General features: G+C 41.4%; 1 protein-coding gene across 4 annotated transcripts; it reads right to left on the minus strand.

Moving 5' to 3' along the window:
- Positions 1-14,373: 14,373 nt before the first annotated feature.
- On the minus strand, positions 14,374-79,808 carry LOC147884181 (meiotically up-regulated protein). Of its 4 annotated transcripts, none has more exons than XM_087398497.1 (8): positions 79,579-79,808; positions 79,272-79,341; positions 65,996-66,032; positions 65,694-65,779; positions 65,245-65,340; positions 16,447-16,609; positions 16,171-16,333; positions 14,374-14,931 (listed from the first exon to the last, which is right to left on the minus strand). In XM_087398497.1, exons 2-8 carry the CDS (start codon positions 79,302-79,304, stop codon positions 14,856-14,858), a joined length of 654 nt encoding a protein of 217 aa, XP_087254623.1. In that variant the 5' UTR covers positions 79,305-79,341; positions 79,579-79,808; the 3' UTR covers positions 14,374-14,855. The 4 variants fall into 4 exon arrangements, with proteins under 4 accessions (XP_087254623.1, XP_087254621.1, XP_087254622.1 ...); XM_087398495.1 differs by having other exon boundaries at positions 79,569-79,808; XM_087398496.1 differs by having other exon boundaries at positions 79,272-79,345; positions 79,579-79,807.
- Between the last annotated feature and the right edge of the window lie 64,371 nt (positions 79,809-144,179).

Raw genomic sequence — 144,179 nt, forward strand, 5'->3', positions numbered from 1 at the left:
CACAACCATTAAAAAAATAAATCCTAGGTGTGTTATTCCAACAAGTACTTATCGGATAGCGGCGCCACTTTGCACTCATGTAAATACCACCTAGGTTGAGATGTGTGCAAAGTATTGTGTCCATCAGATATGATTTGCATGGTCGATCATGCATTATACACCATTTTCCCCTAGTGTTATGCACCACCATCAAAAAACACGGTCCGAGGTGTATTATTTTCTAACAAGTACTTATCGGATGGGGGCACCACTTTGCCTGCAACACAAAACCATCTAGATTGAAGTGCATGCAAAGAATTTTATCCTTCAAATATGATTTGCATGGTCGATCATGCATTATACACCGTTTTTCCACCGTCAAAAAAATGTGCTCCCAGGTGTGTTATGGAAACAAGTACTTATGGGATGGGCACGCAACTTTTCATGCAAGTAAATACCACCTAGGTTGAGGTGTGTGAACACAGTATTAGATAAAGTGGGACGAAAGTTGCATTTTGGGAATTTCGAAATTGGGTGGATTTCATTAAAATTGGGAAAGGCTTCATTAAATTCGGGAAAATTTCCATTGATTGTGGGAATTTTACCAATATTGAATAAGCTAATATTTGGAATTCCAATGATTATGAAAAACTTCATTGGTTGTGAAACAGTTCATTGCGTATAAAAACCGGAACAAAGCATTTGTGGCAGAGTTTGAAAATCATGTATTTGGTGGTGTTAATAAACACCGTCTAGGGACAACATGTATATTTTACTTGAGGTGTTAATAAACACCAATTGGTGGTGTTAACAAACACCATGCATAGTGAGTTCCACTAGAAACAAAGCAGTTGTTGGTGAAGGTCAGCTTCTGAAAATTGTCATATTAATAATATGCAAATACCCATTGACAAGATAACAACAATTGAGAAACATCACATGAGAACACACCTTACAATGGAAGTTTGGGAGATTAAGAGAGAGAAAATCGACACCATTTTCTATGCTCTGATACCAAGCAAGCTCTCCTGTGCTTTGATACATACGCTCTGTGGAATCTTGATCTTCTTGGGTCTATTTATGGATTTTGATGTCCATGACCAGACAATTGCATCAATACACTCCCATACCTGTGGATCCAACCTATTCTCTGCCCAATACTTGTTCCAGCAATCAACATAGGCATCTGCATCACTGAGCCCCTTTCTCTTAACTGATGGTGCCCAATACTGAATTAATAATTTCTTGAAATTAGGAGAAGCAGCATCCATCTCGACACTTGATATGGCAACCCCAAGCCATATGGGGTATATAGGATGTGATGGCCTCACCAAGACGAAGTCACCTTGCTTAACATCCACCATTGGTCTAAACTCTTCCCTCGACTTACCTTTTAGAGGCCCACAATAGTGATCATTCCATTCCTCATAGCCTTGGAAATCATTAATGCAAGCATCTATATCATCCTCCTCATCAGGAGATTGTGTTCTTGGCCAAAACTCTCTGTACACTCCTATCTCTGATATGTTTTCCTGTTCGAGCTCACCGATCATGGTTTTCCAATAGTCTATCACTGGCCTAATGTAGGACTCATAGGATGCATTCTTTCCACTTGCACATTTCTCCCAAAACTTAATGTAATCCTTTATCCCTGATATTACTTGCAAGTGATCTCTCACAAATGCAGCCATTGGCAGTATATCCAGACAACCTGTTGGCAACAATGATCGACCCTCACTATCTTTCTTCCATAGCTCGATTCCCCCTTCAATGGGCATCCAATTCGGTGATTTTGGATGCACCTTGTACTGCATCATTGGTATGTCACCTTGCATGTAAAATCGAAATTGTAATGGCTTTGCATGTCCAACTAGCATTTCTTGCCCATCACATAGGTAGCCATCTACATAATCCTTGAAGTTAGGAACCCGTGTAAGAACAAATGGTGCCGATGAAGATGATGTACATTTTTTGAATGTATCCATCAGATGCGGGAAAGTGAATGTTTGTCCCACCCGCAAGCTCTCAGAAAACCTGCTGAACATTGCATCAATGTCCTCATGTGTGTGCCCTACCATCAAGAAGCCCAATTGAACTGTCTTGAAAATGCCCCTTGCTACAAGAAGAGAAAGGTATGCAAACAAGTATCTATTTTTGTTCTCAGACCCACAATTATCTAGTTGGAGTAGCAAGTTCTCTGGCAACTTTTGGAATGGTGGCTCAATAGCAACACTCCCCTCTAAAGAGGGTGGGTTTTCTCTTGTATTTGACGGAAAAAAATTCACACATGTGTCTGTAGCCCTTGCAATGGAAGTTGGCATGGCCTCCGTGACAGACTTCGCGCCACTTTCCGATACAGTTTCTAGATTTGCATTTGTGATCGTGACATCTACATTTCTTGAACATAGAGCATTCAAAAGGCGAGCATTGCTTCTAGGAATCCCATTGGTAGCAAGGTCTCCAAGGTCATGCATATCCATCCTCTCGAGGTTGCGCAAACAAATTGAGAGCGATCCAATCGTCAGGTTGGGATCAGATGGCCACAAACCATTGAGGGTGAAGTGTCCATAATGACCGTTTCCATGCCCATGGGTAATCATTCCAATGAGTGAAACCTGTAATTGCCATGCAGAATCGGTGTCCTTGGACCTCACCCGAAGTCTTGGAATTGCCGTCTTTTTTTGGTCTATCTTATCATGGATTATGCATACATACTTTTTTGGATCCATCTCGGAGTACCTACGCCATGCATAGTATAAGTTCCTACAACTTTGTTGCTGTATCATATGCATCTTTCTCTCTTCCATCAGCGAATTGCGCTCATCTTGACTTTTTGTGGCTGCCAATTGAGCCTTGATCCCGGCTGCATAAGCTACATTTAGAGAATTCACTCGTCTTAGCAAGGGCTACATTTTTTAAGTCTGATTTCCAAATCCTGCCAAATGTGGATGTGGATAGGCTCTGATAACCACGTTGATTAAGTGAAGTGTTGACCTCACGTAGGACGTCTATCTTCTTATACACTTCAGGTATCACTTGCTGTGTCTCTCTAGAACCATCCTGCATGGTTCTACTCTTGTGAGGCATATGCTCTGTGCTATTATCCACAAAGTGTTGAATGAGAGCCCTTCCCATACCTATGTGCTCCCTGCTCCTCCTCACAATCCCTGAATTGCCATGCACATATCGCTGCACACCACTCTCAAATTGCTCCCTGTATCGATAAAATGATGTCCTTGGAATTCCATGCATCTCATACCATGCTCTACAATAGACATCCCGACCGTTTATCCTGAAGTTGTAGCATATCCTCCCTGTGTAGTCATGATGCCAAGCCGTTGACAACACATCGTATATAAAGTTTGTACGAGACTCCAAGGAGCTACCCCAAAAGTTCTTCCTTAGATTCATTAAGAGATCTCGCTCTGCATGTTGGCAACACCTCCTCCCACAACAATCGATGGAAGAAACCTGCTACACCGAATCTAGTGACATTTTGTACATTGCTGTTGGAGGCTCTCTTTGTTTAGGCACCCTGTTAATGAAAGTGTACCTTCTTTTCTTTGATGTTGGATCGTCCCTTTTCAACATTTGATCATTGACCAACTCATTTATACTAGCAATGTGGTCCATGGGCACATATTGTTGCAATGGGCTTCCATCAAGTAAGGTAATCTGCTTGATGGGCCACTTTACTAGGCTGAGAGAGCCGACATCTTGCATAGAAGACCCTGAGTCACTTCCTCTAATTTGTTCTTTCTTTTCAATACCCACACCAATGCAATCGTTACCCAATAGGTCAAAGTTTATAGAGTCTCCCGGGAGAACATATAAGATCACACCTTCCCCCACGGTCTTTGTTTTGCTCTCATCCCATAAGACAACCTTTTTCTCTTTCCAAGATTCACGAATGAAATTGTCAGTTTCCAATGAAGAAACTGGCATTGCCTCAACATAAGGTCGCTCAGGCTCACTTGGTGCAGCTTCTTCAGTTACCGCATCATCTAAAGAATCACCAACATGTTTTAGAGAGCCCTTAGGCCACTTGACAACGCTCCAAATTGCCTCACCAACAAGCACTACATCCATAGTGGGAAATGGCAAGAGCATTTCACTATTGATAGACTTCTCCACTATCACCGATACATTTTCTGTCCCAATCTTCATACCACTACAGTAGGCCTCTAGATCTATTGCACACACTCCACCAATTCCAACCACTTCATTCCCCACCATCATCATGACCTTGTCCCCGCTTCTGATAGCCATCCTCTGTCATTACGATTACGGAGAATTAATTATGAACAAATTACAACCAAAGAATTTCATAAGACCATCAAACATGTCCTTCTAGATGGAAAGAATGGCATTGGTGCAAATCTCTATAAAGCATGAATGAGTCTATACAAAATTTTCATGAAAGCATGAATTATTTCCCTAAAAATTTTAGCAATTTGATAAAACTTTTTCTAAAGCATGAATTATTTTCACCATCGTCATGACCTGATTCATGCATCTGATAGTAGCCATCCCCTCTCATTACGATGACAAGAAATTGATTATGAACAAACTACAACCAAAGGATTTCATAAGACCAACAAAGTTGTCCTTGTAGCAGGGGGAGAATGGCACCAGTGCCATTCTCCATGTGAATTTGGCAATGGGAGAATGGCACTGGAGAATAGGAAAATGGAGAATGGCACAAGTGCCATTCCCCCAATGGAATGTCCCAATGGAATGTCCTAACATTTTGGCTTTGTAATAGGAAAATGGAGAATGGCACTACTGCCATTCTCCCAATGGAATGTCCTAATTTTTTGGCTTTGTAATAGGAAAATGGAGACTGGCACTAGTGCCATTCTCCCATTGGAAAATGGAGAATGGCACTAGTGCCATTCTCCCAATGGAATGTCCTAATTCAAAATTTTGGCTTCACAAAGGTAGAAGGGCACCAATGCCATTCTCCCATTGGAATTAGTGGAATGTCAATCTATAGGTTTAGTGCCATTCTCCATTGTAATATGAAAATGGAGAATGGCACTAGGAATAGGAAAATGGAGAATGGCACTAGTGCCATTCTCCCAATGGAATGTCCTAATTTTCTGGCTTTGTAATAGAAAAATGGAGACTGGCACTAGTGCCATTCTCCCATTGGAAAATGGAGAATGGCACTAGTGCCATTCTCCCAATTGAATGTCCTAATTCAAAATTTTGGCTTCACAAAAGGTAGAAGGGCACCAATGCCATTCCACCATTGGAATTATTGGAATGTCAATCTATAGGTTTAGTGCCATTCTCCATTGTAATATGAAAATGGAGAATGGCACTAGGAATAGGAAAATGGAGAATGGCACTAGTGCCATTCTCCCAATGGAATGTCCTAACATTTTGGCTTTGTAATAGGAAAATGGAGAATGGCACTAGGAATAGGAAAATGGAGAATGGCACTAGTGCCATTCTCCCAATGGAATGTCCCAATGGAATGACCTAATTTTTTGGCTTTGTAATAGGAAAATGGAGAATGGCACTAGTGCCACTCTCCCAATGGGGAAGGGGGGGTGGGGGGGGAGGGGAAGGGGGGGAGGGGAGATTGGGCAATGGGCAATGGGGAACTATAATCCAGTCATTCTTGTCTTGCTGATGGGCACCATCTATCAATGAAACTCGTCCCAATAATTGATTTGCAATTAAATTCACTCTTTGATGAAATATACACCAATTTCATTGATATATTTGATTATATTTAAATATGATAATATATATATTCTGTATGTTTTTTGTGTGTTTACTATATTTGTATTTTATTACAGCCCCCCGGTGGGGGTCTGGGGGCAAAGCCCCCAGCGGCAGGGTCCGGGGGCTGCCAGTAGCCCTAGGCCCGATGGTATGACCTATGCGCGATCCTTCATCTGCCCGCCGGCATGTTTTCTGAAGGGTCGGCTGGTCTTCCAGGCCGACTGTCTATTACAAGGCCGACTGTCAACCGACTTACACTATATAATAGTGGCCACCGGCAAAAGGTTAAACTAATGAAGGTAAAAAATTAAAAAACCCTAGTACCTTCATCTCGTTGCCCTAGGTTGATTGCCTTGCATGGTGTGCTGCTTTTGAGCCCATCATTATCTCATCTTGTACTTTCGCACCACTTTCCTCCCTTTGCTTTTTCGAGTTCCTAACTTTAGCTTGCCTTTTGCCTTTTGCTGTTGGCCGCTCGACTCGCCCTCGCTTTTCCTCTTGCTGCTCACCGCTCGACTCGCCCTCTCTTTTCGTTTCATCACAGCATGCCTTCGTCCGCTTACATACTCTTATCGCTAATCTACTAGAACTCACTCTTTGCTCATCTACTCAAAATCCTATCGCTCATCACTTGCCGCCTATCGTCGTTCTACTCAAACTCTTATCGCTCCTACGCTCGCCGCTCGACTCGCCGCCTATCGTTCACCTACTCACTCTGTAGCTCGCCTCTCTACTCTTTGCTTTTCCAAAGATTGAAGGGATTCTCTTCCAACGAAGCATGAAGGATTCACCGCTTGCTGTTATTCATTCTCTTTGCTTTTCGAAGGATTGAAGGGATTCGCACTTCCAAAAAAGCATGAAGGATTCGCTTTTCCAAAGAATGGAAGCATGAAGGATTCGCTTTTCCAAAGAATGAAGGGATTCGCACTTCCAAAGATCTAAACGTACTGTAAGCTTTCAAAACTTAAGCTTTCTGAGATGATTAACAAAAGCTTTCAAAACTTTAACTTTCGTAAGCTTTCGTACGTACGCTTTGCTCGAATTTAACTATGGAAAGCTTAATAAAATATAGGAATTGGCTATGGCGAATCCAAGGGAGCACTTCGTTCCTTAAACAATAGAAAATCAGCGTTTCAAAGCAAAAAATCCGTGAATTAGAGAGGAAGCTACCGAACTGATTGAGCGTCAATTGTGTTGTTTGCTTCCAGCTCCATCAACTTCGCAGCTCCGGTGGAGTTCAGCCTTCTTGCCTCAAGAATCTCCGTGCGAGCTGTGGTGAGTAAAACTCTCAGACTCTGATACTCCTCTCCAATCCACTTTGGAATGAATAGAAAGTGAATGAGGGAAAGGCATCAATTGAAATGAGAGAAAAGGTCTTGATTTGAAACTACTAAATAATTCAAATTTTGAAATATAGGTCTTCCCGCCATTGTGCCCTTTTGAATTTTGGATATATAGAGTGGCACTTATGCCATTCTCTCCAATATTAAATTTAAATTCAAATTCATATTGATAATTTTAATTTCAATTTGTATTTCAAATTGAAATTATTCTTTTGAAATTGTATTTCAAAACCTAAATTCTAGTTTTCAAATTTTGATTTCAAGTTAAACTTCAATCTCAATTTTGATTTTCATGATTGAATGGCAAATTTAGAGATTGAATTTCTAATTTTAAATGGAGAATGGCACCAGTACCATTCTCCAAGACCTCATAAGAAGTCCGTGAGAGTGGCACCAATGCTCTTCCCACCATTGTTCCCTTTTGAATTTGGATATATAGAGTGGCACATATGCCATTCTCTCCAATATTAAATTTAAATTCAAATTCAAATTATTCTATTTGAAATTGTATTTCAAATCCGAAATTTATATTAGGACATTGCAATGGGAGAATGGCGCTGGAGAATAGGAAAATGGAGAATGGCACTAGTGCCATTCTCCCAATGGAATGTCCTAATTTTTTGGCTTTGTAATATGAAAATGGAGAATGGCACTAGGAATAGGAAAATGGAGAATGGCACTAGTGCCATTCTCCCATTGGAAAATGGAGAATGGCACTAGTGCCATTCTCCCAATGGAATGTCCTAAGTTTTTGGCTTTGTAATAGGAAAATGGAGACTGGCAATAGTGCCATTCTCCCATTGGAAAATCGAGAATGGCTCTAGTGCCATTCTCCCATTGGAATGTCCTAATTCAAAATTTTGGCTTCACAAAGGTAGAAGGCATTAATGCCATTCTCCCATTGGAATTAGTGGAGTGTCAATCTATAGGTTTAGTGCCATTCTCCATTGTAATAGGAAAATGGAGAATGGCACTAGGAATAGGAAAATGGAGAATGGCACTAGTGCCATTCTCCCAATGGAATGTCCAAATGGAATGTCCTAATTTTTTGGCTTTGTAATAGGAAAATGGAGACTGGCACTAGTGCCATTCTCCCATTGGAAAATGGAGAATGGCACTAGTGCCATTCTCCCAATGGAATGTCCTAATTCCAAATTTTGGATTCACAATGGAATGTCCTAATTCAAAATTTGTACAAGTGCCATTCTCCCATTGGAAAATGGAGAATGGCACTATTGCCATTCTCCCAATGGAATGTCCTAATTCAAAATTTTGGATTCACAATGGAATGTCCTAATTCAAAATTAGTACTAGTGCCATTCTCCCATTGGAAAATGGAGAATGGCACTAGTGCCATTCTCCCAATGGAATGTCCTAATTCAAAATTTTGGATTCACAATGGAATACCCCTCCTAGAATAGTGGTGCCAATCTCTTATTAGGCCCTAAGAAATGTCATTGAGAAGCCTAAACTCACATGTACAAGGAATCCTAAACTCACATGTGCATTGGCACTACCACTAATGGAGAATGGCAGTGATGCCAATCTCATGCTGGCAACTACATAATGACAATGAGATCATCAAACTCACACTACAGCCAATAAATAATCCTACTAGAGCCAATAAATATAGTGGAATGTCAACCTACAGGTTTAGTTTATCTAGATTACCACTAGTGGAGAATGGCAGTGATGCCAATCTCATGCTAGCAAATGCATAATGACACTGAGACCATCAAACTCGTGAACATGTGCAGAGATCATACGGAATTGTGCCAATCTCTGTGGAGAATGCCACCAGTGGAGAATGGTAGTGGTGCCAATCTCATACCATGACCTGAAAACATGCACAAGGAATTCTAAACTCACATGTGCATTGGCACTTTTGCCATTATCCTATTGCCATTCTCCGCTAGTGGTAATGTGCATTCTTCTATGTAATGATCACTCTCTCCGCTGTGCAGAGATCATATGGAATTGTGCCAATCTCTGTTGAGAATGCCACCAGTGGAGAATGGCAGTGGTGCCAATCTCATACCATGACCTGAAAACATGCACAAGGAATCCTAAACTCACATGTGCATTGGCACTTTTGCCATTATCCTACTACCATTCTCCGCTAGTGGTAATGTGCATCCTTCTATGTAGTGATCACTCTCTCCACTGTGTAGAGATCATATGGATTTGTGCCAATCTCTGTGGAGAATGCCACCAATGGAGAATGGCAGTGGTGCCAATCTCATACCATGACCTGAAAACATGCACAAGGAATCTTAAACTCACATGTGCATTGGCTCTTTTGCCATTACCCTACTGCCATTCTATACTAGTGGTAATGTGCATCCTTCAATGTAGTGGAATGTCAATCTATAGGTTCAGTTTGTCTAGATTACCACTAGCGGAGAATGGCAGTGATGCCAATCTCATGCTTGCAACTACACTATGACACCACTCTCCTATGATCACTGGAATACCCCTCCTAGAATAGTAGGGTAAACATTTGTACAAGTGGAGAATGGCAGAGGTGCCAGTCTCTTATTAGGCCCCAAGAAATGGCATTGAGAAGCCTAAATTCACATGTGCAGAGATCACATGGAATTGTGTCAATCTATGTGGAGAATGCCACCAGTGGAGAATGGTAGTGGTGCCAATCTCACATGTGCATTGGCACTTTTGCCATTATCCTACTACCATTCTCCGCTAGTGGTAATGTGCATTCTTCTATGTAGTGGTATGTCAATCTATAGGTTTAGTTTGTCTAGACAACCACTAGTGGAACAAAAGGTCAACCATCTCATATTCATGTTCTCATTTTTCTAGATTCTAGTTACTCATCAAATCTTTAATGATATTGAATTTGTATTTTTATTATGTTTGACATATACATGAGGATATCAATCAAGGTTTTAGCATAATCTTAAGAGAGCTAAAACACAAGGACATAGAGATAGTAGATGACTTGATAAGGTGATACGAGAGGCAAATTGGTCACTATAGAAAAAGTGTAGTATGCTCCAAGCTCAAAATAATGTATGATTGGAGTAGCTTTATTTGACCTTTCCTAGAAAAAGTGTGGAATGTATACAGTTTTCGAGAAAAAACCTATGAGTAGAAAAGTCCAAGGGATAACTTTTGACACCAACCTTGCTAATATATCTCAAAGGAATATATAATTATTTCTAAATTTTCTCATTTATAAAATCATATACTTATTTATCATTATAACCCTCATTTTAAAGAACATCAATATATATGAACAAACAGTGAACACTTTGGAAACTCTCATATCCCACCCTACCATACTCTCCTTTAAGGATAATGATAATTCAATCGATTTAGAAGAGTTTCCCTTAGCTTTGGCAATCCCATATTTGAAGTATTGAGAATCTTTCATGTAGCAATGTATACCATATTCCTTGGATGAGTAGGAAAGAGATGTTGAAAACCCTGATACTGAACTCATTATAATTGATCATAAATCCATCTCCACTATATTATCAAAATATGGGAAGTCGAGGGATTTTTAAAATATTCCCAATTCTCCAAACCTAAGTACTTTTAAGGAAATGTGGTCCCAATGGAGCTCCTTCCTACCATAATATGAATTAGGGAGAGGTTATAACTCTCATGTACATCTTGAAATCCCCAATTTATCTCTTCTATAGCTCTTAAAATTATACTTTTAAGCCTATCATTGCATAGATCATGAAATTTTGAACATTTTTTCCTTTTACAGCTCCTTAATCCAAGGTAAGGAAAAAATGTATGACCCCTTCTTTGTAGGTCCTCCAAGGGTATTTTGCCAATGGAATAGGGTTGGGGCCGTGCTCTTCAAACCATGTTCCTTTAGCATAATAAACTTGGAGGGTCTATAAAAAAGGAGTTATATCTTTTTCTTAGCTCAACTTGAGGAACTATAAAGAGGAGATTTGCTCAAATTTTCATGATCTATCCAATGGTGAAAGAAAAAAGAAAAGGATATTTGAAAGTCATAAAATAAGTCACCACTGGGACATTATACATAGATATATTTATATTTGTCTCTATTCATCAATATTTCACATGTACTTACATATTCCTTGAACTTTTTTGAAATTTGTGCTCCCCAAAAATGACTTGAGACTATATATTTTAACCCCTCCCACCTTTTGTTCGCTCCTCACGCTTGGGAGTTTTTGCTTGAAAAATAGCAACCCCCGAAAAGTTTGTTAATGCTCTAAAAGGTCATAACCATCCACATTAGCTTTGTTTTTTTGAAAAGAATGAAAACTACTAATGCAGTGGTGCCAATACTATTCTCTTTATACAAAATGAAAACTTGAAGATCCTTACAGTCTCTTTACTTCAATTCAAAGCATGGAAATGCATTCAAAATGGGATCCTATACAAGAATGCACTGATAAATCTCAGTGTCAAATAGATAGCTTACAATCTTTTATTGGACCTAAATGGGAAATGATGTTGAAATACCCTTCTTGGTAGACACATAATACATTAGAAATTAAAACTAACCTTGATAAAATGCAAGAAGAGGACATTGAGGAAGAACACAATTTTTTTCAGCCAAATGTTAGTACCGACTGGCGTCTAGCTCCAGACTTTTAAAATGAGATTGAATTGCTACTTCCATGTACATTTTATGGATGACCCAGAAAAAAAAAGAGTTCATGCCAAAAGTAGAGATAGAAGTCAATGGTTTTGTTGTAGTTTGACCATCAAATGATGAATATGAGAATGTGAAGTTTTGGGTTGCAAGACTAGTGGACGTGAGTAGGGATGATCATGGGGGAGCTATGACATTTACTATTGTGTTGTATGAGCCAAGAGACAGGACAAATAATATGGATAACAACACATTGTACACTAAAGGTATAAAAATAATGGATCCAACCATGAACCGATTTTTGAGCAACCCACAAAAACAATCATAGTGTCTTGGCAATAAAGGAAAAAGAGAACCAAGAAGCACATGAAGCATTATTTGGTAGAAGGAAGAATAAGAACACTTGAACCAAGTTTTTGCATATACAAGAGTTTTTAAGGATGTTGGCTAATGACGAAGTAGAAGGGGACAGTGCAAATAAAGAATTACCATGATAATAGCTTCATATTGAAGTCCATCGTGTGGCAATATGATGAAGCAAGCAAGTGATTAAAGGATTGGGTGGAGCAACGAACTCATCATTTCGTATTGTCTTTTAACCACATTGAAGTGATGACGAGGGACGGAGGTGGTCAGATGAGAGTTAATGCAAATGGCACCTAAGTGCGACGGGCAGTGAGACATGGGGCAAATAATCTAATGACTAAATCAAATCTTGCAACGGGCAAATGTCAAGATTGCCCATTTATACTTCAACCATTGCTACAATTGGAACTCAGTCATGATCCAAGTTATAGATAGTACCCGTTGCCTCAACCATCAGTCAAAATTCAATTGTTGTAATGGCAAAAATCAATCATTGGAAAGGCTGTGGGTAGTAACCATCGCCTTAAGCATCAGACTCATTGAGCATTTTCTTTCTTGTAAACATATATTAATATATATTTACAAGCATAGCTCTTACTATTCTTTAAAATCCATAAGAGTTTTTCCTTTTCTTATCTATTTATATGTTTTAAAAGTTGTGTCTACATTACGAGTGCCCTTGTTCTTTACATTGCAATTTAATGAAAGAGGCTCTTCCCTATCGTCGAGAGAAAAGAAAAACAAGAAAACAAAAAGAAAAAAGAAAAAAAGACATGAGAAAATAGAAAAAATAAGGATTTTTTTTTGCTTTTTGTTTGTTATTTATTTTAAATAAAAGATTTTGTATAAGGGAGAAGAGTATTTTATTTATTTTTATATTAAAATTATTATAATATAAAAAATATTAATTTATTAAAAATAAGAAATTTGAAATATAGACTAAGCAAGCAATCTTAGTTTTTGCATTATTAGTGCAAAATGGTAGTGCAAGTAAATAAACTTTTTATTTGAAAATAATAGTTCCAAAAAGTTAACTTTTGATTTGGGAATGATACTATGAGAATCTTAACTTTTAATTTGGGATCTGTTCAAAACAAAACAAAAAGTCCAAAATTAATGAAATGCATGTTAATAATAATATCCAAACATTAGTTGATATAAGTGCACTAACCTCAATAAAGCCAAGACAGTAGTGTCTTGTCAACCATATGTTGTTCGCAAGTTTAGGATCAAATGGCAAGCCCATAGTTTTGACATCGAACCACCATCATACAAGGTTCTTGATTGCAACTCATATGATGAACAAAAAAGCTTCATTGACTTCAATGATTAGCCTTACACATGATGCTTATGTAACTCAACAAAAGAAAAATGCCATGGGATGTATACTACTTGAGTGGGGCATGCTTCCCAATGCTTGTTCATTGCTTGGTTGTCGAAGTGAACCATCAGTAGCCGTGATTCTTTAATTTTCTGATGTCAACACTTTTTTTTGGAACACCAAGGGTTGTATATGCTGCTATATGATGAGCTTGGTTTGCCCACTAATTCCAACTAGCAATTAGAGAATACTCCATTCACATTGACCTTGCATAGCCTCAAATCCTTTGTAGTAATATTCAACTTGCATTGCTTCAAATCTTCTTATAGCAATATAATAAAAAATAGTCTTGCGTATGCAGCCAATTAATTGATAGTGCAGAGCTTTTGTAACACACTAAGCTCTTCCCCAAACCAATGCCTTAGAATCTTGCTCAACACACTTTGGGGGATCGTTTATATGCCTTGTATAGCACACAAAACACAAGAAAGCTCCAAATCAACAATATGGACTGAACAAAATATGTTTTAGAACCAAAAAAGTGGCTTCATGAGAGCCCAAATTCTTATGTAGGCAGCCATTTATGTACTATGATGTGACACAAAAGGCAGGCAATAATAAAATAAAACCAAAAAATATCCAAACCTACACCACTGAATAAACAAATGAAATGAATGGTTTCAAGGCACATACATGGCTTCATGAGAGCCTCCCAAGCCATTGAGTCTTCCCAGTAGGCTGTGAATGTAGACATGGACAATGCATTGATTAGTGTTGCATGCTTACTGTTACACAGCTCAAGCAAGTGCATTTTTTGCGAGTCAAACATGGCAGGTTGAGGAAAACAAGGGCAAGAGAAAAAGAGAGGCACAATGACGTGTCAGACATTAGGAATGTATTTAAAGGCTCACACGAGTAAGAGGACTAACAGAAGTATCCCAAGGAAACACAAAATGGAAAAGAGGGCTCTGTAGTGGATGAAAATAGTTTCCAACATCCAAAAAACGACGGTTTCAAATCATGGGAATAAATTTATTTACGAGGACTGTGTCAAGGAAGCACAATATTTCTTTTTCTCCTGGTCACATTTCCACTGATAATATGTGCGCCAATCATAAGATTCAATGTCTTACATCTGATGGAGAGGCTCATGTGGTGTTGCTTCTGCTCAACCTGAAAGGATATATCAAAAGGAGGCACAGTTTTCTATAATCAATCGCTTAGTAATATGTACAAATTTGAAAAGAAATGGTTGTATGCTGTCTTCCCTGTTGTTATCCATGCAGACACTCCACCGGAAGGGTCATTGTACAAATGAGCTCACCTCTCATAAGAGAGAACAACAAATCAGCTGAACATTTTATCTCAAGCATGCACACCGTTTCCAACTCACAGATGCGGCATTTATTGCATCCCACACATATTCAGGAGTCTGGACACAATATTGCAATAGAAAGAGGACACAACCTATTGAGTATGTTCATGTTAACTGCACTTTCAACATAAACTATTTCAACATGCTCGGAGGGCCAGTCCGTAGCATTCGTTGGAACATGTCCATTCCAAATGACGAATCAGAGAAGCTGCAAAGGTAAGGGCAAATGTCATCTTTTGACTTTCAAAAATGCCACACCAAACAAAAGAGCACAAGCTTTCCAATTCTATGACTGTAACAGACGAACAAAAGTAAACCATCCCTTCCAATTCTACCGGTTAATGTTATATTATGCTTTCAAATGACATTCAAAATTAACAGAAGCTTACTTCTTCTTGACTTCTTATCCCATTGAGTTTGCTGGGTAAGTTCTAACCTCCTAGACTACAAACACAATCATAGCCATAAGGCAAGGGGTACAAGTAGCTACTGGACTACCATGCTTAGTCATTGGATAGCCAACCTCTATGGGTCATTTCTTGAGATACACATCAGCGGACGTACTGAGAGCAACCACCACTGGGAGGCTACACTGGATCACATATGTGGCCTATAATCCCTTATTGAGCAGGCCCAACGCTGGAAATAGAAAGTATCCTACTTTGAAGACTTCTGAAGGTACTACTTTGAGGACTTTTGAAAGGCCTTCGATCTAAAACCACACAGGCTGGTCTCATCGCATATTCCAAGCCTTGGGTATTACACACAATGCTATATTGGCAGTTATGGCTTTGTATGAGAGATTTACAAGAAGTGTGCACCACACAAGGGTTGTCAGAGGAGGCTAACATTGTTGTTTGCAATTTGGTCGCTTCTGTTTGCACTTACTCTCCATCAGTGGTGTTGATACGTTACTACTTGCCTTCAGATTTCGTTGACGAAGCTGGTCTATCTAATCTTTGGTCTCCTCTATGCAAACTGATACAGCTTGCAACATCAAATTGACTCTGACTACACTCATCATGTCGATTCGTAATCCTTAGACTACTTGCAGGCTTTTCTCTTACGAACTTTGCACAGAGACTACGTCTAGATCACCGGACAGTGCCGTCCAATTTCCCTGGCACGCAGCACACACAGTCGCTTACTAGCCCATTTTAGGCAAGTGCTGTCACTTTCTTTTTCTTTTCATTTTTTTAAGACTGCGCACAGATGGAAAATAAGGGTCTCATGTGGAAAAGTGAAGGTCTCTCTACCCACTGTACTTATCAATTTCAAACAAAAATTCAACATACCAAATTTCTTTGCTAGGAAAGATTAATTGAAAAACCAAAACTATATTGTTCCTTCTATACACCCAGGATAAGTAGCAGATAAAAAAGAGGAGCACGGACGTTTTATTGGGAGCCAATCAAAGATCCAATTAGATTTGCTTACTGTTACAAACCTTGGAATGCTGATTTCATATGGAAAGGAGACTATGTGAGAGTTCAAAACAGGAGGAATGTGATCTTTCTTCTCATTGACCAACTGCAAAATCTGGAAAAGCACTTCTCGTAGGGCTGTCTGAAGTGCTGCATCCCGCTTGCCCCTCTCCTCCATCATAATCTCTGCAGATGCTTCCAACATATCAAATTTCCACCCCAAAAAAACAAGCTGGGCCAAATTGTTTATTTGATATAGAGATCTAAATTCCTGATATAAACTGCAGAGCAAACAGTACCAGCAGAGTCCATTGTCAAAGCACGTCCATGATGAGACTTGTTTATGGAAGGTTTGGGTGGGAATATGTTAAGGGAAATGAACCACTGCTCCCAATAAAAGCGTTCAACTTTGTTGAACCATGCCGTCTGCTTGTTCCTTGTTTCATAGAAAGAAAGGCATACCTGGAAAAATCCAACAAACCTTGAGATATAGCATATACCTTTCTAGTACACTTGAACAAAAAATTACATGCCTGCATTGGTAATAGCCCTGTTCAAGAACTTGGTTAGCTATATTGTTCAGGGTTTGGTGATAAACTTGTGACGCACATGAAAGTTGGTTGCATGCACAGACAACAGGCAGAATGTCACATGTCCACACAAAGAGAAGGTGCTGAGTGTATCGATCACCGCACCACAGCTCCCATAGACTCCCATAGTCCAGCAAGTACTTAAGGGGGGGTCAATACACATTATATTACAGGATATTATTGCTCACTACATGTATATGGAATTACACATCTAGTGAGAGCTACTAATAAACTGTCCCTGGCCACAATGAGCTGCTAGGTTCCCCTGCCCTCAGCCCCCCCGTTGCCTCTGCTCCAGCCTCCCCCCCACCCTCTGTCTCACAATATCTTTGGTTGTGAATATTGGAAAGCTTTGTGTGAATGCATTTTTATAAGGCTTCACATCTTGATACATTGATAAAATGTCTTTGCCAAGGTTGAATTGACAAGATGTATGAAGATATCATTGAAAGAGTTAATGTAATTAATAATGAAATCATGAGGGAAGTTTCACATAATGCATTACATGGTAATCCTATCATCATCACAATCTTGTTTCCTTGTTTCATTTAAATTTGGTTGGATGTTCATGCATGTTTAAAGCATATTCTCTATGTGTATGCACCATGATTTGTAGATACATGGGGACCTCTATCCATTTGAAACACAAGGACACCATTATCAAGCCAAGATAACCTACTTCAACACAAGGCATGGTGGTGGTACCACTCATAAACATGCATTACATGAGATGTTTGAATAGCTTTGTATGAAGGCACGAATGAAGGACAATCCACATGCACAAGTTGTGAACTACATTGTGCTCATGGATCCAAAAGATTGTCCACAATCTCTACTCCAGTGGACCCTGGCTTCAAATTCTCAGCTCATGATGGGAGCCCACCATGGGAGACCCTTTTTGTTCTTCCTAAGACTTTTAATAGACTTTCTTTCTTTCTTGATTTTAATAATTAACCTAAATTCTCTCTCTCTCTCTCTCTCTCTCTCTCTCTCTCTCTCTCTCTCTGATGGCGATTTGGACTGCACCAACAGCTCCGAATGGGGGGTAAAACCTCAACGCAGTTGACCGTCAGGATCCTTCTGCGTCCCCCATCTCTAGCCCTGCTGTGTACCCGGTGGCTCCTGTTATTTGCCGCGCGCGGCGATCGCGAAAGAAGTTCCAGGTAGTTGCTCAATTCAGATCAAAAATCTGAGGCCACCATCAGCTCCGAAAGGGGGTAAAACTCCAACGCGGTTGGCCGTCAGGATCCCTTTACGCCCCAGCACATAGCATGCTGTTGTGATATCAGGTGCACCTGTTTTCTATCGCGCGCGTCGCCAGTCTTCATCCTGGCGTCCAACACTCTCAACAAAAGAGTCAACAGGAGTGGTTTGGCAGCAGCCTCCACTCCAATGACGAAGAGCTCTGCAGGAAGTACAAGTATGAAAAACTCTTTTTCTCTAACACCAACTAAAACAGGTACTCTGCAAATGACAGTCGGAGATGAGCCACCCCCCACCATTTTAGATGGACAAGCAGTCCCTTTTATTCCTGTTCAAGGAAACATTTTAGCAGCCCCGCTCATGTCAGTGCAAGGAGCTACAATAGACAATTTTCCTAATGAATCTGGAATTTGGGCGTTTCTAACAGCTCTGCAAAGCACATTGGATCGCCAACAGCAAGAGATACATGCACTCTCTTTGAAGTGCCAACACTTACAGTACAGAAATAAAGATTTGGAGCAAAAGGTGGCCATGCAAGAGAGCTCCATAAACAGTTTGGAGGAAAAAAATATCAGTCAAGAGGAAAAATTATGTGAGCTGGAACAGACTTTGGAAAAGATGAAAGAAAATACGGCACCACAGCCTCAAATAGAATGCAAGCCACAGACAAACACCTCAGTGACATGGGCAAATATAGTAAATGGACATGCCTCGCCAGATGCACATCTAGACAAGGGGGAAAAATCAGAAGATAAGATAGATGTTGATGAGTATAGAGAGAGAGAAAAAAGATCACAGAACATTGTCATACGAGGTCTAGTAGAAAAAGAAAAGGAAACACCCCTCTCACTTGCGAAGGATGTAGGGGACTTTTTTGTGGAGCACTTTGCCATGCAAGAGGTTGTGGTCTTTGGGGCACACAGAGTAGGGAGAAAGAGAGATGAAAATTCGAGTCAGCGAGCAATTGTTTGCACCATGCTTGACCCGCGCAAGAGAGAAATCATTTTGGACAGCAGCAAGATTTACTTAAAGGGAACATCTTTCTACGTGACAGAAGACCGCACCCCCAAGCAGCAAGAAGAAAGGAGACGTATGTATGAGGCCCGAATCAAAAAAAAAGAGCAAGGAGCTGAACAGGCCCTCTAGGAACACGCGGCCTATGGAATCCAAAAGAAGTTGAAGATCATGTTTTGGAATTGTAGAGGTTTCCCTTGGCATAAAGGGGCTGGATTGAATGAAGTTATGCATGATGCAGACATTATTTTTCTCGCAGAGACTTGGGAAAGGGACATATGCAGAATTCCTAAAATTAATGGATACGTGGTGCACTCCATCTGGCAAAAGCAAGTTGGCCTACGAGGGCAAGGAGGGGTAGCATGCATATACAAGGAGCATATACAAGACATGATTTCCATAGCCAAAGATGACATCCATAAACGCTTCATATGGATCATGGTAAAAGGAATGCACTCACCACTTTACATTGCATGGTGCTACATTCCTCATAGAGAATCTCCCTTCTACCAAAGACATGAGGTTGACCCAACCCAGCCACTTGGAGACCTGTGCTTGGATATAGCTATGTTCAACAAAAAAGGAAATGTTTTGCTCATTGGTGATTTCAATGCACGGATAGGAGATCTACAGTTTCACTATCCCACTCAGCAAGAATACATCAAGGAACATGAGATAGACATTGACCCCATTTGGTGTAGATGCTCTAAGGATAAGGAAGTGAATGCACATGGTAGGGCATTGGAGCAATTGATGAATGGAATGCACATGTTGGTGGTGAATGGCACAGCCCTTTTCCCAAAATCAAATACCCCTACTTGTTTCCCTGCCAGTGGAGGGGCTAGTGTGATCGACTATGCATTGATTGGTTTGGAAGCTTGCCATCTCATTCACAATTTCTCACTTGGCTCAAAGTCCCCTGATTCAGATCACACACCACTATATGTGGAGCTTAATATATTACTTGCCAAGGCAACTTTAGAAGAGCGCAAAACAGTTGAAGGCAACTATCATATAAATGAGGCAAAGAAGGTGGAGTACGCTGAAACTCTAGAGACGTGTCTGCTGGGAAAACAGAAAATTGGGTGGACAGAATTGAAAAATGCTATTCTCACTACAGCCAAGTCAGTTTTGGGGTACAAAAAGAGCAATAAAGAATGCAAGAAAGGGCTACCATACAATGTTTGGTTTGATGCTGAGTGCAAGGCAGCTAGGAATGCACTAAAGGGGATCCCAATGGGGGATGAGAAAAGAGCAGCTGAGAAACAGCTCCATGCACTTACACGTAAAAAAAGACGTGCACATATTGTGAACAAGGAATGGACTGATGCAATTGATTTTATCAAGCATCCTAGAAGAGCATGGAAAGGAATTAAACAAAGGTCAAATGACATTATGGGAGATTTTACAGAAACACAGATGCTGGAATATGCTCAACAGCTCTACACACATCCCAAGGCTCGGCCCATGGTGAGCATACCTCTCAGCAGTAATACTCAGGGTCTTTTCTCATTGAAAGATGTACAAGATGGCCTCAAGAAAATGGTAAATGGAAAGGCAGCAGACACTCTACACCTAGTGGCTGAACTCATTAAGTGGACCAATGAGCACACGCAAAGGCACATAGCAATGGCACTAAATCAGGCTTTGATGAATGGTTTCCCAACAGAATGGCAAGAGAATTGGATCAAACCAATCTACAAAGGGGGTGACCGCAATCAATTAACAAATTACAGAACAATTATGGTATGTTCCACTCTAGCCAAACTATATAGCACAATAGTAGAGGCAAAATTGAGTGCTTGGGCAGAGAAAGAAAATAAAAGAGCAATGGGACAAGCTGGTTTCAGACCAAAACACTGTACAGTGGATCACCTAGTCACTCTTCGAGTTTTGATGGAGGAAAGCCGCCTCAAGGGGAAGCCACTCTTCTGTTGTTTCATTGACTTTAAGAAGGCATTTGATACAGTGCCTAGGGATGTGCTATGGGAGAGAATGGAATGCATAGGTGTGCCCGAGGAAATAAGGTTTGCTGTCTTTAGACTTTATGAGAAAGTAAAATGTCAACTAAAATGTAAGGATGGGATGTCACAAGAGTTCTATAGTAATATGGGGGTAAAACAAGGATGTCCGCTCTCACCCACTTTGTTCGGCCTATGCATTGATAGACTTGAGGAGTTGGTGAATGAAGAAGCATGTAAAGATGAGTTATACAGCCCTCATCTAGCAGGTCTCATGATTTGGTTGCTTCTTTACGCAGATGATGTGGTTGTTTTCACTGATAGTGAAAGTAAGATGCAAAAAATGATGGATATCTTCAGCATATTTTGTGCAGAGAGTGGGATGGCTATTAATGTCAACAAAACTAAACTCATGATAGTCAAGACTATACAGCCAAGCAGCCCCCTCCAAATCTTATATAAAGGACAACCCATTGAGACAGTGCACTCATTCAAATACTTGGGTATTGAAATCCCTGCCAATAATAGATGGAACAGCTGTGTGCAACGGAGACTTGATGCAGGATGGGCAAAATACTTCCAATTTGAAAATGAGTGCAACAATAGCAATACGAGAAGGTGGCAAGTACGAAATATGATCTTTGGGGCATATGTGATACAGACAGTACTCTACGGAGTAGAGGTATGGGGTGGGAGTATATCTCCATCAACGTGGAATGAGATAGAGAAAATGCAAAAGTCTTTCATTAGGAGGCACCTGGGCATCAAGGCTACTACACCATACTCTTTGTTACTCCTAGAGACAGGATGTATACCCATAGAGCTACATGCTCTGAAGAGAGTACTCAGATACATCACAAAGGTCAAGTGCATGGATAATGAAAGGCTACCAAAGAGAGCATGGAATGAAAGTCAGAAGCTTCAAAAGACAAACAAGGGCAAGATTTTGACATCCGGATGGACACAGGACCTAAAAAAATGGTTCAAGAAGTGGGAAGTAGAAGAGTATTTAAACTACTCTTCAGAGGAGATTGATGAAGAGGCTTTTCATTATGACCTGCTGAATGCACTACACAGGAAATGGCAAACAGCAGAAAACAAAGATAAATTTGAGTACTATCGCACATATATCAACCCCGAATATTGGTCAATTTATATAGGAAGGGAGACAACAACGCAGAAGTACATATGTACACCTATAGCAGTGCATAAACGGAGGGCTTTAGCCTCACTTCGCACCCGATCACACCAGCTGCAAATAGAAACAGGGGGATGGAAAAAGATGCCAAGGGAGAGTAGGATATGCCAACTATGTGATCAAGGTATGGTTGAAACAGAAGAACACATGGTAATGATATGCCCTCACTATGCACACATTAGGGAAGAGTTCAATCACCTCCTTGAGGGACATAACAAACTGGCTGATTTGCTGCATAAAGGGTCACCTTCAGCTTTAGGAACATTTGTGTATAAGCTCTTCAAGCATAGGAATCCACCTGAATCCTAGAAGGTGGTTTCTCTTTCCACCCTCCCATCTTCGGGAGGAGCTTTCATGTACTTGTGATATTGTATTGCTCAGGTCCCATAGGCCGGTTTTGGTCTTCAGAGGACGATAATATATTCTTCTTCTTCTTCTTCTTCTTCTTCTTCTTTATCAGCAGGCTATTGGAAGTATCTCAGCTCAGCAGATTCATGCACATGCCCAGTTCACAGCATTGGCAGGCAGTGAAGAGAGTTTTCAGATATCTTAGAGGCACTCAGGATTTAGCCCTCTTCTACGGTGATCAGGGTTCACTTACCATGCATGCTTACATGGATAGTGACTGGGCAGGAGAGTGTCACATACTAGCAATTGTTTTTTGCTTGGCAATTCATGTATCTCTTGGCTCAGCAAGAAGCAACCAATAGTTGCCACATCTAGATGTGAGGCTGAGTACAGGGCAGCTTTCACCGCTACAGTAGAGTGTGTTTGGCTTCGACAGTTACTTACAAATCTTGGTATTCGCCAGACATCCTCCACTATTGTCTACACTGACAGCTAGAGTGCTTTGGCCATTGTGCGTAACCCATTGTTTCATGCACGTACCAAGCATATTGAAGTTCACTATCATTATGTTCGTGAGTGGTTGTCAGTAGGAGACATAGAGTTGTCCTATCTTCCCACAGAGGAAAACATAGTAGATATGTTTACAAAGGCACTTCCTTGTCCCAAGTTTGAAGTCTTCCAACAGGCTTTACAATTGGTTCCCTTTGTTACATGACTTGACATCCCTTGTACATTCATAGGTGGCTATATCCTTTTGGATGAACATGTGCCACCATGACCACAAAATACCAGGTATTCTGAGACGTTTCCAGAGTATTTCAGCCCATCCCATGGAGAGGGGTTTGTAGGCCATCTCTTGGTGGTTCTAATGATTCCCTATAGGCCATGGTATGTGCCTTGTAGGCATAAATATAGGCACTTGTAGTGTTAGTGCCTTTTAGGCCACATAGGACACTTAGTCCTAGGTCTGGTACAAGTACCTTGTACTCCTTTTTTCATCTATCCCAGTTGACGTGAAGGCTAAGACTCATGCGACTCTTTGTACCTTGCTCTCTCTCTCTCTTTTCATCTATCAGCCCTTCACTATTGACCTTCAATGGTCAAAACTTTGCTTCCTGGCAACGGGCTACATGTTTACTCTTCATGCAAAAGAGACTTTGGCATATTGTTGCTGGTACAGAGAAGAAGCCAAAGGAGTGCTCTCATGATGCAGATAAAATTCCCATGTGGGAGCAGAAGGATGAGAAGGCAATTGGCTATATGGGTAGAGCTTTAGTGTTGGAGATATCATAGTCAAAGAGTGTGTTAGTGTGTAGTACTAGGTGATAGTACTAGTCTATGTGAGTGAGTCTTGTGTGAGTGCCACGTATCATCATGGGACTTATCCCATATGCACTAGGTGCTAATGTGTGAGTGAGTAGCCTATATAAGGCTTGTACTTCACTTGTCTTGTTACACTTGATGAATGAATGAGAGCCTTTGTCATGTCTTCATTTGTGCATCATTTCCTCACACGCTAACCTTCTCTCTCTCTCTCCCTTCACCATGTTTCTAACATGGTATCAGAGCCACCTTCCATAGCTGCTGCCACGTCACCCTTGCCCTAACCCTAATTCGTCACCTTTGCCCTAACCTTATTTCTGCTTCAGCCCTTCTTCCTGAATGCAGCCTGCAGCCGCCTCAGCCCTGCTTCATTTCACCATGTTTTACCTCCATTTTCTAGCTGTTTGCATCCAACTAGAGCCTCTCCACAGCATACCTTCATTGCCGCCTCCATTCGGGAGTTTTTGGAGCTTTAGGCGCCCTTGGCAGCCTATTACTTGCTCGTCGTCTCATTGCGCCTGCACGTGTGGACCTTTCAGGGCTGTTTCGAAGTTCTTCATCACCAAAATCGACTTTTAATATGCTGTTGCTGCATAGCCGCCTTCAACAAAGCCACTTTGGAGCTATTTCCAATGCTCCAGCATACATATACCAGCCGACTTTTACTGTGGTGACCTGATGCAGCACTTTGGAGTGCCTTGCTTAACCGCTCTGCAGATTTCGAGACCCGCCTTTGCCTCTGGAGCACCTACAACAACCACCTTTGGACTTTGGGCCCTGCTGTGTTTTAAAGCATTTACAGCCACCGCCTATCTACAAGAGCTCTGAAGCATTCGAAGCTGTCCCAGGGAGCTGCTTTTCACTTTGGAGCTGTCTTGTGTCATTTCGAGGTGTAATCTTGCTGCTTTTTTATTAGGGTTTGCCTTTCCGGACACCCTCTTGCTGTGTTTTGATCAGGGTTTACATTTTGGAGCCTCCGAGGCTCTTCTTCGCATTCGGTGACTCTCCGATCGGCACATTGGCAGTCATGACATGATCTCCCTTGGTAGCTGCTCCTATGGACTTCATCGGCACATCATTCGAGGGCATCCTTGCCTGGTTCTTCACCGACACACCTCTTCGCATGAGGATGTGCACACTCTTGTGCGGTACCTACTTTGGGATCATGGGTTCTCTGCCCTTGCTATGCATAAAATGAATGAAAATATTTCTATGTTTGAGTTAAAGGTTCTCTACCTTGAGTAGTCCCTCTAAAATGAATGTTTGAAGAGTCAATAAGAGGTCCTCTGCGTTTGAAGAGTCAATAAGAGGTCCTCTGCCCTGGGTTGTCCCCCAAAAAATGATTGTATTGTGTTTTACTTTGGTTGATGGTATCGACCACCCAGTTCAGAGTAAGGGGGTATGACAAGTGATGGTTTGCCCTTGCCGGTCGCAAGCTGACTGAGAAGTCACTATCACACGGGAGGTGTTGGATAGTTGGACTTGCTCTTTGCAGTATTGCGGTGAAGGGGGGATCGGTCTACTCTTGCGTGTTGGGTCTCACACCTCTTTGCTCTGAAGGGGGGTGTTGGAGATATCATTGTCAAAGAGTGTGTTAGTGTGTAGTACTAGGTGATAGTACCAGTCTATGTGAGTGAGTCTTGTGTGAGTGCCAAGTGTCATCATGGGATTTATCCCATATGCACTAGGTGATAGTGTGTGAGTGAGTAGCCTATATAAGGCTTGTACTTCACTTGTCTTGTTACTTGATGAATGAATGAGAGCCTTTGTCATGTCTTCATTTGAGCATCATTTCCTCACACCCTAACCTTCTCTCTCTCTCTCTCTCCCTTCACCATGTTTCTAACATTTAGGACCTGAGTACTTCCACCACCTTGATGTGAAAGCCACATCAACACTTGATGAATGAATGAGAGCCTTTGTCATGTCTTCATTTGAGCATCATTTCCTCACACCCTAACCTTCTCTCTCTCTCTCTCCCTTCACCATGTTTCTAACATTTAGGACCTGAGTACTTCCACCACCTTGATGTGAAAGCCACGGCAGCATAGAATTGGCAAACACTGGAAGCTTTATTCGGAGTTCGCATGAAGCACTCGAAAACAAGATTTATTTGATCTCCAAATGAATGAATCTGAGACACTAGGTGTGTTTCTAAATTGCATGCAAGCTCTTCTAAGGCAGTTGAGTGATGTAGGAGCATGAGTTGAGGATGAAGATAAGAAGGCTATCTTGCTTAGAAGTTTACCTATGGAGCAGTTTGGTGAAATAGTTCGGATTTTACGTCTTGATGATGATTTGGAGTTCCTAGACTGTGTGGGAATGCTCTTAAGTGAGGAGAAGCATAACCGTTCGTCTATTTATGATTCAAGAGCTTACTCAGCTATCGACAAGAAGAAGAGAACTGTTCGAGACACTCACTGTGGAAAAGATGGTCACATAAAAAAATTTTACTACACAAAGAAACATGATGAAATCACAAAGCCAGATAAAGGTAAAGAGAAGGCCATGACCGTGGAAGGTGCAAAAGAGACATCCATGTATGTAGAGGCTGAGTTCCTGAAGGATCAGGAATGGGCTTTTTGAAGGCGACTTAGTAGCCGAGCTCTTTGTGAGCAATCAGGCTCTTTGTGAGTAGACGAGCTCTGTGTGAGCAGACGACCTCTTTGTGAGCAACTTTTCTTTTTTGATGAAGCATTTCTTATACTGGGCTCTATGCGAGCTTGTTATATTGTTTACTTGTTCTTCGTGAGCATGTCGAGGTCTCCCCATTTTGGTTGAGGGGGGGTATGTTGGCTCAGAGCCTGATAGCTCATCCTAATGGGGAGGCCTCTATGGTCCTAAGGTTCTTGGAGCATCATATGATTGGCTGGGTGGCGCGAACACAGCAATGGGATTGGCCCATGCAATCAAGCTTGCTTAATTAGTCGTTTTTGGCATGCAGCAATACGTCGCGGGTTCTACATGTGGTCGTGACCTTCAAGTTTCTCGTGGGTTCGATCCTCTACATCACTTACCTCTTGCCTGCTCGCTGCAGCCATCTCGACCGACCTGCTGATCATCTAGGGTAGTATGAGAGTCGGTTGGTAAGAGATAGATAATATAGAGTAGGATAGATGCTTTTACGCATGACTGTGAGCTCCTACGAGGAGTATATAGTAGAGGTTTGTGGAAGAGATAATAGCACTGTGTGTGTCGTGATCATTTATCAAGCATTTGTGGCTAATTATTTTAAGTTGTATACTGCAACAAACCCGGTAGGGGTGCGCAGTCTTTTACCTAAAGGTTTTTATATTGCATGTCATATTTTGTCACAAGGAGTCCTTTGTTATCTCAGATTGTATCTTCGATTACCATCAAGGACATCATTGGAGAAGTCCTCAATTGGATGCGGAGGCAGAACGCAACAGCTTCCCTTTCGTTTCTGTCGATTGGTGCGCGCCGCTCTCCCCATGACGACGAAGATAGCGTAAATACAAAGAGAGGAGGGAGGTGGCTGATGAAAAGGCTGGGTAGTAAGAGGAATAGATTGGCACAACAGAAACAGATGGCTCAAAAAGGGTGACAAAAATATGAGGATTACGGTAAGTAAGAACAGAGAAAGGAATGTTGCAAACGATGAAAACGACGACGAAGAAGAAGTAGAGACAACAGTATACCGAGTCTACAAGTGAGAATGAACACGAGTCCCTAACCAAATGTAGTCCACCCAAATCTATAACTAGGGGTCTTGTCAGATCAGTGGTTGCATGACCCTCCCTTGCTTTAACATGATGATTTTGCATTAATGGTCTTTCAACGTTAATCCTGCCACATGACGGTATACGATGCATTTCCTCCACCGTGCCCAAACAATTAACTGACATGCCTTCTGAGAAATTAACCAAGGCATTGTCAAGCGAGTAATATGTTTCTGAGTTCTGTTTGTCCGAAGAGCTCGCTACTCGATATGGCTTTACTTTGGTTCCATTGAACAACTCTAAGAACACATTGCCTTACCTGCCTCAAGTTTTGTGCCAGCATTTCAAAGGTGTTTCCATGCTTTCTCGTTCTGTCTGTCGGTGCTAGAAGACATTTGGAGCTTTCTGCAGTGATCTAGAGGTCCCTCCTTGAGCCCATTCCTCTTCATTTGGCTTCCCTTTGCCTTGGGCTGTGAGTTCCCTCCATTGGATCAGCCTCCTCTCATTTCCAAGTGCTCTCCTCCTCGTGGGAGCAATTTCTCTTGCTGTAAATCTTATTTACAGGACTCTCTTAGCCTCTCTCATTGCCATTTTCTGTCTTTTTCACCTCTCCCTCAAGGGTGAATCCCTCTGCTCACATTTGGAGCCTTTTCCCTACTGTATTTTTAGGCTACATCATTGGGTAAGCCCTTGTTGCATTGGTTCTTTCCAATTTCTGCTTCATTTGCATTTTGGAAAGGCCACGTGTTGCCTTTTGGGGAATTTTTGCAATAGGTACACCTTGAGACAGCAGAGTCTTTTGCAGTGAAAAGGTTTGAAGCTTGAGCAGTGTTTTGCCTTCTGATTTTGAGAGGTTGCCCTCACTCATTTGCCTTGCTAGTTGGTGCATTTGCCTTGAATTTTAGCACCATGACAATTTGTTTGGGATGCTTGGGGCTGAGGACGGCTCAAATTACCCCATGTGAGCATACATGATGGGGCATGGGCATGTTTTGGTTGCCAAGAATTTGTGGAACATTGTTTCAGGCACTTAGGTCAGGCCTACACATAATGCTGCTTCTAGTGCTATGGCCACTGCCTCTGGTAGTGGGTACTACTAGTGCTGGTTCAGGCTCATCTAGTTGCCTACGTTTTTCCTAAGGCATTGTTTCAAGAAATGTGCCCTTAGCTAAATAATCCATCAACTCGGCATACTCACTCTCACATTTATCTATTACAAACAGTTCAGCATCTGGCAATTCCCTATTAACTCCTCGAGTATCCTCGCGTGCTGGTAACTTGGATAAACAGTCAACTCCCACATGGCTCTTCACAACTTATGAATGCTTTTGAAGTTGAATTCTTGCAACAGAAGCATCCAACGAACAAGTCCTTGAATGACAATCTTGTTGATAAGGTAAAGCAAGGCTTGATGATCCACATAGAGCACGAAATGATTACCGAGTAAATATCGCCTTAGTTTTTACATACTAAATGCCATTCCCAAAGCTTCTCACTCAGTAGTGCTATAATTTGACTCGGTAGGTGTCAACGATCAGCTAGCATAATATACGGGATAGTCCATCCGACCATCCGGCTGAGCCACAATAATGCCTAAATCATAACCAGAAGCATCCATATGTACATGGAAGATGACATCCCACTTTGGTTGCCTAATGAATAGGAGTAGCCATTGCTCGACTCTTCAAATCATGAAAATCTTTAGTTAACTTGGCATTCCATTCAAACTTAGCATCTTTCTTTGTCAACTCATACAAAGACTCTACAATCTTGGCAAAGTCTTTGATGAATCTTAGATAGAAACTGATAAACCCCACAAAAGAACGCAATTGAGTTAGGTTCTGAGGCTTAAACATCTGTTGTATAGCTTTAATTTTACCTGGCTCGGTTTTTATGCAATCCTTGGAAATAACACGGCCAAATAGTATGCCGACTCAAACACAGAATACACTCTTAGGACATACTCGCTTGTCTGCATCTCCGGAAAACCTTCTTCAGGTATCCAAGATGATCTATATCTGAGGAATAGACACAAATCATCTAGATAAATGGCAATGAACTCAGTAAGAGAATCTCGGAAAGTTTTAACAATAAACTTCTGAAAAGTTGACAGGGCATTTCTCAATCCAAAATGCATAACTTTGGTTGCATAAGCTCCCAATTCTATAATAAATGCAGTCTTGGACTGATCTTCTGGAGCCACTGTAATCTGGTTATAACCATTGTAACAATCCATAAATGAGTATATCTCATGTCTTGTAACTTATCCAAAATTCCATCAGTAAAGGGTATAGGAAACGGATCAAGAACTCTCTGGGCATTCAACTTCCTATAGTCCACACAGACTTGGAGTTCTTAGGCACAACCACAATAGGAAAGAGCCAGTCACAAAGATCGACAGCATAGATAAACCCAGCACGTAGGAGTTGATCCAACTCGGCTTCTATCTGTTTGGCATAGTTAGAATTCATTATGTACCTTTGTTGCTGAATTGGTTTAGCATCTGGCACTAAAGGTATCTTGTGTTGACACAAATCAGGAGGAACTTCACTTAAATCTGTATAACTCCATGCAAACACATCCTTGTATCTGACAATTAAATCTCTTATCATTCCAAGTTGCTCGAAAGAAAGATTAGCGATCTTGTGTTCCGAGGTTTAGTTCTTGTGTTGGCTCTGGAATCAACTGTTCAATACCGTGTTGATGATAGTCACTGGTACCTTAGCAATCTCCCTTTCTCCTTCAATATCCTGAGTAAAAATATCTTTCTACTTGGCAATCTGCTCATCAGATATCTACAGCCACTTGGAAAATGTCTATCTCACATATAGGTAGGATCTGCAACTCCATCAACCGTGACATGACATCTTGAGGAAATGGATCTATGACTTCCAGATTCTTTGGTCAACAACAAATCGGGACCTTCTGAGGGTTGGTTGGTATTCAAATATCTTGATCATCTGTCTTAATAATCATCTCTTCTGTACCCCAATCATGAAGTACTTTTGCACCCTTCAGCCAAGGTCTCCCAATAGGATTGGGTAGGCATGATGTTCCATAGCAATCACAATGAAACTAACTGTATAAAAGATGTCGCCTATAGAAATCACCACATCTTGCAACATACCTTTGGGGTCAACTCGTCGTTGGTCCACCATGCACACTCGTAAGAGTGATGGCTTATATGCCTTTAACTTCAGCCTCTATGCGATTTCTTCAGAGATGATATTCACTCCTGACCCCCCATCCACTATTACACCCGGTATAGTTTGTTTTTTAACCTTAATAGTGATCACTGGGACTTCTTCATCAACTACCGAAGTATCAATCACAGATATAATGACTAAGGATTGCACTTCCATTGGTTGCTCAAATGACTCCTTGATCTGCTGAGCAAGGAAATCACAATAGTATGGAGCTATTCGCATTAGCTCGAAAAATGTCGAATTGAGTTGCATATTCTTAAATGTTTCCCTTGCTCGAGCTAGCTCTACACTAGTTTCTTGTGAAATGCTTGATTCTGCTTCTTTGGCCTTCGATTTTGGCTCCTAGTGACATAATATTAAGTCTGCTAGGGCATTTCTACTGCTGGAGCTTTTCTCTTCAGTTTCCTTGCAATTTTAGCTGCCAATTTCTTTTGTGCCTTCCAATTGATGTCTTTACTTAAAGCTTCTGTGTCTTCAGTGGTTGTCAGTGATCCTCTCGACTAAGTGAGCAATTGAGCATCAACTATATCTGACAGCTCAACTGTAATTCCTCTACGTTCTGGATCCACTTCTTTCCTTTCCATATTATTCTTAAGGAATTTCAAGTGTTCCGCCCAAATTGGACAATTAGAACCTAGAAGATTTTCTCCACAACGGAAGCACTTGATTTTAGATGGGTCAATCTTCCCTTTGCCATTCTTCTCTTTGTCTTGCTCGAGGCGCGGTGGTTTGCCGCTTGGTGGTCGGGTATCGGTCACCACTTGGTTTGCTGACACTTGGCCATTTTTACCATTAAACCAACAATCTGACTCATCATGCCCAAATTTGGTGTAGGTATTACAATACTTAGTCGTGCATTCCTCTTCCACATGTCCACTTCTAGAGTACTTGTTACACCATTTCTCATTGTTTCTTGGCTTACCCCAAAATGCCTAATTCTTTTAAGGCCTTCTTCAGCTCGATTTTTAGTTTGTCTTTCTGTATTGGCGTCTCCTCGATGTCACTATCAACATCTTTCTTTTTACCTTATTTTTCGAGCCTTCACTCTTCTCCAAAGAAACAACTCGATTTAATGGTTCTAGTCGGGTAGATTATCTCTGGCTTGCGCAAATCTACCTAGGTACAAAACTATGATTAACCAGGCTCGCATAGACTTGTCATCCGGAACCGTGCTAAATTGATTTAATGAGAGCTCGTATCCTAAGCACAAATTCTTGGATAGATTCTCCCTTATTTTGCTTAGTTCACTAAGCTTTGTCCTCACATCTTCCTCATTAATCTCCTGTCGAATCTTTGCAAGAATGCTTCGGACATTGCATACCAATCGGTGAAATACCCAATCAAGAACTAATTGAACCACCTCTGAGCATTTTTAATTGCGGTACATGGAAAGTAATCCATATACTCTTCATCTGTTGTTGCACCATTGATGTGACAGACACTAAGAAAACTTTGCAAGTGACTGTAAGGATCTTCATCATCTGTGCCTTTGAAATTTTGAAACTTTACTTTGATGTTGGAGCTGGACTTAAACTTTTCTGCTCCGGAACCCGAGTAGGCAAATCTTCCACTCGGAAGAAGCGAATCATTAGCCTTCCACCTGTCAGTCACCTTCATGAGCGTGGGGTCGCTGTAGACTCTCCTTGACTCGGTTGGTACTATCTTCAGGCCTTAAAGGTATGGCTTAACGTATGCCTGTCGGCCGAGTAATATTTTTGTGTGTTGAGAGAGGAACTCCGGCAAGTTGCCTTAGGTGCTCTTCATTCACCTCTGGTCTTCAGTGGCATCGCTCTCCATCAGAGGCACGCCTTTCTTCCCGATGATGGGTTCTTTGTCCATCAACCGTAGCTGGTCTCCTGCCTTCATATCTTTCTCGACTCAATCCCTCTGGAATGATAGCCGAGTTCCGTCGAAGACGCTCTCGTCGTTCTCTGAGTTGGTTTTCTTGTCATTCTGATGCTCAACTGAGGAAATGGCCATCCGCTCGAAATCCAAACTCTCCGTAGATGAGAATTCGGACTCCACTTGCCACGACGGACCTTCCTCCACCAATATTAACAATAAACTTCTGAAAAGTTGACAGGGCATTTCTCAATCCAAAATGCATAACTTTGGTTGCATAAGCTCCCAATTCTATAATAAATGCAGTCTTGGACTGATCTTCTGGAGCCACTGTAATCTGGTTATAACCATTGTAACAATCCATAAATGAGTATATCTCATGTCTTGTAACTTATCCAAAATTCCATCAGTAAAGGGTATAGGAAACGGATCAAGAACTCTCTGGGCATTCAACTTCCTATAGTCCACACAGACTTGGAGTTCTTAGGCACAACCACAATAGGAAAGAGCCAGTCACAAAGATCGACAGCATAGATAAACCCAGCACGTAGGAGTTGATCCAACTCGGCTTCTATCTGTTTGGCATAGTTAGGATTCATTATGTACCTTTGTTGCTGAATTGGTTTAGCATCTGGCACTAAAGGTATCTTGTGTTGACACAAATCAGGAGGAACTTCACTTAAATCTGTATAACTCCATGCAAACACATCCTTGTATCTGACAATTAAATCTCTTATCATTCCAAGTTGCTCGAAAGAAAGATTAGCGATCTTGTGTTCCGAGGTTTAGTTCTTGTGTTGGCTCTGGAATCAACTGTTCAATACCGTGTTGATGATAGTCACTGGTACCTTAGCAATCTCCCTTTCTCCTTCAATATCCTGAGTAAAAATATCTTTCTACTTGGCAATCTGCTCATCAGATATCTACAGCCACTTGGAAAATGTCTATCTCACATATAGGTAGGATCTGCAACTCCATCAACCGTGACATGACATCTTGAGGAAATGGATCTATGACTTCCAGATTCTTTGGTCAACAACAAATCGGGACCTTCTGAGGGTTGGTTGGTATTCAAATATCTTGATCATCTGTCTTAATAATCATCTCTTCTGTACCCCAATCATGAAGTACTTTTGCACCCTTCAGCCAAGGTCTCCCAATAGGATTGGGTAGGCATGATGTTCCATAGCAATCACAATGAAACTAACTGTATAAAAGATGTCGCCTATAGAAATCACCACATCTTGCAACATACCTTTGGGGTCAACTCGTCGTTGGTCCACCATGCACACTCGTAAGAGTGATGGCTTATATGCCTTTAACTTCAGCCTCTATGCGATTTCTTCAGAGATGATATTCACTCCTGACCCCCCATCCACTATTACACCCGGTATAGTTTGTTTTTTAACCTTAATAGTGATCACTGGGACTTCTTCATCAACTACCGAAGTATCAATCACACATATAATGACTAAGGATTGCACTTCCATTGGTTGCTCAAATGACTCCTTGATCTACTGAGCAAAGAAATCACAATAGTATGGAGCTATACGCATTAGCTCGAAAAATGTCGAATTGAGTTGCATATTCTTAAATGTTTCCCTTGCTCGAGCTAGCTCTACACTAGTTTCTTGTGAAATGCTTGATTCTGCTTCTTTGGCCTTCGATTTTGGCTCCTAGTGACATAATATTAAGTCTGCTAGGGCATTTCTACTGCTGGAGCTTTTCTCTTCAGTTTCCTTGCAATTTTAGCTGCCAATTTCTTTTGTGCCTTCCAATTGATGTCTTTACTTAAAGCTTCTGTGTCTTCAGTGGTTGTCAGTGATCCTCTCGACTAAGTGAGCAATTGAGCATCAACTATATCTGACAGCTCAACTGTAATTCCTCTACGTTCTGGATCCACTTCTTTCCTTTCCATATTATTCTTAAGGAATTTCAAGTGTTCCGCCCAAATTGGACAATTAGAACCTAGAAGATTTTCTCCACAACGGAAGCACTTGATTTTAGATGGGTCAATCTTCCCTTTGCCATTCTTCTCTTTGTCTTGCTCGAGGCGCGGTGGTTTGCCGCTTGGTGGTCGGGTATCAGTCACCACTTGGTTTGCTGACACTTGGCCATTTTTACCATTAAACCAACAATCTGACTCATCATGCCCAAATTTGGTGTAGGTATTACAATACTTAGTCGTGCATTCCTCTTCCACATGTCCACTTCTAGAGTACTTGTTACACCATTTCTCATTGTTTCTTGGCTTACCCCAAAATGCCTAATTCTTTTAAGGCCTTCTTCAGCTCGATTTTTAGTTTGTCTTTCTGTATTGGCGTCTCCTCGATGTCACTATCAACATCTTTCTTTTTACCTTATTTTTCGAGCCTTCACTCTTCTCCAAAGAAACAACTCGATTTAATGGTTCTAGTCGGGTAGATTATCTCTGGCTTGCGCAAATCTACCTAGGTACTGTTGGAATTATATCTATAATTCAGCAGTGACCAATGTAATATAATAAGTTAGTTAGGGGCACTTTTCCCTCATTTAGAGGTTTTTCCCCCTAACTGCAGTTAGTTCACTAACTATGGTTAGTGACTACTAAGGTTTTGTCACTATGACAAAACCTTATCTACACTACTTTGTGTTGTACTCTTTACACTCTATTCAGCAACTACAGCTTCCAAGCTTTCGACTCTCTCCCTCTCATTAGCTCTCATTCTCTCCGTTTCCTTCAATTGGTATCAGAGCAGGTTCTAGGCTCGTGTGCCCTCAGCTCCTTCTTCATACCAGTGCTTTACCTTCAGCTCCAGCCCGCTCCAATCCGTCCGTACAGTCCGTACGACTGTACGGAAGCCTTACAAAGGTTTCGCCATTTGCCGTGCTGTACTTCGCCGTACACCGTACACCGTACAGCGCCGTACTTCGCCGTACCTGCGAAAAGTTGCGTCATCTGCGCCGTACTTCGCCGTATCTGCGCGCCGTACATCGTACAGCGCCGTACACCGTACAGCGCCGTACACCGTGGACATATACCGTACGCCGTCGTGGTCACCGTACCTGTCGACGCTGTACATCCCGTACGGTGCCGTACAAACTGTACGGCATCTCCGTACAGTATTCAGTACAGTAAATCTGTACTGAATCTGCTTCAGTACAGCAGCAGGTATCTTCTTGGTTTTGGACAAGAGATTTGGCAGGTGATTTTTGGCAGGTCATCTTTGATTTGGCAAGTGATCTTTGGCAGGCTAAGTTTGCAGACAGCCATTGTTTGGCTAAGTATTCTGCAAGAACATTTGGGGCATTTTGCAGATTGAAGCCATTGCAATCATTGGGCAAGTTTGAAGCTATCACAAGAGCAAAATTGCAGATTTGTCTGAAATTTGGGGCTTTTGTATTAAAATTGCAGATTTGGGGCTTTTGGCATTTTTACCCCTTTCTGGCTGCAATTTCTAGCCACAAATTGGGGCTTTTGTGTTTGGAGAGCATTTTTTGGAGTATTCTGTACATACTGCCTTTCTTGGAGTGTTTGGAACACTTTTGGCAGATTTTGGAGAGTGTTTTATGCTTGGACAGATTTCTGACAGCTCAAGTGCAGAAATCTAAGTTGCATATACAGCCCGTTCTTGGGTGTGGTTTTTGGGAGTTGTGCATTTTATTCCCAGTAAGGGAATTCAGCTTTGTATCTGCTTCAATTCCTTTTTCAGATATGGCCCATCAAAATCAGAATGATTTTCAGTTCGGTGGTCTTTCTCAGGAAGACAAATTGGATGGTACCAACTACTCCCTCTGGAGTTTCATGGTACGTAATATTCTGATTTCTCGCAATTTATGGGATTATGTCAATGGGGATGAAATCCGACCAGCAGATATTGCACCTGCTACCCCTCCTCACCAAGGAGGTGGAAGAGGTCGTGCACAAGGTGCAGCTGCAGGACAAGTTGTTGGTGCAGCTACAGTTAATACTCCTGAGCAAAAGAGATGGGATTCACGGGATGCCTTAGCCTTGTCTTGCATCTCTCTTTCAGTGAAAAGATCAATCATTCCGCATATCCGGTCGTGTAAGACCTCCAGGGCAGCGTGGGATATTTTGGAAAGCATGTATGCAGCACGGAATGATGCCAGGGTGTCTTTTTTAAAAAGAGAGTTGAGCAATACACATATGGAGGAGGGTGACTCCATGTCAGCCCACCTCACTAAGCTACAGGATCTCAGAGAGCAGTTGTTAAATATAGATGAAATTATTCCTGATTCAGAGATGATTACAACCACTCTGAATTCTCTTCCTGAGTCTTATCTCAGCTTTCATACTTCGCTGAATTTATCATTGAGGGGGGGTGCAAATCCTCTTTCTTTTCATGAGCTGATAGGACTTCTGCTTCAGGAAGAGCAGACCAGGAAAAATTTGGCTTCACGTGCAGGTGAACAAGCCATGCTCTCAAAATTCAAATCAAAAACAAAGGGACAGGCAAAAACAGCAGCACATCAGCCTTCCAGTGGGTCAGGACAGCCTTCACAAAAGGCTAAAAGTGATGCAAGCAAGCCCAAAAAGAAGGGTTTCTGTCACTACTGCAAAAAGCCAGGTCATCACATAGCAGAATGCAGGAAAAGGATTGCAAAGGAAAAGAAAAACAGCTCAGGAATGGCTGTTTCAGATTCAGCCCCTTGTGCATCTGACAGTGGGGATGCTGCAGCCAACTTTGTTGGTCAAGATTATGCCTTTTTATCTTGCATTTCTGATTCTAGGTTGGCTGTTCCAGATGATCGGGATAGTACAACTTCTTGCAGTGATGATACATATGCATTTTTGACTTGCAGTTTTGACTCTCCTTCAGATGCATCTGCTTTCAGTGTTGATGAAACACTGAACACATGGTATTTTGACAGCGGTGCATCCAAGCACATCACTTCGAGGAAGTGTCTCTTTACTTCCTTGCATCCACCCCCTGTTGGTAAGAAAGTCACTTGTGCCAACAACTCCTCATATTCAGTACGTGGCACAGGAGAAGTTGAGCTCACTGCAATTGATGGCTCAATTTTCAGACTTTCTGATGTTTTATATGTGCCTGGCATAACCAAAAACCTCCTTTCAGTGTCCACTCTTAACAGAGATGGATTTCAGGTCATCTTTGAGGATGACAAATGTGCTGTCCGGGACAGGGAAGCTAACTATGCCTTAATGTTATCTGGTACTCTGCTGCGTGGGCTTTTTCAGCTTGATATTTTTCAGAAAAGAGCAGCTCATGCTTTGGCAATTTCTTCCCCTACAGTTGCCATGCAAAATGCAGAATTATGGCATGCCAGATATGGCCACATGCATTACAACAGCTTAATGACACTTCAGAAATTTTCAATGGTTGATGCATTGCCACCTCTTGAGATACCTCCTCCACATGCCTGTGAAGGGTGCATTTTAGGTAAAATGCATAGATTTCCCTTCAAGAAGGATGGTTCAGTTAAAGCTGTTCGCAAATTGCAGCTTATACACAGTGATGTCTGTGGTCCCATGAGGACTCCTTCATTGGGTGGTCATCTCTACTTTGTCACATTTATTGATGACTACTCCAATTTTACTTGGGTTTATGGGCTGAAAAAGAAATCTGAAGTGTTCACAGTGTTTAAACACTTTTCAGCCATGGTTGAAAATGAAACCGGGCTCAAGATACAGATATTACGCACGGATAGAGGTGGGGAATACCTATCTGCAGAATTTAATGCTTTCCTCAAACAAAAGGGTATTGTGCATCAGCTCACAGTCAGGCTGACCCCTCAGCAAAATGGCAAAGCTGAGAGGAAAAATAGAACCCTCATGGAAATGGACAGATGTATGCTGAAAAGCAAACACATGCCTCATAAATTCTGGTTAGAGGGTTTGATGTGTGCCAATTACATTTTGAACAGGGCTCCCACTAAGGCTTTAAAAACAAAAACTCCTTTTGAGGTCTGGAATGACAGGAAGCCTTCAGTGGATCACTTCCGAGTCTTTGGATGCCTTGCCTATGCACATGTGCCAGTTGAATTTAGGCACAAATTGTCAGATAAAGCCATCAAATGCATATTTGTTGGATACAGTGCAGAAAGCAAGGGGTATCGTCTCTACAATCCTGCTACACGCAAAATCATTGTAAGTAGAGATGTGATATTTTCTGAAAATTCAGCTTACACTCAGGCTGATTTTCAAATGCCTTCACCTTCAGAAGATGTATTTCAAGGGTTGCTACCCATTGCTTTGGGTTCCCCTGCTGATTTTTCTGATCCAAATCAGAATTTACAGCAACCTTCAAATGCTTCAGTTCCGCCACGGGATGTCATGCCTCCTCCACAGGAAGTGGAACAAGTGGTACAGCAAGAAATTGCAGACATACATGTAGCAAAAACAGTCCCAAACTGGCTGTTACAGACTCTCCGGGAGAGTAAACTTGATGCCCCGTTACCTGGCAGGACTCGCAGTGCAGCAAGGCACATGGAAGGTGCTAATTCAGTGGAATCAGCATATGCAGGTACTCTCCTTGATGAAGAGGAGCCTGCCACATTTGAAGAGGCACAAGGTAATGTGCATTGGATGAATGCCATGCACGATGAGTTGCAGTCCATTGCCAAAAATCAAACTTGGGATGTTGTGGACTTGCCACAGGGTAAACATGCTATTGGCACACGATGGGTATTTAAAGTCAAACGGAAGCCAGATGGCTCCATTGACAGATATAAAGCCAGGCTGGTTGCTAAAGGCTATGCTCAGAAAAAGGGCATAGATTATGAGGAGACTTTTGCTCCTACATCCCGGATGACCACCATCCGATCAGTACTTGCAATGGCTGCACATTTTGAGTGGAATGTTCATCAGTTGGACATCAAAACAGCCTTCTTAAATGGGGACTTGCTGGAAGAGGTGTATGTCAAACCACCTCCGGGTTTTGGAATTACAGCAAATGCACTTCAAGTCTGCAAGCTTAATAAAGCTTTATATGGGCTGAAACAGGCCCCTCGTGCATGGTATGCCAAAATACATGCCTTTTTGACCAGCAAGGGGCTGCACAATAGTCCTACTGAGAGCACCCTCTACATCAAGATGGATGGGGGGGAAATATTAGTCATCCTTCTTTATGTTGATGACTTACTGCTCTCCAATGACGACAAAATTGCAGATTTCAAAACTGATTTGCAGACCCACTTTGATATGTCAGATTTGGGGCTGCTTCATTTTTATTTGGGGATCCAGTTCTCTCATGAGAGACGTGGCACTGTTATGTCTCAGTCCAAGTATGTTCAGAAACTTTTGGACAGATTTAACATGCAAGAGTGTAAGCCCATATCTACTCCTATGGAACCGGGGCTGAAACTCACAATGCATGATGCAGGAGAATCAGTTGATGCCACACTTTACAGTCAAGCTGTTGGATGCCTCATATATCTCTGCAATACTAGGCCTGATATTCAGTTTGCAGTATCTCAGGTGAGCAGGTATATGCACAGCCCTAAAACTATGCATTGGCACGCAGTTAAGCGCATCTTCCGTTATTTGCAAGGCACCAAGTCTTTTGGCTTACTATTTCCCAGGGGGGGTGACTTGCAGATGCATGCCTACAGTGATTCAGATTGGGTTGGTGATTATGACACTAGGCAGTCCACTAGTGGCAATTGTTTCTTTTTGGGAAAATCTTGCATTTCATGGCTAAGCAAGAAACAATCTACAGTGGCTACCTCATCATGTGAAGCTGAGTACAGGGCAGCTTTCACAGCAACAGTGGAATGTGTCTGGCTGAGACGTTTATTTGCTGATCTTCATCTGTCTTTGGAGGGTCCTTCTCCAATTCTCACTGATAGTCAGAGTGCCATTGCAGTGGCAAAGAATCCAGTGTTTCATGCTCGCACGAAGCACATTGAGGTTCACTATCACTACGTCAGAGAGAAGTTACATGCAGGAGAGATCAGTATGATCTTTGTGTCCACACATGACAACGTTGCAGATATCTTCACCAAAGCACTACCACGTGAGAAGTTCGAGGCATTTCGCAGTGCCCTGAACTTATATCCGTTTGGTGATTGATCAGCCTTGTACATGACATTGGCACTGCAAGGGGGTGTTGGAATTATATCTATAATTCAGCAGTGACCAATGTAATATAATAAGTTAGTTAGGGGCACTTTTCCCTCATTTAGAGGTTTTTCCCCCTAACTGCAGTTAGTTCACTAACTATGGTTAGTGACTACTAAGGTTTTGTCACTATGACAAAACCTTATCTACACTACTTTGTGTTGTACTCTTTACACTCTATTAAGCAACTACAGCTTCCAAGCTTTCGACTCTCTCCCTCTCATTAGCTCTCATTCTCTCCGTTTCCTTCAGGTACAAAACTATGATTAACCAGGCTCGCATAGACTTGTCATCCGGAACCGTGCTAAATTGATTTAATGAGAGCTCGTATCCTAAGCACAAATTCTTGGATAGATTCTCCCTTATTTTGCTTTAGTTCACTAAGCTTTGTCCTCACATCTTCCTCATTAATCTCCTATCGAATCTTTGCAAGAATGCTTCGGACACTGCATACCAATCGGTGAAATACCCAATCAAGAACTAATTGAACCACCTCTGAGCATTTTTAATTGCGGTACATGGAAAGTAATCCATATACTCTTCATCTGTTGTTGCACCATTGATGTGACAGACACTAAGAAAACTTTGCAAGTGACTGTAAGGATCTTCATCATCTGTGCCTTTGAAATTTTGAAACTTTACTTTGATGTTGGAGCTGGACTTAAACTTTTCTGCTCCGAAACCCGAGTAGGCAAATCTTCCACTCGGAAGAAGCGAATCATTAGCCTTCCACCTGTCAGTCACCTTCATGAGCGTGGGGTCGCTGTAGACTCTCCTTGACTCGGTTGGTACTATCTTCAGGCCTTAAAGGTATGGCTTAACGTATGCCTGTCGGCCGAGTAATATTTTTGTGTGTTGAGAGAGGAACTCCGGCAAGTTGCCTTAGGTGCTCTTCATTCACCTCTGGTCTTCAGTGGCATCGCTCTCCATCAGAGGCACGCCTTTCTTCTCGATGATGGGTTCTTTGTCCATCAACCGTAGCTGGTCTCCTGCCTTCATATCTTTCTCGACTCAATCCCTCTGGAATGATAGCCGAGTTCCGTCGAAGACGCTCTCGTCGTTCTCTGAGTTGGTTTTCTTGTCATTCTGATGCTCAACTGAGGAAATGGCCATCCGCTCGAAATCCAAACTCTCCGTAGATGAGAATTCGGACTCCACTTGCCACGACGGACCTTCCTCCACCAATATTAACAATAAACTTCTGAAAAGTTGACAGGGCATTTCTCAATCCAAAATGCATAACTTTGGTTGCATAAGCTCCCAATTCTATAATAAATGCAGTCTTGGACTGATCTTCTGGAGCCACTGTAATCTGGTTATAACCATTGTAACAATCCATAAATGAGTATATCTCATGTCTTGTAACTTATCCAAAATTCCATCAGTAAAGGGTATAGGAAACGGATCAAGAACTCTCTGGGCATTCAACTTCCTATAGTCCACACAGACTTGGAGTTCTTAGGCACAACCACAATAGGAAAGAGCCAGTCACAAAGATCGACAGCATAGATAAACCCAGCACGTAGGAGTTGATCCAACTCGGCTTCTATCTGTTTGGCATAGTTAGGATTCATTATGTACCTTTGTTGCTGAATTGGTTTAGCATCTGGCACTAAAGGTATCTTGTGTTGACACAAATCAGGAGGAACTTCACTTAAATCTGTATAACTCCATGCAAACACATCCTTGTATCTGACAATTAAATCTCTTATCATTCCAAGTTGCTCGAAAGAAAGATTAGCGATCTTGTGTTCCGAGGTTTAGTTCTTGTGTTGGCTCTGGAATCAACTGTTCAATACCGTGTTGATGATAGTCACTGGTACCTTAGCAATCTCCCTTTCTCCTTCAATATCCTGAGTAAAAATATCTTTCTACTTGGCAATCTGCTCATCAGATATCTACAGCCACTTGGAAAATGTCTATCTCACATATAGGTAGGATCTGCAACTCCATCAACCGTGACATGACATCTTGAGGAAATGGATCTATGACTTCCAGATTCTTTGGTCAACAACAAATCGGGACCTTCTGAGGGTTGGTTGGTATTCAAATATCTTGATCATCTGTCTTAATAATCATCTCTTCTGTACCCCAATCATGAAGTACTTTTGCACCCTTCAGCCAAGGTCTCCCAATAGGATTGGGTAGGCATGATGTTCCATAGCAATCACAATGAAACTAACTGTATAAAAGATGTCGCCTATAGAAATCACCACATCTTGCAACATACCTTTGGGGTCAACTCGTCGTTGGTCCACCATGCACACTTGTAAGAGTGATGGCTTATATGCCTTTAACTTCAGCCTCTATGCGATTTCTTCAGAGATGATATTCACTCCTGACCCCCCATCCACTATTACACCCGGTATAGTTTGTTTTTTAACCTTAATAGTGATCACTGGGACTTCTTCATCAACTACCGAAGTATCAATCACACATATAATGACTAAGGATTGCACTTCCATTGGTTGCTCAAATGACTCCTTGATCTGCTGAGCAAAGAAATCACAATAGTATGGAGCTATTCGCATAGCTCGAAAAATGTCGAATTGAGTTGCATATTCTTAAATGTTTCCCTTGCTCGAGCTAGCTCTACACTAGTTTCTTGTGAAATGCTTGATTCTGCTTCTTTGGCCTTCGATTTTGGCTCCTAGTGACATAATATTAAGTCTGCTACTGCTGGAGCTTTTCTCTTCAGTTTCCTTGCAATTTTAGCTGCCAATTTCTTTTGTGCCTTCCAATTGATGTCTTTACTTAAAGCTTCTGTGTCTTCAGTGGTTGTCAGTGATCCTCTCGACTAAGTGAGCAATTGAGCATCAACTATATCTGACAGCTCAACTGTAATTCCTCTACGTTCTGGATCCACTTCTTTCCTTTCCATATTATTCTTAAGGAATTTCAAGTGTTCCGCCCAAATTGGACAATTAGAACCTAGAAGATTTTCTCCACAACGGAAGCACTTGATTTTAGATGGGTCAATCTTCCCTTTGCCATTCTTCTCTTTGTCTTGCTCGAGGCGCGGTGGTTTGCCGCTTGGTGGTCGGGTATCAGTCACCACTTGGTTTGCTGACACTTGGCCATTTTTACCATTAAACCAACAATCTGACTCATCATGCCCAAATTTGGTGTAGGTATTACAATACTTAGTCGTGCATTCCTCTTCCACATGTCCACTTCTAGAGTACTTGTTACACCATTTCTCATTGTTTCTTGGCTTACCCCAAAATGCCTAATTCTTTTAAGGCCTTCTTCAGCTCGATTTTTAGTTTGTCTTTCTGTATTGGCGTCTCCTCGATGTCACTATCAACATCTTTCTTTTTACCTTATTTTTCGAGCCTTCACTCTTCTCCAAAGAAACAACTCGATTTAATGGTTCTAGTCGGGTAGATTATCTCTGGCTTGCGCAAATCTACCTAGGTACAAAACTATGATTAACCAGGCTCGCATAGACTTGTCATCCGGAACCGTGCTAAATTGATTTAATGAGAGCTCGTATCCTAAGCACAAATTCTTGGATAGATTCTCCCTTATTTTGCTTTAGTTCACTAAGCTTTGTCCTCACATCTTCCTCATTAATCTCCTGTCGAATCTTTGCAAGAATGCTTCGGACATTGCATACCAATCGGTGAAATACCCAATCAAGAACTAATTGAACCACCTCTGAGCATTTTTAATTGCGGTACATGGAAAGTAATCCATATACTCTTCATCTGTTGTTGCACCATTGATGTGACAGACACTAAGAAAACTTTGCAAGTGACTGTAAGGATCTTCATCATCTGTGCCTTTGAAATTTTGAAACTTTACTTTGATGTTGGAGCTGGACTTAAACTTTTCTGCTCCGGAACCCGAGTAGGCAAATCTTCCACTCGGAAGAAGCGAATCATTAGCCTTCCACCTGTCAGTCACCTTCATGAGCGTGGGGTCGCTGTAGACTCTCCTTGACTCGGTTGGTACTATCTTCAGGCCTTAAAGGTATGGCTTAACGTATGCCTGTCGGCCGAGTAATATTTTTGTGTGTTGAGAGAGGAACTCCGGCAAGTTGCCTTAGGTGCTCTTCATTCACCTCTGGTCTTCAGTGGCATCGCTCTCCATCAGAGGCACGCCTTTCTTCTCGATGATGGGTTCTTTGTCCATCAACCGTAGCTGGTCTCCTGCCTTCATATCTTTCTCGACTCAATCCCTCTGGAATGATAGCCGAGTTCCGTCGAAGACGCTCTCGTCGTTCTCTGAGTTGGTTTTCTTGTCATTCTGATGCTCAACTGAGGAAATGGCCATCCGCTCGAAATCCAAACTCTCCGTAGATGAGAATTCGGACTCCACTTGCCACGACGGACCTTCCTCCACCAATATTAACAATAAACTTCTGAAAAGTTGACAGGGCATTTCTCAATCCAAAATGCATAACTTTGGTTGCATAAGCTCCCAATTCTATAATAAATGCAGTCTTGGACTGATCTTCTGGAGCCACTGTAATCTGGTTATAACCATTGTAACAATCCATAAATGAGTATATCTCATGTCTTGTAACTTATCCAAAATTCCATCAGTAAAGGGTATAGGAAACGGATCAAGAACTCTCTGGGCATTCAACTTCCTATAGTCCACACAAACTTGGAGTTCTTAGGCACAACCACAATAGGAAAGAGCCAGTCACAAAGATCGACAGCATAGATAAACCCAGCACGTAGCAGTTGATCCAACTCGGCTTCTATCTGTTTGGCATAGTTAGGATTCATTATGTACCTTTGTTGCTGAATTGGTTTAGCATCTGGCACTAAAGGTATCTTGTGTTGACACAAATCAGGAGGAACTTCACTTAAATCTGTATAACTCCATGCAAACACATCCTTGTATCTGACAATTAAATCTCTTATCATTCCAAGTTGCTCGAAAGAAAGATTAGCGATCTTGTGTTCCGAGGTTTAGTTCTTGTGTTGGCTCTGGTATCAACTGTTCAATACCGTGTTGATGATAGTCACTGGTACCTTAGCAATCTCCCTTTCTCCTTCAATATCCTGAGTAAAAATATCTTTCTACTTGGCAATCTGCTCATCAGATATCTACAGCCACTTGGAAAATGTCTATCTCACATATAGGTAGGATCTGCAACTCCATCAACCGTGACATGACATCTTGAGGAAATGGATCTATGACTTCCAGATTCTTTGGTCAACAACAAATCGGGACCTTCTGAGGGTTGGTTGGTATTCAAATATCTTGATCATCTGTCTTAATAATCATCTCTTCTGTACCCCAATCATGAAGTACTTTTGCACCCTTCAGCCAAGGTCTCCCAATAGGATTGGGTAGGCATGATGTTCCATAGCAATCACAATGAAACTAACTGTATAAAAGATGTCGCCTATAGAAATCACCACATCTTGCAACATACCTTTGGGGTCAACTCGTCGTTGGTCCACCATGCACACTCGTAAGAGTGATGGCTTATATGCCTTTAACTTCAGCCTCTATGCGATTTCTTCAGAGATGATATTCACTCCTGACCCCCCATCCACTATTACACCCGGTATAGTTTGTTTTTTAACCTTAATAGTGATCACTGGGACTTCTTCATCAACTACCGAAGTATCAATCACACATATAATGACTAAGGATTGCACTTCCATTGGTTGCTCAAATGACTCCTTGATCTGCTGAGCAAAGAAATCACAATAGTATGGAGCTATTCGCATTAGCTCGAAAAATGTCGAATTGAGTTGCATATTCTTAAATGTTTCCCTTGCTCGAGCTAGCTCTACACTAGTTTCTTGTGAAATGCTTGATTCTGCTTCTTTGGCCTTCGATTTTGGCTCCTAGTGACATAATATTAAGTCTGCTAGGGCATTTCTACTGCTGGAGCTTTTCTCTTCAGTTTCCTTGCAATTTTAGCTGCCAATTGATGTCTTTACTTAAAGCTTCTGTGTCTTCAGTGGTTGTCAGTGATCCTCTCGACTAAGTGAGCAATTGAGCATCAACTATATCTGACAGCTCAACTGTAATTCCTCTACGTTCTGGATCCACTTCTTTCCTTTCCATATTATTCTTAAGGAATTTCAAGTGTTCCGCCCAAATTGGACAATTAGAACCTAGAAGATTTTCTCCACAACGGAAGCACTTGATTTTAGATGGGTCAATCTTCCCTTTGCCATTCTTCTCTTTGTCTTGCTCGAGGCGCGGTGGTTTGCCGCTTGGTGGTCGGGTATCAGTCACCACTTGGTTTGCTGACACTTGGCCATTTTTACCATTAAACCAACAATCTGACTCATCATGCCCAAATTTGGTGTAGGTATTACAATACTTAGTCGTGCATTCCTCTTCCACATGTCCACTTCTAGAGTACTTGTTACACCATTTCTCATTGTTTCTTGGCTTACCCCAAAATGCCTAATTCTTTTAAGGCCTTCTTCAGCTCGATTTTTAGTTTGTCTTTCTGTATTGGCGTCTCCTCGATGTCACTATCAACATCTTTCTTTTTACCTTATTTTTCGAGCCTTCACTCTTCTCCAAAGAAACAACTCGATTTAATGGTTCTAGTCGGGTAGATTATCTCTGGCTTGCGCAAATCTACCTAGGTACAAAACTATGATTAACCAGGCTCGCATAGACTTGTCATCCGGAACCGTGCTAAATTGATTTAATGAGAGCTCGTATCCTAAGCACAAATTCTTGGATAGATTCTCCCTTATTTTGCTTTAGTTCACTAAGCTTTGTCCTCACATCTTCCTCATTAATCTCCTGTCGAATCTTTGCAAGAATGCTTCGGACATTGCATACCAATCGGTGAAATACCCAATCAAGAACTAATTGAACCACCTCTGAGCATTTTTAATTGCGGTACATGGAAAGTAATCCATATACTCTTCATCTGTTGTTGCACCATTGATGTGACAGACACTAAGAAAACTTTGCAAGTGACTGTAAGGATCTTCATCATCTGTGCCTTTGAAATTTTGAAACTTTACTTTGATGTTGGAGCTGGACTTAAACTTTTCTGCTCCGAAACCCGAGTAGGCAAATCTTCCACTCGGAAGAAGCGAATCATTAGCCTTCCACCTGTCAGTCACCTTCATGAGTGTGGGGTCGCTGTAGACTCTCCTTGACTCGGTTGGTACTATCTTCAGGCCTTAAAGGTATGGCTTAACGTATGCCTGTCGGCCGAGTAATATTTTTGTGTGTTGAGAGAGGAACTCCGGCAAGTTGCCTTAGGTGCTCTTCATTCACCTCTGGTCTTCAGTGGCATCGCTCTCCATCAGAGGCACGCCTTTCTTCCCAATGATGGGTTCTTTGTCCATCAACCGTAGCTGGTCTCCTGCCTTCATATCTTTCTCGACTCAATCCCTCTGGAATGATAGCCGAGTTCCGTCGAAGACGCTCTCGTCGTTCTCTGAGTTGGTTTTCTTGTCATTCTGATGCTCAACTGAGGAAATGGCCATCCGCTCCAAATCCAAACTCTCCGTAGATGAGAATTCGGACTCCACTTGCCACGACGGACCTTCCTCCACCAATATTAACAATAAACTTCTGAAAAGTTGACAGGGCATTTCTCAATCCAAAATGCATAACTTTGGTTGCATAAGCTCCCAATTCTATAATAAATGCAGTCTTGGACTGATCTTCTGGAGCCACTGTAATCTGGTTATAACCATTGTAACAATCCATAAATGAGTATATCTCATGTCTTGTAACTTATCCAAAATTCCATCAGTAAAGGGTATAGGAAACGGATCAAGAACTCTCTGGGCATTCAACTTCCTATAGTCCACACAGACTTGGAGTTCTTAGGCACAACCACAATAGAAAAGAGCCAGTCACAAAGATCGACAGCATAGATAAACCCAGCACGTAGGAGTTGATCCAACTCGGCTTCTATCTGTTTGGCATAGTTAGGATTCATTATGTACCTTTGTTGCTGAATTGGTTTAGCATCTGGCACTAAAGGTATCTTGTGTCGACACAAATCAGGAGGAACTTCACTTAAATCTGTATAACTCCATGCAAACACATCCTTGTATCTGACAATTAAATCTCTTATCATTCCAAGTTGCTCGAAAGAAAGATTAGCGATCTTGTGTTCCGAGGTTTAGTTCTTGTGTTGGCTCTGGAATCAACTGTTCAATACCGTGTTGATGATAGTCACTGGTACCTTAGCAATCTCCCTTTCTCCTTCAATATCCTGAGTAAAAATATCTTTCTACTTGGCAATCTGCTCATCAGATATCTACAGCCACTTGGAAAATGTCTATCTCACATATAGGTAGGATCTGCAACTCCATCAACCGTGACATGACATCTTGAGGAAATGGATCTATGACTTCCAGATTCTTTGGTCAACAACAAATCGGGACCTTCTGAGGGTTGGTTGGTATTCAAATATCTTGATCATCTGTCTTAATAATCATCTCTTCTGTACCCCAATCATGAAGTACTTTTGCACCCTTCAGCCAAGGTCTCCCAATAGGATTGGGTAGGCATGATGTTCCATAGCAATCACAATGAAACTAACTGTATAAAAGATGTCGCCTATAGAAATCACCACATCTTGCAACATACCTTTGGGGTCAACTCGTCGTTGGTCCACCATGCACACTCGTAAGAGTGATGGCTTATATGCCTTTAACTTCAGCCTCTATGCGATTTCTTCAGAGATGATATTCACTCCTGACCCCCCATCCACTATTACACCCGGTATAGTTTGTTTTTTAACCTTAATAGTGATCACTGGGACTTCTTCATCAACTACCGAAGTATCAATCACACATATAATGACTAAGGATTGCACTTCCATTGGTTGCTCAAATGACTCCTTGATCTGCTGAGCAAAGAAATCACAATAGTATGGAGCTATTCGCATTAGCTCGAAAAATGTCGAATTGAGTTGCATATTCTTAAATGTTTCCCTTGCTCGAGCTAGCTCTACACTAGTTTCTTGTGAAATGCTTGATTCTGCTTCTTTGGCCTTCGATTTTGGCTCCTAGTGACATAATATTAAGTCTGCTAGGGCATTTCTACTGCTGGAGCTTTTCTCTTCAGTTTCCTTGCAATTTTAGCTGCCAATTGATGTCTTTACTTAAAGCTTCTGTGTCTTCAGTGGTTGTCAGTGATCCTCTCGACTAAGTGAGCAATTGAGCATCAACTATATCTGACAGCTCAACTGTAATTCCTCTACGTTCTGGATCCACTTCTTTCCTTTCCATATTATTCTTAAGGAATTTCAAGTGTTCCGCCCAAATTGGACAATTAGAACCTAGAAGATTTTCTCCACAACGGAAGCACTTGATTTTAGATGGGTCAATCTTCCCTTTGCCATTCTTCTCTTTGTCTTGCTCGAGGCGCGGTGGTTTGCCGCTTGGTGGTCGGGTATCAGTCACCACTTGGTTTGCTGACACTTGGCCATTTTTACCATTAAACCAACAATCTGACTCATCATGCCCAAATTTGGTGTAGGTATTACAATACTTAGTCGTGCATTCCTCTTCCACATGTCCACTTCTAGAGTACTTGTTACACCATTTCTCATTGTTTCTTGGCTTACCCCAAAATGCCTAATTCTTTTAAGGCCTTCTTCAGCTCGATTTTTAGTTTGTCTTTCTGTATTGGCGTCTCCTCGATGTCACTATCAACATCTTTCTTTTTACCTTATTTTTCGAGCCTTCACTCTTCTCCAAAGAAACAACTCGATTTAATGGTTCTAGTCGGGTAGATTATCTCTGGCTTGCGCAAATCTACCTAGGTACAAAACTATGATTAACCAGGCTCGCATAGACTTGTCATCCGGAACCGTGCTAAATTGATTTAATGAGAGCTCGTATCCTAAGCACAAATTCTTGGATAGATTCTCCCTTATTTTGCTTTAGTTCACTAAGCTTTGTCCTCACATCTTCCTCATTAATCTCCTGTCGAATCTTTGCAAGAATGCTTCGGACATTGCATACCAATCGGTGAAATACCCAATCAAGAACTAATTGAACCACCTCTGAGCATTTTTAATTGCGGTACATGGAAAGTAATCCATATACTCTTCATCTGTTGTTGCACCATTGATGTGACAGACACTAAGAAAACTTTGCAAGTGACTGTAAGGATCTTCATCATCTGTGCCTTTGAAATTTTGAAACTTTACTTTGATGTTGGAGCTGGACTTAAACTTTTCTGCTCCGAAACCCGAGTAGGCAAATCTTCCACTCGGAAGAAGCGAATCATTAGCCTTCCACCTGTCAGTCACCTTCATGAGTGTGGGGTCGCTGTAGACTCTCCTTGACTCGGTTGGTACTATCTTCAGGCCTTAAAGGTATGGCTTAACGTATGCCTGTCGGCCGAGTAATATTTTTGTGTGTTGAGAGAGGAACTCCGGCAAGTTGCCTTAGGTGCTCTTCATTCACCTCTGGTCTTCAGTGGCATCGCTCTCCATCAGAGGCACGCCTTTCTTCCCAATGATGGGTTCTTTGTCCATCAACCGTAGCTGGTCTCCTGCCTTCATATCTTTCTCGACTCAATCCCTCTGGAATGATAGCCGAGTTCCGTCGAAGACGCTCTCGTCGTTCTCTGAGTTGGTTTTCTTGTCATTCTGATGCTCAACTGAGGAAATGGCCATCCGCTCCAAATCCAAACTCTCCGTAGATGAGAATTCGGACTCCACTTGCCACGACGGACCTTCCTCCACCAATATTAACAATAAACTTCTGAAAAGTTGACAGGGCATTTCTCAATCCAAAATGCATAACTTTGGTTGCATAAGCTCCCAATTCTATAATAAATGCAGTCTTGGACTGATCTTCTGGAGCCACTGTAATCTGGTTATAACCATTGTAACAATCCATAAATGAGTATATCTCATGTCTTGTAACTTATCCAAAATTCCATCAGTAAAGGGTATAGGAAACGGATCAAGAACTCTCTGGGCATTCAACTTCCTATAGTCCACACAGACTTGGAGTTCTTAGGCACAACCACAATAGAAAAGAGCCAGTCACAAAGATCGACAGCATAGATAAACCCAGCACGTAGGAGTTGATCCAACTCGGCTTCTATCTGTTTGGCATAGTTAGGATTCATTATGTACCTTTGTTGCTGAATTGGTTTAGCATCTGGCACTAAAGGTATCTTGTGTCGACACAAATCAGGAGGAACTTCACTTAAATCTGTATAACTCCATGCAAACACATCCTTGTATCTGACAATTAAATCTCTTATCATTCCAAGTTGCTCGAAAGAAAGATTAGCGATCTTGTGTTCCGAGGTTTAGTTCTTGTGTTGGCTCTGGAATCAACTGTTCAATACCGTGTTGATGATAGTCACTGGTACCTTAGCAATCTCCCTTTCTCCTTCAATATCCTGAGTAAAAATATCTTTCTACTTGGCAATCTGCTCATCAGATATCTACAGCCACTTGGAAAATGTCTATCTCACATATAGGTAGGATCTGCAACTCCATCAACCGTGACATGACATCTTGAGGAAATGGATCTATGACTTCCAGATTCTTTGGTCAACAACAAATCGGGACCTTCTGAGGGTTGGTTGGTATTCAAATATCTTGATCATCTGTCTTAATAATCATCTCTTCTGTACCCCAATCATGAAGTACTTTTGCACCCTTCAGCCAAGGTCTCCCAATAGGATTGGGTAGGCATGATGTTCCATAGCAATCACAATGAAACTAACTGTATAAAAGATGTCGCCTATAGAAATCACCACATCTTGCAACATACCTTTGGGGTCAACTCGTCGTTGGTCCACCATGCACACTCGTAAGAGTGATGGCTTATATGCCTTTAACTTCAGCCTCTATGCGATTTCTTCAGAGATGATATTCACTCCTGACCCCCCATCCACTATTACACCCGGTATAGTTTGTTTTTTAACCTTAATAGTGATCACTGGGACTTCTTCATCAACTACCGAAGTATCAATCACACATATAATGACTAAGGATTGCACTTCCATTGGTTGCTCAAATGACTCCTTGATCTGCTGAGCAAAGAAATCACAATAGTATGGAGCTATTCGCATTAGCTCGAAAAATGTCGAATTGAGTTGCATATTCTTAAATGTTTCCCTTGCTCGAGCTAGCTCTACACTAGTTTCTTGTGAAATGCTTGATTCTGCTTCTTTGGCCTTCGATTTTGGCTCCTAGTGACATAATATTAAGTCTGCTAGGGCATTTCTACTGCTGGAGCTTTTCTCTTCAGTTTCCTTGCAATTTTAGCTGCCAATTTCTTTTGTGCCTTCCAATTGATGTCTTTACTTAAAGCTTCTGTGTCTTCAGTGGTTGTCAGTGATCCTCTCGACTAAGTGAGCAATTGAGCATCAACTATATCTGACAGCTCAACTGTAATTCCTCTACGTTCTGGATCCACTTCTTTCCTTTCCATATTATTCTTAAGGAATTTCAAGTGTTCCGCCCAAATTGGACAATTAGAACCTAGAAGATTTTCTCCACAACGGAAGCACTTGATTTTAGATGGGTCAATCTTCCCTTTGCCATTCTTCTCTTTGTCTTGCTCGAGGCGCGGTGGTTTGCCGCTTGGTGGTCGGGTATCAGTCACCACTTGGTTTGCTGACACTTGGCCATTTTTACCATTAAACCAACAATCTGACTCATCATGCCCAAATTTGGTGTAGGTATTACAATACTTAGTCGTGCATTCCTCTTCCACATGTCCACTTCTAGAGTACTTGTTACACCATTTCTCATTGTTTCTTGGCTTACCCCAAAATGCCTAATTCTTTTAAGGCCTTCTTCAGCTCGATTTTTAGTTTGTCTTTCTGTATTGGCGTCTCCTCGATGTCACTATCAACATCTTTCTTTTTACCTTATTTTTCGAGCCTTCACTCTTCTCCAAAGAAACAACTCGATTTAATGGTTCTAGTCGGGTAGATTTTCTCTGGCTTGCGCAAATCTACCTAGGTAAAAAACTATAATTAACCAGGCTCGCATAGACTTGTCATCCGGAACCGTGCTAAATTGATTTAATGAGAGCTCGTATCCTAAGCACAAATTCTTGGATAGATTCTCCCTTATTTTGCTTTAGTTCACTAAGCTTTGTCCTCACATCTTCCTCATTAATCTCCTGTCGAATCTTTGCAAGAATGCTTCGGACATTGCATACCAATCGGTGAAATACCCAATCAAGAACTAATTGAACCACCTCTGAGCATTTTTAATTGCGGTACATGGAAAGTAATCCATATACTCTTCATCTGTTGTTGCACCATTGATGTGACAGACACTAAGAAAACTTTGCAAGTGACTGTAAGGATCTTCATCATCTGTGCCTTTGAAATTTTGAAACTTTACTTTGATGTTGGAGCTGGACTTAAACTTTTCTGCTCCGGAACCCGAGTAGGCAAATCTTCCACTCGGAAGAAGCGAATCATTAGCCTTCCACCTGTCAGTCACCTTCATGAGTGTGGGGTCGTTGTAGACTCTCCTTGACTCGGTTGGTACTATCTTCAGGCCTTAAAGGTATGGCTTAACGTATGCCTGTCGGCCGAGTAATATTTTTGTGTGTTGAGAGAGGAACTCCGGCAAGTTGCCTTAGGTGCTCTTCATTCACCTCTGGTCTTCAGTGGCATCGCTCTCCATCAGAGGCACGCCTTTCTTCCCGATGATGGGTTCTTTGTCCATCAACCGTAGCTGGTCTCCTGCCTTCATATCTTTCTCGACTCAATCCCTCTGGAATGATAGCCGAGTTCCGTCGAAGACGCTCTCGTCGTTCTCTGAGTTGGTTTTCTTGTCATTCTGATGCTCAACTGAGGAAATGGCCATCCGCTCGAAATCCAAACTCTCCGTAGATGAGAATTCGGACTCCACTTGCCACGACGGACCTTCCTCCACCAATATTAACAATAAACTTCTAAAAAGTTGACAGGGCATTTCTCAATCCAAAATGCATAACTTTGGTTGCATAAGCTCCCAATTCTATAATAAATGCAGTCTTGGACTGATCTTCTGGAGCCACTGTAATCTGGTTATAACCATTGTAACAATCCATAAATGAGTATATCTCATGTCTTGTAACTTATCCAAAATTCCATCAGTAAAGGGTATAGGAAACGGATCAAGAACTCTCTGGGCATTCAACTTCCTATAGTCCACACAGACTTGGAGTTCTTAGGCACAACCACAATAGGAAAGAGCCAGTCACAAAGATCGACAGCATAGATAAACCCAGCACGTAGGAGTTGATCCAACTCGGCTTCTATCTGTTTGGCATAGTTAGGATTCATTATGTACCTTTGTTGCTGAATTGGTTTAGCATCTGGCACTAAAGGTATCTTGTGTTGACACAAATCAGGAGGAACTTCACTTAAATCTGTATAACTCCATGCAAACACATCCTTGTATCTGACAATTAAATCTCTTATCATTCCAAGTTGCTCGAAAGAAAGATTAGCGATCTTGTGTTCCGAGGTTTAGTTCTTGTGTTGGCTCTGGAATCAACTGTTCAATACCGTGTTGATGATAGTCACTGGTACCTTAGCAATCTCCCTTTCTCCTTCAATATCTTGAGTAAAAATATCTTTCTACTTGGCAATCTGCTCATCAGATATCTACAGCCACTTGGAAAATGTCTATCTCACATATAGGTAGGATCTGCAACTCCATCAACCGTGACATGACATCTTGAGGAAATGGATCTATGACTTCCAGATTCTTTGGTCAACAACAAATCGGGACCTTCTGAGGGTTGGTTGGTATTCAAATATCTTGATCATCTGTCTTAATAATCATCTCTTCTGTACCCCAATCATGAAGTACTTTTGCACCCTTCAGCCAAGGTCTCCCAATAGGATTGGGTAGGCATGATGTTCCATAGCAATCACAATGAAACTAACTGTATAAAAGATGTCGCCTATAGAAATCACCACATCTTGCAACATACCTTTGGGGTCAACTCGTCGTTGGTCCACCATGCACACTCGTAAGAGTGATGGCTTATATGCCTTTAACTTCAGCCTCTATGCGATTTCTTCAGAGATGATATTCACTCCTGACCCCCCATCCACTATTACACCCGGTATAGTTTGTTTTTTAACCTTAATAGTGATCACTGGGACTTCTTCATCAACTACCGAAGTATCAATCACACATATAATGACTAAGGATTGCACTTCCATTGGTTGCTCAAATGACTCCTTGATCTGCTGAGCAAAGAAATCACAATAGTATGGAGCTATTCGCATTAGCTCGAAAAATGTCGAATTGAGTTGCATATTCTTAAATGTTTCCCTTGCTCGAGCTAGCTCTACACTAGTTTCTTGTGAAATGCTTGATTCTGCTTCTTTGGCCTTCGATTTTGGCTCCTAGTGACATAATATTAAGTCTGCTAGGGCATTTCTACTGCTGGAGCTTTTCTCTTCAGTTTCCTTGCAATTTTAGCTGCCAATTTCTTTTGTGCCTTCCAATTGATGTCTTTACTTAAAGCTTCTGTGTCTTCAGTGGTTGTCAGTGATCCTCTCGACTAAGTGAGCAATTGAGCATCAACTATATCTGACAGCTCAACTGTAATTCCTCTACATTCTGGATCCACTTCTTTCCTTTCCATATTATTCTTAAGAAATTTCAAGTGTTCCGCCCAAATTGGACAATTAGAACCTAGAAGATTTTCTCCACAACGGAAGCACTTGATTTTAGATGGGTCAATCTTCCCTTTGCCATTCTTCTCTTTGTCTTGCTCGAGGCGCGGTGGTTTGCCGCTTGGTGGTCGGGTATCAGTCACCACTTGGTTTGCTGACACTTGGCCATTTTTACCATTAAACCAACAATCTGACTCATCATGCCCAAATTTGGTGTAGGTATTACAATACTTAGTCGTGCATTCCTCTTCCACATGTCCACTTCTAGAGTACTTGTTACACCATTTCTCATTGTTTCTTGGCTTACCCCAAAATGCCTAATTCTTTTAAGGCCTTCTTCAGCTCGATTTTTAGTTTGTCTTTCTGTATTGGCGTCTCCTCGATGTCACTATCAACATCTTTCTTTTTACCTTATTTTTCGAGCCTTCACTCTTCTCCAAAGAAACAACTCGATTTAATGGTTCTAGTCGGGTAGATTATCTCTGGCTTGCGCAAATCTACCTAGGTACAAAACTATGATTAACCAGGCTCGCATAGACTTGTCATCCGGAACCGTGCTAAATTGATTTAATGAGAGCTCGTATCCTAAGCACAAATTCTTGGATAGATTCTCCCTTATTTTGCTTTAGTTCACTAAGCTTTGTCCTCACATCTTCCTCATTAATCTCCTGTCGAATCTTTGCAAGAATGCTTCGGACATTGCATACCAATCGGTGAAATACCCAATCAAAAACTAATTGAACCACCTCTGAGCATTTTTAATTGCGGTACATGGAAAGTAATCCATATACTCTTCATCTGTTGTTGCACCATTGATGTGACAGACACTAAGAAAACTTTGCAAGTGACTGTAAGGATCTTCATCATCTGTGCCTTTGAAATTTTGAAACTTTACTTTGATGTTGGAGCTGGACTTAAACTTTTCTACTCCGGAACCCGAGTAGGCAAATCTTCCACTCGGAAGAAGCGAATCATTAGCCTTCCACCTGTCAGTCACCTTCATGAGTGTGGGGTCGCTGTAGACTCTCTGACACGTCCCAGCACTCCTGAAACCCCTGATCTGCAAAATAACCACACACAACATCAGAACTGAGCAGGCTGCTCACCACCCAACCGTGACATCTACGGGATATGATCCCGAATCAGAAGATGTCCCCCCGAGCCACGAGCTGAGCTACTGGCACGAACTCCCAATCAGATCCCAACCAGCCTGGTGTCCCATACCACCAGGTGGCGCTGTGAAGCCCTGGATCTGCCACTGGGCCTTGGGCTACGCTAAGATGCAGGCGCGCGTCCGCGACACAATCCAGGATCAGACCTAGCACCTGGGAACGAGACTTGCTCCCAACTGCCCCCTGAGAACTGAACCCCTTGGGCCTCTTTTATAGACTCGGGCCCCGGCGCCAAAAATAGCGAAGACCTATAAATAGTTCGTACCCTTGCCACTCAACCCGAGAATCAAGCCTGCCTAGCTCTAAGCCTCCCCAGGCTAACCTGAGCTAGTTCTGTGTACCTAGTACACGTCAGATACCGATCCGCGCACATGACATACTCCCCCTCCTCTAAGAACTATAAATAGTTCGTACCCTTGCCACTCAACCCGAGAATCAAGCCTGCCTAGCTCTAAGCCTCCCCAGGCTAACCTGAGCTAGTTCTGTGTACCTAGTACACGTCAGATACCGATCCGCGCACATGAACTATCTTGTATTCCGTGATAGTACGATTTCGAATCTGTCTTTCACGGAATTCAAGAATAGATTCAGGTTCGTGAGGAATAAAAGTTAAATCTGTAACTTCTATAATCTCATGAGGAGAAACAATTTGATCATCTGCACCCAATACTTCTTTCAATCTACTGACATGAAAGACTGGATGTACCTTAACATCAGGAGGCAATTCTAGTCGATATGCAACTGGTCCAATTCTTTTAATGACCTTGAATGGGCCACAGTATCTGGGGGATAATTTCGGAACCAAACCAGTACTTAGGCTCTTGGATTCCTTAGGAATTCTCAAATATACCATCGTTCCTTCAGAGAACTCTCTAGGTGAACGATGTCTATTAGCATAAAATCTGTCCCGATCTTGGGCACTTCTAATAGACTCCTTGGCAAACTGCAACATTTCCTGCATGTCTTGCAAGAAATTCTTAGCAGCATCATTTTGAATCCCTTGTAATCCTACCATAACTGGTGACTTAGGTTGAAACCCGTACATAAGCATAAAAGGACTATAACCTGTACTAGAATGCTTTGCACTGTTGTAAGCAAATTCAATCATGGGAAGATAATCTTCCCACGAAGACTGTCTCTTAGATACATATGCCCGAAGCATGTCTTCAACCAATTGGTTGACCTTCTCTGTACTGCCATCGGATTGTGCATGATCCGAGGAACTCATACTTAGAGTAGTTTCCAACTTCTCAAATACAAGTGTCCAGAAGTTACTTGTAAACTTTGAGTCCCTGTCACTGACTATGTCAGATGGCAAACCATACAGCTTGAACAAGTGGTCCACAAACTCGTGAGCCAGCTGAACAGCTGAAATAGTTGTTCTTGTAGGTAAGAATCTAGCCATTTTTGTCAAACGGTCGACTATGACCCAAATAGAGTCATGACCCTTGCGCGTACGAGGCAAACCAGTAATAAAATCCATGGAAATACTTTCCCATTTATTACCTGGAATCTGTAAAGGCTGTAATAAGCCCGCGCTCCTAAGGCGTTCAGCCTTAGTAACCTGACAAACTCGGCAACCTACCACATAGTTCTCTACAAATGCACGCATCTTAGGCCAATAAAAGGTATGCTTCACAAGAGACAGAGTCCTATGTATACCTGGATGTCCCGCACTAGGAGCATCATGACACTCCCAGAGAATCTTGGATTTTAGGTCCAGAACATCAGGTACACAAATCTTTTCATTCCGGAACAGCAAGCCGTTCCTAATCATCCACTGACCTCCCGCCGCCTGTATCCTAGGTGGCACAATCCCTGAGTCCTGGTCAACTATAGAGCTCCCATCCTGGACTCTCTGCCAATAAGAACTGAAATGACTATCAGTTGCGTATAGCCCTCTCAAGGATTGAAATAGGTCTGAGGATATTTCCGTAAATGACAAAGCATTTACAAACTTAACTCGACTTAAGGCATCCGCCACACTATTCAATGAACCCTTACGATAACGTATTTCGAAATCAAAATCCTGCATTAGCTCTGCCCATCTAGCTTTCCTTCCTCTCAATTCTGATCCATCACACACATACTTGATTGACTGGTGATCAGTCAATACAAGGAACTTTGAACCATACAAGTAGTGTCTCCAAACCTTGAGAGCATACACTACCGCATAAAGTTCCTTCTCCAGTGTGGGCCAACGATACTGGGTGTCGTCTAGCTTCTTACTCTCAGGATCGGTTGAGTAGACCTGCGTCCACGACCTTTCAATATGTTGGTCAAGGGTACCGTGAGTTGTGAATAATCACGGACTGACTTCCGAAGAAATACCGTAAATCCTAGGAAAGAACGAAGTTGTTTCACAGTCTGAGGGATAGGCCATTCTAAAACCTTCTGGATACGATCCAGATCAATGCTAATGCCTTCAGAAGAAATCTTGTGTCCTAAGTAAATGATCTCCTTCATAAAGAAGTCACATTTACTCATCTTGGCATAAAGCTTATGCTGTCTTAGAACAAGTAAGACAACCCGAAGGTGTCCTATATGATCCTCAAGCGTTTGACTATATACCAAGATATCATCTAAGAACACAACAACAAATTTGCCCAGATAATCCCTGAACAAATCGTTCATCATCTGCTGAAAAGTAGCAGGAGCATTGGTCAAACCAAAAGGTAATACGAGGAACTCGTAATGACCATACCTAGTCCGGAATGCGGTCCTATCTATGTGTTTAGCATAGATACGGATTTGATGATAACCCGTACGCAAATCAATCTTAGTGAAATACTTCGCTCCGGCCAAACGGTCTATCAAATCATCAGAACGAGGTAAAGGATAGCTGTTCTTAATTGTAATTTTATTAAGTCGTTTATAATCTATACACATCCTCCAGGAAGAATCCTTCTTCTTTCTTAAGAGGACAGGTGCACCCCAAGGAGATTTACTTGGGCGGATATAGCCCATATTCAGGTAATCCTCAAGCTGGATAGCTAACTCATCCTCCTCTACCTGGCTCATCCTATACGGTGGTACACTGATAGGTTGAGCCCCTGGGACTAAGTCTATGCGATGATCTACTACCCTTTCTGGAGGTAACCCTTCCGGCAGTTGAGCTGGAAATACGTCCTTAAAATTATCTAACAACGTTCTCAATTCTCGGTGTTCAAACACACTTAATTCATTTTTGTTAATTACCGAAACAATAAATGAAGAAAGTGGAATCAAAACACACTGATAGACATCATAATGAGAAGTGTTCAATATATTCCGAAGCTGCATCGCAGATACAATAGGTCCCTGAGAAGGGGTAATCTTATCACACCGAATACAAAATTGGGTGCCTTTGTCTTCAAAAGAAAGGGTATGCTCCGTCCATCCGATCTGGATATTGTGGGTTTTAAACCACTCTATCCCGATCAGCAAGTCTACATGCTCTAAATGCATAACGTAACATGTGAGAGCTCCCGTGTAGGCTTGAATCCGGATGGGAAGCGCTTCAACCTTGCGATCCCAAAACTGCTTCCCGGCTAGAAGCTGCACCTCGTAGGTGTGGTCGCTAGGTACTGTGGACAGCCCCATCTTCTGCACAAATTTGTAATTAACAAAATTGTGAGAGCTGCCCGGATCAAAGAGAATGTGAACCCGTTGGTCCCTAACTTCTCCATAAACTCGGAAAAGATCATGGGAACCAAACAACGAAGTATTAAAGGTACAATTACAAGAAAGGGGGCAGGTAATGACATTTACTGAAATACCTGTCATCGTAACCTGGTTGGCTCCCTTGGCTGCGGTACGCTGACCTGCCTGGAGCTTCGGTCCTAGCACCAATTTCTGGTTCTTCCGCTTAGGACACTCATTCTTCGTGTGGCCCCGCTCCTCGCAATAAAAACACCGGCCCTCTTTCTTGAGCCTGAGAGTGCGAAGGAATCGGGCCTTACCATTCTTCGCAGGAGTTAAGCTTTTCCTGGAGGCGTTGTCCGTAGACTTCGTCTCCCCAATACCAGTTGCATGCTGAAAGAACTTGCGTTTGTTCTTTCCGCTGGTCTCGGTAACTGTGGTTGCCTTGGTTCCGGCCATGGTATCATCATATATGCGCGCATATGTCATGGCCTCCTGCAATGTTGTGCACTTGTTATTCTTAATCTGTAACTTATAGGAGTCTGGCAAACCATCCACGAAAAAACCTAACAAGGTTACAGGATCCATTTTAGTGGCCCTGGTTTGCAGATCCCTAAATCTCTGAAGATACACTTCAAAAGTTAAGTTCAATTTTGACATATCGAGGGCTTTGAGCTTGCCGACGATATCGTAGTCATCTTCCTTCTTCAGGAACTCCTTCCTGAAGATACCCTCAAATTCTGTCCAAGTGTCAGGCTTAGGCTGGAGTTCTTTCCACCAAAGCAAGGCTTTACCTGACATAAACCCTGCTGCTAGCTGAATCTTTTTCTCGTCTGGATAGGGGTGAAATTGGAAGTGAACTTGCCACTTGTGCAGCCAAGTGTCAACCACCTCCTTTGTTCTTGATTTCTGGTCACCTGGAAAGGGATCCGGAGTGATATTCGGGCCTAGCACGGAGGCCATGGCATCCACATGCGTGAGTGCCTGAACCGTGCTAGCCAGAAGAGTCAAAGTAGCTTGTATCCCTTGGAGTTGCTGTGTCAACCCCGACTGATTAGCGTTGACCTGCTCAAATTTACCATCTAGAGCAGTCGTGAACTCACTGAAGGCTTTCTTAGTGATCAGGTCGTCATAGAGACCCTGATCATCCTCCCCCACTGGAGTGTAGTCTAATTCCTGCTCCCCCATAGTGAACTCGGGATTCGGAGCATCAGACATGGCTGAATACTAACTCGATTACAGGCTGAGAGAAATAAATAACTGAAACGGAGCACGGAGGGAGATGGAGTAGAAGAAAACCGTCCCAGATAAATCTGACAGAAAGGATGCTGAAATCTGGAAGACCACGAGCCCTGGTGCCTCCCCGAATCTGCAACCGGATGCGCAGTCAACGATAGAGGCTGTACGGACTGCTGACGTGGCCTGTACGGCTGCTGACGCAGTCCGTACGGTGGCTGTAGGTGCAGGCGCAGCTGCTGTACGGAGCAGCTGCAGGTACCGAAATTGACGGTACAGTCCGTACAGACTGTACGGCTGTAGCTGCAGCTGCACGGGCTGGTACGGGAGCCTTGGGAGCAGCGCTGGGCTGACGCAGGCAGGGGCTGCAGCAGAGGAGCTGATCGAAACTGGGCGCTGCTGAAGGGCGAGGCGGGCTGGTACAAATCTCGAGGTGGATTCTCGAAACTTGGGCTGCTGATGTGTTGTCTAGCACCCAGCCCCCCATCTATATAGGGTGCAGGGCGGCCTAATTTGGAAGCTAGGCTTCCAAAGAAGGCTGAGCCCCTCCAGCTTTGGAGGGGTGCTTTTGCGAAAAAAGCACCTGAGCCCCTCCAACTTTGGAGGGGTGCTTTTTTCGCAAAAAAGCACCTTCTTCCTGCCCTTCTTCCTGCGCAGGCTGCACGCAGCCCTAGGCGCAGGCTGTTCGCAGCCTGTTGCGCAGGCTGTGGTCAGCCTGTTGCGCAGGCTGTCCTGCCCCTACAGCCTCGCCTAACTGCGTCCTTTCTACTCCCCGCATACTCTACTCCCAGGCTGTCAATAGCTTCAGAATTTTTCGATTCAATTTCACTCCTCTTCTTCCTCCTTTTCCAGATATTTCCTCACCCCTTCTACCCCAGGTAGACAGCAAAAACGCAGCAGGAAATCTCGAATTTTAGGGCATACCTGGAAGAGAAATCCGTCAAATTTCTCGTATCAGAAGTTCCTACCTCAGGAGTTGGCTCTGATACCAACTGACACGTCCCAGCACTCCTGAAACCCCTGATCTGCAAAATAACCACACACAACATCAGAACTGAGCAGGCTGCTCACCACCCAACCGTGACATCTACGGGATATGATCCCGAATCAGAAGATGTCCCCCCGAGCCACGAGCTGAGCTACTGGCACGAACTCCCAATCAGATCCCAACCAGCCTGGTGTCCCATACCACCAGGTGGCGCTGTGAAGCCCTGGATCTGCCACTGGGCCTTGGGCTACGCTAAGATGCAGGCGCGCGTCCGCGACACAATCCAGGATCAGACCTAGCACCTGGGAACGAGACTTGCTCCCAACTGCCCCCTGAGAACTGAACCCCTTGGGCCTCTTTTATAGACTCGGGCCCCGGCGCCAAAAATAGCGAAGACCTATAAATAGTTCGTACCCTTGCCACTCAACCCGAGAATCAAGCCTGCCTAGCTCTAAGCCTCCCCAGGCTAACCTGAGCTAGTTCTGTGTACCTAGTACACGTCAGATACCGATCCGCGCACATGACACTCTCCTTGACTCGGTTGGTACTATCTTCAGGCCTTAAAGGTATGGCTTAACGTATGCCTGTCGGCCGAGTAATATTTTTGTGTGTTGAGAGAGGAACTCCGGCAAGTTGCCTTAGGTGCTCTTCATTCACCTCTGGTCTTCAGTGGCATCGCTCTCCATCAGAGGCACGCCTTTCTTCCCGATGATGGGTTCTTTGTCCATCAACCGTAGCTGGTCTCCTGCCTTCATATCTTTCTCGACTCAATCCCTCTGGAATGATAGCTGAGGTCCGTCGAAGACGCTCTCGTCGTTCTCTGAGTTGGTTTTCTTGTCATTCTGATGCTCAACTGAGGAAATGGCCATCTGCTCGAAATCCAAACTCTCCGTAGATGAGAATTCGGACTCCACTTGCCACGACGGACCTTCCTCCACCAATATTCTGGTCACCTCGGCCCAACACCATCGTTCCGGCCTTCTGGCTCTGCATAATAGTCAACTTCCACCTCCGGTGGTGTAGCCAAGTCTCTCTTCTCGCGCTCATCGCTCCTATTGGACAGTTGCTTCTGCCAGCCTCCTTCGAGCATTGAGCTCAGGTTCTGAAACCGCTCCACTTCTCATAGTCGAATGTAGTCAATTCCTAAAGGCTAAGGCTCAGATACTCTTCACGTCTGGCCGCATATCTTCTTTGTCTTTCCGAGCATGTGTCAGCCATTGACTAAGGCAGAAAGTATTCGAATAGCAATTCGAGTACTCTCTGTATTCTACACACCGGTCTTCAAGCACACTACCAGTCGATGTCACTCATCTGGAGTCACTTGAATAAAGTTTCTGTAATAGCCCACGATTCCCAACAACTGTTTTACTTCGTCTCGCTAGTTAACATGAACTCTCTCCTCTTTTTAGCTTACTCTCTAAATCTCCTATCAAGACAGCTCGTCAACTCGGAATTCAATTGACCCTTCCCCAACAGGATCGTCAAAAGATGGTCCGGTTCCCTCACCTGACTAAATTACTGGTAAGACTCAGAAACATTAATGGTACACCATACGAAAGAAAAATGGACCAGATGAAGATAGCACATCATAAAAAGGACTCAATATATTTAAGTCAGTTTTTACAGCAAAAGAGCCCAATCTACACAAAGATAAGGCACTACAAATCTACAAGTATGACACTTCTGTAGAACAACATCATGAGTAGAAAATATTATATTTTAAGACTTCCAAGGTCATCCTAGCACATTAGATGAATCCTGTAGAAAACTACATTATCATAGTAGTCAGCTTTGAACTCAATACATTTAATTTAGATTTTACAGCAAAAGAGCCCAATCTATACAAAGATAAGGTATACAAATCTATAGACATTTCAGTAAAACAACATCATAAGTAAGAACATATTATATTTTAAGACTTCCAAGGTCATCCTAGCGCAATTAGATAACTTCTGTAGAAAACTACATTGTCATAGTAGTCAGCTTTGAAATTTGAAAGGTTTCATTCCTGGTACACAAAAAGTCCATTAATAGGCAGCAACGAGAGATTAACCTGGCCTTTTTTGTTTGGATGTTTTTCCACCCATGCAACAAAAAGGTCGATCTTCTCTTCAATCTTCCTTTCCAATTCAGCATCACCACATTGCACCTGAAAAGATTGAAACAGGCTTGAACCATCCACCCCTAATATTCAATGTTCATGGTATTTCATTGGATCTCGTGACATGGTCACCACATTTTCATACATTGGACAATGATTTGCATTTACATGAATTTCAAGACTTCTTTTGCACAGTAAATGGTTTCTTGTGTTAACCATTTCCTTATGTTTACAAGATCAAGGTTTCTTGTGTCAACCATGTGCCTTATCTCTACAAGATCAAGATTGCTTAAAATTTCATTGAATCCAAGGACATTCCACTCACTCCAAATAATTGTATACACTATTTAACTTAGATTGAATATGTATTACAAGATAGAACACCATAAACAGTAACATACGTAAGTGACTTCGAAAAGCTCCAAATCCACATCCCTGGGTCGAACCAACCCTAATGCTCGATGAAACATAATTGTGTGTAATATACCTGTCACAATGCCAGCAACACTAGCTACAGCAGTGGGAGTGGTATTTCATATCAGCCCTTTTAAGGGAATTTTCACAAATTCACAAGATACAAATGCCATCCAATTGTTTGTGGATTCAATACTGCAAGAGCTCTGCTTCAATCATATATAACATTTATACTTAAATTTTTCAGAGGAACATAAAATAAAAGGATATGAAGTGCAAGAATGAATACATCGCAAGACTTCACGAATTTGAAAATGCTCCAATTCCTGCAACCATCATTACAAAGCCACATACCAGACTCGTCTGTGAGAATTCAATGGTTATAGTGGTAAATTATCAGATTAATTTGATTCCTTTTTTTTCCCGAAATATTCGATAGTGAGTAGCCTCTTACAGTGCAGAAAATCAACTGCATGCGTTACCACCTTTTAATTCCTTCATTTTCTACAAATGTAAACAATGCTAATTACACACTGCCAATAGCAGTAAAAGACCAATGAATGACTGCACAGCCATCTGGCTAATCCTATTTAGATCACTGAAAACCTTCAGACAACACTACCATTTCCAACTCCCTTGACCAATGTTCTAGCTACCTTAACAATTTGCAATCCCCTAGCATCAACAGCAAACTAATTGAGCATCTCACACCAGCAACCTGAACCCCTAGCCATCCTCAATAGCCATGTTAGAAGCACATGGCCCCCTTCCCAGTACTCCCTAACGGGAAGTCGGATCGGAACAAGATTTTAAGGGGGTGATCTATCCATCAAGTACCCCATGTTGAAACCTCCAATTCACTCAAATTACGCAGCCAAATTTGAAAAGACCATATTACAGCAAAAGACAAGGATTTTCTTTGCTGTAAAATAAACCTCTTTTTTGAAATTACAGCAAGTCATTTCCTCTCTTTTGTTGGATAAATCAGTCTGTGTGACTAAGGTTGTGTTGTGTGTAACTAAGGTTCTACAATGTGAAGGTACTTAATGGTAGGGTCAAGAGTCACTTGACTTTGAGTGATTATAGGAGATGAGGTGTCAAAGGGTGTCACTAGCTTGCATGAGATTGGTCAATGGTATGTCATTAGGTTATAAGTGATTGGTCCCAGTAGACATAAGAAAAGGTTGCCCTCAGCCTAAATGAGGCAGTTGTAATCAGTTCATTCACCATGCATGAATAAAATTTCAGCTTGCCTCGCATCATCTTCTCTCTCCCACCATCTGATTCCAACATTCGGTATCATAGCCATGGTCTTAGAGAACTTGTGAGAAGTCTGAATATTCGAAGCGGCATGAGGCTCTAGAGATCCAAGAGCATTCGCGTCTGCATATTCGCATCAGAGTTTGGAACTGCATATTTGCATCTAGGCGGACTTTGCACGTGAGGTGCTATAATTCTTCGTCAGGAAGCGGTGCTGTCAGAAAACTCCTGAGCGCACAAAGTGACTAACTGGTACGAAAGAAGTAAATCTTGGGCTCAAAGGCTCCAGAAGTAGTGGAAGCGATAATCTGTTTTATCACCGGGGTGGTAGAGGTCATTTTAGAGGGCGGAGTGGACCACCAAGAGGTCGTGGGAGACCCTCATATGCCCATCAAAACAGTATGGACAGACATGAGTTTGCCCAAAGAGGACATGGTTATATGCCAAGAGGAAGGGGAAGAACCCAAACTCATGCAAGAGGAAGGGCTACTCGTACTGCACAAGCTTGAAATTGCCACTTTAGTGGTAAGTTTGGGCACTATGAACGAGATTGCTATGAAAAGCATATGGAGTTTATGTCTCTATTACAATCGACTGTTCATACTTAGCAATGGGACACGACTGATTTCTATCATCTTCGACATATGGCTTCATATATTACTCCTATCTCTTTTACAGCAGCTGAAAAGTTTTCTGGAAAAGGATTCCAACATGGCAAACAAAGATGCAATTAATTCTTATGCGGGAAGGCCTGTTGGAGTTAGTCTCTAGTGATGACGAATCACCCTCTTATGTCAGAATTTCTTGTGTTTGGGTCTCTCCATTTCTTTTGTTATTCCATGTGAAGATATTGGTTCTACTAGTCTTGAATTCTATCAATTGGTATCAGAGCAACTTTCTCTAAGAACCTACAAGAGTTGGTCGTGAGATTGTCAAGAGGCTTCTAGTAAGTATTGAGGTTTAGAGAAGGTGTCAAGACGGATAGCTGGTCTAAGTCAGACTAGTCTGGTCTGGGAGATTCAACCATCGTCAAGTTCGTTGGAAAAAAATTCGCATCATGGCATTTCTTCGTGAGATTGCTACTAATGCAAAAAGGGCTCTGGGGAGTGGCATCAGGGTCGGAGAAGAAACCAGCAAACAATCAAGGTATCCTCCTCTCTTAACTCAAAAGCATTGAGACCACGTCATGAAAGTCAAGGGATTCCGAATTTACCCACAGGATTTGTGACGAGCTTGGAGTAGCGTGGTGGAAGGCTCATTAACAATATTTCCTTGGCATCATCATCTTTGACTCTTGCCCCAAGCACGTGTAACGGTTTCATAATTTACTGCATCTGTTGAGATGAGTACCGACAGATTCGTTGTCACCAAGTGGAGTCCAAGCAATTCTTGCTTCAGAGTTGTACCCCTAAAGCTGGACCTAGGATTCCGAGGGCCTTCTCCTCCTTGAGCTCCTAGGCCTGAATTTTTTCTGTAGAATCAGTGTGGCTTGAAAAGTTACATTTCTTTGTGGGAGATGATCTTCTTTAGTGTTTAGTTCCTGCGTGGATAGCAGTTTACCCCCCCCCCCCCCCTTGGTTTAAGGGGGAAACTTAGGCTTTTCCCAATATTTTGGGTAGATCTCGTAGGGGCTGTGTATGTTATTTTTCTAAGGTTTGGATGGGTTAGAAGGTTTTGCCACATGACAAGCTGCCATGCAGAGTTTTACGTGGACTTGTGGTTCTTGATGAAGCTGTGAACCTCCTCTCTCCCCGGTTGGTTTGTGGGCACACGTCTCTCATGAGAGTCACGGGACATTTTCTTTTGGCGGGCAAAAGAAAATGTATTTGTACTGTAAGGGTTTACACCTTTTCTAACAAAAGACATGACAGCAAACTTTAGTCACTTGAGAAAATACTCAGACACAACTTCGTCTACTGCTCATCCCTTCCCAATATTTTGGGTAGATCTCGCAAGGGCTGTGTATGTTATTTTTCTAAGGCTTGGATGGGTTAGAAGGTTTTGCCACATGACAAGCTGCCATGCAGAGTTTTACGTGGACTTGTGGTTCTTGATGAAGCTGTGAACCTCCTCTCTCCCCGGTTGGTTTGTGGGCACATGTCTCTCATGAAAGTCACAGGACATTTTCTTTCGGCGGGCAAAAGAAAATGTATTTGTACTGTAAGGGTTTACACCTTTTCTAACAAAAGACATGACAGCAAACTTTAGACACTTGAGAAAATACTCAGACACAACTTCGACTACTGCTCATCCCTACGATGCTTTTTGAAGTTTACAAAAGACTCAAAAAGATTTGCACTTGACCTCACCAGAAAGGGTGACAAAGACGGCTAAAGACCCGCAAATAAAGTGTCGATCCACTAAGTAACTCAGCTCACGACAGCTTCTGACCCCGTGTTCAGGGTAGGTCAAGACCTTTAGTCTCCGATCTACAGGGTAAATCTGACTGCACTTTTATCCCCAGCATGGGCACACGGCTCAGTACACCATTACACCATATGGACATTTGTACTTTTTCATGCTTTTGCCTTTGATTTTAAAAATTCATGATCGGGTCCCATAGATCAAATTTTGGTTCCAGCAGATGATAATAGTATCTCTCTCTGCTAAATCACAAATGGAAATTTATCGTATCACACTCTTTCTCGTAACAAGCTAAGCCCTTCTGCTTTTAGCACCAAAGCGTCTCTCAGCCATGCATGCAGCCAGAAAAGGGCAAGCTAAACTAACTTGCAGTGAAGAGTGGGGAATAATGTATCCTTGGTATAAGCAAGAAAGAACAAGATGGGACGGAACATCAAAGATAGATATAAAGGAAGACAGGTGTTTTCAAATTTTATCAGAAAACATCAGCAGTCATTGGTTGAACTTCCAGCTTTTGGAATCTGTCATTCAAGCCAGAGTTACGGGAAACGGGGAAACCGGAAACGGAAACGTTTCGGGATTTTTGAGAGGGGGTGAAACGGGGAAACGCCTTGTCATCAAGGGGGTTTAGAGTAATGCATACACACATTTAGAGTGCTCTACCTTCAAAAAAAGTGGTGCACAATAAGTTATAGCTCTACCTAGTACCATTAATATTGATTGTAACTTTGAACTTTGGAGATTCAAGTTTCATTGTTCAACCAGTTACCAATCACACAATGCAAATTTCAATTACGCAAGGTGGGTAATTTATAAATCCTATAACAAGTTACAAAATGGAAAAATGATTCATGATTCATGATATTTAAGAGACCAATCATGATTCATAAATTGTAATTCAGCTTTCAAAGCCCAAATGTCATAGTAACAAAAAGAAAGCTGAAAGCCTGAAACCCAAAAAAGGCTACATTGAGGATCATATCATATATGATCAAATAATAAGCTTATCCTCATCCTCATCCTGAGACTCAACCTCTGCCTCCTCCTCCTCCTCATCATCATTCTCCTCTACTAACAAATCATCATCATTAGGTGAGTGGGCATCATTTGGGCTATGAAATCCAATATATTTGTCATGCGTATACTCGTGTCTCATCTTGTTAAGCAAACGCAAGTTTGCATTAACAAAGACAAGATCATTGGCCCGTTGCGTTCGCAGACGATTTCTCTTCTTTGTGTGGATATGGGCAAAGCTACTCCACAAACGCTCACAAGAAGAGGAGGTGCAAGCTTGGCTCAGAATGCGGATGGCAAGCTTTTGCAGCTCGGGGGAATCAGCTCCATAATCCTCCCACCATGTAACAGCCCCAACTCGAAATCTGAAATTCCAAAACTCATAAATTTCAGATTTCTAATTTTGTATTAAATAACAAATTACAAGTTCCTAAAATCTGAAAATTAAAATGAGTTAATATTACCTATCATGCTGTGCATCTGGCCATCCATACATGCCTTCCTTATTGCGATAATTGGCAAGCTGGTCTTTTATCCTCCGCCGTCCATCAGGAGTTGGCACCATCTTTTGAAGAGTGAGGTTCCAACCACGAACAACCTCTGCATCACTCTGTTGTGCACTTGCCTTTGTGTTGAAACTCCGGGTCCAACACAAAGGCAGCTGCATGCATGAGAGAGTAATATTGATTCCATCTGCTCACAGCCAACTCTTCCAATTCTCTCAACCTTTGGGGATCCTTTTCTATTTCTCTGATATTCTCAATCATCCGATCCATCCCCTCATACACCTTACCAAGAAAAGGCATATCTCCATCAACTCGGTTAAGCAGCTTCACAATAGGCACACATAGATCAACAATGTGAGATGCATCAGCCCGAAATTCATCACTGCCTATGCACAAGTCATAACAATAAATTCCAAGAGCCTGCCTAGAAGTGGGCCATGCATCCCACTATGGGCTTGCCACAACTTGTTTCAGTGCAGGTCTCATTTCAAGGAGCCTGCGAAGCATCAAAAAGTTGTATGCAAATCTTGTCTCTGCATACTTCAAAAGCTCCTTGTTGGCAAATTTACGGTATAAAGCAAGAGAAAAATTATGTCGTGTGATGAAGTTAACCACCTCTTTTCCATTGTCAATAACATTCTTGACCCAATCCAATTATTCAAGCAATGTGCTACACAAGCACTCCACTGGATATGAGGATACTTTTGCTCCAATAATGCACCTGCTGCCTTATTGGTATTTTCCCCATCTGAAACAAGTTGCAAAACATTAGACGGCCCCACATATTCCACTACATCTGCCCACATTTGCATCAATACAAGTGCTGTTTTTTGTTGCACTCCACACTCTATGGAGTGTATGTAGAGTGCAGATCCCCTACAATATGCAAGGATACCCTCTAGTGAGTGACTTCGCACATCACTCCATCCATCTGCAACCAAACTTACCCCATACTTTACCCATTTCTCTTTCACAGGTTCAATAGCTTGCTTAACTGCCACCACCTCATCCTCTAAAAGCTTGCCCCTCAAAGCATCAAATGTGGGAGGGGTATATGTGGATCCAAATGTTTTGATTTCAGACACCATCTCTTTGAAGTAGGGTGATCTAGCAACATTGAAGCTAATCCCATTGGAGTAAAAAAATCGGGCCACAGCTGCATCTACTTATGCCTTCCTTTGCGGATGCCATGATGTATAAAGACTGCCCTGCCTATGTGAAGTAGATCGAGATGTAGCAGGAATATTAGTAGGAGCTCCATGTGCACTCGCAAAAGAAGAAGCCATAGTAGCAGAGGGAAGAGGACTCCGGAATGCAGTGGCCTGCTGAACACGTGCTGCATGAGCACCTGAAGAAGATCCTACACCAGTGGAAGCCATTGTCTTTGCCCTTTTTGTAGTGGGCAATACTTCAACCTCTCTTTGCAACCTTTCTTTCTCTTGTGGTGAGATTACGGAGCATAGCCCAATCCCCCCATCCTTAATGCCAAGAAGATGACATTTGACCCTATCAGGGTTCCCTCCTCGCTCCAATCCACACCATCTGCATCTAAACTTGCGCGCTCCTCCTTTCTTGGAGTCATGCTTGCCTACCAAATCAACTTGGCTCCACCAATAATCCGATTGGGTGAACTCCTTCTCTGGCTGAGGGACAACGCTTTGTGAAGCCATATCCATGAGCAAAAAGAGCACTTGTACAAGCTGCAATAGATCAAATTTCAAAGGGAAAAGCCAAGAATCAATGGTTGCAGCCAAAAAACAGCAAGATGTTTGAGGCAAGAGAAGCATAGAGAAAGGAAATGTGACTCACCAGTGACCAAAGCCGGGTGTCCAAAAGAGCACCCACTCGTAGGGCTGGGACTCGAGACTCGGGAGAGAACCAGGTGGGCAAGAAATCGGGGGGGGGGGGAGCAGCAGGCAGAAGGGCGAAAACACGCGACGGCAGGTGGCGTTTTTTTCTGTTTTTTGCCCTCTTTTTAGGTCAGACCCGAAACGGCACCCGAAACGACGTGTTTCAGGTCTGAAACGGTGTTTCAGATGCCGTTTCGGCGTTTCAGATCACCGATTCAGACGGCGTTTCGCGTTTTGGGGCCGTTTCACATTTCGGGGGGTCTGGGACGGCCGAAACGGCGTTTCGGGTCTTTGATGCGCCGTTTCGGCATTTCAGCGTAACTATGATTCGGTAGTCATCCCACAAGTAGAAAGCCATCTAAAACTAGTCACTAACACATGTAAACTCAATTTTTGATACAACACAACCAGCTTATTTAATCAAAGGCATTATTTAACAAGGTGAATGATATCTAATCATTCATAAGGCCTGCGCCCATGCAGAATGAGGAGTAGCTCCTCCACGAATAGACAACCATGCATAAGGACAAAAGATGTGCCCGGGACAAACGAACACTTGCAGAATGCTTGCCCAAACAATGCATCCGAGGCGCCCACAAAAGACTCTACTGTGCACCCACATTCAAAGCGCCACTTGGATGGGGGGCCATGCATGTGGCAATGAATCAGACGGGTAAGGAGTGGACACGTGGATGGGAGGACGTTGCGTCACCAAAAATAACACAAAAATTAGCGCAGGGGCTTGTGACAATCAATCGACAAAAGACACGCACACACTTCGAATTTCGCTTCTTAGAGCGGACACCATTAATAAGGCCAAGCCGAGGGCAGGCAAAAAGAATATACTGGAGATGGTGTGTAGGAAGAGGCAGGAGATAACAGAAAGAGAGAGAGAGAGAGAGAGAGAGAGAGGGAGAGTTTATTAAAGTCTTCGGAAGACCGATGTGTCTATGAGACTGTGAAAATCCTGATACAACGAGCTGTGGTAGTGGAGCTACTAAACGAGCATCCATACCAATGCAAAATGCAAAATGCAAAAAATGCAAAAATGCAAAATGGCAGTACTAAGTCCTAAGTACAACATAGTAATGTCGATGGTCGACTATATATCAATCTCACCATCATCATCAATATCATCATCATCCCCAGCAACAGAAAGATATCAGGATGGAGGAGGCAGTGGAGGCATGAAGTCGGCAATAGAGTGATGTCGGCCACTCAGAGGTGCGGTCCTGGCACGTCTCCTAGTCGTAGCTCTGCGTCTAGCCAGGGCTACTGTGACCCCCGTCGGTCAGGCTCCGACTCTAAATAAGGAGGGGATGTCTCCAAGTGTGATCTGTGTTCGACCCTCTGTCAGAGCTGTCGGGTCACGGGCTCCGGGTCACGATCATGTCGAGGCCTCGTCTCATTGGGATCCATGTGATCTAGCTGAAAGAACTCTGTGATAGAGAGGGATCAACCGAGAAAGAAGTCTGCTCCTGTCTCCGTGCTCGGAGTATCCTCTCGCGGTGTCTAAGTGCCTCATGAATGAAACCTGCTAAACACCGCTGGTCTGGGTAGGAGAGGATACGGGCTAAAATCCCATAACTATCCCTGAAGAGGCAGTGGAAACGTCCTCGGATCTCATAGTACACAGGACACCTGAAGATGAAATGCTCCTCTGTCTCAACCTCCTGTATGTCACACATTGTGCATATGCACCGCTCCCTGGGTAGTCGCTCTACTCTACCGTTCTCGATGCGAAGTTTGTGTGAAGAGACTCGGAACTGCCAAGAGAGATCCTCAGCGAGTGGGGTAGGTGAATCTGTGTGTATCCTGGTGGGTCAATGAAACCCTCCGCTGTGATATGTAAGAAGTGATCTTTGTAGAAGCTAAGCTTCACTGGGAGTTCACTCGGTTCCAACCAAGTCCGAAAAGTGTGTAGCTGTAGTAGATCCTCACGGATAACCTGGTTGACCTCATGTGATAAGAGACGAGAGAACGGAGCATCCATGCTATAATGGAAGAAAGGTAGTCTATCCATGTGGAGCCCTAGTCGCTCAAACCATCTCTCTGTACGTGCATACCAGCACCTCTGATCTCCTCCTCCTGCAAGTGCCATAGAAGAGGATAGAGTTATCCATGGTAGCTTGCTACGCCCTGAGGTATAATCCCCATATTCCCTAACTCGGTACAGATATGTGATGACCTGAAATGCAGCATCTAGCTGTAAAGGGGGTGACCCAAACTCAGCCTGAATGATCTGGTGAGGAACGGATGACTCACCACGAATCATTCATGATAACATGAGAACCTGTAGCCACTCCACACGGGCCCACTCTATATCCGACAAGTCTGGCCCCCAACAAGGGCTGTCGTACATCCCCGCTGAGCGAGCTAAGGAGTCAAAAAGCAACCCCTTGGTACGTGGATCCTGAAAGTGCAAGCGGAAGCACTGCCTCTCTAGCCTGGCCAGTGAGGCATACCCTCTACTCAAGCATGCTTGCATCGCGGGTCTCTTAGTGAAGCTCGGTCTGGAGAAGATAACCCCAAGATAAGTGTATGATGAAACTATCTCAACAAATGACCCCGCAAATGTGAACTGCTCCTGATGCATGATGGCTCGAGATGTATTGAAGATCATGACCTTGGTTTTACCCAGGTTGACCTTCAAATCATGGGACCCACAAAAGGACTGTAGTGCGTCTAGGTGTCTCTGAAGCCCCTCTGTTGAGGAAGACAAGAGAGCCATGTCATCTGCATAGAGCAAAATCTGGATCAACGTGCCCGCAAGAGAGCAACCTACACCCCCTGTGTCTGCATCACTGTCTCAAGCTCGTCAATGTAGAGGCCAAACAAGGTAGGTGACAAAGGACACCCTTGTCTGACCCCAATGGTACTCATGATCTCGTCTATCCACCCGGATCCTGCCCAAACTCTGCCAGAAACTCTCTCGTAAAGTGCCATGACAGCCCAAATGATCTCTTGGTCATAACCCAAGTCCTATAGGTGCGTATGAGATGGGCTCTCGGGACCGTGTCAAATGCCTTGCAGAAATCCACAAAGCAACAATAAACTCTCTGCTTCCGTGACCTCGCCTCGTCGATGATACATCTAAGCGTGAGAATGTGGTCCATGGTTCCATGATCACGCCGGAATCCGGCCTGTCCTGCTGCTCTAAGTCCTCAACACTCTGCAAGTCTGCTAATCTCAAAGTCAAGTACTGATGCATAAATCTTGGACATGACATGTCCAATCATAATGGTCATGTAGTTCTCCAAGCTCATGGGATCCCCTGCCTTGTGGATGGGTGAGATAGTGTTAATGGTCCAAGTGTGTGGAAATCCCAAACAAACCGCTTCATTAAAAAGCTTTGCTAAGATCGGGGCTAGGAGGTTAATCCCATATACAATGAACTAAGTGCATTGCCCCTCATGATCCTTCGCTCGGCCATTATGAAGTTTCATTACGGCATCTTTTACCCCTCCTCTAGTGAAGAGGGTGTAGGATGTGGGACGAGGCATGTGTGAGAGGTTAGGGACTGGCTGATTTGGCATGTCATAAAGTGTGCGTGCATAATCAAACCAGATCTGGGTATCAGTGAGTGGCGGAGAGGACCGTCCTTCTAAAAATCTCCGCCAAAAGTCCTTAGAGTTGTTACTAAGCAAAATGTTCAGTAGCTCCTTGTTTCGACGAACGAAGTCTAGTTTCTTCCTCCGTACCAGTCTATGGTATTCACGTAGCGTATCTGGTGCGCTTGGAAGACTATTTTTGGTTCCGAATTTGAGTTGACGGGGTAAGGCCTTACACTCATCATCGTGCTAACTATTACAGGGTACAGTTGCAGGTGGTGGGCGGGTGGAGCGGGTGGTGTGGGAAAAAGCGTGAATGACAATCTCGTGTAGTGAGCGGGTGACAAGGGCAGCACGATTCTCTAGAAGGGGTATGAAGTCAATATAAGCGAGAAGTATGTACAGACGGCCAGAGTAAGAAGGTGAGTGATCCCGATCAAAGCGTATATCGTGGTAGGTGGAGTAAGCACTGAGTGGGGTGGAAGATGCTGTGCGAAGGGAGGTGGAGATGCGAAAGAAAAGATATGTATGATCAGCCCCTGGGGGGAGAGGTGCTACAGTGAAGTCAGTAATGCGAGATGTGAAGACCGGGGATCCCATGATGTAATCAACAACACTGGTGCCCCCCCCCATGTCTAAAGCATGTGAAACCACCTGAAGCGGGCCATCTGTCAAGACCATTATAGATAATGAGATCATGTATCCTGCCTAGGTCTAATAGGGCCTGCCCATAAGATAAGAATGGACCTCGCCTGTCAACCGAAACCCGTAGCATACCTGCCTTCTCAAGGTCAACATCTGCCAGTAGAGTGGAATCATCTCTGAAGTCAAGAAGTGGTACCTGGCGGGCCCTTGTCCTCGCGTTGAAGCCCCCCACTAGAAGGACTTCTCCGCGGCTAGAAAAGTCGAGGGACTGATAAAGGGCAGCAAATGGGGATGTCTCATCATCACCTCGAATATCTCTGGCAAAGTGGGAGGTCTCCAGGGGGAAGTAGCAAACTACGACAAACAGATCCCGGCTGTCCATGTGTCGTATCCGGATCCAAAGAAATATGGAATGTATATCTCTCTGCTCTACTGAAATGATCTCCCGAAGTGTGGATCTGAAAAGGACTGCAACTCCACCTGAACCTCGAACTCCTCCTGTACCCCTCGTCTCATCTCTGTAGGCAGACTCCCATGTATATCCGCTGACTATTGGAAGAGGGCGCTCTGGACTCTTATGTGTCTCTGTATAGAAGACTATGTCGTGGCCTGTATAGGATTCCGAGAAATTCCCTGGTTCTGACCATAAGGTACCATTACAGTTCCAAATGCTGCAGGACAGGGTCTCGGATATCTGAGTCTCATAGACCTCACTTCCCTATGTAGCGGAGGGAGCAGGTGTCCTACAGGGGCCTGTAAGAAGTCGTCCCTCTCGTACCACTGCCCACTTCCCCTCCTTCCGGGCCTGATCCCACTGCTACAGCAAAGAGCGCCTCTCCTCAACCTGTAGAGGTGTGATGTCCTCATCCATAGAGATCGCTGGCTAGTCTCGAAGGACTGACCTGCGTCATAGATCTGAAAGTCGTGCCTGAGTGTCATGGAGTCGTATGATCAGGGGTTGCTCTCGGTTGGGATCTCGATTGCCCTCACTATCCTGTGCTCAGCCACACCCAGGGTAGCGGCCACAAACGCAGTCACATCTACTATCGGTGTAGCCTCAGTGTGTGGGATCCCACATACTCTGATGTTGAGAGCCTTACTAGCTCTCTGTTGCTGCTCCATGCTGGTAGCCGAAACAATTACCCTTGCGGGTTCCCGTTTGGCCACGTCAACCCATCTGGAAGTCTCCTCAATAGCAGAGTGCATGCTCGCAATCTGTGCCTCGACCACCGGGGTACTCCCTGGGACAGTGTGTATGGTTGTGACCTCCTATTGGCGCTGCATGATATCATGTCTGAGTCCCTGAATAAGACCTACCTGCTCCCGAATGGCCCTAGCCTGCTCCTGGTTGAAGCGGAGCTGCTCCCGTGCGAAGCGAGTCAGTCCATCTCACGCTCACGGATCTCACGCTCACGAAAACTATGTATCTCCGTGAGCAAGGTCTCACGGGCCTTTGGAGTATCAGCCCAACCATGTCCATGCTGAAACTGTGGTGACTCTGGCATGAAAGAGTGGGACTGAGTCCGGAAACTGGACGGTGACTGAGTGAGGAACGGAGATGACAGTGGAATGGATGAGGCAGTCCCAACGGGGTGTGGGAGGGTGGGCTGACTGAGAGGGAGAGGGGAGAGTGAAGCGTAATGCAGCACACTGTATGACACCTCCGAAGTAGGGGTCATAAGCTATGCGAGAGCTGTAACAGGAGAAGAGGGGAAGGGAACAACAACCGGCGCCATGAGCATGAGTATGTCACTGATCATAGATGTAGAGGGAGCTCAGACTGGAACTAGAGCTGGGCCTGAAGCGGGAACTGAAGGAGAGGAGGCTAAGATGGCGAGGAGAGGAGGCTAAGATGGCGAGGTTTTTTTTTTTTGAGAGAGAGTAGAGAAAAAGGTGGAGGATTTCAAGGAAAAGAAATAGAAAGTGGGGAGTTGGACCAATCCCAAAATTTAGGACTTTCAAAAAAGAAAATTTTGAATTTTGGCTTTCAGTGAACACACACCGGTCACTATACCCTTCCCCCCTAGGGCAGGCCACAAACTTTGCCTTCAACTCACTCTCTGCATTACACAGGTAAACCAGGCACAGGTTTTGCTGAAAACTGCCTTCAACTCACTCTCTGCATTACACAGGTAAACCAGGCACAGGTTTTTCAAGCATATGCAAATATACTTTAAACTTTATCCCTACAGCCTAAAGCATCTAAATCACTCATCTGAGGGGCTTACTGGCTCTACATTCTCTGAAATTTACACATTGCACGAGAAACTGAGGTCTTAAAACCGATTCATGCGGTAACCCATGGAGGATTATGGAAGGCTGAGTTTTCTGGTCTATTGGGTAGCTTAATATCAACGAATAGCCCAAATATTTACCAGTTCTCTGAGATGAAAAGCCTCACAGTTCATGATCGCGTAAAGAACTATCCTTGCAAAGAATGACGGCCTATCTGCAACGAAAGAGAACGGGTTACGGAAGACCTCCTGAAAAACCAATTACAGAGATGGTAAACAAAGACTTGCGTACTTCAAATTTCGGGCCAAACCCTCCGTTGACTTCTCAATAAAAAGTAGGTAACGATCACCACCAGTTCCACGACGAGTCAGCGTCAAAAATTATTGATTAGCGAGCTTACATCATGTTTAAAAAGTCCCATGAACCAAATGAACTACCTGCGCTCACCTTGAACGGCTATGCCCGTGAAGAACAAGGATGTCCAAAAGCCAACCGATGTCCGAATTCTGTATACCAATTCATACCAAGCTGGTAACAACATTCTCCATTATTAGCAGAGTCCTCGGGCTTCCTGGATCTTTGGCATGTATGGATTATTTAAGGTGTTGTCTCACTATCGTTTTGCTGACGTAACCTCACAAAATTGTCTCAATAGGTTGATGTCACAAACTTCTACGCCAATCTTTTCTTGTCCACCTCATCAGGGTTTACGGGCTCGTGCGACGCACGCACGGACAAGAGCGAGCATTCACTACTCTCCACGCCCTGTTCTCCCACCTGGCCAATCATCTTCAAGCCACCATTGCCTTTACTGGTCTTTGCCAAAAATGTGTCTGCCTGACGGTATGTAAAGGGATGGCGGATGAACACACGCCCAACACGCAAATCCTTGTGCCCTCAAATTGGGCGTAGCTTGGGCAGGCGATGGCAATGTGTAACCACCCTCTTGCTAGATTGTTTTCATCCCTTGTAATTGCTTGCCTACTATGTGTAGCTTGGTTTCATCTTTGTACTTGCTCAAGTATCTCCCATGCTCTTGAAAAGGGTATGAATCCATAGATTACTTTGGGGAGGACATTAAAGATATGGATCAAGAAGGGAGCACTAAATTCCTTACTTTCCTTTTACTTTTCTTCGTGACCTTTCCTCCAAAACTTAACGTTTTCTTCTTCTCAAGATAAGGACTACCCCACCGATGTCTAGCCCACGGCCCAACTGCATTCAACATAGGCATGGGTGACCATAGTCTATAAACACCCTTAGACTCTCTTCCAAATTGAAATCACATTGTGATATTTATAAATTGGTTATCTTTCTTCCCCCTTCCAACCCTTTTGCTTCTTCCCCACCTCTCTCTCTCTCTCTCTCTCTCTCTCTCTCTCTCTCTCTCTCTCTCTTTGAATCATGCACAAAAGATTAGGACTCCCACTAAAATGAGGTTCCTCTACTAGTGCAAGTATGAGTGAGAGAGGTATTAGTGGCTATAGAATAATAAAAGGAATTTAGAATAACTAGGAAAGAGATGCTACAATGGTTTTACTAAAGAAAATAAGAAACAATTTTACTAAATTAAAACAACAAACTTACTAAAGAGATGCTTCATCTCCATATCTAGGTGTGGCTGATGGTTTGTTGGGGTGTTTTGTTTCGAATTCGAGGGCAGGAGATCGCTCTACTTGTGTTGTTCTTTGTTTCCCCCTGCTTCCCTTGCCCGTCAACACTCTTCGGAAAGGGCGTGAAGTGCCTTCTTTCCCCTTTTTTCAATCGGCTGCGACTATGACAATGGAGGCTTCTGCCACTCCCATCAACACATTGGAAAGGGATAAGTAGGTTCTTTATTTGCAAAATGATCCAACTTCTTTTATAGTAGGTTGTAGGGGTTTTTATTGTTCTTGGTAGGATCAGGATTGATTATTCCTGCCCACCTATGCCCATTTTTTGGCTTCTTTGTGGAGGTTGTGGAATGGAGATTATTCTCCCACATCTACTATACTTGCCTTTTGGCTGTTTTGAATGGAATACATTACTCTTTCTTGGGAAAAAGAAGAAGCAAAGCACAATGATGAAGAGTATGACGCACATAGGCTAGTTGCTATCCTATGGATTTCACAAGCTCATCAACTTCCTTGTGTTAGACTCGCTTCCCTGTAAATGATATTGGACTCAACTTTTGGTTAGTCCATGTGAAACTTTTTTGTAGGCAAGCAATGTTGAAACTTTCTTGGTTAAAGATTAGTATTGGTGTATTGAATTTATAAAGGCCTATCACCATAGGGAATTGGTTTAACCTCATTGCTACACATAAGCTAGGACTTAAGAATATATATATTGATTCCATACTACTTAGGGACATAAGAGATGTGCTCTTATTTGACCATGAGATATATCATCTACATAAACCAACAATGTGATGTGAGACTTTGTGTCTGTGTGTGTGCGCGCATGTGTGCATGCATGCATGCATGCGTGTGTGTGTGTGTGTGTGTGTGTTAGGTTGGCGATGGTGGTCAAGCTCGTAGCTATGGCGTAACGCAAGATTTCTCTTGCCCCGCATTCAATTCTTGCCTTCCTCCCGAATTTCTCTCCGTTTCTGCCCCCGGATTTTGATCGGAAGATTTCCTTAACGCCACGAATTTCAGCAGTAATCCTTTTCCCCTTCTCCGCTCTTGGCTCCTCGTGCGATTGTGGGTCCTTCAACTTCTTGTTCTGGTCGCCATTGTCATGCCAGTCAACAAAGCTCGGTCGATTTTGACCCGTAGCAACATCCCCACTCTCATGAATCTTCTCCTGCTTGACCCAAATTTAGGTGAAATCGGAGCAATCCATCGGGAGCTGCAGTTTCTTGTGACCCACTGAAGATTCGGGCCGTTTTTGGGTTCAACAGACTCTGCAGAAGCAACACAAGTACGAGACTGCCGATGTACGTGTGTGTGTGTGAGAGAGACAAAGAGGTGTGGAGAGAGTGTGTGAATGGCGACTTCTCAGCCTGATGCTAAATGCCAATGCGTGGAGGATGCTTTAGCCACTCAGCTTCCCCCGGAAGATGCTCAGTACGTATATGAAATGCTCAAAGATGATTTTGCTCAAACACGGAAGGAATGGACTGATGCACAGCCCCAACTTAAGATTCAGCTAAGTTTGCCATCTTTAGTTGATCGTCTCAAGAGGCTATCACAGACTGTGGTGATTATTTTTTTCCCTGGAAAATTGTCTTCTGCCAATGATGTGGCACAATGGGTCAAGGCCATGCTTGAAGGCTCCGTTGTGGAAGGAGTATACTTTGCATCCAAAGGGTTTTATGAAGTGCACTTGTCAGATGCATCGCACAAGCAACATTTGTTGGAGATGTCCTCGCTATTTTTTGGCAGATAGATGGTACATGTAATGCCTTGGTCCCCTAACAAGGATTACAGTAGTCTCATTCGACCGGTTTGGGTTGAAGTGGTAGACTTCCCTGATTATATGTGAGCGCAATTGCCAGTGGTTGCTTCAACATTGGGCCAGGTCATTTGTCCTCCTCATCCTGCAGGAAATCGCAACAGGTTCTATATCCTGTGGGATACTGACAAGGAGACCCCGTCCTCCATTTCTGTGCAGATTGGTGGCATTGCATTAGGTGAGAAGTATTTCAAATTGAAATGGAGGGTCTTTGCGGGGGCTTGCTTTACATGCCATAAATTTGGTCATCTAGCATCTGAATGCCCTACCTTATTGCACTAACCCCCTCCCACTGCTCTGACTTAGGATATTACGCCTCTTAAGAAGCAAGGTGCAAGGCCAAATGCAGTTGGAGAGTCTCAAGATAAGAATGCTAAGACTCAAGTGCATGCAGGGAATCAGGCAATGGCTTCTAACAAGCCTAAAGACAAAGGTAAAGCAAAAAGTATTGAAAATGTTCATGAGGAATGGCAAACAGCAAAAAAGACAGTAAATTTGCATTCTAGACCTTTGCAATCTCGACATTGGATGCCTCTTCCCTAATGCCTGGATAGCCATCGACATCCTCTAAGGGATTAGCAATGAAGGGATGGCTGCAAGCGGTCAAGAAACACATACCAGTATGTGAAGATGAGAATGCATTTGCAGCCTTGGGGTCTTTTGATAACATGCAGGCTGATGCTTAGTCTCTGCCTTTTCAGACACTTGTACATATGCATTTCTTTTCTGTACATATTTCTTCTTGTTTACAACAATCAAAGGTGTGACCTACAACATTCAGGGCCTCTGCAACATAAATAAATGGAGGCTATTTTGGAGTTATTTGATGAAACACCAGCCTGATGTGGTATGTCTTCAAGAAGGGAAGGGCTTTCTCGGATTTCAGAATCAGCATCAATCAGCACTCCATGGTAGGAGATGTGATGTTTATTGGGGGATACGATATTTATTATGTAGGGAATTCTGATTTTTCGAGCATTTGCATGTTGATCTGACATGATTTGCAACATGTGCTTGCTTCAATGATCCTCTTGGCAGATGGATGGTTGTGCAGACATGTATCCAAGGTGAAATCTATGAATTTGCAGGTGTATATGCCGCTCAGTCTTTTGCCATAAGGGCTGCCATGTGGGACTCTATTGCCTCTTATCCATGGAGGGTTGTTGCCTTTCTTGGAGGAGATTTTGATAATGCACCCTTGTCCAGGGATAATACCATAGGCAGATCACATATGCTTTAGATAGAAAAGAGATAGTGGGCTCACCTTATGGCAGAGACTCAACCAGAGGATTTATGGTTGACTTTGGAGCATGCTATGCCTGACTACACTTACCATCATAATGCATTGCACAACTATTGGGCCAGGTTGGATAGATGGTATGTATTTAATGCCTAACAGTTTGCTGATTTTACTATCAAACTCACTCTGGATCATTCATTGCCACTCTCAAATCATGCTCCGTTGTGGATGACTCTAAACTTTGGTATGCCCACAGATGATCTGCCTGCAAACACCATCCGTCTCAAGCATATTAATGCAGCATACTTTCAGCATAGTCTATTTAAGAATATGATCCACCATGCCATTGCTCCACTATAGGCACATGCTTTTCATGATATGTCTTATGCCTGGGAAGGCTTTGTGTACCGTGTTCAGCATGTTATTCAGGATTATGGCAGAAGTTTCATGGCCAATTGGAGAAGATAGGTGCACTATGCTAAACAACAGATGCAATACCGTACAGAGCTTTCTCATGTTCAGCCTCTAACTAACACCCAAAAGGAGTCTATGCTGCATTTTTAGTTCCTGCTCCGCAAGAATGATCAAAGCAAGCTCAATAAGTGGCAAGTGCGGGCAAGAATGAAGCCTTTATTAGACAAAGTATGTTCCTCCAAATCTTTTTTTCAAGGTTTGCATGCACACAGGCAGAAGAGTTCCTGTCTCAGAGTAAGGAGACTTGATGGCACTTGGACACAAACTCTCTTTGAACTTGATTAAGAGTGCTATGATCATTTTCAAAGAATGTTTGCACCACTTGCTTCACCCACTCAGCCAATCATTGATGCCAGGGAAGTTCTATTGACTCAGGTATAGCCAATACTAACAATGGACCATGCACTTACTATGAGATAATACCATCTAAGTAAAACCAGTACTGTGATGTGAAACTTTGTGCATTTGGCATCACCCACATGAGATAATACAATCTAATTAAAATGAGTAATATGATGTGAGACTTTGTGTATTTGGCATCACCCACATGTTCAGTGTAACTATAGATTTTTAAATAAATCATGTCCCTCTTGTATCGTAAGTACCATATGTATTGTTGCCTCAACAACCTTTTGATGTTGACTGCATGGAGAATTTATATGTTGGAAAAATAACCAACAATATGATATGGCCTTGATATTGTCATGTAAATCAAAGGGCCAACAAGTGCTCTATACTTTATGTCTATCTTCTAATACACAATCTCCCTATGAACTTGAGTTTCATATACATAGAAACTCTCCAAGGTTCATCGAATGGAAACTCTCCAATCTATCTCCGCAAAATCAACAAGCATAATGTCCTTGCACTTTTAGAGCTACACAATCATGTAACCCCGAATAGTTATTCATGGTCCATAATAAAATCCCTCATAACATTAGGTGTCTTTCACGAATGTCATACACTTGAGTAGCATGCCACAAATCTTAACACTCGTTCACCAATTTTGCAAGATATGTGTCCATGTCCTAATCACCTTATGCCTGGCTATAATTATCAGGGCCAACATGAGACCCTATGGTAAGCCACAGAGGAATATTATACTTTAAAACTATCACTGGCCATGTAGACCAAGATGTGGACTACCATCCAAAGGTATCAATACCATCCATAGCCAATCCAATAAGTAAATGGAGAGGATCATATTTACACTCTGGCCACTTGTTCTCTATGTGGTGCCATGCTTTCGCATCAGTTGGGATTCTTAACAATGCAATGAGCATGCTACTCCATAAATTGGGCCAATGAAGTGCAAGAAAACACGTGTTTTGGCCTAGGTATAATAGGTATATGTTGCAATACCTATTTCGTATAATATCCCTTAAGTATCTTGCCCACATGTCAAACGAACTATCCTTATACATCATGTAAAGAAAACAATCATTTAGGTAAGCATGGATGGAGTTGTAGTCCATGCCCAATGTTGCAAGAGCTTTCTCTGCCTTTTTCCTAGACTATGGGACCATGTTAGCATTTGGAAGCAATTTATGAAGCAACCTACATAGAAATAAAAATGTTAGATTAGGTGTATGTTTAAGCAAATATCTTGCTACATTACAACAAGGTCCCTTATCGAAAAAGAGAGGTGACAATTATGTCAAACCATGCATAGGTAGTCTATAGATCAATATGAGAAGAATTTTTGTTAGATCATATGTGCTAGATCATATGTATAGCATTATATTTTCCTCATCTCTTAATTGAGACTACTCAAACCTCGTGGGGTGAGATTCTATTTGCTCTCCATCTTCTAGAAGTTTTTCTTTTTCATGTTCATTTTGATCTGAATCAAAATAGGCATATATCATGTCATGCATTTCATCAGCTTTCTAATAAAGGGTCTCTAACAATTCATATTCCCATTCTTGGGCTTCCCTCCCTGGGGCGCCAACTCAATATGTAATATGTTACTACCCTCGTCCAAAATCTAGGGTATGGGGGGACAAGGTCCATATATATATGCATGGATTTCCTTTTAAAAATTCAAATATGCAAGGGAAAAATATGAAAATTTCATGTCCCCTCCCCCACAAAATATAAGGTATATACTTTGAAAAATATGCAAGATTTTAAGATCTGTACATATTTTTCATAATATGTGAGGCCCAAGGGGGGGGGGGGGTTCTTTTGGATGAGGAGAGGTAAAAGAGAAAATACACTAAAATATGAAAACCCATCTTTCAAATTAATGTAACTTTTTCATGTGTTACCCAAATTTTAAGGTGTAAAGACATATTTGAAGCTCTTTTAGTGTAGAACACAACCATGTTAATTTTAATAATTTATACTCATGGCATATTGTTAAATTCATCTCATACTCAAGATTTTGATAGGTTTTCTTACTAAAGGGAGTTGGCACCCGAAGCTTCCCTCATGCCTCTCCTCTTCTTTGCTCATGCTTCTTTTAGCAAATGTTGATAGTTTCGACTCAATTGTGACCCTTAAATCATGCACTTTTCTAGCATAGGCAATCAAAACAGTTTCAACATTTCTCTGCAACATTTGAGGTAATGATGACATGCAAATCCACAAATTTTTAGAGACAATACTTTATTTAAGGATTTGCAAAAGTAACATTTATCTATCATAGAAAATATAGTTTTCATCCATAAAACCACTAAACTAAGAGCCCTAATAGTCAAGATAACTATACAAAAAAGATAAAGCATCAAAATAAGCACCCATATAGAACTTTCATCAGAATAATCATGGAAGAAAAACATCAAGGTAAAAACCATTGAAAAATGGATGTTATTTTGACGTTATGAATATAGCTCTCCTTTCAAATGTCCCTTATCCCTCACTTGGCTGCTATAAATTTTCATGTTAAATCTTGGTAGGGAATGCTCTTTATAATATTCATGTGCTTATTCACATGGGTCGTTATAATCACTTCAAGTTGATAATTTATAATCATTACTATGTCTTGTTAGATGTGGTCTAAAAAACATCAAGGTAAAAAACCATTAAAAAATGGCTGTTATTTTGATGCTATGAATATAGCTCCCCTTTCAAAGGTCTCATATCCCACTTGGCTATAAATTTTTATGTTAAAGCATGGTAGGGAAAGTTATTTATACTATTCCGGTGCTTATTTACATGGGTCATTATAATCACTTCAAGTTGATCATTTATAATCATTACTATGTGTTGTTAGATGTGGTTTGTACCCTAACGACCTATAACTTTCTCATAATTCATGGTTATATATTGTGCTAACAAGTCAAATTAGTCCATGGAATCATCACAATCTTTATTAATTTCAACAAGAAAATGTATGCAATGCCCCATTATTGTCAAAAACTATCTAGAACTATACAAATTATTATCCTATGGTTCCATGTGACGTTTACTCAGCATTTATCCATCTATCCCAACAAGTTTCCCATTAAACATATATGGTGGGTTAAGGTTCTACCTTGTGAGCTACTTTTTAACATCACTAATGCCACACACAAATAGTGGTACATGCAATGCCCCCATCGATAACATTGCACATTTTGGAAGCATAAAATTGAGAGAGAGTAAGAGGAGAGAGAGTGATGAAAAATGAGGCAAGATAACTTTGTTTATAATGTGGAAAATACTATCAACTAGAGGGGGTGTGAGGATGGAATGAAACAATCATAGTGCAGCAAGACTGCCCTATTTATAGGGGGAACCTTGGTAGAATTGGCCGATCAACTAGGTAATTGACTTGACCCAACCAATTGACTAAGTCGACTAGATTTGGTTGTGTTGACCCAATGTACTCAAGTTGATTGAACCAACCCTGGTCAGGGTCACAACGTACTTAAGTACATTGACCCCACATACTCAAGTCGATTGAACCCAGGGTCACAAGCTAGCCAATTAAAAGGGACTAATTAACTACACCTCTCATTGGGTGGGTACACCCACATAGCAGCCCTCGCTCTCCACACATGAGATGCACTAAATTATAACACCCTCCCTGTAACTCGCAATGTGAAAAATTTTGAACAAGAATGCTGCAACCATGCACCCTCCAACACCATAAATGCTGGAATCACCTCAAAAAGAGCACCTGCCAACCTAGATCTCAAAACATAATGCCACCATGAATAGTAAAGAGATCTAATTGGCTTTGATTCCCCATACTAGTGTGCATTGAATTCCAAGTAAAATGGTGAGATATAGAACAAGCCACACTCAATATCCCTAGTACCCCAAACAATGGCCTTGGAACACAGTCTCTACTACACTAGGCAATGAACATTGAACATATCTAGTTCATAGCTATGTCGACAAAGCTTATCTTACTTGCCAGATTTTATTTATAGGAGCTACAAACAACCCACTCTCCCACCCACAAGTCCTCTGGCACATGGGAGACTCATATATTACTACTGGAAGGTAGGTACAATTTGAGTTTCTGCAGTGAGAGCTTCCCTTGGATCATTTGACCTAGTGCCCTATGTGTGTGGTGATGAACTCATGCCCTTGTCTTTGAATTTTCTATTGTCCTTAGACTGACAATCATTTGCCCTAGGAAACCTCTCTTCCCACATGCATAACACTAGCTCTGACCTTTCTTCTACACCTTGATGACCACCATGAGACATGCTTAGCTTACCTTGGGACAATAGAACAGATTCATCCTCTGAGAGAAGGTCATCAAAATCCAATTGATTTGTCATGACCTAGTATTGTAACCCTCAAGAAATCACATCATACTCCTATGGAGCTTTGTGAGTATAACTATAGCCAACTAAGTAGAGGATAAGGCCGCACCCATTACCATTACTCAGTCATGGATGGCTTTGGCCATCATTAAGAATGACTACATCAAGGTACCTATAGGAAACTAAAGCTATAGAGTTGACCATCATCTAACCTTGCAAAGTGACAATTTGCATAGAAGAACCCTGGGCATAGAGATCATCAACTTGGACCACACTTTAGAAGCACTAGTCAAGGTTTGCATCATCTAGGACCTCCTTCATAATGGTCTATAACAACACTGAGCATGCCTTGGAATCATGATCCTCCCAATCCTGCAATTCCTCCCAAGAAATACTTCCTCCCAGTCAATGTCTTAATGCATTGAGTTCTTTGAATATTTGGGCTTTCGATCATATTATTGAATGATTTCCAAGGGCCCTTGTGGATGAATCAGATCTTCATGTTCAACCTCATGTTCAACCTCCAATGAGCATAGTTTGATTAATCAAGTTTGTCCTTCTTTCTCATACATGGGGTGTCATGGATCCACTCCAAGAACTCACACACATGCTAAAAATCAAAGTAGATTAATAACCCTTCTAAAAGAGAGGGTCGGTGGGAAATAAGAAGAGATAGGGAGGGTGATTGGTAAAAGAAAAGAATGGAGGCTAGATGGCAAAATGAAGAGGTTGTTGTGATGATGTCTTTTAAAAAAATTGAATCCCTTGTTGTCCATGCCTACAATAGCTTCTCCAAATAGTCACCTGTGTCTTAGACTAGCCACTCCCTTAGATGGATGTGTTAATTTTACGAGCAAAAACCTAAGCATGTTTTTCAAGAGATTTAAAAAATTGTATTTCTTTATGAAACATGGCTTTTACACTTTTATTTTCACTAGAACTAGATCCCTTTATCATAAAAATATACAAACTAGTCACTCATTCTTTTTTACATAACATAGATTTTCTTATTCATAGACATCCCTTTGTACCCTTGTTACTACGTAAAAAAAGTGTTGGAAAATAATTCCTTTAAGAAACATCCCTCATAATCACTCTGAATGTAATAATATTATACATATATAATTACTTATTAAACGCATTTATATCAATATAACGAGCTTTCTGGTGTTTTTATAGCATAAATAACAAGATATTTATGGATATGTTCTAATGAAGTTTAAATTACTATAAATAACTATTAACTTGGGCTTATATATCACTCTCATAAAATACATGTAATATTTCATACTATATACATAAGATTTTTTAAAATATAACCCCTTATATGTGCTCAAATTTGGGTTTTTGATCAATTTGAGTGGTTGAATGACTATATTTGGATATTGGAAGTGGAAGTTATGTCACTTGTAAAACAACTGTCCAAGGTAGTTTCACCAGCAAAACTACCTTGGAAGACCTACTTCAAAGGGGTTTCACTAGCAAAACTACCTTGATGGTTTGCTTAAATGAGGTTTCTTTGGAGAGAAACCCTTTCATGAAGATAGGTTGAGAGAGGGTTTTCAATGTCACCCCCTATTAAGTAAAAGTTATAAGAAGGATCATAAGGGAATTTTCATAAAGAAGTCTACTCTACATGTGGATTTCTTCAAACATGATCCCATTATGTTACTCTGCAAAAAAGCCACTGCATTAAGAGAGAACTTCCACTTATTGTATTGTAGGCATGAAAGCAAGCTAAGGCCTCTTAAAAGTTGGCCAAGAATAGAAGAGAAGAAGCAGAGAAGTGGATCAAGCAGTTTGATAAGGTTACAATGGATGGGGACAATATAGAGCAAGAGCTAGCAGCAAGGATGAAAAAACTTCTTGAAGACCAAGGAGTAAAAAATGGGGGTCTTCACAAGTAGCTCTACAACATGTAGAACGCATTGAAAATTGATAAAGAAAAAACGATAGAGAACTGAAAAATGAGAATGCAAAAACTAGAGCAGTTATGCAAAAGCTATGAGAGAGCTTCAAGGCCAAGAAGGATGTAGATCAGTCAAAGGGAAACCACATGGTGGAGAATACAATGAGCATTGAGAATATGCACTATTAGCAAGATAAGTACAATTTCTTACAATTGAATTATAGTAGGGCTATGCGTGAGATTGCCATGGTTCTTCCTCTTCCTTGCCTAAAATCCAACATCTCTTCCTTGACTAAAACCCAACATAGAGTGGAAGAAAAGGCAATCCTCCCTACCTCAAAGAGGTCAAAGCGACATGATGAAGCGAGCTCAAAGTAGAAAGTAAAATGTGGAACCAACTACCTAAAGGAAAGGAGTGATAAGGGTTGATCCTCCCATCAGGCTAAAGATTCCATGTGGTGTTCTGTGACAATGCACGATATGTTGAGGCAAGATCCATAAAAGGGGGGACCCTGCCATTTTTTGAACTTTTTGCCCAACTCCCATCTATCGCCTTCACAATCAGATGCCTTCATCGCCTCCTTTTTTGTGAGTTTTGTACCAAAAAAAAAAAGTCAGGCCCAGGTGATGGCTTGCTTCAGTCATTTGAATTCACCTCACCCTAGATGAGAGAGGGAGTGAGAGAGAAAAAGCAAGAGAGGGAGATATGTGTATGTTTGCTTGCTTTTGTGTGCATGTGTGTGTGATGTTCTTATCACTCAGACTCGATTGATGACTTGCTTCAGCCGGCTAGATTCATCTCGCCCCGAGTGATGTGTTTTAGACAATATGATGACCAAAGCCACGAGTGATGACTTGCTTTGGCTAGCCGGATTCACCTTTATTTATTTGAGTATTATATGCACATATATATACATATATATCATATATAGGTTACAATAGAGCTGGTTGTTGTCTAGATGATGGCTCGCTTTGGCCGATCAGATTCATCTTGAAGATGACCTTCCCAACCAAATGTGTGATCACACAATCAATGATATAGATCATCTTGGTTCAGTGATGATGTTATATGTTTTCTATTTCATCTTTAATCGCCTATCTCCCTTTAATAGGGTCGTTTTGACTAGTTACGTCTTACGCATGTACATTTTTGCATGCTTTGATTCAACCTCAATTGTTTGTAGAGTCCACACTATTGTTTTAGTGTTAGATTATAAGTATCTTTAGGATTCTGTAGATGTGTGCATAGAATTCAATTATGTTGCGTGTGTTTGTACATAAAATTTAGCTCTCATCGTTGCCGTAGCATAGCAATTTGAGTGTGTATGTAATGATTGTTGTGACTTATGTGAATCAGATAATTGCCTCCATTTTTATTTTTGTATGTACAGTTCTCATGGTCATCATAGCATAGCCATTTGAGTGCTTATGTAGATCATTACTTCCACTTCCCTCATGGCAACCACTCCAACAAAGAGAGAGAGAGAGAGAGAGGGAGAGAGAGAGAGAGAGAGAGAGAGCCTGAAAACCAAGATGCAAAACCTTGTCCATAGGGTGTGCATCCGACATGTCAGGTTGAGTGAGGAGCAAATTAGAGAAATCCCGCACACCAAAAGTTTGCTGCACAAAATGAATGAGCAAATATTTGCCCAATTTCAATGTGTCTGGACAAGGCGTGGAGAAATGGAGCAATCTAATTTGAAAGTAGCGGTACTGTCCTTGCCTAGAGTGTTGGGTGATATAATTGTACAGTGAGAAATGGTAATGTCGTCACTTCCCTTGGCAGGAAATGCAAAAGCAAATCTAGAGAGATGGCTCATGGAATGGAAAGAATGCTACTTCACTATTCTTAGAAAAGACCAAAAGGAGAGAGGGGCAACACATAGAGCACCTAATATTTCCCTAAAACAGTATATTCAAATTGCTAGTGGGTCTTCAAAAAATTATTAAAAGGTAATATAAGTAATGCGACTTTAGTATCAGAATGGTCAAGAGTCTTAATGGTTAGAAGTTGTAACTAAAATACCAACCACAGATTCGGATATAGCAAGAATGTAAGAGATAGTTGTGATAAAATATAGCAAGAATATAAGAGATATAGGGATGTTTTTATCGAAGCTATGCTTATATATTAATATAAAATCTTGGCAAAAGTTTTTAATATCATTTTTTTAGTTTCACAATATTAGTAGCATGTAGTACCTTTTTTATATAATTTATTTTGAATTTTGAAGGAAAAAATGTAAATCCTAGTGAAACTTTACATTTTTTTGCATAAAAGTTCCAAATCTTGGCGAATGTTTCAAACATTTATCTTTATTATGGCATACAAACTTTCGACACAAATATAAAAGTTTAGCTTCTTAACGAAACTAACTTGAAAAAATAATTTCTGAAGAGATAGCTATGACAAAATATGAAGAGGGGAGAGGAGAAGAGTGGAGATGAGGAGAGAGGGCACCTCTAGAGAGCACACCACAAATGACTAACTGTACACTAGATTTAGTTGAAAATGTAGAATATATACAAACCCATTTAGGGCTAGGGTAAGGGCATCTAACCCTTTCCTTTATAGCACTCTATAAGTTTTAGTGCTATTCACATATGATCACATGATGTTGAGCGTGGTCTCTCAACACCTTCCCTCAAGATCAACATCATGAAGTAGGCCTTCCCTCAAGATGATGATTCTGGGGAATCGAAGAAGGGTTGAACATTACATTCCATCACACCCTTTTAATGGGAATGTCCTTCCTCTGTGTTGACCACCCACAATCTCCTCATTTTACTAGGCACATCAACATTTGCTTCCTCCTCCTCATCAGCATCAATATGTACATGTGTCTCCTTTGTACATGGAGCAGGCACTGCTCGATGAGGCTCATCCTTTGAAGTGAGAAGGATACATTGATGCATCATCTCTCTAATATGAATGATATAAGCTCATATGAACCATATACCCATATAGGAATATCCAAAAAGAGAGAGAGCATAAGAGCATAATGTATAGGCATTAATTTCATCCATAGAAAGGAAGCATATAAGCATAAGAGCATAACGTATAGGCATTAATTTGATCCATGGAAAAAAAACTTAGTCATGAGGCCAATAATTAAATATCCAACATTCATTTCGACATCAAAGTATTGTTACATTTGGGCACCTATATATCTATATGATAGCATAACCATATAAGCATATATATCCCATTTCTGTTTCATTGCATTTGTTCATCTAACCATACAAGCATAACCAAATAAATGTACAAGAGCATAACCATATAAGCTCATATGAACCATATAACCATATAGGAATATCCAAAAAAACATATAAGCACAAGGGCATAACGTGTAGGAATGAATTGAATCCATGGAAAAAAAACTTAGCCATGAGGCCAGATAATCAAATTTCCACATCAAAGTATTGTTACATTTGGGTGCCCATTGACTTGTCATTCAAGAACTTTTGAATGGTTTTCTTATCGCATTTCGGCTTGCCTATAGGCACCAATGTTGATGCCACCATCAAACTTGTGCGATGTTGCCTCCCTTTCTCTATAAAAGGCTTAACTCTTTGGATTCAGTTTCCAAAACCATCATCAATGGCCTATAGTGCGGTTGAGGGGTGCAGTGTTTGGATGTCCATCCTATCCTTGAGCACCTGCTAGTCAATCACGACATGGGATACCATGGCTATGACTCGAGACAACAAGAACACATCCCGTCTACAACATCACAAAATCAAGTGTGAGTTCTTGATCAACGCACAAAATCCAAAGAATGCCTGGAAAAACCTCACATATGTACCTGGAATGTTTTCCAATAGGGACATGCACATGACAGTTCATGAATGAGCCTCTCCGCCATCGTCTCTCTATTGACCGTGGTTGTATTTAAAATGCTCAATGTCCTTTTGGTGTAGAGAAAGCACTGTATTCTTCTCCAACAACATCGTCGTCGCAAACAACTTCATGTCCTCCTGATGCAGGTTAGAAAGTATGTCAAAGAACAAAGTGACTAATTAGTAATGACATATGTACCTTTAGAAATCCCAATATCACTCAGCAAAGCTTGCGTATAGAACTCTATGAATTGGCCACCCAGAGCGCCAACTACCATCGTCTCCAAGGGGATGCTCGAGAGAATCAAAACCTTTGCTTGGCATTTGCAAAATTTACCTTTGCAAGACCAATCACAGTCACAGCAAGCCCACTCACAATTGGCATTGTACACGGTATATATTTCCCCTAATCTTGATATGCTTCATACTATGGCACTAAGGTGGTCACCTTCGAGAAAGGTCACATAATTGTCTGGAATTTCCTTCACTCGATGGATTGCATTCTCTATGATACCCTCAATGTTACAAATCCTTTTGAAGCTCTTGTGCTTCACCATGTCAATGCACCAATAATATGACAAATATTTACATAGTACTTAGCTTGTCCAACAACCAATCTATACACCAACCAATCCTGCTCTTCCTTCCTGCTAGAAATGTTGACTTTAATGTACTATGATAAGACTCAATGGCACCATTCATGTCTTGATTTTCATGGAACAAGCACCTTGTTGCTCATACCCACGTGTCTATGGCACATCAAAACAATGGGTCATAACAGCGATTGTGCCATACATAGGTTTGACACCATCATATCATATGTATGTTTTAGTGCTACATAGACAGGACATCATTGTGTTCATGAAACCAAAACATTACAAAACTCACCTAAGTGGGGCGACCAAGCCTTTTGAAAATACACCATGAACTCTGATGGTCATACTCTAGCATGAAACCCTACATTAGGTCCTTTGCATGCTCCTCCTAGGTCTTCGTCGGCTGCCCAAGTAAATTCCACTGATGATGTAGAGGGAAATAATTTGATAACCCTTGCTTTCCATGTAGTAATATAAAATACTTCTCTCCTAAGATATTCTCCTTCGAGTTAATGTAAATTTTAGGTAGTACAACTGGAATTATTAAATTCGATGCCAACATATTCCTTACACGACAACATCTAACTTTCCTACAATCAAAGCACCCCATGACACTACATCCTGATAGGTCAATCAATACATTCGGTGTGCGTTTCTTCTAAGCTAACACATCGAGCATACATGACAACAAGGGCACTGCCCACCAAATTTGATCCCAACCCATTAATTGATGTATCATCTTACCCTTTCCAATGCTCCTATACTGCACATGCTTTGAAAGTACACAAAGAAAGTGTTTTAATCTGGCTTTACTAGTGTTGCTAAGAGTGAAGTAGGGTATCCAAGTTACTCGATTCTTAGAGTTGGTGACCTATCATAACTAGCACAAGATCCCAAAATACCCACAAAAGGCTAACCAAAGGACATATTTACAAGATCCTTTAGGAAGATATGAAGAATAGTCATGGAGCATTAGTTGATAAAGAGCCCATGGATAGTAGGCAACTCAAAAGGTTCATTGGCCAATTGAGGCCTAATGGCTAGTAAAGAAGCATTGTACTCACATCACTACTTGAAAAGGGAAATCCAATACTTATCCAAGTGCCTAACTTTTTGAAGAGACTTATGGGTGGTCAAGAAAGAAAACAACTCAATGCTCACATAAGCAATGTATAGTGCAAAGAGTATATTACCACTGTGTGGTCACCTTATTTAGATAGACCTATAGCATTGACTAGACTTAAGGAAATATAACAAAGGATTGAATCTTTGTTTTGCACAAGAAATGGACCTCAAAGGTTTAGATAACAAGTAAAGGTAGGAGCAACGTGCAATGACTACATGATTATGCTAGAAGACACATGCACACACATGAAATTGATGGTATAAAATACCATATTAGTCATAAATTTTGAATCTGAATTTGCAACAAGCTCAGCTTCCTCACATGTTTTTTTCAATAAGGGAACCATATGTTTTTAACCTCTTCAGTTATAGGGCTATATGATCCATCATGCATAGAAATAAACACAATGAAAGTCCCTTTCCTACAAGATATTCCTTTACAATAGTGGCCTTTTTGGGAGAGAAAGGTCTTGCCTAAGACCTCTAGCTTTCATTTTTGGAAAACCTTTACAAAGTGGGGTTTTGGGAACACGGTCTAGCTCAAAAGTTCTACATCGACAAACAATCTCCTCCCTTGGATATTCTAAATGTTCCCAAAACTCATGCATCTCTATTGCATCCCCTACAAATTCTTCTTGATCTCCCATTCCATCATCTCCTATCTCTTCATCAAAGGCTTTTTATATTTGATCATGCTCCCTATCACTCTCTTCAAATTGTTTCGATGCTATTGGAATAAGTGGTCTTTATGGTCCAAACCCTGTCATGTGGCATTGTGTGACTAAGGGAATTGGGCAGCTAAAAGGCCTCATCGAGGTGCTAAGGACACATAGAATTTGAGGGACTTAGTCCCATATACAAATGCAACACATGAGGGTCCTTCAATATAATTGTAGGTGAAACCCTTGTCCAATTGTAGGTTGACACATGAGTGACGTAATCTCCTACTTGGCCAGACATAATCCTTGCACAGGTTGAGCCCACCATAATCCTGCACTCGACCCGGCGTAATTCCACAGTAGATGCTGCTGGTCGTAATCCCACTCTTGGCCATCCGTAGTCCCCACACACAGACGCACATAGGGCCCATGGGAAGAATCAATTGATTGGGTTCAAAATAGTAGTAGGAAGGCCTTAGGATACATATAAGTCTTAGTGTAGAGCCTAGAAGCAAACTAAACTCTCACACATACACATGCAGGCCAGGCCACACATAACTTGTATATTGCAACCAGATTCTTGCAAAAGAGATGACATGGCAGTGGTGGGAGCAACTACAATAGAGAAATCGAGATGGCAAAATGGTCTGATGGTGAGCTTTGATTGCCACATTTTGATATGGTGCGCCGTTCATGGTGGTGTGAATCGTCAAACTTGATCCTCTAGTTCATCGGCCTCTAGTTCTCCCTCTTCTTCCCCAAAGTCGTGATCTCCACCTTCCTCCATTACAATGTCATTATTGTCACCTTCTTTGTGGCCCATATTGTCATCTTCATCCTCTTCCCTAGATCCATTCGCATCATTATTTGGATCTTCTGCCGACATCTCTGTATCCACATTCCTATCTTCTAAAATATGTTTTCTTCGAGGAGCAACTTGGACCACGTACCACCATCTTGGATCCAAATGATTTGGATGAAAGACCACCTATGTTGAAGATACAAATTAGATGCTAGTAATTATATTCATTTTTACTTAAGTATTAAAAAATATATATATATATAAACATCTACCAACATTTATTTGAAAACAAAGGTACTAGGTTTTAATCAATTCATTAGTATGTACCTGTTCACAATGCTCTGGAAGAGCAAAAGTATCACTTTCATCGGTTGAGGGTCTAGTGGAGTCAATGGCAAAGAAACCACTGCAGTAGCTGTCTCTCCTCACTGTAGCATTGGGACCATTGTAGATAGTTCTAAACCATTTGACATCAAGAATGAAAATACTAAATTATCTAAAATCAACTTCATACATATCATGTATCTCATCATGTATGGTAGCACAATAATCTAACTACGAGGTGGGAAGATTGGTATCAGAAGCACTTGCTCGGCTATCTTGTACAAAGTTAGCCATGAATCCACAATCATATGTGACTCTTCTTGAATCGATGCGTTCCACACAAAAATGCCGTCCATTTGACCACAATGCACAGTACTTTTTGTACTACAAAAGAACATGATTAAAACAATGAGGATGCATTTTGTAGCGATTGTGATCATAAATACCCAAATTAAGTAGAAAGGTTAAAAACTTACATGTGGCATATGTGATGTATACTAATGACTCTTGCATAAGACATGCCTCTTCCATGCCTTCTTTGGGTCAAGCTCTTTGCCTTACAAATCCCTTCAAAGTTTTCATAAACTGTTCAAGGAAAAACATCTAATGACTATGAACAGTTCTTGCAATGGTGACCTCATCAACTATGTGTACAAGCAAGTGCCCTTAAGTCGTCATAATGCTTGAGGGAAAGTGCTTCACAAGCAATCACATGGCTTCAATGGAGTCCACCTTAGCCCTCTTAATGCTCGATAAAGATATCTCTTTTTATGAGATTCACCCATTCCACATGCACTTGTAGGATTCAATATTTTCTACCAATCATTTAAAATTGTATGAAATATAATGAAGCTGATATGATAGTAAGCATACTTGACAATGCCACTGATCTTGTAGATAGCTTTTCTAACATCTTTTGATAAGTATCCTCTCATTGTAATTGGGAGGATAAACTACCCAAGCAACAAAGGAGTTATAATAATGTGTCACAATCATATAAGCTACATGAAAGCATCAAAATCTTAGTTCTACTCTTCTTTCGAGCTAACATGTAGGATACCTATAAGACCTTGTGCCAATTATGGGACTTGAGGCCACTAAGCTTATTGTCCTTTGTAACTCTCCCCTCACACAGCACATGTGTCCTGTGGTTGTCCAAAAAGATGCAATATTCGCCTTGACCCTTGCCTCCTCTACCTTGGAAACGATCCATGGTGTCTTTGGGAGAACAATTCTAGGAGGATGCTCTTGGGTTCTTGAACCACCCTCCTGAGTTGTAGAACCACGCTCTTGAGTTCTACGCACATGCTCTTAGAGCTACAAGTGAGGCATCATCCTACCCATCTCATGCAAGTCTTCTTGCACTCCCCTTGTGTCTTTGTCGCTAGCCAAGTGTGCCCAAATAGAAGCCCCCACATTCTTGAAGATAAGCATGGGATCCAAGAGGTGATTGATTTGTAGCTCATCCCAATATGGAAGCTCGTGAAAGATAGATAGTTGGTCCATACTAGGAGGATGCTCCAAGATATGCATGGGATCTAAGAGGTGATTGATCGTCCCAATATGGAAGCTTGTGAAAGATAGATAGTTGGTCCATACCAGGTGGAGGCTCCTCACTATTAGCTCCCCAATCCTGCATCCAGTCACTTGCCTTCCGATAGACCAGTGGTGGATCAAGTTGACCTTCACATGTAGGATGATCAAGCAGAAGATATTGATCATGACCTTCATAAACCATCTTCCTCATATGTTTGGAGTGTCACACATTCAAACTAGGGCATTTATAAACCATCTTCCTCATATGTTTGGAGTGTATGCATTCAAACTAGGGCCACAAATAGGACAAGCATTGTACCCCTGTGTTTTAAGTCCTACATATATGCTATAGGTCATTAGACATGCATAGATCACCTCACAATAATGCATAAAGGTATCAATAGGCATGCAAAAGCATGCACCTATGCACTTCCCATATCCTAGATAGTCATGCATGGTCCACACCAAAATTCCCCTGATGAAAATGTCTGCGGCCCGCCTCAGGGCTCTAGAAATATTAGACACATATGCCCTTCCAGGTGCCATGTACACGTCCATATTTTTGGCCTTGTACTTCCTCGGCACAAGTAGGGAAAGCATGAGGTGTCCCTTCTTTATTGTTAGCCATGGAGGGATATTGTAGTTCACTAAGACTATGGGCCATGTTGACCAAGATGTGGCTCCAACGTAATCCGAAAGGATTCATGCCATCCATTGTGAGCTCGAGATGTAAATTGTGTGGATCCATTGAAAAGTTTGGCCACACATTGCCTATGTGCTTCCAAGCAGCACAATCTGCAGAAATCCTCAAAGTTTCATCAGTGGACCGGTGTGTAGCATGCCACATCATTAGTTGTGCAATGAACTTGCATCTGAACATGTGTTGTATTCTTGGGATGATGGGAAAATGTCTCAAGACCTTCACTAGGATTGTCTCCCCTAGCAAGTCCTGTCTGTAGCACTGTGCTCCACACTTCGGGCAATTAACCAAATCGCCATACTCATTAGGGCAAGCATGGATGGTGTAATAATCCATCCCAATCATTGTATCATTGGTTTACTGATGATGCACTAGCATGATGACCAATATCCTCTTTTGGTGGTGCCTCTCCATACATTTGCAAGCGGTGCATGACAATACGGTACTGATGATGAACCCCTCACTTGTAATTTATGTAAGGACAAGGCAATCTCTAATGAAGTCACTCCAAAACCTCGAGAGGTGGCCCCCTATCTAATGAGCTGTTATATACCACCCCCCCTAGTCAAGTCAAACACCCAAATCCTCCAAGTTCCCTCAAACCCTCTTACCCCCCCCCCCCCTAACCCCTTAAACCCACCCAAATTCCGTGAACCCCCCCCCCCCCCCCCGAACCCTTAAACCTCTCTAAACCCCAAACCCCTCGGGGCCTAAATCCCCCCTAAATCCCTTCAAACACCCAATCACCCCCCAAAATCTCCCGAGCCCTCCCAAAAACCCTAAACCTTAAACCCCTAGAATCCATTGTTTTGCTAGTATGAGCATTGATATATACAGACTCCCATACCTACATCCATATCGATGCTCTACTTTTACATACCCACTTTTATACCAATGCCCATACTGACGGAATTGGGGAACCAAAAACCCGCACTGTTCATCTCGTGATGCCATTCAATTTTTCCTGTGTTCTCCTCCCTCGCTTTCGCTTTTAGCTTGCGATCGCCCACAACCCTTTCCTCCTCACTCCTCCCTCCTTCCTCTCCCTTTTAGCTTGCAATCACCCACAACCCTTTCCTCCTCACTCCTCCCTGCTTCCTCTCCCTTCCACCTTTGCATCCTCTCCTACATTCTCCCTCTGCACCTACAAGTCTTACTATACCTCCCTCTCCACCTCAAGGCAAGAATTCCTCTCTTCCACTTCTACTTCTCCACTTTCCCTTCCTTTCTACCTCTCCTCTTGTTTCCCTTTCTCCACTTTCCCTTCTTGTCTCTAAATTTTCTCTCCTCCTTTCCTTTTCTTTCTCTCAAGGAAGAAACAATACATGAAAAAAAAATCATGAAATAGAGGAGTATGAAAGTTCTACCTATTGTTTTCGTGCTTTCTCCTTGTTTGTAGGCTTCTCATTGTCTCCTTAGTCCACGCCCTTTGGAATGTTGCTTCTCTCCTCCTTTCACTAATTAGTTTTCTTAAAATGGTATGTTTCCTCTCTTTTATAGGGCAATAAACACAAAACACCTCTTCTTCCGAGTGGGATCATCCGGTGCCAGGATACATACTTTCCAGGTAAGAACATGCTTCCTCCCTTTCGTGTTTTTCTTTTTGCAAATACATTGGTCTACAACTAGTGCTTTTAGTGCTAGCTGTAGTGATGGGTGTAGGAACCTCGTAGGAACTCTCCTCTCTTTTCCCTCTTTTTCCCATCTCTTTTTCTCTTTTTCTCTCCTCTCTTTTCTTGCTCATCTCTCTTTCCCTCCTCTCTTTTCCTCTTCGCTTTTCCCTCTCTCTCTTCTCTCTTTCTTATTTTTCCTCTGTTTCCCTCTTTTCTCCTCTCCTCTTCTTTCTTTTCCATCTACTCTTTTTCTCTCCTCTCTTTTCCTCTTTCCTATGTCTTTCTTGCCTCTCTTTTCCTCTTCTCTTCTCCCTCTTTTCCCTCTCTTTCCCCTCTTTTTCTCCTTTCTTCTCATTGGAGGGGTGGTTGCCATTGCATACCCCACACCAGACATTGTCTCTTCGTGAAAATGAGTGGGGGTTGATTGGCACCTCTTTGAAGGTTCTTGCTCTACATTACTGACCTAGCTGCTCCAACAAATTGGAGGCTAGCTCACTCACATCCAAGCTTTTAGGCACATTAGCCTCCTTCTTACTTAACTCTACACTCAAGGACCTAACCGATGGGGCTACTTTGGAGGGGGCTGAGGCCTTGTTCGAATCCACTTTGTCCATCATATTGTCACATATACAGATGGCCACCTTGCTGCATAGATCAAAGGAGGCAAGGTTCATCACCATCAGATGGTCATGTAGCTTTGGGTCTGCTAACCCAATAAGGAAGCGTGGAAACAATCATTCATCGCTCATTCACTCATAGGGTTCACAATGGGCATTGAGGTGCTTAATCCTTGCAATGTAGTCCCTCAGGGATTCTTTGTCATTTTGTTTTACCCCATACAGCTGGTTGATTAGGCTCCATTTATGGCCGTTGGGAATGAATCCCACAATAAAAGCCTTTCTCAATGTCTCCCAGTTGATCTTTTCCTCTAGGGTGAGAGCCCTATACCATTGACCTACCTTGCTATCCAGGCTAAGGCCGAATGCATTGGCCATTTTGAGGTCACCTGGTGCACCAAAAGCTTCACAAATCTACTCGAACCTTTCCATGTGAGAGATCAGGTCTCCTTCTCTGAGGAACTTGGTCATCAGCTTGGAAATAGCTATGGATGGCTTCGTGAGGGATTCGCCATCCGTGCATGGAACACTGGGGTGGGTGGTGGTGGTGTTGCCCCCCTCCCTAGGGCATTCACTAAAATACACATTATCAACCCCGTTTCAGCAGCTAGTGGAGGTGGTGTTGCTATGGGTGTGATAGGTTGTAGGGCTGGCCTTAGGCCTAGCCTAGGTGGTGGTGTCCATGTAGTTGCTAGTGTTGGAACTCGACATTGGGACAGAAGTACCCATGCCTGCATTCATTGGTGCAACTGGTATAGACGGGAAGGGATAAACTCCCTAAGGTGGTGGGTCCTGGGGCATGGTAACATTGGTTCCATGCGGTGGGCTGTAGGGTGGAAACTACAGTGCCCCTAAGTTGAGAAAGGCTGGTGGGGTCAGGGCGGTTAGAGGGTCATAAGGCATTCCACCTTGGAAATTCCTAGTATTCCCTCGACTCGGGTCTTGTCTATGGAGTTCCCTCATCCATGGATCCATGTGTACTAACTCTGTTCATCCTAAGCGACCAAACATGTTAGAGAATGTACGTCTAAGCCTGGATGCGACCGAAGGTGTAGGAGAGTTGGGAGAGGCCACACTTGTGCAGGGGGCTTTTGATGCCCTTGGACCTGTGGGGTCTTGCATCACTCCTTCAAGACTCTCTGTTTCGTCTGAACTAGATGGAGTTTCTTGATGGGGACCTACGAATGAGTGGTGGCTCGGAATCAAGCTTCTAGACCCCCAACTAGGACAGAGGGTGGGCTGCTGAGCGTAGCTTGAAGCGCTTTCTTCTGGGACTGGACCCTTTGGCAAAATCCTTTCGGACCTCAAGTGTATGTGGGATGCCTCTGGCTGGGGACACCCAAGTTGAATTGAGGTTCTTGAAATTTCTGTTAAATCCTTAGCTACCCCAGAGGTATCACACCAGTCGGCAGGATAACTCTACAGCACTAGTCGGTGGGCTACCGGTATAGCAATGGGCAGTGTAATACGATTTTGGCGGTAGGTGGCAATGTAACCTTTTAGCAACGATGATCAACAGAATAAGGAAATAACCCTAGTCGGTGTAATGAATGTATCGTGACGATCGGTGGGAAAATAATTGCCACAGGGTCAGCACGATCGATCAAAAGGGATATCCCCATGGGAATAGGGATACGGTATGACACCGGTTGATGGGATAGTATGGCAATGACGGTAGTGGGGTAAATGAAAAACACCGGATGGTAGGATTGCACAGCAGTGGGTGGTGCGATGGAGTAACATGTTAATGGAGGGGAGCAATTATGACTACGGATGGAGAGGTGGGTTCACTACGCTGGCAGTGGGATAGTAAAATAGGAACGGTCGATGGGGAACCACTATAGCACCGATCAAGGACTTGTCAGATCGGTGTGGAAGTAACTCTAACACGCATTAACTCCGAGTAGCGGGGTAAACCGTAGTCAAAGGTTAGGTCGACCGGGATGTGTTACGGCATCCAGTCAATGAAGGTTGATCGGTAGGATTCGGCTAACGTGCCAATCGGCGGGGAAATTTCTCGGTGCGATACGCTACAGCACTGACTCAGTGGGATAGTCATACACAGTTTCACCGACTGAGATTTGGTGATTTCTGAGGATGTTGCAGTTTCTGTTCACAATTTTTTGTTATGGGGGGGTGCTACACTACCTATTCTACCTACTCCATGAAAAAAAACTAGAAAACAAACACTTAAAACTCAGAAAAGGGGAGTTCTAGTGCATGAAACTACTTCAAAACTTGACAAAAATCCTTAGTTTTGTTTTTTTTGGAGGTGATTAGACCACACACACACCTTAGCAATCAAGCCTACTAAGTTCCTATCAACTTGAAACACCAAAAAGCATCCAAAATAAGCTTCCCATGCTCACAAATGGCATTCCCACATGAAAAAACAGTTTTCCATCCTCTCTCTCTCTCTCTCTCTCTCTCTCTCTTTCCACCTCTCTTCTCTCCTACAACTCCACTAACAAGCTCCAAGGTAAGCTTGAAAACTTGTGCAATGGGAATATATCAAAGGGAGACAAGTGCAAATGCAAAAGCATACCTTTTCTCCCCAGTACCGGTGCTAAAATGTAGTGGGTCTTAGTGGTGACTCACGTGTCGTGGGGTAGTTGAAGATATACCGATGGAGCTTCCACTCCCAGATACTCCTTGTGGGAGAAATGCATAGCATGAGCCATCCGCCAGTGTCACTCAAGCGGCTTCCGGATTGTGGCAATGTGGTTTCATGCGAGGAAGAGGGAAGGGGAAGAGGGGAGGGGAGAGGAAGAGAAGGGAGAAGGGAGGAGGAGGAAGGGGAGAAGGAAAAGGGAGTGAAGGGGGATAGAGTGAAAACCACAAAGGCACTACAATGGAAACAAGAGAACACCCAAAACACTCTCTTGGAATAGAAGAGGGAGCTTGTATTCAAACTTGTGCAAACAATAATGAAGACCAAAGTCAAACATTTGTCCTTTTATACAAGTCATCTTTTGAAGGGAGGGCCAACCCTTTCCCTTTTTAGCACTCTCCCTCACTTTACAACCAAGCTCTTGGGCTCGTAGGGTGCCAAGGCTCATAGGGACAAGCCTGGCATTAGGAGGTGATCCTAACTGGTTCCCAAATAGCGCCTGTGTTAGCATTGCCACTCCTAGGCTCGGGTGATTTGGGGCCCAAACTCCCTGAGCACCCTCACACCTTCACTTGTTTGGGTTTCGAACCTCATGAATGCAGCTCAAAACCTAGAGTGACGAGGCTAGGCTTCCGCGAGACACCCCATGACAACCTTGAATGTTGCTGAGAGGCATCAATGTGGACATGGAATATTAAATTCTAGTCAGGAGACCTCAATACTAGAGCAGTAGCTAGAGCTAGCTTGAGGGTTTCAAAGGATGTTTGGCATTCTTCGGTCCACTCAAAGGATACTAGTAGTTTGTATAATGGGTGGGCTATGTTGGTGTAGAACAAAATATATCTCCGGTTCAGAATGTTTGGGTGTGAATGCTATGCACATGTATCAAACAAAGAGAGAAACAAGCTACAACCAAAAAGCACCAAATGTATCTTCTTAGGCTATTGTGATGAGAAGAAAGCCTATAAGTTGTATGACCAAGAGGCAAAGAAGATCATAGCGAGCCGCGATGTGGTGTTCAGGGAGCAACCACATGTAGTGGAGGCAGAGAAGAGCTCTTCCAATTTATCATCAAGCGAAGAGGTAATTCACTATGGACCTGTCCCAGGAGCTATAAAGGAGGAGGAAATATTAGATGATGAAGGTATAAGTCACCAACCTATTGTTACACCACTAGAAAAGACATTGCTGCAATGGGTAAGGTAGCTCTATGACCATGATAACCAAATGCCTATGTCTGTTGAGCAGCATGCAGATGGACCAAGGTGGTCTCAGAGAGTCAAGGAGCAAAGGAGGGCTTCTGCTCACATAGTCAATATGGCCTTGATGATTGCAAAAGTAAAGGAGCCTGCGAGTTTGGAGGAAGCACTTGCAGATTGAGATTGGAAAAACACTATGCGAGTAGAATATGACAGCATCATGAAGAATGAAACTTGGGAGTTGGTAGATCGACCACCTAACAGAAAGGTTATTGGCACCAAGTGGGTTTGGAAGATAAAGTACAAGGCCGATGGGACTTTGGAAAAGTACAAAGCTAGATTGGTTGCACAAGGATTTTCATAGGTTGAAGGGTTTGATTTTCAAGAATCTTTTGCTCCGACTGCTAGAATGACCACTATTCGCACAGTACTATCAATGGCTACTCATAAAAAGTGGCTAGTTTATCAAATGGATGTTAAATCGGCATTCTTGAATGATGACCTCAAGGAGGAGGTGTACGTGGCTCAGCCACCTGGGTTTGAGGCCCCACATTCTGAGAACAATGTATGTAAGCTAAAGAAGGCTCTGTACGGGGTGAAACAAGCCCCAAGAGCATGGTACCAATGGATATACAAATTATTTCATAAATTAAACTTCAAAAGATGTGCCTCAAATGCTAGCTTATATGTGTACAGGAAAGGTGGAAAATTTGCTATTATTGTTCTATATGTGGATGATCTCCTTATTATAGGTGACTATGAAGACATGATCCAGCAGACTAGACCCCTGAACCGTGCCCTATTTCGTCGCTATATAGCGATGCTTTGCCCTATTTCGTTGCTATATAGCAACGTTTTTTGGATATAAACAAAAGGCGTTGATGCACAGAGTTTGAGATGACAGACTTAGGCTTGATGCACTACTGTTTGGGGATTGAAGTCTGGCAAGAGCCAGGCAAGATCTTCATCTCTTAGCAAAAATATGCAAGGGAGATCTTGAAGGCATTTGGTATGTCCAAGTGCAAGGAGATAGCTACACCTATGGAGGTAAATGCGAGGCTATCTATGGAGGATGCCTCACCACCAGTAGACATCGGGAGGTACAAGAAGTTGGTCGATAGTCTCATCTATCTGTACAACACCAGACCAGACACTAGTTTTGCTATTGGTGTTTTGAGTAGGTTCTCCAATAAGCCTTGCAAGAATCATTGGAATGCAGGGATGCGGGTGCTCAGGTATGTGAAGGGCACTCTTGATTATGGCATCACTTATGGTAGGGGCACTTCCTTGGCTGGTCATTATGACTCAGATTGGGTTGGAGATGTTGATTTCAAGAAATCAATTTCTGGATATTGTTTCTCTTTAGGTTTAAGTATCTTCTCTTGGATCAGTAAGAAACAACCAACAGTGGCATTGTCTTCTATTGAGGCTAAGTACAAGGTAGCATGTTTTGCTACTGCTTGTGAAGCAGTGTGGGTAAGGAGGATCTTATGGCACATGGGAGTGCAAGAGGATGAGGCAATTGTGCTGAGGTGCGACAATCAAAGTTGCATGGCCATTGCTAAAAATCTAGTGTTTCATGCACGCACAAAACATATAGAGATTCAGTATCACTATGTGCGTGATCTGATTGAGGATAGCAAAATAGTGGAATTGGTCTACTATCCAAAAGAGCAAAATGGAGCAGATATCCTCACCAAGGAACTTGGGAAGGATCAACTTCAGGGTCATCTTCAGAGACTCGGCTCAATGCGCCACCCTCTTGGTAAACATCAGTGGCCAAGGTGCTCAAGTTGTAAGGCCCCCATATGAGGAGAAGCCAGGTGTGATCCCGGGACACTGGATGGATCCTGACTTGCATGTCAAATGAGGTCTATCAATGAGACCGTTAATGGTAGAAAGGTGATTGTGTGGGAGCTCCTTATTCTTGCTAGGGCCTGGCAGTTGGCCCCTAGCTGGGGGGTCTCAGGGGGGCCACCGGCACCCCTAGTGGGTGTTCGAGAGCGAGAGCCCTTGAGGCGACGGTATGGGGAATATTCCCTAAATATTCCATGGATGACTAGTCAGTTCCACCGACTAGGTTGACTGGTTGGCTCACTGACTAGGTTGACTGGTTGGTTCCACTGACTACGTTGATCCAACTACCGCCCTCATAGCTATAAAGAGGCGATCTCCCCAGTCCATTGTACCAGATCAAATCTTCTAGCAGAGATCTTCTAGCTAGTAGCTCTTCACCTAGTATCTGTCTAGATCGCCATCTAAGCTCCACTATGGGAGCACATGGGTGGACGGAGCCATCATCTATACTACATCAGTATTGAAGGAAAATTTTGTTCATCTCCAGTTTGCTATGTACTCTCTATTCGTTGTTCAGTTTCTGTTCCACTACACCATGTAATTTAACATTAACAGTATATCTCATCTGTTAGTTGCATCTGTTCAGTTGTTGCCTTAAGCAGGATCATTTGTCCACATTGTTGGATCTTAACATTATGGAATTTGGCTTCCTCGATGGCCTGGGTGCTTCATCTTGGCCACCTTTGCCTTGAGTTCTTTTTCTCTACTCACGGCTTGAAGGGTGGGGATAGTGAGTGGTCCGTAGTATCTTTTCAATTTACTTCTGTTTAGGTAGCCATCCATTTCTATTCCATCAAGGGTGGCTATTCGGCATGCCCCTTGAGGGGTGATCTCAACTACGTGGTAAGGACCCATAGTTCGGTACTTAAGCTTACGTTTGGTGTTGCGGACACTGTACATGAGTGCCAAGTCTCATTCTGCCATGTCCTTGTTCTTGAGGTTGCAGTCGAACCACTTTTAATGTTGGGCCTTTTCTACTCGAATAGTGCAGGTTGCTCACAACCTTGTCTCTTCTAGCTTTTCGAGGTTGACAAGCCTTTCGGCTCCCTTTCGGCAAGCGCATTTTCCGTGAGTCTTTCCCTTACGGAGGCAAAACGGAGTCTAGGCACTACATACTCCATTGGCATTATTGCCTCTACTCCAAAGGCTAACTTGAAGGTGGTACAATGTGTTGCCACCTTCTAAGAGGTCCTGTAGGCCCATAACATTGCTACTATGAGCTTATGCGCCCAGTCGGTAGTATGACTGGCTTCTACCATACATGTGATAATATTACAGCAATTTTTGTTGGAGCTTTCGGCCAAGCCATTTGCTTTGGGGTAGTATGGCATTGACTTCCTATGAATGATCATAAACTCACTTGTCAGGATTGCTATCGTTTTGTTGAGGAAGTGAGTTCCTCGGTCACTGACTAACTCCAACGGGCATCCAAACCACGTGATGACTCGTTCATATAAGAACTTGGCAGTGGATCTTGAATCAACCTTTGCCGTGGCTCTTCCTTCTACCCACTTGGTGAAGTAGTCGGTGGCTAGGATGATGTATTGAGCTTGATCCCCTTAGTAGCGGTTGGGCTTATGGGATCAATGAAATTGATGCCTGACTTCTCAAAGGGTTGGTCAGCCAGGATCTCGATCAGGGGCATCATGTTTGCCCTGTGTGGCAGAGTTGGCCTACTATCAGCTGATATGGCATTGCATCCTTAACGAGTTTATGGGTTGTATCCTTCTTAAGGTCTTGGCATAGGGGTAGTCCATTGGCCAAGTAGTGGCCGATTTCAGTGGACCATTTTGGAATGACGTCGAGGAAGAAGAGGGAAGCATCGGGGAGATCATCTTCTACTCCCGTTGGAGCTTCGCCGTTTGGGATCCTCAATAGGTGGTTGGCTAGAACATGGGTTTTGCCTTAGTGCATAGCAACTATAAGGTCAAATTCTAGCAGGATCAGCATCCACCTAGTGATGCGTCCCATCATGCATGGTTTGTTGACCAAGTATAGCAGTGCTTGATGGTCCACAAAGAAGACAAACTTGTTAGCTAACCAGTAGTGCGTGAATTTCTTGATTGCATAGACCATGGTGAGACCCTCTCTCTCGATGGTGGTGTAGTTAACTTCAGCCTCATTTAGTTGATGGAAGCATTGGAGTTTGGTAGCTTTGGACCTACAAGCCAAGAAATGCTATTTTGCCAATTCAATGGCAAGATATCATGGTAATGTGTTAGTGTAAGTATACTCTTAATGCATTGTAACTTTCGTGGTACACTTACTCTTAATGCATTGTAACTTTTGTGGTATGTATCTTTTGCGATGCACTTATTCATTCCCTTGTATGTTATGATGGATAGGTCTACATCAAGGTTAATAAGTGCAATTAGACAAGTCACAAACTATGATGGTGACTTGGAAGAAGCAATGGACTTACAATGATGCGAGGTTGTATGCAAAATGATCCATATAGCTATGGGTGGAGAGTATGCTACAATTGCAAGTTGCTCCTTGATGAAATATTTGATGTGAAGGGCTCACAATCCTCAATGTCTACATATTCCAATGCAAAACTATATACATTTGTGGCTCATACCATTCGATACATAATTGCTCAATCTCCAACTAAAGTAATTGAGACACCCAAGTCTACATCAAAGACTCTCCAGGAATATACTCCCAATCCATCACAATTTAAAGGAGTCTACTGCCTAAGCATCACAATCAAGTTCAGCTGCCGCAAAAGTAGAGATTCAACATACCCTCGAGGAGTATAAACCCAAAGCATCAGAAGGGAGTCCACTCGTGGAAGTAGAGACTCAATCTACGGCCAAAGCATCACACCATTTTGGGGAGTCTATGCCCAAAGCATCCTAGCAAAGTCCACAAGTGGAAGTAGAGACTCATTCTATGCCGTGGGCATCATAACCTCCTGACGAGTCTATGCCCAAGGATTCACCATCTACCCCACACTCAAATGTAGAGATTCAATATATGCCCGAAGAATCACAACCTCCACTGGATTCTATGCCTAAACCATCACAACCGAATCCATGCCTCCAGAAGTAGACAAATTCTATGCTGGAAGGAAGAGTCCATATATGCCTAAATCATCAAAGCCTCGAGAGTTAGAGTCTACTTCCAAAGCATCACAATGGAGTCCACAGCAAGCATTAGAATCCACTTCATTGTGAAGCTTTATGATGGGGTTTAGCATGTCCATGAGTTCTTTTTGAAGTAGAAAAAACTTTAGTGATGCATGTAAAAGTACAAAGTCACAAAACTTTGTATTTGTGATTTTGTTGCTCAAAATGTTATTTTGGTAGATTTTATTAAATGTGTGAATACATAATGGGCATTTATCATGGATACATATTAAATGTGTGACTTGTTTTCCTTGGCTCACAATGTTATTTTGGTTGATTTTATTAAATATGTGAATACATAAGGGGCATTTACTTATGTATACATAAGGGACATTTATCATGGATATATATTAAGTGTTTGATGATTAAAGAAAAGCATCTTTGATGATATAATAAATATCTCATGATAGGAATGTAATAATTATATTATTTTTGTCTTCAATCACTTTATTTCATAGCCTTAAATGTATTCAAAATCTATCCTCTCGTATGTCTCTCACATTATGGTCTTGCATCTTTTACTTCACTCAATCAACCACTCACCTCTCTAAATTTATTTAATCGGTTTCACTTTATTCAAAGTCTAACTTATTATATACAATAAATATCTCATGATGAGAATCTAATAATTATATCATTCTTGTGTTCCATTACTTTATTTTATAGATGTCAATGTACTCAAAATCTATCGTCTCACATGTCTCGCACTACGATCTTGCATCTGCAACTCTAACTTATTATATACAATAAATATCTCATGATGAGAATCTAATAATTATATCATTATTGTGTTCCATCACTTTAAAAATTGTCGCTATATAGCGACGTTTGCTTAGAGTCGCTATATAGTGACGCTTTATGGGATGCGCTTTCCATATCGACGATTAAAGCCCCGTGCACGCTAAATGTCGGTACTTAAACATCGCAATAGGATCCGTGTGTAGTAGTGACATAAGTTGAACCTCACAAGTTTTTGCTTTTGTTGAGATTTGGACAAGATCAATTAAAGAAATATATAATACAGTATGTGTGAGGCACTCAGTTACAAAAGTTGAGATTTTAGATAAACTAACAATTCAAAATTAGAAGAAGTGTAGTTTGTTGATGCCAAAGTCAATCTTTACAAAGGAGATACTTTCGATAGGAAGAGAGATGTAACACTCTGCCACCCACGTGCTCTAATTTTGGTATCTCAATCTCAATCACAGTTGAAGGTAGAAATACAACTCTATCTACAATCAGAAATATGCTCTTGGGATATTGATCTTGTTCGGAATTGGATGTCAAATCTCTCTCTCTTTCAACACACCTTGAAACCCACATGCATGAAGATCCTTTGAAAAATTGTATAGCTCGAGAACCAATCTTTTAAAAATCCACCATTTTCAAGTGTGAGTAGCTCTTTCCTCAATCCATCCCCACTTTACAGAAATAAAGCCATCTCCTTGATGTGGCAACACTTGAAAAATAGCTCCATTTGGAGCCCATATCTCCCAACTAGTGTAGAATATAAAAATAAACAAGAAGACAACTTCTAACCATCTCTTAGCCATCCTTCAATTCCTTACAACTTTGGTCTTCATATCTAATTTGTGTAAAAATTTGCTGTCTTAGGCCTCAAATTTGAGTTTTAAAATTTAACACAAAAATCAAAGTCTAGAACCAATCCAAAGTGGTTTCCTAGGATGATTAGGCCTTCATCATCAAAATGATTGAACCTTGTAAATCTCAATGTATTAAAACTGTAGCCTGATGGAAGGTATTATACTCTCTCACCAAAAGTTTTTCCAAAATAAATAGTCTTCCCATACATAAATTTAAAAAAGGCCAACATCAATATTTTGATAGAAGGATACTAAAGATGTGATAACAACAAAACATAGAAACAAAATAGAGTGTTGTGAGTTGAGGCCTCACAATATGTGCATGCAACAAAAGAGGCTTCATTTTCTTAAAAAGTTAGAAAATATATACATACGTAAAGGATACACTGCACCAACACAAAGTGTCCATAGATGCATTTATTGAATTTTTAAAAAAGTGACGAGCACGTCTATTAGCACGTCTACAGACCCGCATCTAAAGGCACATCTACATAGTAGAGAGACACGCATTTAGAAATGCTAGTAGACTCTCTAATAGACGCTCTGCAAAAGTTTTAAAAAAATAGTAAGATGCACTTATGATAGTGCTAATAGACGCACCTATAGACGCTCTGTAGATTTAAAAAAAAAAAGAATACTGTGTGGTTGAATAGAATGATGTGTGGTTGCAAGAATTTCATTTCTACAGTGTGCAATGCAATTCCTACAGCCAACATTATTTGAATTTGCATGATGCTATGCACGTCTATAGTTATTGATAATTTGTTATATATTATTAAATGAGTTAAGGGACAAAGTACTAGAATTTGAAGTGCATATATTATTAAATGACCATATACAAGCCGACGATTACAATTCTAAATAAAAATTTACAACTCCAAAACATTTACATCACGTAGCATTCATTGATAGAACATTGGACAAGGAAATTGAATGCTAAAAAAATAAGAGGAATTTATATTAATTCATAGCCCAAATAGTGCTTGTATATACATATAGCTTGAAGCCAAGCCACCTGTGGCTTCAAGTATAAAAAATAATACTAGCAAGCTAGCAGTACTTCTAGCACTACTTCTATGACTAATCGGATGCATCCTCGTCCTTGCTCCCGTCATCACTCCCACCACCATCATAGCCTTCTTCATCGCCTTCTTCCTCCTCAATACCCTTCTTCCTCCTCAATATCCCTAGGATCTTGTAAATGAGGGACAACATGTATCAATGTATGAAAAATCAAATCTTTATTTTCAATATTGACATTTTAAAAGTACTCTTAAATACCTACAAGGGCGCTCCAGTATCCCGGATATACTTATCCTCAGTAATCAATCCCTCATCATAGAAGTGCCTCCAAGTATGTTGCCTCTACAATGTCCATGATGGTAGGCTATCTCGGTAGGAGTAGGGTATCTGCCCACGATATCAAGCTACAAGATGGCACAATTTGCAGAGGGGTTAGTACAAAGGAACAACCTCCTAATAAGCCACATAAACACAATATAATTTGAGATTGATACTTACGAATTGGGCCTCCCATGATGCAATACCCCTTGCTCCAAAATGCATGTTTCCATATCACTCCATTTGGATCTGTCGTGCTTCCACGTGTTGCAAACTGGGGTGCTCTTTTGCTGCCTTCATGGATTTCTTCCAATCATGCTTATGAGTGGTGTGTGGCTAGCCCCTTAATGGTTGTCCTCCCTCTCTCTTGGCAATCTTGACTACTGCGCAATCTCAACTAGTGCCTGCCTCTTAAGCAAAGACCTCTTATTGGCAAGGATAGTGGTGGTAATTCTTGTCTTTTCTCATTTGTCAGTGAACTCAACACGTTCTGTATTGGGATACCTCCTGAATATAGTATTGATGGCATCCTCAGCCTTTTTCTACTCTTTGAATGGAATAAACCAATCTTTGCAGTCGTTATGAACTACAAAGTGCATGAAGGACATGACGTCCTTCCCTCATGCATCTTACAAGATGTTGCTCGTCTCAATGATATCATAGTAGAATGTACCATCACCCTCTAGCACATTTGCATCTGAATCATACCCCTACCCCCAAAGCATTGTGTCTTGCATCCTGTGTCAGAGATCTCCCCGATACTATGCCTACTACCATGTCGTGAGCTACTATGATGGGCACTCGCCTCTAGAGAAGGGGATCCTGAATGCATGGGAGTAGGCTGGTGGCTCTTTGAAATAGAAGGGACACCTAATTGCATGGGGGAAGGCTGGTAGCTCTATGATCTAGAAGGGACTCTTGTGACTGCAAGGGAGAAGGGACTCCTAACCCCACAGGGGAGAAGACTGGTGGCTCTCCCATTTGCTGGGTTGTCTCGACTCCACATGAGTAATCTCAGGTGGTGTGGTTGTGGGGTGGTTTGGAGTTTGTACTCTCGACTCATGAGGGGTGTTTTGAGTGCTCGCCATGTATGTATCATTTTGGACTTTCATTTTGAGTTGTTATTATTTGTAGGATGTCTTCATCTTCAACAAGAACCTCCAGTGAGGATGAATCCCTCCGTCTCCACCATCAAGAAATGTGGTTGGAGTAAAAAATAAAATGTATGTGTGATCAATGTCGAGGAAACATGTATCATGCATGTAGAATTATACTCAGCCACATCTCAAAGTATAGAGAATGGGATGTGATCATATCCATGGTAAGTGTTAAAGAGTTGAGGTTGATTGAGATACCTATGGGTGCTCAAGTGTTTGATATATGATCCTTTTCTAATTTGATATAGGATGTAGTGCCACACCCGCATATGTTGCCCTGTGTTCATCATGAGGAGGCGAAGCGTTGACGATATGAGGTGGGATCTTTAAGAGGGACCGTTATGGATGCAAGGAGTGATGGTGATAGTAGTCCTCTACCATTACCTCATGCGGCTATGGAGGAGGAGGTGTTCGATGATATGGTACGAGATTTGTTTGCCCATCAATCCTTAAGTAGGGATGATAGCATGGAGCAGGATGATCTTTTTATAAGCATCGAGACCAGTATTTAAGGGGTGCACTTTCTTTGTTCTACATGTCTCCCTTGAGTTACTAAACTTGCAGACCATTTATGGATGGAGCAATGCAAGTTTGAATGCATTACTCAAGTAAGCTTTTTGTTTTGCAAACATGGTGAATTATGCTAATTGATCAACTAGAATACTTTTTCTCATTTATGGTCTTCACATGTAGGCTATTGTCTAAAATCCTTTCAAGGGAGAATAAATTACCGACCTCAAGAGATATGGTGTTTTGTGGAGCACATAAGGAGGCTCGAGAGTGTCCTACTTGTGGCGAGGCAACATATAGAGTAGATCTTAAAACTTTGGATGTGCCTCGTAAGGTTCTGTGACATTCTCCCATAATCCCTTGCATCCAACATATGTTCAAGAGCAAATCTATTGCAGAGCTCATGTCATGGCATTCCACCCATCGATTAACCGATGGCAAGTGGATATCTCCTGCAGACACTCCTGCGTGGAAGTGTATTGAAGACACATGGCCAAGCTTCAAGGAAGAACATAGAAACTTGAGACTTGGATTGGGTATGGACGGTGTGAACCCACTCTTACAGTGTATGGCAAGTGATATTGGTGAATTATAATCTTCCACCCTCTATGGTGATTAAGAAAGGACATGTTATGTTATCCCTTCTAATTCTAGGGAAACATAAAGTCAAAAATGTGGATGTTTATTTGGAGCCTTTGATTGTTGAGCTGGAGATACTTTGGAGAGGTATTGAGGTGCATGACGACATGAGCAAGCCTCCCTCATCTCACAAGACTTCACATGCAAGGCAGTGTTGATGTGGACGATGCATGACTTCCTAGGCTATGGCGAGTGTTCAGGTAAGCATTGAAGTTTTAATTATGAGTAGGCAATTGACATGGCATTGGAAACCCACCTTGCTTATGCAATCGCATCTATTGTTTAGATCTCACTACATTAGGTTACCATGCATGTCTTGTTTGTGGTCCTTCGCTAGTTGCTTCATGGCCAAAGGACTTGGAGAAGGTCTTCGATGAGAATCACCATGGATTTCTCCCACCTAATCATCCTAGATATGTCGCCCCTTGGAATGAAGTCCCCCCACAGCTCGGGGGGTGCACTACTAAGAAATTATATGTATCACGTGCATTCAAGGGGTATTTAAGAAACCCCTCAACTAAAATTTTTCCATGGATAAAAACACCCCTCTTTACTTATGAACTAAGGGATTTTTTTCTAAAGTTATATTAGAAAACCTCTCTTGTTATTGTAATCTTGTTAAATTTTTTCAAAAAGTGGAGTTAAAATACCCCTCCTTTTGAATGCACGTGGTACACTACATTTTTTTGAGGTGAACCCCCTGAGCCCTACAGCCATTTACTACAAGAGATTGGAAGCAAATTGGGGACCTTTCCATGACTCCTCCTCCACATGGCATGAGCCAGTAAGGGTTCGTAAAATTATTATGTCCTATATTGAATGGAAATAAAGATTGCACACTAACACCATCTTTTGTTTAGATATTCTATCTTTTATCGGCTACCATATTGGTCCCACCTCAAGATCAATCACTTGCTTGATCCCATGCATATCTTCATTGGGACACGAGATTCCTTGAGCACAAGGGAGGATGTACATACCACAGGGAGGATGCGTGAACCTTTGCCACAGGAGAGGCCAAACTTATTAGGAAAAAAGGGAGCTCATTTTGGGGCCTTTTAGGGTTTAGAAAAATAAGCTCTCAACCAATCAAAAGAGGGCCAACATAACATTGGAAAAATACCAAAAAACATGTAAAAAGATCAAATAAGTCATTTAAAATCATTTTCTTTTATTATGTCTGACATACATGATCTTCAAAAGATAATTTTTTGTGTGGAGTCTGGTGATTTTGACATTGCCAACGTGTCTAGAGCAGGCAAAAATCCCCGAATCGACCTGGGAGACATCGAGAACTGATGCCCGAGGCCCGAAAAAGGGCAAAAATACTCGGAATGGGGGATTTACACTAAAACGCGATTTGGCCAGTTGGCAGGCCAAATCACGTTTTAGTGTAAATCCCCCATTTCGAGTATTTTTGCCCTTTTTCAGGCCTTTAGGCATCGGTTTCTAGTGTCTCCAGGGGGTTTTGGCGTGCTCTAGATGCGTTGTCGATGTCAGAATCATCAGATTCCGCACAAAAAATCAAGGATCTTATATATGCATTTAATGTGAAGCCTGAGTACTAGACTAACACTTTTGCAAAAAGTATCCGTATTTTATGGCATTTCCCATATTTTGAGTGCAACAAAAATAGGTAAATAGTGAATTTCTTAGAGGGCCCCAAAATGAGCTCTCTTCTTTCCTAATAGTGGGTGTGTCTTTTTACCCGGTGCACCATGGATGTTATCAAAGAAAGAGATGGTGGTGGTGAAGCAGGCTATCACTACAATTCGTACTCCCACTTGATGCATGAGGTGTTTGAAGGGGGCCTTCACATTAAAGAGCAAGAAAAGAGGTGTAGAGCAATTATACGGCTTGAAATCTCATGATTGGCACAAGATGCTCCAAGTAAGTATGACTTGGCATAATCCCTTTTTCCTTCCAAATTTATCAGTGTAGAAGTAACTAATCAACCATCACTCATGTGTTCAGTTCATTCTACCTACTAGCATTTCTCATTGTGCATCGAAGGACATGAAGGATGTATTGACAAGATTGGTGAGCTTGTGAGATACTTTACACTATACAAAATACGAAGCATATCAATGCATGATGCAAGGTTTTCATACTGCTAAATATGGTGCACTTTTTTCTTACTAGGTATGTCTCAGGTATGTGAGCTCAAAGGAAATAGATCCCACCATGCTTGACGATGCTCAAGTTATGTCAATGGAGGTGGAGAGAAACACATAAGATTGCGGCATCATTGGTAGCTTTGAGGGAGCCAATGGAGCCATGGATGAGTATTGTGGCATAATCCAAGATATTACTAAGCTTGACTTTCGACGTCTCTTTGTGTATGTTTTAGATGTCAAATGGTTTAAGGATGAGGTGGAAAGAGGTCCTATTGCAACAATCAAACACCATACAAGTGGCTTTGTAACTATTGGCTCCACAAAGTTTTGGCAAAGCAAGAAGGACACACTAGTACTACCGCAACAATGTGAACATGCATTGTACACATATATAAAAATTCTCACTTATTTATATTTGATACCTTCAATGTAAGAAAATTAACATATTTGTATTTGTATTTGAATAGGTCGTCTATCAACCAATGGTGGATAATAATAGGTAGTGGCACATCCTACCTATTACGCCATGTTCCAAAGTGATGTATAGTACATTTACTAATATGGAGTATATGGAGGATGATCATGGCCATAGAGGTGATGATGATCGTGATATGAGAGAGGAGGATGATCATGAGATAGAAGATATAGATATTAAGGCCATTACCTATGAGGACGAGCCTGCCATTAGTGATGTTGATTTCGATGAGCATAGTAACACAAGTAGTAGTGGACTCAATGTATTTGTAGATCTCCATATTGGTTTGGATATTGAGGTAGATAGTTTGGCAAGGGTTGATCTCATTGAGGATGAGATCGAATTGTAGCCCATCATTGTATTATCCAAATTTCTTACATATTGGCAAAACTACTTTAAATATTGTCTCATTCCCCTCACCTCACTTAATTTTTGTATATGTGCATTTGGCAAAAAGCATGTCATCGTGTGTGACACGTGCATAGCATTGATTTTTTTATTAAATTGGTAATCATGGGCAATGTTTGGCAAGCAATGATACACATTTATCAGCATGCAATACGATTTCAAACTCTGCTGTGCGTTTATAAACATGTCTAAATGCGTGTCTATTTTATAGTGTAGAAGCGTTATTAAACGCATGTATAACCATGCTGATAGATGCGTTAATAATCGAGCTAATAGACACATCCATATTTTCATTAAGTTTATTAATGCTTATAGACGTGCCCGCTATTTTGCATGTCTTTGGATGCATTGTGTTGTTGTGATATAAGGGGAATTTATATACCCCTTTAGTGCATGCACAACACTATAGGATTGCATTAAAATCTTAGAGATAATGACAAGCATGCATACATGTGCATACATGCATAGACATACACACATGCATGCGTGCATGCGAACAATAGGTGTCAATTTTGACATAAGAGTGACATATATGTACCGTGTTACTATGTGACTCCTATATAATATCTGGCACCCCTTGCTTGGTGTCTTTAAACAAAAATGCTTTCGAGAAGAAAGAAGGCATGGAGACCAATGAAACTATAATTTAGAATGCTCTTTCTATCTAGCAAGTTCCGTGGTTGGATATAAGACAATATCCACCGTCAAATTAAATGATCTTCTTTTTGGGAGAAAGAATCCATAAATCCATCCATCAACATCACGTTAGTACGTCGCTGTCCATTCGAGAAAAAGCTCAAATGCCGCTATCTGGCTGAGAAGATCGTTGGAAAACTGAGATGGCGCAATGTAACAGATCAAAAATGGCCTCCCACGGAACCTCGACGATTGTGAAAAGGGCCTTAGACGCCTTTTCTTGCAAAAGAAAATGGCTCGGGGGTCCGAGGTCTTTTCACTAAGATCATCATTGTAATCCTATCCGGTTTGAACATTGTGATTCGTTATTGTAATCCTACCAAGGTTACTAAGCTTTGTAACAGGAGTGTGGCGAGTGGCTTGCCACGGGTTGCGCACACAAAAAATGAGCGATATTGAATTTCGCAAAAGTTTGACTTCAAGGCAACCTTTTCTACTCGGGCTGCCTCTACGATCATCGATTATCTTCTCCCTTGTTTTCAAACCTCGTCGCTCCCTCCTTCCAACATCTACTTCCTCCATGGAAGATTCCCGCTTTTCTTCCCACGACCTTGAATTTATCGATTATCCAGAAGCCTCCTGGTACCAATTTCTCCGCACGTTCTCTGAGGAGGACGACTCTACGTCGCACCAGCTTCAGAATCTCCAGCTTGCCTCCCTTGAAACAAATCACAAATTGCAAGACCTAGCTTCGTATGCCCAGATATTGCCTGCCCCTCCTTGTCCTATGCGCAATACAGCGCTAGGTCCTAACTCCGATCAGGGAGAGCTTTCCTTGGACAAGGCCGTTTTCCAAGGGTTTGTCGTAGCTCCATCCTCCGTTTCCCTCCAGCATCTTCGTCCAACGAAACCCACGTATCTTCTTACGAACGCAACGGAAGCTCTACATAACAGCCGTGACAATCAACTCTTTGTCTTAGATGACCAGTTTCTTCCAAGGACATGTACCATTTCTCAAGACCCTGTACTTGAACCGAATCGAGCGGCTCCGTACAAGGTCCAGCCTGACAGATCCCTAGGTTTTCCTGAGTGGGCTGTGTTGAAAGGAGTAGATACAAAGTCGAACAGCAACTTGGAATTGTCAGGCAGCCGGACTTCATCACTCTCCTGCAAAGCAACAAAGGAGGACTCATCCACGCCATTAAGGAAGCTTTTGCAGGATAGCCAGGGATCCATATCAGATATAGATAGAAGGAAAAAAGAGAAGGGGCACAAGAAAGAGTCCATTGATCAGTCCAGTGAGAACAAAGAAAGGTATGTGTAACTGTATCTGAAGGAACTCAATCGGAAGGCATTTAGCATGCTGTAGAGAAGCAAAGGCTCCTAGAATCCTTGAAAACATTTCAGTAACCTCTTCCTCTAGTCAGACAAGTGAAGATCAACGACGCCTGCCGATGGAAAAAACGTGTATGAGTTAATTTTTCGGATCGCTACCATGAGATAATCACGACGGGGCTTGCCTGTACTACTTTGAGATCTTATACATACTCAGGATGTACTTGGGTGCAAAGTTCTGTACTTTTGGGATGCAGAAATTCTGATGGAGAGCTGCATTTGTTGCAGGAGTAAACTAGCACGTATCCAGAAGCCGAAGAAGGTTCGCGGGCCTAAACTCGCTCTCAGAACGAGAAGCGATGTAGACATTATTGATGATGGATACAAATGGCGGAAATACGGGCAGAAAGCTCTCAAGAACAGTTTATTCCCCAGGTTATCTCCTTGCTAGGCTTGCTGTCAAATATGCCTGTACTGCATCCCGTTACTAACCCAAAGCTACGTCGACGGTCACGATGTTAATCACACAATTTGTCAAGAGCTACATGTTCTCTTAAGTCTTTACCAGATTGTTTATGCAAGCCAACGCTGCGTGGCGCTAGAGCCAGTATTAGATGCTTGACGACATTAAACTGCCCACGAAAATGCCTTATTCTGCACTATCCGGAACTCTCGCACTTCCATATGTTAGATCTTAACACCAGACACTCGTGTTGATTAGGTATTGCTTGCTGCAAGACTTTTGGTATAGATTATAAGCTGAGCACGTACGTGCCAAGTCTCTATCAAAATATTTCCGTGAAGAAAACTTTTGTGCACAGATTTACAGCTAGACCATATAAGAGCATATAAGATAGTATTCCTGTCTTAGGTTATTTTTCTCGATGCTCCCCACACATAGAAAGACAGAATGCGTTGTGAAATAACGATCAGCAGGGCTGTATCATACTGCAGGAGCTACTACAAATGCACAGACAATCAGTGCCATGTAAGAAAACAAGTAGAGCGAGACACAGACGAGCCTTCCTTTGTTATGACCACATATGAAGGGATGCACAATCATTCTACTCAAGTTCCGATCAAAGATCATCGGTCTGGGATTGCAGCTCCTCTCCGTCCTGCCCATTGGAGCTGTTCTCATTAGCTGAAAGTATTAACAATCGAGTTAAAGAAGGGGCGAGGGACTGTTAGAAGATGGGATTCCTGGGCAACTGGCCAGGGATCCTATATGCTAGCTACCTGATGTGATTCGTGCGATGTTTCATTTGGACAGACACCAAGACATGGACCTTTAATTCTGTAGGTTCGTTGAACAATATGTCTGAAAAGACATATGTACATTAAGCTAGGGCGTATCAGAATTTGAGTAGAGATACTGAAGCTTATTTGAAGGATGAAAGCCAACACAATCATTATTTTGATATGGAAAATCCCAGGCTCAAGTATATCATTGGAGAACATAATCAGTACAATTGAGTACATAATCAGTAATATTACGTACCTTTTATCAATCTTTCCAACGAGTACATAATCAGTAACGATATATATTGCCATCATTCTGATTCTGATTCATAAGATTGGCGGAAGTTCTCACTTAGGGCGCCAGGTGATGATGAATTCTTTTTCCTTCTTTTTAGCACCCACACGGATTATTTGTATCCTACCCACCATCGATGCGTGAGCATAGACTCCCAAGAGAGGACAAACATATTAGACCTCCAATTCCTTCCATAGGCACTTTCTAAAAGAACTATGGAGGCCTTAATGTTGGTCTTCAAAGATTTGAATCCATTACTTAAGCATGAGGGCCCAATGTCTGAACTATTAGGCCATAGCCTTGGATGCAACAATTATCTCATTAAATTTTTGCTTTAACATGAACCAATTGTTTACATAAATTATAGAAATCTTTTTTTTCTTTGGATAATGGATATCCTTATACAGGTGAAATCTTTTCAAGAACATATGCCTAAAGCAATCGGTATCTGTAAATACAAAACCTCCCTATCTCCTTTTTTCCCATGCATTTGTGTGTTTTATAGAGGAAAAAAAAATGATATACAACATATAAAGTCCCAATAATTTTAGAAAGCCACTCTTGTCCCTGCTAAGGCATATTTGGAAAAGTATAAAATTGCAAAATAAAATTTACTATGTTAGATTTAGTTGGAACAAACATCATATCATCACATTATCATCATGTAGTCATCTTCTAGAGCCCCTAAGGATTACCATGAAGTATTTGCAATAAGGATATGCCAAGGATATTAACTTGAACAAAAAATTTGAGTGTTTAATCTTTTTCATCATTTCGATGTATATTTATGTGCAGAAGTTTGACTATTTCTTCTTCTATTATGGTAGTGCTCTACGGAATGTCATCACTAGTAATACTACAAATCCTAGTCATCAATAGGTCTATGTGCTATTTCAAATTTGAGGGGGCTTTACCAGATCATATCTCTATATATAGTATGTCCATCTAGTCCAACCTATGCAATTTTAACGTACCATTTAAACATTACAAGGAGATGATAATTGTACTACACAGCTAGTTTATTAGAACAAATGGAGGTACATTGCAGAATGTTTATATGTCCATCTAGTCCAACCTATGCAATTTTAAAGTACCATTTCAACATTACAAGGAGAGAACAATTGTACTACACTAGTTTATTAGAAAAAATGGAGGTACATTGCAGAATGTTTGCTATCCCTAGGGAAATCCCTGAAGGCGGCATTTCCAAAAAAGAAAATGGTGAGTGGCGGTAGCCATGAGCCATTTGATTTTTTGGAAATGCCAATTACCTCACACATTTCCAATATGTTGAGGCCCATGAGAGCCTGATGACAATAGTGACGAGAGAACAATCTTCCAAATGCCAAGTCAGCCATTTGGGATTCCTTGCCATCTTCTCACATTGAAATCGATCAGCAATCGATTTCCAACAAGCAACGATGCTTTAGCATTGATGGAGACCTGCAAACTTACCGATTGCTATTTCCTCGAATGAAGAGCCTCAGATCCTACGGTCATGATTGTTGTCTTCCGTGCGACCATGGACCTTGACAGTTCATACATGAGGATCAAAGTAAATGGAGGGTATAGAGAGGGAGCAACTAGATAGAAGGGATTTCTTTTTCTTGGCTCATTCAGAAGTTGATCGATTGTCACAATATATTGCTAGCTCATGAAGATGTTGGTTGAGTCTCTTCAAAACTTAATACCAAGCAAATAGTTTATAAGTCCAAGATGTTTAATGTTGAATTATTCTACAAATAAGGCTTGTTTCACATTGTTGGTGAAGATCTTATTGCTTCTTGTCACAATCAGATCATCTCTCTACAAAAATGCAATGGTCCCCTTGAAGTTTATAGTAGAGTTTATGATCTACATTTGAGTTTATGTATCCTAGCTCAAAAAAATACTTGTCAATTCTATCATACCAACCGTTGTGAGCTTTCTTTAATCCATAGAGATGTTTTTTGAGATGACACAGTTGATTCTCTTTTCCTTATTCAACATGCCTTGATGGTTATTGCATGTAAACTTCTTCATCTAAGTATCCATTGAGAAGATAATTTTTAACATCTGTCTAGTACACATTCTATCTAATATTGAGTGGAAAATGATATCAAAATATTATGGAATCCATATTTGCTATTGGAGCATAAGTCTCATCATATCTTGACAATATTTCTGCATAAAACCTTTTGCTGCAACTAGATTGGATTTGTATCTTTCAATGTTGTGATTTGGATTGTATTTAACTTTGTAAGCCCACTTGTTTTAAATCTCCTATTTCTTGGTTGGCAAGTCACATAAGTCCCAAATGTTACTTATGTACAAAGCATCCATTTCTTAATTCATAGTAGTTTGCCATTCTAGCTTGTCAATTGCATCCTCAAATTACACTAGCTCTTTAGTAGCCATGATGATAGTCATAAGAATATTATTGGTGTTTTAACCTTGAATATCTTTGCCCTTTCTAAGCATATGTGAACCTAGGTGGTGGTATGCATTCTCTTTTAGGTTGTTTGAGTTGTTGCTCTTCTTGTAATTCTTATTCTTTTCTCTTAACTTCACTATACGTGTCTCAATATTGTATGTGTAAATATCTCATGTGTATTAGATGTCTTATATTATGATTCTTCATTAAACAAAATATATCTTTATATGACGTTTTGGTTGATGGAATCATACAACTTATATGCTTTAATTTCATCATTGTATCCAACCATGATAAATTTATGTGACTCAACATACAATTCTATGATGATCATAATGTATGAGGCATATGCTATTGCACTTGAAATGCAAAGGATACCAATGGATGGCTTACATCTAGCTGAATGGATCATAAGGTGACATAAATAAGTTTGGTCAAAATTTGATTGGGTATTAAGTAAGTACTTTGAAGTATGGACTCCTTCTGCCTAATACTGATTTGGAAGGTGCATTTCATTGAGTGTTACTCTAGCACTATCTACTAAAACTTGTTCTTTCTTTTAGCTAATGCACTCTATTGAGAACTATCTACACATGGACTGTCTTTGGATGCCATTCCTCTAGCAAATGTGCATGAATACAAAAGACATGTATTCACCTCCTTTATATAATTTGAGGACTTCAATGGTGTGGTGTGTCTAGTTCTCTATGGTGACTTTGAAACCTTGAAATATTAAAAAGGCTTCAGATTTATCCTTGAAAAAATAGACTATAGCATATCTTGGTTCATATTTTTTTGTTTTCATTAAACCTCATAGTTCATCTAATTATTACATGTGGAAGAGGGGTCCCATTGGGAAAGCATTGGAACCTAGAACTTCTCCCTTTTGTTTCTATGAATCCAAGGGTATGCCACATAGGTTTCTCTTTTCCTTGTGATTATAACAAGCATCTCATATCAATTCTTGCCTTATTTTAATCCAAAAAATAGAAAAGGGGAGATTTTGTATTGCCAACTTGTCTTCTTACTTAGCTTCATCATCTTGGGAGATTTCCTTTCTTGAAGTTCACTCTTCTACTTCCAAGTGAGAGGCCTAGGGGTATAGTCATTCCCTCTCTTTTAAACATTTAACACTTTACTATAGGTAGACATTGCCCCTATAGTTTAGAGTTGTCGCCCCTTCCTTTTGATTACTCATATTGCTAGGGTATTATTATAGAGTGATAAATATTAATCCCTCATTGCCTCCTCCCTCGGCATTATTGTATCTTTTATGATTTTCTATGAAACTAAGGAATATCATAGGGCGTAAATGGTTTCTTTACTTTGTTAAATTTCTTGGTGTAGCTTTGCTGATCTTAATTATAGCCAAAGAATAACCTTAGCATAATTGCAACTAGGCACTTAGTACATTCAAGCATGTAAATATATATACAAAGTGATAACACAGGCTCTGAAAGAGTTTCTAGCACATCATAAACAAGGACCCACAAATATGAGGTGTCGCATTTATCACCTTTGCACCTAATCACATCAAAGTGACAATTATATCAAACAAAGGTCTTGAGTCTAGACTCGGCACAATAACTTGGCAGACCCACTCTTGGAATGTACATAGATCCTTCACATAAAATAATTCATGAAACACTGATAAAGACCCATCCAAGTGTATTTGGGCCTCATCTTGCTTATAGTTAGTACACGTGACATCTAAACATTGGTATATGAGAGGGTACACTAGACATTGGTAAAAGCATGATTGATCACATTTTGATTGAATACAAAGCTAGCAGCCCAAAGAAAGCATCATCCTCAAATAATATATGAGATTAGATTTGTAGAATACACAAAGAAATGTTTCAAGCATTTTAAATCATTATTGGTGTCTTCGATAGATGACAAACAAGTTGTGGAGGCCCTCTTAAGGAGATGTTTGCTAGTGCCATTAGATTACCACTTTTGAGCACCACACTCAAACAATATGCCCACATTACAAACAATTTTCTCATTTTTGACTAGGCATTGTGTCTAAAATTTATGCATCAGTTTGCTTATACCATAAAATTTACATAGTTTGTATGATAGGGCATGTAAATTTTCCCATTTTCAATCATGCATGGTGAATATGTGTCCAAACGTTATGCATTAGCTCTGTGTTAGTATAGCTATACGGTAGGTACATGTGCTTGCTGGCCATAAAAATTTGCAAGAACCTTTGTCTAAATAAGTCCATCTATTCCCAAAGGCTCATTGGGATCATACATCATGGTACCATAATCCATGATCACTTCCTCATTTTCAATATTTCAATATGGAACATTAGTGTCTCTACAAAGGCACATTTGTAGGTTTCTACCATAATTGTATGTGATTGATAGTCATATGTCTTTGTAGGGGCCCTTTCTTAAGTTATAAGTTCATACATGTACAAAGTTTTGACATCATTTATTGTATAGTCCATGCATATTTCTTTATTTTTTAACATACAAGACCTAGATTTAAGTGTCAAAAAATTGCACATCAAAATTTTGATAGCATATATGAAAATATTTCAATAAGAAAAATGTAGTAATAGATTGAAAAAAGGGTCAGAATCATTTGCATGGTGGGCATGTGCATTTATTTTCTCATTTTTTACCATACATCGTGCATGTGTCAAAACATTGTGCATCGGTACGAACCATACATGCATATCTATCATGAAGGTCATGAAAATTTCAATGGACCTTGTTTGACTAAAGTCCATGTACGTGCAATGTTTCATAGAGCTTATACATCATGTGTATGGTGGGGCATGGTGTATTTTTAATTTGACCATTTGTGTATGTTAAAAATGGTCATGAAACTTTTCAATGGCCTTTTATGAGGCCTCTATAGTGACAAATTTGCATGATGATCAAACATCATTTGTCTTGTGAGGGGATTGTGGGCCATGAAAAATTCTTTTTTCTTACCATGCATGGAGTATGTGTTAAGAAATTGTGCATCAGTATGCTTACTTTTATAAGGAACTTTGCTTAGCACTAGTTTGGTAGCATAACAAGACATAAAAGTGTCCTTTTGAGGTTTTGGGCAAAAAATCACTTGTCATAGATGTGTTTTTTGGTGATTTCCTCTCTTGATCTTAAGGTAGACTCATAGGAATATTATCTCAAAATATAAGGAGCACAAAAAACTATTACATGTGATTACAAAATGCTCAAAAAAAGGAGCTAGCATTTTTTACAAAGTGTTTATAAGTATATCAAACACCTAAGTGTGACAAAAATTTGTTTGAAAATCATTTTGGCAAGATTAATTTACCAATTAACAAGAGTGGTTAGCTTAGTAGGTTGCATTATTAGTCGCATTTCATAAATAAGCATTTTTATATACTACACATAATAGCCACAAAGTGTCATATCTTAAGTATGAAAATATTATGTCATAAGGGAAAGTCACCGCATCACAATAAAGGCTAAAACTAAAAGAGATTAAGTGTTCCTAATATCAGCTACTACCAAAACAGGTTTTGCATTAAATCTCAATTTTATAATTTTGATTATCATGTATATAAGTGTTCTACATATAATTTTTTAAAATTGGTATAACTCATTCATGATTCGAGGCTCTATAGGTATACTTTAAATGTATGAAGGTTCTTATGATATCCATTAACCCTTGTATCTTAAATTTAGCATGAATTATGGCATAAGGAACAATCAATATATGATTTGAATTTGGTGCTCTACATGACATTAGGTCCCCTAAAAACTTACGCTACTCCATAATATCTTATTAAAGACATATACAAAGTATGGTTGAGTTTGGAACTTGTATGTTAAAGAACTTGTAAAAGATCAAATTTTGCCTCGCCACCATCAGCATTCACTAAAATTACATTTAAGGCCATAGATTATAATGAATATGATTATCTAGATCCAAGGAAATATAAACATATGTGTTGTAGCTATCCTTAGACTGTAGGACTTACAAAGTCTAATAAAACTCATTCTAAGTAAGAAGTATGGCCATTTTATCTAAAACCTGAGAAAACAGCTTGAAATATCGGTGTTAGGTTGACCTCAAAACTTTAGGTAGAACTCAAAGTAATAGGTGCAAGTTCCAATCCATAATAATTCCAAGTTTTTTTTAGCATATAAGATATTATGAAAAATAATCAAAACCCCAAAATACCTTATCGATGCTTTTGAATAATTCTAGGAAGTGGCTAATTTAATAGGACATAAAAGTGTCCTAGGACATTTTTATGTCCTTCTACCAAACTAGTGTTAAGGAAGGTTCATGTACTGATAAAGTTCCATAAGGGTTAGAAATCAATTTTATGGTGGGGCATGAAAATCTCTTTAATGTACATTGGTAGGCTTATACATTATAAATCAAAAGTGTTTGTGTTCAATGGTCATGTGTAGAGGATCTTTTTGAGACTGTTGTAAGTGATATCATGTACTTGTAAATTAAATAAGGACTAGACATATTGTTTATATGGTGGGGAATCCACATTTTCTTTTTCTTTAATGACACATTGTGTAAGTGTCAAAAATTGTACATTGATAAGTTTCTGCCATATGTATATATATATATGTATACGCATCTAATGATCTCTAGGTTTATAGGGACATTTGTCTCAATATATGGATGATTTTTGCAAGTTAGTTTTGTTAAGGAGCTAAATTTTTATGTTGGTGTCAAAAGTTTGTATGCCCTCATACCAATAAATGCTTGAAACATTCTCTAGGATTTGAATCTTTTATGTAAAGAAAATGAAAGTTTTGCCAAGATTTACATTTTGTACTTAAAAAATCAAAAGGAAAGATATAAAAGTGTACTATGTTCCATCAATATTGTGAAGCTTAAAAAATGAGCTATAATAAACTTCTTCCAATAAATATATAAGCATAGCTTTGATAAAAGCATCCATGTTCCCATGTACTCCCATGTAATGAATATTTAGTATTTAGGTGTGATCAAGTCAAAAGGCTCTATCATTGGCATGCTAACATCCATGCATTTATTAGCTACACTTTGAGCACTCTATAATTTTCTACTTATTTATGCCATCCTCCTATATTTTTTTCTCTTATCTTCTTATTTCTTAGTGTGACTTAGCCTCTTTACTACTTCTAGCTTTGTCTTTAGCTTTGATTGTGTAGTCTAGAAAGAATCAATGATATCTATGGCACAAGTGATTCTTCCTTTTCCTAATGTGCTCTTCTACTTTATTTTGCAACCATGGTGTTTCACTTGAAATATTATCTAAAGCTTCAAATCATCCTCATAGTCTCATAACCCACAAATTCAATACTGATTGAAAGAGACCAACCGCCTTTCATGTTTATAGTACTACCAATACATGGATTTCCATTTTCATTATCATAATACTTTATATCACACAGTGGTCCAAGAGTATGTCCTTCCCCTTTTCTAAAACCAAAAGAGAAAATCATTCTATGAAATTGTCAAAATCCATCTTGTATGTATCCATACATGATTCATTTACTTCAAGAGTTTCATGATTTATAGCTCATTTGATGTCTTAACCTCCATTAGTGGTATGTTGTTCTACTGTTAAGACTTCAACATCCTCCAATTTTTGCAACTAATTTTTCATTTCCTTAGGTAGGTCCATTGAAGCCTGATTAAGAATCTAGATTTTACATATCAAGAATCAATATATCAAAACCATTTAAGACATCAAAAAATAAATATACATTACACATCAATAAATCAAAACTATTAAATAAATCTAAAACTAAAAAAATCAATATAGAGTACATCCTTCAATGAGTTTTGGTATGTATATCTTTTTGCATCAATACATCTTTTGAGTTTTTTTCAAATCACCCTTAAGGCACTCCTCTTTTCATTTTGTTGAAAGGAAACCAATATTATTGAATGTGTCTATTAATATATGTTTCTATATGCATGATACACTGTGCACATCACCACATCTTCATAGTAGCAGGGTAAGCTCAATTCGGAATCTCTAAGCATTATACAGTGTACTACTCACCACATTTTATAAATATTCAAATAAATAGGCAAGGTCATTTGGTAATCTCTAATTTGAATGCATACGAGCATGGTTGAATGCGTTGCACATCACAAATCAAGGAAAGCTCAATTCGGAATCTCTAAACATTGTACTGCTCACACCACATTTTATAAATATCAAGCAAAGTAATTTTGTAATCTCTACCATTTGAATGCATGCAAGCATGGTTGAATGTGTGTGTGTGTGCACATCCATGCACGTGTGTGTGTGTGTGTGTGTGCATTTATCTTATCCATATCTACATTCTCCCCACTTAACAATGTCAAAATCTATTTCCCATGCTCCTCATTGGGATAACAAACCCTTACCAAGATGTCAAAATACCAAACCCATTTTTCTTTAAAGTAGGATCCCCCAAAATTTTGCATCACCTTTTAATATTTTAAGCAAGGAAAACAACTATGCCAAGGATAAAAGCCATAATTCCCAAAGGGCACTCCTTCCAACTTTCAATCCAAATAAATAGTTAGTTTTCAATCCAAAAGGTTCCCATTTTTTTCCTACTTAGGCCATTTCTTATACAATGACTGCAAGAAGTGGCCCAAATTTTGCAGCCAAAACCATATCCATATCTAACAACATATATATAAAAAGGCACACATAATGTGAACCATAGGTTACTATTGCTAAAATAAGTTCTTAAAACTCTCTATTCATCCTATAATGGTTTTCCAAAAATATTCAAAAAATTATAACACTAAAAGCCCTACTAAGGGCTACTCTATCACGGCAGATTGCTCCATCCATATTTAAAAAATTTCGAGCCATGGTATCTTCACAAAAGTCTTCTCCCATTCATGCCAATACAACTACAACCAGTGTTTTTAGAGAATCTTGTAGAAAAGTGTAGGGACTATCACCATTCAAAGAAAATAACCATGTTAAATTCCCATGGAAAGGCAGGCTTCACAACCCTTGCATAGTTGTTATCTAGGTCATTCCAAAAAATTCATCCAAAACAATCTAGGCATAAAAATGTAAACTAGAAGTATGAGACTATCACCCAAAATTACTCAATAATTTTCCAAGACATATAATATAGAATGCTTAAACTTGTTTCAAGCTATATATCCACTTATTTTTAGCTAGCCATATTTATTTCTAACTCATAGCCAAGGTTAAATTGCCTATTTCCATGTCCAACAATCATCCATATAATGGATTCAACTTCTTTTCTACTTCCATCCAAGGATGGCTAGTTGAAAGAGGCAGTTATTGCTAGTAAATCTCTGACTTCAACTATTAGTATAGATAATGGTCCTCAAATATAAAAGAACACAATGCTGTCATATACCTTGAATGCTCATACAATACAAGACAGTTCTGAGTCCCAAGGGACCCCCCTGAAAGGAAGACCAATATAGCCTCCCCCTAAGTGGGCACTAACATTTTATTTAGGTAACCTTATGTAATCACTGAAACTCAAACACCACTCCTAAAAAAACTTAATCCATATCACACTAAGTGGCCCTATTATTGCAGTGATGTGTATGATATGGAAGTGGAACCAAAATGCACATTTAATTTAATCTATCTCCACTATCTTGAAATATCCATATATTATCAACTCATGCAGAAACTAATCTAACCAAAGTGATTAGTTTTCCACCCACCACAACCTTGAGTTTGATGTGATGACACCTTTTCGTATTTAGCATATGCATAATACAATCCCCCTTTGTTTTTCTATTGATATTGTTGAAGACAAATGGCCTTAAACCCCATGCTAAATATAATGTCTACTAGGATGTAATCCCTTTTTCTTTAGATGAAAAAATCAAATATATAAGTCAGTCTTTGTCATTGTTCAATAAATTGATAAAAACCTATCCATCTGGCATGGATGACCCTTAGTATTGATCTGCTTGTTGCCTAAAAATATATCCTCAAATAAGACCAAAAAGCAAAGAAAGCTTGTTGCAAAGTTTGGCACTAATTGTCCATGGGCATAGTAGGTTACCTAGTTAGTGAACCAATAACACAAATAATAATCTCGTCTTTTCTATAAACATAGAAATATTAGTCTTGGAAATGCAAGGTAGATATATCCCTTATTTATTCTTCATCCTTAGTATTTAACTCTAGGCCTTCATTCCAAGCCAAAGGATAAACCGCATCACAAAGTGCAATCCAAATTAACTATGGGTAAAAGAATACTGCATGGACATAAGCAAGATGGACAAGTAAAAAATACATACTTGTCATTAATCCTAAAACCAAGGAGAATGTATTTTTGTGTGCAACCATCATGCTAATTCCATTTTAATCGGGTTGCAATTAATCCTAAACCAAGAAAATGAGTTTTCTTGCAACCACCATGCTTGTTCTTGGAGCTATTTTAGTGCTACTTGTAGCTAATCCTAAAACCAAGGAAAATGTGTTTCCTTGTGCACTAATTGTTTATGCAACGACTGCAACTAGCAATGACTGCTACCAATAATGTCTGTGATAACAATATAATTTATATTAAAGTTGAAATTTGAAAGGGATTACACCCGGTGAGTATCACAACTTAGCCATTACTGAGAGCAAAAGTTGACCAAAGAGATTAAATCCAAAGACAACTTAAAACAACTCAACAATTGCTAAGAGCCTCTCATCACATCTAAAGACAACTTATAATAGCTTAGTAATTGTTAAGAGCCTCATCAAGAAAAAATTGAACAAAAGAGAATACATCTACAACCAAGGAGAGTTTATAGCCAAGAAACTCATGGAGCACAAATTGAATGAAGGAGATTACAAATATAAAATCTCAGCAATTGCTAACAGCCTTAGAGCCCCCCTAACAACACAAGAAGCAAATTGAGCTGAAGTGATGGTGTGGCAATCCTCACTTGGGATAATCTAAGTGACCAAATCTCCATCCTATCAAATGGCACATACCTTTTCCATTGACATTTAACAAAACTAGGAATATAGGGAATCTCATCAGCTATACTACCAGGTGGAGCCAACTAAGAGAGATCAACCCACATAAGTCCAAAGGTCACCATACCACATTGCTTGTAGGCCAATATGGCCTAAGTTGAGAAAATGTGGTAGCATCAAATCCAGCCTCTCTTTGAGTCAACATACCACATATCTAGAGAATTTTAAACTCTCGACTATTCCACTGACCTCTCTAAAGCAGTCTGATGATAGATCTCATTAACCACTCTCTGCACTCTCATAAAACTCCTGACACAGTCTCACCACCACCTTCTTACAAATTTCCTCCCCCTTATAGGTGCACAGTAAGTCCTCCTTGAACTCAAAGCTTTCCTCATCTTCACCTTATCTCTCAATTCACCTTTGATCCTGCTCCATTTCCTTCACAAAAGCTTATATCATATGTCAACTTATGGAAGACTGACATGATTTATGAAATTAGGAAAAAGGATAGATTATTCACCCTCTCCATGATTTTCATATCAAACAACTAGGCATGTAACATGCTCTCCTTGCAGTCCCTCTCCATGGGATCAGGTTCTTGGCTTTGTTCATCTAGAAGGCACCTTAGACAGGAAATAGCTATTGGAAGGTTCTTGGGTAGTAGGCCATGATCGATGGGAAGGAGAGGCTACTAGGAAAAGAGGATGGTGAAGGAAGGTTTGGGGCAGCGGAGAGGGGTAGAGAGATCATAGCAAAAGATCAAAACAGGGGTGGATGAGAGCAAAGTAGCCAAATCATGTTTGGGGCCATGATTAAATACTCGAGGCATGGTTGTGCCATGCAAATAAGCATAAGACATCTTAATAAGCTACCTTAAACACACTATTTTAAAAAAATTGGACTGTCTCACTTCCTTTGTACTTTTTTTTTGAAACTAGTCACCTCCACTCAATATCACTTGGTGAACTCCAAAATCAAGTTTTTTGGAGCACAAAATGGGTCCATTTGACAAAAACTTATATGGCCTAATAAAGCTCAAAATTTCCCAAACTTGTAAGTGGTGACCTCTACTCAATACATGATACATAATGATGGGTAAATTTGCAACAAAATGGTCACCTCCACACAAATATGGCCTAATAGGTGGTGTATAGACACACCATTTGATTGGAAAGAGTTTGTTGAATTCAACATATAGGTGGTGTATAGATACACCATTTGATTTCATAATATATTGTGGATGCACATGTGTTCTATGTGGATGCCACATAAGATACACGATGTTTCTTATGTGGATGCCACAAAATAAGCACCATTAGTTTGGAACAAGGCATACAATATGTTATCCTATGCTGTGTTGTCTATCGGGGGGAGGGAGAGATTAGGAGGTGGAGGGACAAGAAGTGGAAGGGAGGAGGAGGGGGGGAGGAGGGCACTACTACACATGGGTCCTATTCCGACGCTTAAGGACTGACGATTAGCACGCCCGGGGCGCTAATCGTTGGTAATCAAAGTGGGATTCGTTAAGGGTTGCTATATAGCAACTTTAGGTAAATGTCATTATATAGTGACATTTAAAGAACGTTGCTACATAGCAACCTTTATTAGACTTGTAAATGGTTGCTATATAGTGACACTTATTAGACTTGTGAATGGTCACTATATAGCAACATTGAAACAATTTCCTATAGCAACGTTTCACAGAGTATTTTTTCTCATACCGACCTTAAAAGATAGTTTTTCCCAATGAATTTTTTTTTTCTTTTTCATACCTATTTGATTCTTTGAGAGAATAAAAGTATAAGAGCATGTAGATAAGCCTTTGAAGCTCATATATTCATGTCCAAGTTTGAGATGAAAAAAATCAATGAAGAGCATTTACATCAATGGCTTCATCCTGAGCCAAGTCTAACGCACCAAACAAGTCTATCTCTAACTCTATACCAAGTTGATCTCCTATATCATCATCGTACTCTAGCATCGTACGTTCACCTAAGAGTACTTGATCATCTTCTTCAATAAAGTGTGGTGATTCTTGATGATCGTCATCTTCTTCCTCAATATCATGATATCCATCTTCCTCTTGTACGATGTCATTATGCACATATTTCTCTTGGCCCCGGGGGATTCAGAAGGGGAACCTTATGATATCACGTGAGTGTACACTAGGGGGGTTTTTTGCAGATGATGCATAAGCTTATACATTAGGGGTGGGGGCCCTTTTATGTTTTGGCTAATCTTAAATTTAAGTTAGGGGGGTGGGAGGGGGGGGGGGGGGACTAATCTTTACCCTAGATGTAGACCCAATGTAGAAATGACACAAATACTCATTTGATAAGTCAGTCACTGGGTGTTCATGAACTAAGCCCAAAACTAACACTAGGTCTCCTTCATTGATGGTGATTCTTATTGTTAATTATGGTAATCAAAGAACTAATCATGGCTAATTAAAGGGGCTAATGTTTAGAGAAAATAAGAGAAAAGGCTATGGAAAAAGGTGTAAGAAATGTTCCATAGTAATGCATTCCTACAAGCAAATTAAGCATAACATGGCCACATGAACACCACCACACCCACACCTATACCCTCTCACTCTTTCACTCTTTGATTTTGACCACAAGCTGGTTCTCCTAAGTTGTCCTTATTCTCTTTTGGCATTTGTAAATATTCACTCTATCTTTCTAGTACACTTTGCTTTGCACACTTTGCAAAATTGCCCAATCACCCAAAGACAAAGAGACTATCTATCAGAGGATTAAATAAAAAATGGAGTAATGGAAGGCTACATGGAGTGGGCATGGAGTCCCAATGTTGTAGATCCAAGAAATGGGTTTTAAGGGTGGTTCAAATCAAGGAACTTGAGATCCAACCTTGTAAGTCATGATATAAACAGTCTTTCATAATATAAAACAAATATATCATTAAATCATTCTCTCTTTAATATAGGTTTACTATTTTATTCTAGTGTCTATAGTAGTGTAATATACATGTCTCTTTTCAATATTACGGCTGTGTGACCGCTATTTGAATAGTGAATTTCTTAATAGAACCCTTCATTTAGAATTTGTGATAGGAAGGAAGTCATGTGACCGCTATGTGTAAGTCTTGGGACAATCTATGAGAGATGATCAAGACTATATCCATAATGGAAAGAAACTTATCAATCCTTTGGATAGTGCATCTAGGAGGTTGGTACTTGGTAGAGAGCTTGTGACTTTGAATCATGTAGCAATTGTATATCAATTATTCAAGGTTGATGAACATGGCTTGCAAGAAGGGGATACACAACAACACAAAGCAACTATAGACGCGCAAAATAGCGGGCGCGTCTATAGGCGTTGTTTTAGTAGAGAAATTACGGGCGCGTCTATTAGCCCGGCTAAATCCTCGTTTTTTTTCGCGTCAATATTCGCGTTTATTTGCGCGTTAGACCAAAGAAATTACGGGCCCGTCTATCATCCCGTTTATTAGCGCGTTTATTTGCGCGTGTATTTACGCGTTTATTTGCACGTATATTTGCGCGTTTACACTGAGAATCAGACGGGCATTTAGACGCGTAAATAGACGCGCTCCAGAGAATACAGAAAGTGAGATTTTGGTGTACATCATTGCTTTCCAAACATTGTCCATGATTACCAAAGCACATAATTTTTTGCAAGCCCACATATACAAGAATTAAGGGAAATGAGGAGAATGTGACAATATGTAAAAAATAGTTTTGCTAATATCAATTGTGGAGCTACGGTTCAATCTCATCCTCAATGAGATCAACCCTTGCCAAACTATCTACTTCAAAATCCAAACAAGTGTTTAGATCTACAAATACATTCAACCCACTACTACTTGTGCCACTCATGTGCTCATCGAAATCAAGATCTCCAATGGTAGGCTCGTCCTCACGAGTAATGCCGGCCTCAATATCTATATCTCCTATCTCATGATCATCCTCCTCTCTTGTATCACGGTCATCATCACGTCCATGGCCATGATCATCCTCCATATGCTCCATATTAGTAAATGTACTATACATCACTTTGGAACGTGGCATAATAGGTATGACATGCCACCACCTATTATTATCCACCATTGGTTGATAGACAACCTAATTCAAACACAAATACAATCATGTTACTTTTCTTGCATCAAATATTTAAAAGCGAGTATTTTTATGTGTGTGCACAGTACCTGTTCACATTGTTGCGGTAGTATTAGTGTGTCCTTCCTACTTTGCCAAAACTTTGTGGAGTCAATAGTTACAAAGCCACTTGCATGGCGTTTGATTGTTGCATTAGGGCCTCTTTCCACCACGTCCTTAAACCACTTTACATCCAAAACATACACAAAGAAGCGTCGAAAGTCAAGCATAATGATATCTTGGATTATGCCACAATAATCATCCATGACTCCATTGGCTCCCTCAAAGCTAGCAATGATGCCGCAATCTTGTGTGTTTCTCTTATCATCAATCCGTTGTGTTCGAAAATGCTTGCCCTCACACCATATAGCATTGAACATAGTGCACTACACCAAGAAAAAATCAATTAAATAAGCAATCTAAATTATAAAAAGCTCCTAACTTATGCATAACATTCTATATACCGACCTTGCTCATGCATCCCCTAGCATACTCCCATTCTTCCATTGTGATATGCATCCCCTCGTCTTTCTCTACTTTCTCCATTTCATCAAGTAGCCAATCCACATGAATATCCTTTGGAAGTGCTCTTAGACGCTGAGGGTATGGCACACGAGATCCGTGGTGTGTACAAAAGAGGGCCCTTTCTTCTTGTCTTCTTGCCTTTGCATCCTCGTATCTTGTCACCCATCTTTTCATCACATCACTATTAAGCACGCAAAAGAGGTTGATACTATTACGCAACTCCGTGTCTATTACTTTGTTGCGTCCTTTTCCTTGAGGCACAATAGAGGTCATCCTTAGGTCTTCATCATCTCTCCATAGTCGTGGGAGAGAGCTATCCACATCAACAAGAAACTCAGAAATATATACAAGTGACTCTTGTACCAACCAACCCTCGGCCATGCTACCTTCGGGTCTTGCATTTTGTCTCACGAAGCCCTTCAAGGTCTTCATGAAGCGCTCGAGGAAGAACAACCATCGTGCATGTATAGTACCGCATATAGCAATCTCATCCACCAAATGTACTATGAGATGTAGTTGGCTTGTGAGAATAGAACGTGGAAATGTCTCCTCCACTAAACAAACCGCCTCCACCGACATAACTCGAGCATTCTCAAGCGTGGTGGGATCTATTTCCTTTGAGCTCACATACCTCACAAGCTCGCCCATCTTGTAAATACAATCTTTTACGTCCTTTGATGCACTACGTGAAATGCTAGTAGGTAGTATGAACTGAACCCACAAGGAGGTGGTTGATTAGTTGCTTATAATTATTCACTCACAAATTTGAAAGAAAAAAGATATTATGCACATAAAATACTTACTTGGAGCATCTTGTGCCAATCATGAGATTTCAAGCCATATAATTGCTCTACACCTCTTTTCTTGCTCTTTGTAAAGGCTCCCTTCAAACACCTCATGCATCCAGTGGGAGTACGAATTGTAGTAATAGCGCGCTTCACCGTCGCCATCTCTAGCTTTGATAACATCCACGGTGCACGAGGTAAAAAAACACGTCCATTTGGTCTCTCTTGAGGCCAAGCTTCACGCATCCTTTGTTGAGAGATATGGTGCCATGAGCACATGTAGAGCAAAGGTATGAGCAAAGGGTAAGCTGCCACATGGCATGGAGGAGATATCCCACATGTGAGCAAGCAAAATGGATGTAAGTACCCTCACCTATAAAAGGGAGGTTCATTTGAAGTAATTCAATAAAAAGCACTTTGCACTATCTCAAGATTCTCTTTATGAGTCCAAGCTAATCTATCTTGGAACCTAATTGACTTGAGATACATGTCATGAGCACTCTCTTCATCATGTTTCCACACAGGTTCCATCCACCTTAGAGTCCTCCATAGATCCTGAGGCACACATGTTTTGTCATGGTATCAGAGCGTAGGTTTAGCTTTCTAGTTTAGCTCATTAGTAGTTCACTAGGATTGCCTCCATTCCTAGATTGGTTGTAGGTTGCCTTAGAAGCTCATGTTTTTTTCTCCTAGGTTAGTTTTAGTTTTAGATTGAGAACAAGTTTCCGTCCCTAGAGAGAGAAAAGTTCCGTCCATTGTTTCCTTCCATTGCATTTGAGAATTCCGTTCATTGAATTTCTTATGTGAGTAGATTACTTCTCGGGCCTCCATAGCTCTAGTCTTGAATCCGCTCCTTAAAGCTCAAAGACAACGACCTCCAAGGCTTCTCTGCAGCACCCAAGGACTCTACAAATGAAGACTTGTAGGTCTACATGCAACCTTAAGCTCAGTGCTACGCCAGGTCATGTCGACTCATCCAGAACTTGGCTGGCCTTTGGTTCTGTTGCTGTCCCTGTCACGGCAAAATATGTAGACACGGCTCCGACTGCTCTTCAATGACAACGCTCCCTACATCCTACGAGCAACGCTTTGCAGGCGACCGCCCTGCACACACAAGATCTGACGCTCAGCCCGAACAACTCCCAAGCAGCTTCTACAGCGCTCTAGCCTAGCCCAGCGTGCCATCTATGACCTCAACGAGCCTCTCCATCAACCTTCTTTACACCTCTTGCATCTCGGCTTCCCACGTCCAACACACAGCGACCCAAAACAATGCAATTCTGGACTGAGAGAATTCACAGAGAATATATGAGGCTGTGTGAAAGGAGAAGCTATCTCAAGGTGTGTTCCAGCAAATAGGAAAAAGCGGTTGCGGGCGACTCCATCTGCAGCGCTCCAGCAAACAGCTTGACCAACAGTGAAGCATGACTGCCTTCAATGGCAGGCTGAAAGACGACAGCATAGACCTTTGGCTGCATGCAAAATGCCGATTGCTCCAGCCCGTCTCCAGGCTCCTTGCATAGTGCCTGCCAATGCCCCGCTCCAAAATGCCATCACTCCAAGACGAAGGAGAAGGAGTCGGAGAAGAGTCTGCATCTCTTTTGTGTCCGTCGACATCGCCATAGCCAGGCAAAGGTCTCACAAAGTATAGACTTAGGCCACATGGCAGTCCTTGACAGGACACGTGGCAGATAAGGTTGGGTGTGGGTTGTGGTTAAGTTAAACCATTGTTAAGGCTTAGGGTTAGGTTCAATACTTGGACCATAGTTAAGTTTGATTAACCTTGGATTAATTCATTTGTCTCAAAAAATTGCCACATGGCAGAGTGCCACATCAGCATACACAGTCACAGTGCCACCTAAGCACAGAGTCTCTTGCTAAGCACAGTATGGAATTCAGCATGTGAATCCCTGTGCCACATCATCAAAGGCCCTCTTCTTCACAAAACCTTCAACAAGGCGTAACTTGCAATCCAAGAAGAATTTGGACACGCTTCAAAAGGGAAAAGTGATCGTCTTTTCGAGCTCTACGTGCCTGTCATGTCAGAATCATTGTATGCAATTAGACACTGCCAATATTGAAAGAAATCAATCGGTAAGACCTTTGCAACAAATGGTAAATCAAAGCATGAATGCAAACATCGATGTAAAAAGCAAGCCAAAAGCACAAGTGCATGAGATGACCATAGCATGAAGCATGGCATCCACACATAAAGCATCAAGGCACATGGAAGAACAAAGCATCATGCATGAAGCTATGTCAAGCAAAGAAGCAAACGTCATCGTCATCAAGCCATGAGCCAAAAGGTGACATCAATGGAATGTATTGAAAAGCAAAAACCTTGCCAACCTTGCCTATGTTTTGTAATCAAACCTGACCACCTGAGAGTAGCTATGAAAGCACCCAGGGGAGGTATTGACATGTAGAAGCCACACTTGACCACCTTAAGTAGCATGCATGCACTAAGGGGAGGTGATGGAATGTAACTCACATCTGACCACCTTGCAGTAGCCAAAGGATTATGGCACCAAGGGGAGGTGTTGAGAGATATGGTGCCATGAGCACATGTAGAGCAAAGGTATGAGCAAAGGGTAAGCTGCCACATGGCATGGAGGAGATATCCCACATGTGAGCAAGCAAAATGGATGTAAGTACCCTCACCTATAAAAGGGAGGTTCATTTGAAGTAATTCAATAAAAAGCACTTTGCACTATCTCAAGATTCTCTTTATGAGTCCAAGCTAATCTATCTTGGAACCTAATTGACTTGAGATACATGTCATGAGCACTCTCTTCATCATGTTTCCACACAGGTTCCATCCACCTTAGAGTCCTCCATAGATCCTGAGGCACACATGTTTTGTCATCCTTCCTATGGTACGTAGATCCTCCCTTATGCCTGCCGAATCTCGTGTCCCATTCAAATGCTCCCAAATGGTAGATGCCACATTCTTGAAGATATGCATGGGATCGAGTAGGTGATTGATGGCCTTCATGCGCACTGCAATCCATAACAACTAAAGAGATTGCTTTATTCCATTCAAAGGGCAAAAAATAAGTTTGGTTGATGATAACATCAATGCTATACACTCCAAGTATCCCAATCCATTCAATGTTGAGTTCACACAAAAATGGGCAAAGTCAAAGATTACCATTATCCTTGCAAATATGAGATCTTTGCTTAATAGGCAGGCACTATCCGAGATTGCCAGGAGAGAGGGAGGTCTCAACCACCAAGGGGCCAGCCCCACACTACTCATAAGCATGAGTGGAAGAAAGCAGGGAAGGCGAGGACGCCAGTCTACAGCAGGTGGAGGCATGAAGGATCCAAATGGAGCAATATGGAAACGTGCATTTGGGAGTAGGGGGTATTGTATCATGGGAGGCCCAATTTGGAAATATCGATCTCAAATTATATTGTGTTTATGTGGTTTATTACAAGGTTGTTTCTTTGTACTAACCCCTCTACAAATTGAAGCCAAACTTGAAGCCATTGGCTTGGCTTTTGCCTCTCTTGTATATACACTCCTCTTATTTTTTGTATTTGAAGCCACAGGTGGCTTCACTTTGTTAAATATGTATATACAAGCACTTTTTGGGCTATGAATTAATATACACTCCTCTTAATTTGTTGGCATTCAATTTCCTTGTGCAATGTTCTATCAATGAATGCCTTGTGAACTAAACATTCTAGAGTTGCAATTTTTTATTCGGAATTGTAATTGTCACCTATAAACGTGCATGGAATCGTGCAAATGAAAATGCAGTTGGCTATAAGAATTGAATGTCACACTATAGAAATGGGATTCCTGCAACCACACTAGCATACACAGCATTCTGTTCAACCACACAGAATTCTTTAAAAAATAAAAATAAAAATCTGCAGAGTGTTTATAAGCGCATCTATTAGCACGTCTTTTTTTTTTTAAATTTCTACAGAGTGTCTAATAGCACATCTATAGGTGCATCTCTCTATTATATAAATGCACCTATAGATGTGGGTCTACAGTTGTGCTAATAGATATGCCCGTCACACTTTAGGGTGCAGGCTAAATCTTGTGAAGACTCAAGACTGGTAATCACCTGAATGGCCTGTCTACAAATAGACATGCCCGTCACACTTTAGGGT

The sequence above is a fragment of the Dipteris shenzhenensis genome, chromosome 27, assembly GCF_047967505.1.
Source record: "Dipteris shenzhenensis isolate YYH24624 ecotype China chromosome 27, Dip_SZ_1.0, whole genome shotgun sequence".
Lineage (NCBI taxonomy): Eukaryota > Viridiplantae > Streptophyta > Polypodiopsida > Gleicheniales > Dipteridaceae > Dipteris > Dipteris shenzhenensis.

Bases quoted from the DNA above. Each gene is read 5' to 3' on its own strand.
- LOC147884181 (XM_087398495.1), bottom strand. From the start codon at position 79,672: ATGTTGTTACCAGCTTGGTATGAATTGGTATACAGAATTCGGACATCG. The intron at 65,341-65,693 runs GTATGTTACTGT...CAATCTTTTCAG, and splicing joins AGCTTTTCGAAGTCACTTAC to GTGCAATGTGGTGATGCTGA. The intron at 14,932-16,170 runs GTTTGTAACAGT...TTACCTTTGCAG, and splicing joins TATGAAATCAGCATTCCAAG to CTTCTCTGATTCGTCATTTG.